At 50.1% G+C, this 131,681-nt stretch overlaps 2 protein-coding genes across 2 annotated transcripts; both read left to right on the forward strand.

The window, feature by feature from the left end:
* Nucleotides 1-54,004: 54,004 nt before the first annotated feature.
* On the forward strand, nt 54,005-63,299 carry DEFB1 (defensin beta 1). The gene is made up of 2 exons (XM_059156074.1): nt 54,005-54,211; nt 63,058-63,299. Exons 1-2 carry the CDS (start codon nt 54,151-54,153, stop codon nt 63,204-63,206), a joined length of 210 nt encoding a protein of 69 aa, XP_059012057.1. The 5' UTR covers nt 54,005-54,150; the 3' UTR covers nt 63,207-63,299.
* Nucleotides 63,300-71,257: 7,958 nt separating this feature from the next.
* On the forward strand, nt 71,258-90,032 carry XKR5 (XK related 5). Its single transcript, XM_059155971.1, is given in 6 exon segments — nt 71,258-71,546; nt 72,707-72,796; nt 87,947-88,043; nt 88,770-89,118; nt 89,121-89,257; nt 89,259-90,032. Coding segments are annotated over 6 exon segments (1,320 nt in total). The 3' UTR covers nt 89,617-90,032.
* The last annotated feature ends 41,649 nt before the right edge of the window (nt 90,033-131,681 follow it).

Raw genomic sequence — 131,681 nt, forward strand, 5'->3', positions numbered from 1 at the left:
CGCTATATTGTACACCTGAAACTAATACTACACTGTATGTTAACTGTTATTTAGATAGAATTTAACAAAAAGAAAAGGAAAATGAGTTATATGCTGATTTTCAGCTGTGCAGGGATCAAGGATCAACTGTATCATCTTCTTAATAAAATGTTTTAATGTGGCATTAAAAAAAAAGTCAAGCCTCCTCTCTAGTTCTTGCAGGGATGCACGGCCAGTCTGAATGAGTCAGTCTTACAAACTTTTCAAATACTTAATCAAGTTAAAAACAAGTTTATTGCCTTGTTCATTGACACTGCATTGAAATGACAGGTTTTGTTTAAGAAAAGCTGATGGTGGGGCACCTGGGTGGCTCAGTGGGATAAAGCCTCTGCCTTCAGCTCAGGTCATGATCCCAGGGTCCTGGGATCGAGCCCCGCATCGGGCTCTCTGCTCCGTGGATAAGCCTGCTTCCTCCTCTCTCTCTCTCTCTGCCTGCCTCTGTGACTATTTGTGATATCTCTCTCTGTCAAAAAAATAAATAAAATCTTAAAAAAAAAAAAAAGAAAAGAAAAGCTGATGGTGGATGATTGAGTCTCTTCAAGAACAAGGTTCCAGCTTCCATGTTTATGCCTTTTTTTGAAGATACCCTTTTTTGTGGTCTTCCAAACATTTCTTCATCTAGATCTAGAACAGTTCTTGGGACTTCATTTCTGATAGTTTACACTTTCTCTTTGTATTTGAGTTAAAAACAAAGACTCTTCTGGGTATTTTATAATTACCACTCCTTCTCCCTTGGTGTTTTATAATTGGCTCCCGTTTGCACAGAATGCGCTACTGATGGCACGCAATGATTTTGTCCCTTGCCTCACTGGTTGGATTTTGATTGGTCTTCTTGTGGTGCCTTCTCAATGGTTTTTCAAGTATAAAATCATAAACCTGCAATAATTATGATTCAGCCCCCTTGATTCTGAGGTATAGACTTGACACTTTTCTCCTCTCATTAACTTACATAGACTCACAATCAGTGGAGCCCTCAGATCACCTTCCCCGACCGGCTTGCTTAACCAAGATATGCTCCCTTATTGCTCAACATGGTCAAGATAATGTCACCGCCAAGCCTGCAAGAGATGCCCCTCATCTGACAGGACTCCTTCCCAGTCACCACAATGCAAATTTTGCCTTATTTCCCCCATTTTTTTCTTTCTTGTTCTCTGATTCCTCCCTTCTTGGGTCAAAAAGCAACTTCCTTAATCCCCAAAACCAAACAAGATTTTTCAAAAATAGATTTTAAAAGTTTAAGAAAAAAAAATAGATGCCCCAAGAGTTTCTTGTCACATGTGATTCCTTCCATGAAACCCTTTGATTTTTCTTCCAGGACTTAACTATTCATTTCAACTCATGCATTAAGCACAAGCTGTGGTTTCAGCCCAGATGTCCCTGGGGAATCAGAAACCAGTGACGGGAGTGAGAGGGTTTTAGGGACAACACTGTCATTCAAGGCTTCTGCGACCCCCAGACTGAGTCCACCACTGTCTCAAGGCCCAGAGTTGACATGAGTTAGTTTATGTCAAGATTTCCATTTGACAAGTGAGATCCAGAGGAAATTCTACTTTGGGTCTAGGAATTTGGGCTATTACTGTTTATAAGCTCTGAGAGAAGTCTCTAGAGGATGTAGGGAAGGGAAGAAAAAAATGTCAAAAAGAAGAGGAACTGATATTTTTAAGGAAAGGAAGTAGACATGAAGGGAGGGAGGAAGACAGGAAAAGAGAAGGAGAGAGAGAGACAAAAAGACCATGTGAATCTCATATAAAATTCTCCCCGAGTATTGGCGCAATAAGGCCCTTGAGTCTGCTCCTCTGGGTAGGTGACTTCCAGAAGGGCAGGCCACAGAACAGATGGCCCCGGGTCAGCACTTCTGTTCTCTGCTCTATAAAGAGAAAACAAAATACTGGCTGCTCTGTTCTCAGCCCATTCCCTGGCCTATGGAGGTCTGAGCTGACAAGCACCACCCCGAGCAGACCAGTCTCACTGAATGACCCTTCTCTGACTCTTACTAGAAAAATAGAAATCATCTCCCTAATCATGAACCAGCTGGACGTCCTATTAGCTGTTGACCCATATGTCACCCAGAAGCCCACGAGATCTTGAAAACTCATGATGGGGTCTGCTACTCTTTGTTTCCCTGGTGTGGAGCTCTTCCGTACAAACCAGACAGAGAACAACTTCATCTTTAATAGGAATAAGAAACACTTTTCATGAAGCTATAGAAACCTAGAAGTCACCTCTTTCTCCTGGGCTAACCTATCACCTGTCTGCCAATGTTCACCAGGCTCTCCTGGGCCTTCCCTTCTCTGCTCTGAGGAGCCTCTGACCTTTGCTCCTTGGGCAGGGGAATTACTGTGCATTTTTTCTAATGTCCTGCTTCCAGTGAGAATCCAAGCAGGTGGCCTTCCAAGCTCCTAATATTTTACCTTAGGTCCGTTTAAATAAGCTCCATCATCTTATACCGGCAGATGGGTGGCTTTTGGTCTTCTACCACAGAGCCGTAAATCTGAGAATGAGCACCCGATGTGCCCAGTGGTGAGTAACAGGCATCTAGCCGTCACGCAAGCAAAGTGTTCTGCCAGATGCTCTACGTGACCCTTGCATTTCCCCCTCGAGGCCACCCTTACAAATAGGTTCTCACAGCGACTCTGTTCTAGAGATGAGGCAACAGGGCCCCACAGTGGCCAAGCAGGAACTGAACTCAGCTTTGAGTCAAACCTATGCTCAGAGCCTTCGTGTGAATTCACTCCATGCAGATTCGACTCCTCTGCAGAAGTAGCTCAGGTGTCCCAAGAACGTCACAGAAATAAGCGGGATATTCAGATTGGGGATGGTAGGCTCTGGTTCTGGCTCTGCCTTTGCCTCTGACTTCTGAGTCCTATTGCCCCAATCCCTCATCTACGAAATCACAGAACTGGGGCGGGCGACATCCCGAAACGCCGTCCTCATGTCTGAGACTGGCGGTCCCAGGCACTTCTGAGAGGTATGTACAGACCCAGCGGAAGAGAGTGAAGTGTGAGAGGGAAGCTCTTGCCCTGTGGATGGGACCTTCTGCCTGAAAACAAAGGAACTTGGCCTTGAACACACAGCCCTCTCCCAGGTCCTCCCCAAGTCCGCTCCCTGCTGAGCACTCACTCACCTCCTCTCCCTCCTGTGGGTAGCTGGGTGCCTTCTTCAAGCTCTTCTTCATTCTCCAGGGCTTGTTCCTGGAGGTGCCCCTAATGGCCTGACTTTGTTCTGATCACACTGCTCTAGTGAACCGGAGAAACCACTGAGGGGGTCATTTCCAGAAGAGCGGCACGTTCTTGGCGGGGAGCCAAGGGCTAGCGACAGATGCTCCTATCAGCATTAGTGAATGTGGTTTTCCCAGGGGAGGCCTCGGCTAAGCAGCAGAATTTTTAGGAGACAGAAGCCCATGAAGGTGCCAGAAGACTCAGCATGTCCCCGCTTCTCAGGAAGGCCCTGGGAGAGCTCCACAACCGCACCCAGAGCTGAGCAGGTACCCTCATGTAGGAGGCACGAAGGGTTCAGGGGCCGAGTGCTGCCTCAGAGAGCACGTTGCAAGAAGGGAAACAGAGACCGAGAGAACTAGGAGACACGGAACAGATGAGAAGATGGGGAAAAGAAACTTCTGTGATGTCATGGGACTTCATTGGGGCTAAGACGGTCAACAACTGGGAAATGTAAGATCTCTGTGCAGAAGGGAGTAAATTGAAAGCAAATAGTGAAACACACCAGGAGCAAAAAGAAATAAAATCAAGCCTTGGGAGACAGATATTGAAACAAAGCATAACACTATGGCTAGACCAAAGCTACAGCCACGGAGGGAGGGGTGAAGTGGGAGGGCAATAAAGTCAGCACCCTGAGAGCTGTGGAGAGTGTTGTTACCCTCCATGCCTTGGTCAGTGCACAGTGGGTGCTCCAGAGAAGCACACTTGAAATAAATGGACAAAAGCGGTTTGGGTTGAAAACCACAGAAATCATTTGGGAGTATTATGAAAAAGTGCTCATAAGGGGTCCCTGGGTGGCTCAGTCAATCCAGTGTCTGCCTTCAGCTCAGGTTATAACCTTGGGATCCTGGGATTGAGCCCCACATCGGGCTCCCTGCTCAGCAGGGAGTCTGCTTCTCCCTCTTCCTCTGCACCTTCTCCCCACTCGTGTTCTTGCTCACTCTTCTCTCTCTTGCTCTCTCAAATAAATAAAATAAAATCTTTTTTAAAATGCTCATTCAAGAAAATAAATCATTATGAGTCAAGTTTTGATTCACCAAGAAAAACAGCAGAGTCAGGATACCTGGGCTGTACTGCAGGGACACCCCCGGAGCAGGTAGCTTCTTGGCTGTTGGCCTTAGTGTCTCATCTGGAAAATGAGAAGACAAAGTTAGAATCTCTGGGCCTATCCACAGAAGTAGCCAGCAGTCAAGTGAGAAGAATTATAGAAACAGAAGTCAGTCAGGTGGGTGCGACCAGCCCTCACCTGATTCTCCATTTCCACGTCTCTCCTCGCCCCATTTCCAAGAACACGGTATGCTCAGCTCAGCACCACTCATCGGGAAAACAGTCACTCTGCTCCTGCAATTTGCCAGTTACTTATCCAGAACCAGGGCACAAAATGAACAACATATGATCTCAGAATGTGAGGGGCCTTGGGCTTGATTAAATAAATTCATTCTGTAATAGTTCATGGTTATAAAGTACCATAAGCCCAAGGGATCCTACAGGAAGGAACAGTCATTGCTCTTTCTGTGTGGTGGGAGTGGGGGTCAGAGGCGGAAAAACTGGGAAATGTTTGCTGGGGAGTTAACACTTCATCTATGTCCTAAGAGATGAGTTGACATTTATGAGGCAGGCTCTGTGGTGAAGCTAGACCAGGAGAGAGGAAGACCATGGGCAAAGATCAGTGTGATTTTGGGAAATCACAAGTATGAGCTTTGGCTAAGGCACAGGAAAAAGGAAGTATTACAGGATATATAGAATCAGATCTTGGATGGTTGAATTTGTCCTGTAAGCAAAGAGAAGATGTTGAAGGATTTCAAACCAGAAGATGACATTGTCAAATGTGCGATTTAGAAATAACTTGGTGGTAGTATATAAGATGGATTCAGGAAGCCCAGGTATAGGACTGTGACCACCAGAAACTTCTTTTTAAAGTGGGAAAGTGAAATTGCAGGGTCATAGGGAAGTACTATTTTTAATTTCTTGAGGAATCTCCACACTGTTCTCCAAAGAGGCTGCACCAACCTGCTTTCCCACCAACAGTTTAAGAGGGTTCTCCTTTCTTCACATCCCCTCCACCACATGTTGTTTCCTGTCTTGTTAATTTTGGCCATTCTAACTGGTGTAAGGTGATATCTCAATGTAGTTTTAATTTGAATCTCCCTCTTGGCTAGTGATGATGAACATTCTTTCATGTGTCTGATAACCATTTGTATGTCTTCATTGGAGAAGTCTCTGTTCATATCTTCTGCCCATTTTTTAATATGATTGCCTGTTTTGTGTGTGTTGACTTTGAGGAGCTTATTATAGATTCTGGATATCAACCTTTTGTCTGTACTGTCATTTGCAAATATCTTCTCCCATTCCATGGGTTGCCTCTTTGTTTTGCTGACTGTTTCCTTTGCTGTGCAGAAGCTTTTGATTTTGATGAAGTCCCAAAAGTTTATTTTCACTTTTGTTTCCTTTGCCTTTGGAGACATATCTTGAAAGAAGTTGCTGTGGCTGATATTGAAGAGATTACTGCCTATGTTCTCCTCTAGGATTCTGATGGATTCCTGTCTCACGTTGAGGTCTTTTTTCCATTTTGAGTTTATCTTTGTGTACGGTGTAAGAGAATGGTCGAGTTTCATTCTTCTACATATAGCTGTCCAGTTTTCCCAGCACCATTTACTGAAGAGACTGTCTTTTTTCCACTGTATATTTTTTCCTGTTTTGTCGAAGATTAATTGACCATAGAGTTGAGGGTCCATATCTGGGCTCTCTTATCTGTTCCACTGGTCTATGTGTCTGTTTTTATGCCAGTACCATGCTGTCTTGGTATTTACCCCAAAGATACAGATGTAGTGAAAAGAAGAGCCATCTGTACCCCAATGTCTATAGCAGCAATGGCCATGGTCGCCAAACTATGGAAAGAACCAAGATGCCCTTCAACGGATGAATGCATAAGGAAAATGTGGTCCATATATACAATGGAGTATTATGCCTCCATCAGAAAGGATGAATACCCAACTTCTGTAGAAACATGGACAGGACTGGAAGAGATTATGCTGAGTGAAATAAGTCAAGCAGAGAGAGTCAATTATCATATGGTTTCACTTATTTGTGGAGCATAACAAATAGCATGGAGGACAAGGGGAGATGGAGAGGAGAAGGGAGTTGGGGGAAATTAGAAGGGGAGGTGAACCATGAGAGACTATGAACTCTGTAAAATAATCTGAGGGGTTTGAAGTGGCAGGGGGGTGGGAGGTTGGGGTACCAGGTGGTGGGTATTAGAGAGGGCATGGATTGCATGGAGCACTGGGTGTGGTGAAAAAATAATGACTACTGTTATACTGAAAAGAAATAAATTTAATTTAAAAAATTAAATTAAATTAAAAAACAACTATAAAAAAATAAAGTGGGGGGGAGGAGTCAAGATGGCGGAGAAGTAGCGGGCTGAGACTACTTCAGCTAGCCAGAGATCAGCTAGATAGCTTATCTAAAGATTGCAAACACCTGAAAATCCATCGGCAGATCGAAGAGAAGAAGAACAGCAATTCTGGAAACAGAAAAACAACCACTTTCTGAAAGGTAGGACTGGCGGAGAAGTGAATCCAAAGCGACGGGAAGATAGACCCCGGGGGGAGGGGCCGGCTCCCGGCAAGCGGCGGAGCAACGGCGCACAAAATCGGGACGTTTAAAAGTCAGTTCCGCTGAGGGACATCGCTCCAGAGGCTAAACCAGGGCGAAGCCAACGCGGGGTCAGCGTGGCCTCAGGTCCTGCAGGGTCACGGAAGGATCGGGGGTGTCTGAGTGTCGCAGAGCTTGCGGGTATTGGAACGGGAAAGCCGGCTACAGAGACAGAGCCGACAGTAAGCTCACAGCTCGGGGTGACCTTGAACCGGTCGCAGGCTCGGTGAGCTCGGAGCGCGGCCGGAGGTCAGGCAGACGGGAGTAACTGGCACTGTTCTCTGAGCGCGCACTGAGGAGTGGGGCCCTGGGCTCTCGGCTCCTCCGGGCCGGAGACCAGGAGGCCGCCATTTGTATTCCCGACCTCCGGAACTCTACGGAAAGCGCTCAGGGAACAAAAGCTCCTGAAAGCGAACCCGAGCGGATTACTCACCCCGGCCCCTGGTAAGGGCGGTGTAATTCCGCCTGGGGCAAAGACACTTGAGAATCACTACAACAGGCCCCTCACCCAGAAGATCAATAAGAAATCCAGCCGAGACCAAGTTCACCTACCAAGGAGTGCAGTTTCAATACCAAGGAGAGCAGCAGAATTCCAGAGGAGGAGAAAGCCAAGCACGGAACTCATGGCTTTTTCCCTGTGATTTTTTTTAGTCTTGCAGTTAATTTAATTTTTTTCTTTTTCATTTTTTGTTTTTTTTTTCTCGCCTTCGGGTAAAATTTTTTTTAACTGTTACCTTTTTCTTTTTTACTAGTTTATCTAATATATATTTTTTCTTTTTTATATTTTTCTTAGGTGTTTTCTTTTTTTTAATTCTTTTCTTTTTTTTCTTTTTTCTTTTTTTTTTCTTCCTTTTTGAACCTCTTTTTATCCCCTTTCTCCCCCCTCACGATTTGGGATCTCTTCTAATTTGGTTAAAGCATATTTTCCTGGGGCTGTTGCTACCCTTTTAGTATTTTACTTGCCCCTTCATATACTCTTATCTGGACAAAATGACAAGACGGAAAAATTCAACACAAAAAAAAGAACAAGAGGCAGTACCGAAGGCTAAGGACCTAATCAATACAGACATTGGTAATATGTCAGATCTAGAGTTCAGAATGACAATTCTCAAGGTTCTAGCCGGGCTCGAAAATGGCATGGAAGATATTAGAGAAACCCTCTCGAGAGATATAAAAGCCCTTTCTGGAGAAATAAAAGAACTAAAATCTAACCAAGTTGAAATTTAAAAAGCTATTAATGAGGTGCAATCAAACATGGAAGCTCTCACTGCTAGGATAAATAAGGCAGAAGAAAGAATTAGTGATATAGAAGACCAAATGACAGAGAATAAAGAAGCTGAGCAAAAGAGGGACAAACAGCTACTGGACCACAAGGGGAGAATTCGAGAGATAAGTGACACCATAAGATGAAACAACATTAGAATAATTGGGATTCCAGAAGAAGAAGAAAGAGAGAGGGGAGCAGAAGGTATAATGGAGAGAATTATTGGGGAGATTTCCCCAATATGGCAAAGGGAACGAGCATCAAAATTCAGGAGGTTCAGACAATGCCCCTCAAAATCAATAAGAATAGGCCCACACCCCGTCACCTAATAGTAAAATTTACAAGTCCCAGTGACAAAGAGAAAATCCTGAAAGCAGCCCGGGAAAAGAAGTCTGTAACATACAATGGTAAAAATATTAGATTGGCAGCTGACTTATCCACAGAGACCTGGCAGGCCAGAAAGAGCTGGCATGATATTTTCAGAGCACTAAATGAGAAAAACATGCAGCCAAGAATACTATATCCAGCTAGGCTATCATTGAAAATAGAAGGAGAGATTAAAAGCTTCCAGGACAAACAACAACTGAAAGAATTTGCAAACACCAAACCAGCTCTACAGGAAATATTGAAAGGGGTCCTCTAAACAAAGAGAGAGCCTACAAGTGGTAGATCAGAAAGGAACGGAGACCATATACAGTAACAGTCACCTTACAAGCAATACAATGGCCCTAAATTCATATCTCTCAATAGTTACCCTGAATGTTAATGGGCTAAATGCCCCTGTCAAAAGACACAGGGTATCAGAATGGATAAAAAAACAAAACCCATCTATATGTTGCCTCCAAGAAACTCATTTTAAGCCCGAAGACACCTCCAGATTTAAAGTGAGGGGGTGGAAAAGAATTTACCATGCTAATGGACATCAGAAGAAAACAGGAGTGGCAATCCTTATATCAGATCAATTAGATTTTAAGCCAAAGACTATAATAAGAGATGAGGAAGGACACTATATCATACTCAAAGGGTCTGTCCAACAAGATGATTTAACAATTTTAAATATCTATGCCCCCAACGTGGGAGCAGCCAACTATATAAACCAATTAATAACAAAATCAAAGAAACACATAAACAATAAGACAATAATAGTAGGGGACTTTAACAGTCCCCTCACTGAAATGGACAGATCATCCAAGCAAAAGATCAGCAAGGAAATAAAGGCCTTAAACGACACACTGGACCAGATGGACATCACAGATATATTCAGAACATTTCATCCCAAAGCAACAGAATACACATTCTTCTCTAGTGCACATAGAACATTCTCCAGAATAGATCATCTCCTCGGTCCTAAATCAGGACTCAACTGGTATCAAAAGATTGGGATCATTCCCTGCATATTTTCAGACCACAATGCTCTAAAGCTAGAACTCAACCACAAAAGGAAGTTTGAAAAGAAACCAAATACATGGAGACTAAACAGCATCCTTCTAAAGAATGAATGGGTCAACCGGGAAATTAAAGAAGAATTGAAAAAAATCATGGAAACAAATGATAATGAAAATACAACGGTTCAAAATCTGTGGGACACAACAAAGGCAGTCCTGAGAGGAAAATATATAGCGGTACAAGCCTTTCTCAAGAAACAAGAAAGGTCTCAGGTACACAACCTAACCCTACACCTAAAGGAGCTGGAGAAAGAACAAGAAAGAAACCCTAAGCCCAGCAGGAGAAGAGAAATCATAAAGATCAGAGCAGAAATCAATGAAATAGAAACCAAAAAAACAATAGAACAAATCAACGAAACTAGGAGCTGGTTCTTTGAAAGAATTAATAAAATTGATAAACCCCTGGCCCGACTTATCAAAAAGAAAAGAGAAAGGACCCAAATAAATAAAATCATGAATGAAAGAGGAGAGATCACAACTAACACCAAAGAAATACAAACTATTATAAGAACATACTATGAGCAACTCTACGCCAATAAATTTGACAATCTGGAAGAAATGGATGCATTCCTAGAAACATATAAACTACCACAACTGAACCAGGAAGAAATAGAAAGCCTGAACAGACCCATAACCAGTAAGGAGATTGAAACAGTCATTAAAAATCTCCAAACAAACAAAAGCCCAGGGCCAGACGGCTTCCCAGGGGAATTCTACCAAACATTTAAAGAAGAACTAATTCCTATTCTCCTGAAACTGTTCCAAAATATAGAAATGGAAGGAAAACTTCCAAACTCATTTTATGAGGCCAGCATCACCTTGATCCCAAAACCAGACAAGGATCCCACCAAAAAAGAGAGCTATAGACCGATATCCTTGATGAACACAGATGCGAAAATACTCAACAAAATACTAGCCAATAGGATTCAACAGTACGTTAAAAGGATTATTCACCACGACCAAGTGGGATTTATTCCAGGGCTGCAAGGTTGGTTCAACATCCGCAAATCAGTCAATGTGATACAACACATCAATAAAAGAAAGAACAAGAACCATATGATACTCTCAATAGATGCTGAAAAAGCATTTGACAAAGTACAGCACCCCTTCCTGATCAAAACTCTTCAGAGTGTAGGGATAGAGGGCACATACCTCAATATCATCAAAGCCATCTATGAAAAACCCACCGCAAATATCATTCTCAATGGAGAAAAACTGAAAGCTTTTCCGCTAAGGTCAGGAACACGGCAGGGATGTCCATTATCACCACTGCTATTCAACATAGTACTAGAGGTCCTAGCCTCAGCAATCAGACAACAAAAGGAAATTAAAGGCATCCAAATCGGCAAAGAAGAAGTCAAATTATCACTCTTCACAGATGATATGATACTATATGTGGAAAACCCAAAAGACTCCACTCCAAAACTGCTAGAACTTATACAGGAATTTAGTAAAGTGTCAGGATATAAAATCAATACAGAGAAATCAGTTGCATTTCTCTACACCAACAGCAAGACAGAAGAAAGAGAAATTAAGGAGTCAATCCCATTTACAATTGCACCCAAAACCATAAGATACCTAGGAATAAACCTAACCAAAGAGGCACAGAATCTATACTCAGAAAACTATAAAGTACTCATGAAAGAAATTGAGGAAGACACAAAGAAATGGAAAAATGTTCTATGCTCCTGGATTGGAAGAATAAATATTGTGAAAATGTCTATGCTACCTAAAGCAATCTACACATTTAATGCAATTCCTATCAAAGTACCATCCATCTTTTTCAAAGAAATGGAACAAATAATTCTAAAATTTATATGGAACCAGAAAAGACCTCGAATAGCCAAAGGGATATTGAAAAAGAAAGCCAAAGGTGGTGGCATCACAATTCCGGACTTCAAGCTCTATTACAAAGCTGTCATCATCAAGACAGCTTTGGTACTGGCACAAAACAGACACATAGATCAATGGAACAGAATTGAGAGCCCAGAAATAGACCCTCAACTCTACAGTGAACTAAAATCTTCGACAAAGCAGGAAAGAATGTCCAATGGAAAAAAGACAGCCTCTTCAATAAATGGTGCTGGGAAAATTGGACAGCCACATGCAGAAAAATGAAATTGGACCATTTCCTTACACCACACACAAAAATAGACTCAAAATGGATGAAGGACCCCAATGTGCGAAAGGAATCCATCAAAATCCTTGAGGAGAACACAGGCAGCAACCTCTTCGACCTCAGCCGCAGCAACATCTTCCTAGGAACAACGCCAAAGGCAAGGGAAGCAAGGGAAAAAATGAACTATTGGGATTTCATCAAGATCAAAAGCTTTTGCACAGCAAAGGAAACAGTTAACAAAATCAAAAGACAACTGACAGAATGGGAGAAGATATTTGCAAACGACATATCAGATAAAGGACTAGTGTCCAGGATCTATAAAGAACTTAGCAAACTCAACACCCAAAGAACAAATAATCCAATCAAGAAATGGGCAGAGGACATGAACAGACATTTCTGCAAAGAAGACATCCAGATGGCCAACAGACACATGAAAAAGTGCTCCATATCACTCGGCATCAGGGAAATACAAATCAAAACCACAATGAGATATCACCTCACACCAGTCAGAATGCCTAAAATCAACAAGTCAGGAAATGACAGATGCTGGCGAGGATGCGGAGAAAGGGGAACCCTCCTACACTGTTGGTGGGAATGCAAGCTGGTGCAGCCACTCTGGAAAACAGCATGGAGGTTCCTCAAAATGTTGAAAATAGAACTGCCCTATGACCCAGCAATTGCACTATTGGGTGTTTACCCTAAAGATACAAATGTAGTGATCCAAAGGGGCACATGCACCCAAATGTTTATAGCAGCAATGTCCACAATAGCCAAACTATGGAAAGAACCTAGATGTCCATCAACAGATGAATGGATCAAGAAGATGTGGTATATATACACAATGGAATACTATGCAGCCATCAAAAGAAATGAAATCTTGCCATTTGCGACAACATGGATGGAACTAGAGCATATCATGCTTAGCGAAATAAGTCAAGCGGAGAAAGACAACTATCATATGATCTCCCTGATATGAGGAAGTGGTGATGCAACATGGGGGCTTAAGTGGTTAGGAGAAGAATAAATGAAACAAAATGGGATTGGGAGGGAGACAAACCATAAGAGACTCTTAATCTCACAAAACAAACTGAGGGTTGCTGGGGGGAGGGGGTGGGATTATGGACATTGGGGAGGGTATGTGCTTTGGTGAGTGCTGTGAAGTGTGTAAACCTGGTGATTCACAGACCTGTACCCCTGGGGATAAAAATATATGTTTATAAAAAATAAAAAAATTTAAAAATAAATAAATAAAATAAAGTGGGAAAGTGAGGATGGGGATTCTCCCTCTCTTCTCTCAGGAACCCCCTAAAAGTGAAGAAAGATAGAAAGAAAGAAAGAAGAAAGAAATATGGGAAAGGTGTAAAGTTCATTATCTGTACAAATGGTAGATATCTACTACTCCAAAATAGGATAAATAAGAAGGAAGTGTCATCACAGTCATGACGTGGCCGGGTAGGAGCGAGAGAAGAAGGGCTACCTGTGTGTGAGGGTCCCAGGCAATGCTGCCAGAGCAGAGCTGTGCAAAATCATGCCTTCACCCTAAAGTACAATCAGCAGTGCCTTATCTGAAACAGTGGGATCCGGTGAGTGAGTGGTTGGCGGGAGAGTCTCTGAGCCCAGACAGCACTGCATTTTTAGGAGTTGGACAGACGGACGGAAAAAGCAATCACACAAGAGTCCGCAGGCATAGGAAGCAGTCTGGTCACAAGGCAACAGTACCGAGTCTGGTTATGAGAAAGCACATGGTATGTCACCCTGTTGATTAGCCATTAAAAGACTGTATTGATACTAGAAGCCTGGGTCATTGGGAGGATTCCTAGCAGTCTGAAACCCACTTCTGTCTACTTACTCCCTACTAAAACTTCTTAAAAATAGATCGTCCAGGGACATTTCACCTGGACAAAAAGGAGTGATCACCAAACAGAAACCAAACAGAATCTCTCCGATGGTATTACCCAGAAACATGTTTCTAAATGATGGAAGAACAGGAGAAGCAGTTGGTAGACTAGAAACCCCCCGCCGAAAATATTGCCGTGAAATGGACAAAAATTCTGACCCCACGGAGTGCCTAAGTTGATGAAGATGACGAAGCAAGAACTTGTTTTGAAACAGAGCTCGAACACCAGTCAGAGACACCTCAACTCAGAAAAGATATTTAGAGATAAGAAGAGATAAGATAGCTGAGCTTTCAGAGCCAGGTAGGAAGTGAAAGAAGGAAATACAATCACGAAAGAACGGAGACACACAGGAGAGACTGAAAGCAGGGGTTTGGAGACAGAGCAGAGGACAGAGAGAGGGTGGAAAAGAGTGGGTAAAATGTAATGGCAATACCTCAGAGTTCCTGTGGGTGAGCAGAAGGAATGACAGTCACGGCAGACAAAGAGTCACCATTCACAGAATCGGGACTCTAAAATGTCATCGAGAAAGCTTTAACGATAAAATTTTAAAAAGGATTTTCAGGTGTTAAGAAGACTCCAGTCTACAAATTAAAGTGGTATCCCAAGAAAATTGGGCACAGAACAATCAAGAACAAATTCTATCTTAATATCTCCATAAAACTTCTGGATCTTTAGTGTAAAGGATCTTCAGAATGGCCAGGCAAGACAATCAAGTTGCTGACACCATCAGGAAGGTCCCGTCAGGTATGAAGTAGCCTTCAACACTAGAAGACAAGGAGCAGTGCCAGCACAGCCTTCAAGAACAAGAAATGCGAGCCCATAAATTCTTCCACACCAACAACTGTCTCTTCATTATAAATGCGGCGGCGTTTTTCAACACAAGGCCTGAAGGAGTATCGAAGGAGTATCGCTCCAGTGAGGAGGTCTGCTTGGGGAAGCACGCGGGGGGACTGACTGCCGAGAATGCTTTGCGGTTGGCCACAGGTGTTGGGAGGCCATGTGGAGCTGGGAGCCTGGGTGTAAGGGGAGGATCCGGCGATGACGGGCCCAGAACCCAAGCAAACATCACCGAGACAAAATGTGGGATTCTACTAGCCCATGATGGCAAGAAAGGGGAGAAAATGCCACCTGATGTTCTCCCCCTCTGCTTCCATAGCTGGAAATCAGAAGAAATCATTTAAACATGAGAAATCAATGAACACATACTAAAGAAAAGAAAAGTGATATTCTCAACTAAAAGTGGATAGTAAAAGGGAGCGGGGTGGGGGGGAGTGAACTTTGTTAATTAGGTCACTGCATTACAGGGAACCAGCAGAGAGAAAGGTCAACTGATTCCTTCAAAATTATAGTGGAAAAGATACTACTTACGATATCAGCACAGAACATATTTAGAAGCTTAATAATGGATGTGTAAGAAATAGGTGAATAAAACTTTTAAAATGCAGCGAGGACTAAAAGATGTTAACAAATTCAAAGGGATACCACATTCACAGACTGAGAAACACCAAATCATCTGAAGTCAAATTTTCTTAAACCTATCATCTGTCTAGCTAGCTTCCTATCTCACAAACCCAACAAAGAAAACCCAAAAGATTTTTATTCATTAGATTAATTCTGAGTAAACCCAAAGTCTTCACACGCACAACTCTGACGTGGCTAGGCTCACCCTCTCAACTGCCTCATGGCTGCTCCCACCCCAGGGCCTTGGCACCGCCCTCTGCCTGGAATGCCCCTCCCCCACAGATGGGCCCGGCTCCAGGCTGCGGACCCTGTCTTACTGTGCTGTATTGCCCTGAACAGCCTACAAACTCTCTGCATTTGTTTTCTAGAGTTGTCATAACAAAATACCACAGACCAGGTGACTTAAACAGTAGGAATTTCTTTCCTCACAGTTTGGGAAGTTAGAAATGCAAAATGGGACTGGGTTCTCCGGAGGCCGCTCTCTTTGTCTTGCAGATGGCTGCCTTTTCCCTCTGTGCGAGGTATCGCCTTTGCCTCCCACCTTTGCCATTAGTCAGTCAGACTGCGCCAGGCCCAGTCTCATGGCCTCATGTTAGCTGACTCACCTCCTGAAAGGCCCAACTCCAAAGGCAGCCACATTCTGAGGTCCCGGGGGTCAGGACTTTAACACATGCCTTCCGGGGACACCATTCATCCCGTAACATTAGTTTAGAATCCTGTCATCTATGTATTTATTCCTCTCTCTCTCTCTCCCCCTGCCACACTGTAAGCCCTGTGCTGACAGGAATTTTTGTCCTCTTTGTTCTCTGTTCTATCCCCAGCGTTTAGAACTGTGGTTGGACTATAGAAGAAACTAGAAACTCAGTACGCATTTGTTGAAGACATAGACGATTCCTTTTTTCTTGACTCGCCCACAGAGCTACCTAATGGTTCGATTTAAGGGTAAGTTATTGCCTTCGTGTTTACTTCCCTTATAATAAAAAAAATCCTCTAAATGTTATTTTCAAAAGACCCCAATCTTTGGGGCTCACAGTAACGTCATGCTTGCCACCAAACCAGCGCTCAAGCTCTCTTGGATCATTTCTACTGTGTCTGGAAACCTGATCCTTTCTCTACACCGGCCCGCGCATCTCCAGAAATGGCAGGTCTGGCGTCATTCCCAGGGGCCAGGTTCCTGCTGCTGGATGTCCGAGAAACCAGATTCCAACGTTCTGGATTTCCTGCCTCCCGGGTTTCCAGAATTCTCCAAGGCAGTGAGGAGCTGGGAGGACCCCCTTAGTTTGCACAGTGCTCCTGGCGGTGGTGCCAGATACCAAATTCGGATCGTGACGCAGAGGAGGCAGGGTGCTCGCTGGGACCTCCTGCCTGGGAGCTCCAGGGCCACACGTGACCATTAGCAGCTTCTCTCCGCACCCCTGGGAAGCTGGGAGTCAAGCCCCGGGGGTGGGGGGGGAGTGAAGCAGATGTGTTGGAAAGGGTTCTATAAGCATCCTCACGGCTCAGCCAAAGCCCTCAATGCCCCCCAACAGACCGCAGGGCTGGTCATGAGCCATTTTCCCCTTCAGGGTGCCACAGGTGTCCGCGTCTGTAAGGTCCCCCCATGTGGGCCATGTCCACGTTTGCATTCCCGTATGGCCCACAGGCCTCGGGGCTCCCTTGCTGCCTTCTTCAGCCTTCCCTGGTGGGGAGCTCTGCCTCGCACCTTGCAAGCCTGGGCAACCTTTTACCTCTCTTCTGGGTCCTTCCTCTGAGGCCAGGCCTGAGTGGGAAGAGGGGAGGGTGTCCTTCCTTTCAGGACGCCGCAGAGGGCACAGCCAGCTCTCTCCAGAGCCCCCAAACTGGACTGAGTTCAGTGCATACGCCCTGGAGAAGGCCGCACTTTCCCAGAACAGAGACGTATGCTAAACACAAAACCAAACCAGGTGATGCTGGCTGTTATGCCCAAGGCCAGAGTGGGGAGAGGGTGGGCCACAGGAGAAAGGACACTCTCCTGGTCTCATCGGTTACACACGAAGGGGGTTTGACTTTCCGAAGCTGGGGGACCCGTCCTGGAAAACAAGTCTTCCCACCAGGTAAACTCTGCACTTGCCGGAGCAAGATAATGCACTTAAATATATATATCATGTATATTCATGCATATATTTACATATATTGTATATAATAACCTATATTTTAGGGACCGACAGAAACAATGTGAGCAAAACCGAGCTGATTTAAATGATAATTTGTCAGAAACAAATACCCCCAGTGCCTGGTTTATCCAGACTTGGTAATCTTGGTGTACTACTGAGTAGTTTTATAGTCTTATCTGGGTTATAACCATTTTTGTCCATTTTTCAGAGCACTAACATGTTCTCCTCTTTTTCTTGGCCTTTGCTCGTTTATTTCTTCCGTTCTTCATTTCTTCCAGTCTTCCCTGTGCTAGCTGTAATGACAGCAATTTTTTTAAAAAGGACACAAACCAAACATCCACACAGAAAATGCAACAGATAAATCATCACTGCTCCCCCAAACAGAAAAAGTAGCAAGACGTCCTTTTACTGAAATATAATAAATACGTACAGAAGATGGTCCAGAAGAATATTCATGAAATAGTATAAGTAATATAAGTCAATACTGATCCTCTGGGAAGGGAGGCTTACACATGATTCTCAGGATTCTCTTGTAATCTGTATTTTCAGATTTTTTCCCTATGTTAAATGTGAATTGCTTTTGTGATAAGAAAAAAAAAAACAGGAGCCATAAAACAGTAAACAGGAAAAATGAAAAGAAGGATCTGGGCTAGATCCAGGATACGTTTAATATTTCAAACCCAGCTTGGTCCGCTTTGCCTATTCGGGCAGTATTTGCATAGATTTTTCAATTTTAAAAATTGGTAACCAAAAAAAAAAAAAAAAAATTCAAGTAGCCAATTCCTAGGACTTTTTACACGTCAACTGGACATATAATTTATCCATCTCTGTAACATGCTTTCCTAAATCTCTTGCTGCTAGACATGAAGGCTGCTGGGGGACAGGAGCAGCAGGAGAGCAGGCTGTAGGGAAAGTGGGTGTGGGCAGGGCAGGGAGAGGAGGGAGTCCTCCCAGTTCTTTGAAAGAAGCTGCACTCAGGCAAGGTTGCTCTGGGTGCCTGCGGCGCTCTTCCCAAATTGGTGACTCCCTCCAGCTCCTGCTGGCGTAAACAATTTACAGCCCCACAGCAGCGCAGCGCAGCAGCCCGTGGTGAGGCTGAATGAGATCAGTCATCTAAAGTTGTGAAGGAGGGCGTGCGATGTGCTGAGCACTGGGTGTTATATTGCAACTAACAGATCAGTGAACCCCACATCAAAAACTAATGATGTACTCTCTGTTGGCTAATCAAACTTAATAATAAGTAAATAAATAAAAGGAAATAAATAAATAAAAAATAAAGTCGTCAGCACACTTCCTAGAACCCAGGGTTAAACAATGGCTATTGTGAATCAGGGCAAAAACTGCCCTCTAGGACTATCCATTGTGACCCAAGTGCTATTTCAACCCACTTCCTTTCCAGCACTTTACGTTCAGACACGTTAGCATCCTTTAATTTTTTATTGTTGTTTACAATGATTCAGCTTAATTCTGGGGATGGTGGGGAGGAAGGGAGTTCAAATGATTCATGCTTTTTTAAAAAATAAAAAAGAACAGAGAATAAGGAAAAAGCGTAAGTGACGTGAAATCCCAGTTGTATGTTCAACATCCTTTCAGACACGGAATGTCCTCACACACTTCCTCAGCGGTACCCGGAATGTGTGCTGATCACTACCTGCTTTATTCATTCAAGAGCCAGGCAAGGACAATTCTCTACGACAACAGGTAAACATATGCACATGCATTTGGATACATTACCGTGTCTGTGGCTGCAAGAAATTGCACCCTCAGAATATATCATGATTTATTTAGGAAATCTCCTATAACACACATTTATATTGACTCCGACTTTCAACTGTTATGAGTACTAACATGATGAATATTTGGACATATTTGTTGTGAACTGTCCAGTTGACTCCTCTGGATGAATTTCTAGAATTGGTATTGCTAAGTCAAAAAGTATATATTTTTGAAATCTGTATATAGTCAAATGCTCCATGAGAAAATCTGTACTAACTCATAGTCCCACCAAGAGACCATTAATGTTTCCCTTTCTCCAGGTTCCCCCCCACCAAAACTAGGTCTTGCCAAATTTTTCCAACTTAGCCAATCTGAATCTACAGAGATTGAAAATTTTTCTTAAAATCAAATATTTAAATTTCTGTGTGTGTGTGTGTGTGTAGCCTCTTTCTATACATAGCAAAAGATCCCAGTCACAGTAGCAAATAAAACCTCAAAGCAAACTATGGTACCACATGTCACCACAACAACAAAATCCATAAAATACCTAGAAAAATCATGAAATATGTTTGTATAAGTTAGGTGGAGAAAAGGATACGACTGTCTTCCGGAGAATACAGAACATCAGGTGTGCAATGGCCTCGATGCTGAAGAGACATTAGTATAAGCTGCCTATTCTCTGTGTGAACATATACATTTAATACAGTTCAATCAAAATCCTAATGAACTTGATAAAAACAGAGTAAGTATCATTTCTTTTAGTTCACTGGGAACTATATAAACATCTGACCCAAGCTGGGAGCACAACTGAAAAGGAGGGTGATGAGATTTGCCCCGATATATTTCAAAAGAACAGCTACAGTAGAGAAGTTCAACAATGAGGAACAGTGCAGAAAGAGGCACATTAGTTCAACTAAAAGGAATAGAAATCAAACCGTGCAGGTGAAAATTTAGCATTTTAAAGGAAGGGGGTAATTTTAGACACGATAATCATTAGTTTAAGGAAACAGACAAAAAAAAAAAAAAACAAAACATGATCTCCAATGCGTTCCTTATATCAAAATATACTCTCTCACGGAGGTTCAAATGTAAAGATGAATTCAATTAAAATACAATTGTGATTTTGATATAAGATAGAATGTTCTAAGAATATCATAAGTATCAGGAACCACAGAAACAGAGAATTTGGACAACGTGCAATTTCAAAAACTCCTTTAGAACACATTTAAGCAAATTTTAAGCCCCTAAAGCAAGTGATTTCTATAAGCATGGTATGAAGAAGGAAACAGAAAAATGTGCAGAATGGACCCAAGCACTCAGAAGGGCAAGTGCTTTCTCGTGAGCCTATTTTTATAGGGACACAGAACCCTCTGCATCAATAGAACAATAATGTATAATCACAATGAACTGCTTAACTGTGCAAGAAAAAGTTGAATTAGCATAGTGGGTGGTCTGTTTAAGAGATTGACGTGAACTGTAACCCACCCAGGAGTTTTCCATACTAAAATGTTTCCAATAACTCTTTGAAACTTAATTCTTAGGGACAGACTTTCATCTACCCCCAAATCCTTGACATCCTGAATGATTGGGTCCCCTAAGGCTTTTGGAAAGCCCAAACAAACACGAACAGTGAATCAACCAAGAGCAGAGACAGTAGCTCTTCTTTCTGTTGTACCATTCTTAGTGTGACCCAGAGTCTGGTATTTCAGCAAAGATGTGTCCCTGAAGTTAGGTGAATTTTTCTGGACTTCCCAAGCCCCAAACAATAGACTTCTATTAGCAAGTGTTGCTTATGGTCCTGTCATAAGGTAAAGTGACGAGTGTCATCTCCACAATGTAGGACATCTGCACCAGCCTCGCCACCTGCAGGGTCACCGGCCAGCATGCCACCATAATACATCTCTGGTGAGCCCTGCCTTTACGTTTAGATCGAAATAAGACTTCCAGAAGTTGGCTCAGCCCTTCCACCCAGGAGACTGTGAGCAGGATAGTGTTGGCAAGAGGGTCGGAGCTGGAGTCGGATGACCTCAAAAGTCGCTTAAAAATGATGCCTCGCCCTCCATGGCTGCCATCCGGATGCCCCGACTGTGGTAAGAACGTCCCCGCCATTATCTCCTTTGATCCTCAAAGATCCTGCGAAGGACCCATCACTATCCCTCTTTTGAGAATTTGGAAACAGAGAAACAGGCTAAGTGGCTTGTCTGGGGTCTCAGAGTTAGTCCATGGCAGAGCCAGACTTCACACGCACAGGGCTAGGATTCTGACTGTGTCACTCACCTGCCTGCTCCCCATAATACACCTGGCAGGTCGGCCCCCTTCTCTGAGCCTCAGTAGGGTTATGGGATAACCCCTGAGGTCTTCTCAAACCCCCATGAGTAGGCTCATGCTCTGCTCCGGCGACTTCTCTCAGAGGTCTTGGGGATGGGGGGGGCAGGAAGCCAGGAAGGGTCAGGGAGAATTTCCCCCCACTGCCCACCTACACGGAGTTTAGATGCAAATAAGACTGTTCCAATCCAAACAGGGGCAAATCCCTCTAGTTGCTGCTGTATCTTCCCTTGGAGACAGAGGAGGCTACGGCGCAAAGAAGCAGGCTGGGAAAAACTGGGAAAAGTGCCTGCCTTCCGCCTTGCGGTCAGTCTGTGGACAATCCGGGCTCGGACTCCGTCTCACCCAGAAGACTAATTTTCGGAGGATTCTCGGAATTAGGGTGCTGCCCTTGGTCTACCTAGATGAGATTTGGCTGGAGCAGGAACGGTGCGGAAAGAGAGTTCCGGCAAGAGGTTAGTATGTGTTTCGCCTGGGCAGGGACAGGGAACCGGGCAGAGATGACAACCGCTGAGGACTTCTAACCGCCTGCCAAAGCTTCCCCAGACTCCACAGTGCCTTTGAGTGTGAAATTCTTAACCCCAAAGTCCACACAAGGCATTCAGGCACTGATTAAATAACATCAAACGTCCGTCTTCTGTAACACGTCTCATTCCCTGAGGAATCTTTCAAATGTTGGTGCTAAAGACTGTCCACTTCGGAATGACCTCCACCTTCCGCTCCAGCCGGCCCCGACTCAAGCACATCTTTTCTGGATGCAATCCCCAGAATCTCACCCCTCATGTCTGAACTAAAGTCGTGACCCTGCCTCCCTGCAGCCTGCCCCTCCTCTAGGGGGCGCATCTCAGAACATGGAGCCACCGCTCCCACAGTTGGGTGCAACCAGAAACATTTTTCTAATTCCTCTCATCCCACGATCACTGTCGGCAAATGCTGTTGCCTCTCGCTTCAAAATAAACTCCGAACTGGACCTCCTGTCACTACTGTCACTTCTCACCCGGCTGTGTCATAATTACCGGGACTGCTCTCCCAGCTGAGTCTTGGGGTCACTGCTGTCCCGTTTCCCACTCAGCAGGCACAGAGACGTATGTCACTTCCTTCTCAAAACGCTGAAAAGGTTTCCCATTCCACTTAAAATGTCCAGTACTTACCATGATCTGCAGGGATTGTGGACTGGCTCATAATTACCTCTGTCTTCACCTCCCACTGCTTTGCCTCAAGGACTCTGTTCCCGCCACACCCAGGCTGCCCAGCTTTCCCAGAGGAGACTCTCGAGGGCTTCACCGTGTTCCTCCCAAATTCCTATGTTAAACTCCTAGCCCCCAGTACTTCATAATGTGGCTACTGAGCGTCTTTGAAGAAGGAATTAAGTTAAAATGAGGCCACTGGGGTGGGTGCTGATCCAATATGACTAGAGTCCTTCTAGGAGGAGATTAAGACACTGACCCTTTCTGAAGGATGAGCTTTTGAAGATTCAGGGGGAAGACAGCTGTCTACAAGCCAAGGATAGAGGCCGGAATAGATCTTTCCCTCAATGGCCTCAGAAGGAAACAACCCTGCCAATACCAAAATCCCAGACTTCCACCAGAAAATAAAGCTCTGGTTTTTAAGACCCCTGAGTCTCTGGGACTTTGTTATGTGGTTCTGCCAGCTAATCCAAAAGTCATCACTCAGGGACCCAGCACTCAGCTCAGAGCCCTGGCCCTGGCTTTGGACAAGAGCAAATTCCTCAGCAAGAGTCTGTAGTCCGACAGTGTGTGTGACGTGAAGGGGTGGTGCTGTTTAAAGGTGCCTCTTTTCCAGGTCTCATGAAGCATGTCAACACCACCTCCACATTTTTCTCCTGAAAATCCTTGCAGGGAAGGCTACCTTGTCTCCATCCCTCCTACCCCACAAATGCTTTTTGTAAGTTCTATAGTGGGAGACAAACATTATTTAAGCCTTTGATCCAGAGATAGCCCTGAGCTGTACCACAGAGCACCACGGTTCTCACAAGACCAACTTCCAAACCATGTGGAAGAGTCAGTCCCTTACAGATGGGGAGGCTGGGACAGATCCTGGAACTATGGGGAGAGAAGATGACCAGGAAGCAGCCATGGCTTGAACGTGGCGGTGAGAGAAAGAACAGCATTGATGGTGACCCTGTCTAGGCAGTGGTCACGCCAGCATCTGCCTGGGGCTTCAGGGAGGCAGGAGGTTTTGGAGGTAAGAGGCTGGTTCGGGTCTGGGCATGCTGTGAGAGCATGGACAAGGTATGGACAAGGTATAACACACTGGTAGTGCTGGAAAGAAGGGCCTGGGACTCTGATGATGGGACAGGGCTTCGCCAGAGTTCCGGGACCACAATGGGTCCTGAAATGTACGTATGTCATGCTGCGGGATGAAGACTCCTGTCCTTGGCCACCTGTACCCAGGGGCTTCCCCCAAGACGTTCCCTCTCCCAACCTGCCAGCTAGCTATTCATTTCGCAAGGAGTGTTCTGCGCACTGACTTAAATTCACGGGACTCTAAGTGCCCTGTGCACACCCAGCACTCCGTGTCATGTCGCTCTGCTTCTTTCCTCCTGGACTCTCGGCGCGCATCTGAAACAGTCCTGTTGATGCAGCTCCTTGCTTACGGTCTTTCTTCCACAGGCTCCAAGTTCCCTGAGGGCAGGGGCTGGGGTTCTAGCTGTGCTGCTCTACCCGAGCACAGGGCCATCGGGGTGGCTCAGTCGGTTACACGTCGGCTCAGATCATGATCCCCAGGTCCTAGGATCCAACCCCCACTGCGTCGGGCTCCCTGCTGAGCAGGAAGCCTGCTTCTCCCCCTCCCTCTGACCCTACCCTGGCTCATGCTTTCTCACCCTCTCTCAAATCAGTTAACAAAATCTTTAATTAATTAATTAATTAATTAATTAAATTGCAAGCACAGAGGAGGCATTCTGTGTGAGGAGCCCCAATCCTACAGCACAGCAGGGCAGATAGCCCCATTCTGGGCCCACAGCCCAGCTCCTCGCACGTCATTCCCTGTGCGAGCTTGAACAGATCACTTCATCTCGGCGCCTCTGGTGCGGTCCTTGTAGCGGGGCATAAAAATAGTACCTCGTTGCTATGAACAGTAGTGCCAAGTTAAGCCACACCCGCGGGTGCCTGGAGGGGAGAGCACTGCGCGCGTGTCTGCCACACTCGTCCCTACCATACCATCATTGCTCCTTCCCCCGGTTTTGTGGGTCGGGCTGGAAAAGTCTCCGAGACAAGCCTCAGCCCTGGACGGGAGCCCCCGGGGACACTCGCTCTCATACTCGTGCTGCAGAGGGCTTTCCTCTGCTGTGATCTCGGCCACGGCCGCAGCCCTTACCCCGCTGCTCCCTGAGCAGACAGTCCACAAGCCTCAGCCTTACCCTCAGCTCCAACCCTTCCGAAGCCAGAAAATTGTTGGCAAATGAATAATGGCTTTATATCCGTGTTTTAAAATGTAGGTTTTCTTATTATGCAGACATGGTAAGACCAACAGATCAGGAGATGACTGGCACTGTAAATACAGATTATTAGTCACAGTTCTCAAAGGGAGGGGGCCACACCGTGCCATGAGGGGCCCTGTGGGTCACTCAGGACGCAGAGGGACCGAGGGAAGGGCACGACAAAAGACTTCATGGCACTTTCTACAGGAAGGAACCGGGGAGGCAAGGGAAGCACGTTTCGGATTGGGGCAGCCTGGGGGCTGCTCCTCGTTGCCTGCACTTGCCCTGGGGTGACTAGGTAAGCGGAAGGTAGCCCAGAGCCTGAGAGCCGCATAGAAGAGGTGGTCCGGGTGTGGGCTGGTGTCGGCTGGCACATGAAAGCACTGGAGTAGTTAACTATCTCCAGGAATCCACTAACTCGGGGAGATACAGGTCCTCCAGGGTCAGCCAGGCCCCAGGTGCCAGAGCCCCAGAACGCAGGAACTGGAAAGCTTGGTTTTCACTGCCCCGAGTGTGATGGGGAAAGCACAGTCCCTCCTCTGCATAAGAGCAGGAGATCACCCGCCTTCTTCGACCGCTTGCCTGCCTCGTGGGCCAGCACAGCCCCCCTCCCTTCCCAGACCCCGTCTTTCGGGTGCACAAAAACCCCTGACTTCTGCGTGCCATCCAGGCCTCGCCTCGGACCCCTGCTCCCCTCCAGAGAGGCCACACCTGATCTGAGCCCAGTAAATGATTAAGCCCTTCTTTGTTCCGTGTTGACTCTGAGCCAGTTTCAAGGAAGTTATCAAGGCCCTGCTTTGGGGCAAGCACAAGGTCACTCACTTGGCACCTTCCTCCTCACCCTTGGGAGTATCTGATGCCTGGAGATCTGATGCCCATGGCGACACTGAAGGTCGTGGGGAAATACTACTTAAAAATGAGCCGTGATAGAAAGCGATGGCAGTTCCTGGCTCAGAATGATTGCTATTACAACACGCCTACAGGGATACAAAACGTGGGGTCCTTGCCCTGCTAGGAGCTTGTCCTGACCTCATGGCCAGATCATGACCAGAGTTCTTCCATGCCCCAAACGAGCCAAGAGGATCAGAGAGGAAGCAGGGCAACTTAGGGGCTCCGCAGAGACGTCCTGAGTCTTGAGGGCGACCTGGGTTACAAAGGTGACCGCATTCGTCAAAACTCATCCAGCTGAACACTCAGGATCTGTGCTTTTCGTGTTACACAAATTCTGCTTCAGTTTGAAGCTGTCAAACGCCATGTATAAGCCTTGTCCAAATCCCATTATGTCTAGAAATTAAAAATGAGTAAGTGATTCTGGCAGGTCCGGAATCACTTGTATTTGACTCCCGGCCGAATTCTCTGGAGAACTGACTTTTCTGACGCGCACCGCGGAGGCCAGGGTTCTTGGTGCTTCAGTTGTGCCCGGGAGGACGCGCCCCTGCCGCAGGACTCTTCACAGCTCTCGGCACCTTTGCCTGGGACGAAGGCTGGCTCCGGCCTGGGGTCAGCGGCCGAGCCCCGGGTCTGGGGAGGCCCCCGGGGCAGCGCCCAGACCACAGTGCGCGCTGAGAACCAGACCAGCGGCGTCGGGCCCGCGCTCCCCGCGCAGAGACACAGCCGGCTGCGGGCGACCACCAGGAGACCTCGAGTCGGACCCCGACCCCCACGGCCCGACGGACGCGGCGGGGGGGGGGGGGGGCAGAGGTCACGTGGACGACTCGGGCTACAGTGGCCCCAGCAGGGAGGCGGGTCTTAGGACACGCACGTTTCTCCGGAGCCCGAGGCGAGGCGGCTGCGCGGACGCAGGCTCGTTCTCCCCATCCCTGCTCCTGCCGAGCGCGGCGCCGCCTCGCCCCCACCCCCGACCCCAAGCCTCCTCCGCGCAGACGGTTTGTGCGGGAGACCCGCACCGTAAGCAGGCACGGGCCGCCCGCTGCGCGGCGGGATGGGTCCCCGCGATCCGTGATGTGGACGCAGCGCTGCGCCGCCGGAGCCACGCTCTCCCGAGCGCCCGGCCGCTTCCTTCTCTCCGAACCCCCGGGGGACACACAGCCCCGGCGCGCGTCTGAGGAGCCCGCGGAGCGGGTCAGTCAGGTCTCTGGGAAGGCGGCTGCCAGCGCTCTGGGGTTCCTGTCGCTCCCCGCACACTCCCCTTCTCCGAGCCCCTGCCCGCACCGAAGGCGGGAGCGCGCGCGGGACACAGGCTGTGCGCTCACCGGCCCTAACCCGGTTCTCTGCCGCTCCGCGCTCCCTGACCCCTGCGCGCTCACGCGCGGTCCCCGGACCGGACGGGCCCAGCGGGGCAGGGGAGGGAGGCCGGAAGAAGCGAGAGCAAGGCCGACCCGCTGCCCGTGATACCGCCCTGAGCGAGTAAGGGGGCGCCTGGACGCTCCGTCCGTTGAGCGTCACTCTTGGTCTCAGCTCAGGTCTTGATCTCAGGGTTGTGAGTTCAAGCCCCACGCTGGGGACTGCACTGGGTGTGGAGCCTGCTTAGAACAATAAACAGGGACGCCTGCGTGGCTCAGTCGGTTAACGTCTGCCTTCCATTCAGGTCAGGATCTCAGGGTCCGGGGATGGAGTCCCACAAGGGGTCCTTGCTCAGCGGGGAGACTTCTCCCTCTGCCTCTGCCATCCCCCCCCCCCCCCGCTTGTTCTCCTTCTGTCTCAAATAAATAAATAAAATCTTTTAAAAAAGCAAATAAATGAAATAAAATCATAAGAAAACCTGAGGGATTCTTCAAGGGATCTTCAGTATGGACTAAAATAGCGATGGTCAACCGGGAAGGTTTGTATGAGAGTGAGGGGAATTGTTTACATAAGCATACTCAAGGTTATAGTGTTATATATATTTGACAGATTGGGGGGGGGAACCACCTTTGTTTTTGTATCACAACCTTCAAGAAGTCTGAACCAAAACCAGGCTGATGAAAATATGCAGCAAATTCAGTGATTTTCAAGTCATTGGGTGGAAGAAGGAAGGATATAAGTGTGGGGTTTTCCTGTTTATCAAAAGGGACATGAGCTTTTATGGCTGCAAGAGAGAGAGAGGAAGGCCATCCCCTGGCCCAAGGGGTTTGGTGGGGGGAGTGTAGGCGCGTCTCCCACCACCAGAGGGCGACAGCACGCCCCGTGGCCAGACTCCTCCGCTGGGATAATTTACCTATGGAAATGGTTCCTTCTGTGCCCCATGCGGGGGGATGCCAGGTGGTTTACCACTGTGCACCCTAAACTGAAAGCAATTTCAGAGAAAACAAAAGAATCCAAAACCCGGAGGGAACTTCAGCTGGAGAAGAAATGCTACCATACCTCCTGGCAACACCAAGACCATCCTGCTTGCCAACAGAACTGGGTCCTGCCTACCACCTCCCCTCTTAGCAACCACATCCTTCAGAGCAATGCTTCCCAGATGTTCCCTAATGAAAAATGCTTCTTTTGAGTGTTTGTGCCAATGCATCAATTAAAAAAAAATACAAATTAGTCTTATTTTTATTATTAGAGTCAACAAACATAAAATTAAGTGTGTCTTTACATGTGCTGTAAGACATGCAATAAATTATTACATGCATTACTATTATTATTACAATAAATATAATTTCAATAATCAGAACAAACATAACAGGAAAAAAAAAAGGAAAAGCATCTCTACACACACACATTGTTTGTTGGAAGTGTGTTTCTAGGCATTGAACATAGACGACCATTGTTCTGTTTGTAATGTTCTGTACTTTCTCAGTTGGAAGTAAACAGAATTTGTGAGTGACACAGTGATTACCCACAGTAAAGGCCTATAAATGCTGGAACACAGTCTTCCTCTGGGGTTAAAGTCTCCTTTTTGTTTGTTAATGTTTGCATTAATCTGACAATAGTTCTCCTGTCAGGAAATACTTCGATCTAAACTATTTCTATGCTTTGTCTCAGTACGCTGATTTTTAAAAAGTCTCACAAAGGTATCTACAGGAATGGAAGCAGAAGTGTCAAAAATGAGCAAACCCTTCAACAAACAATTTTCATTTTTAATGTTTGTGAGAAATGAAGATAGTTACTCTGTATTTTAAGATGTCTTCAACCCTTCCTCAGTTCCAATAAGTAATGGTTTAATTTGCATTATCTTTCCAAGAAATATATAGATTCTGAACCTGTATTTCCTATGCACATGTCTTATTTAACATTGGAATGTTCCACCTACACCACAGGCTGTTTGGTGAAAACTTATCACTGGGATGTTAATTTATGACAAACATTGTAAGCACCTGTAGAAGCTCATTCTTCCAGGTGTTTAATTTTTGTCCTTTATTCTCATTGCTTGAAAGTATGTTTTTAAGATTTATTTATCTGAAAGAGAGAGAGAGAGCATGAGCAGGGAGAGGGACAGAGGGAAAGGGAGAGGCAGACTCTCTGCTGAGCAGGGGATCCCAGGACCCCAAGATTATGACCTGAGCCCCATTGTCTGGAATTATTAAGATCATTAAAAAACACTGCCTTCACTGTGCAGAAGCTTTTTATTTTGGTGTAGGCCCAATTGTTTATTTTTGCTTTTGCTTTTCTTGCCTCAGGAGGCATATCCAGAAAAATACTGCTATGGCTGATGTCAGAAAAATCACTGCCCAGCTCTGGTCTTGGATTTTTATGGCTGCAGGTCTCACATTCAGGTCTTTAATTCATTTTTTAAAAAAGATTTTATTTATTTATTTGACAGACAGAGATCACACATAGGCAGAGAGGCAGGCAGAGAGAGAGGAGGGGAAGCAGACTCCCTGCTGAACAGAGATTCGGGGAGCTCGATCCCAGGACCCTGAGATCATGACCTGAGCCGAGGGCAGAGGCTTTAACCCTCTGAGCCACCCAGGTGCCCCAGGTCTTTAATTCATTTTGAGCTTATTTTTGTGCGTGGCGAAAGAAAGTGGTCCAGTTTCATTCTTTTGCATGTAGCTCTCCAGTTTTTGCAACACCCTTTGTTGGAGAGACTGTCTTTTTCCCACTGGATGTTCTCTTCTGCTTTTTCAAAGATTGAGGAAATTAGGAAAGGATTAAGGAAACAATCAACAAAACTAAAAGGTAACCTACTGAACAGGAGAAGACATTTGCAAATGACAACAAGGGTTAGTATCCAAATTTATAAAGAGCTTATACAACTCACACCCCAATAACAATAACCCAATTAAAAAATAGGAAAAAGACACGAACAGACATTTCTTCAAGGAAGACATCCAGACGGCCAACAGACACATGAAAACATGCTCAGCATCACTAATTATCAGGGAGATGCAAATCAAAACCACAGTGAGATATCACCTCACACCTATCAGAATGACTGAAACCAAAACACAGAAACAACAGGTGGTGGCAAGGATGCAGAGAGAGAAGAACCCTCTTGCACTGTTGGGAATGCAAACTGGTGCAGCCACTCTGGAAGACAGTATGCATGGTCTTCAAAAAGTTCAAAAATAGAACTACCCTGGTGTGCCTGGGTAGTTCAGTCGGTTAAGAATCTGCCTTCAGCTCAGATCATGATCCCAGGGTCCTGGGATCGATCCCTGAGTCAGGCTCCCTGCTCAGTGGGGAGTCTGCTTCTCCCTCTCCCTTTGCCTACTGCTCTACTTGTGCTCTCTCTTTCCGTCAAATAAATAGATAAAATCTTTAAAAAATGGAACTACCGGGATGCCTGGGTGGCTCAGTTGGTTGAGCAGCTGCCTTCGGCTCAGGTCATGATCCCAGCGTCCTGGGATCAAGTCCCACATCGGGCTCCTTGCTCAGCAGGGAGCCTGCTTCTCCCTCTGCCTCTGCCTGACATTCTGTCTGCCTGTGCTCGCTCTCTCCCCCTCTCTCTCTCTCTGATAAATAAATAAAATCTTTAAAAAAAAATGGAACTACCCTATAATCCAGTAATTGAATTACTATTTGCCAAAAAAATGCAAAATATAAATTCAAAGGGATATATGCACTCTTATGGTTATAGCAGCATTACTTACAACACCAAAATTATGGAAGGCACCCAAGTGTCCCTCGATAGACGAATAAATAAAGAAGATGTGGCATATATGCAGTGGAATATTACTCAGCCCTAAAAAAGGAATGAAATCTTGCTATTTGCTACAAGACGGATGGAGCTAGAGAGTATAATGCCAAGACAAATAAGCCTGTCAGAGAAGGACAAATACTGTATGATTTCACTCATATGTGGAATTTAAGAAACAAATGAGCAAAGGGAAAGAAGAGAGAGAGAGAGAGAGAGACTAAGAAACAGACTCTTAACTAAACTATGGAGAAGAAACTGATGCTTACCAGAGGGGAGAGGGCTGGGAGGGTGAGGATGAAGAAGGACACATGTCCTGATGAGCACCAGGTGTTGTACGGAATTGCTGAGTCACTACATTGTACACCTGAAACTCACACTACACTGTATGTTAACTATGTTTGAATCAAAACAACAACAACAGTGCCTATATCATGCAAATAAACCATTCTGACTGATCAGTCAGCAGTGTAAAAATAACGTGACTACATTTCTTTATTAACTTATAGAAAATTTAGGTGTTCCCTTGGTTCAATGTTTTTGACAGAGATTTTCCTCCTGAAAACTGTAATTTGTGTGCCGTCATTTGAGATTCTCAAATTCTAAAGACAATAATCTCAAATTTACCACACAAGCCTTTACACGACTGCATCTCTAGTGAAATAATGTAAATTATCCTGAAGGGGGTGGGGTATTATATCTCCTGTCAGCTTGGAAGAGCTGGAGATTTCTGCCGCTTCAGAGAGGACACGTTGCATCTCAGAAATCTGAAGGGGAGACTATGGCACTCTACTAATAAGAGGGAAAAAAGATAGTTTGATAGAATTCAGGAAAAATTACATTATTAACTCTGGAAAATGATGTCAAGTTGACCTTCTTCTCTGATTGGTCTAATATGAGGACCATATACATAAAAATAATATATATGAGTCCAAAGCCCAAGGCAGCTTTATTCATTAAATAACATTTCTTAGAAGCTTCCAGGTCCTTTGTTTTGTTTTGCTTTGTTTTTCCCTTCTGTAACAAGAACATTTTGAAGCATAATTATTATTATGCTTTTCCATCACGCGGTATGAAATCCATCAGTCACAGTTTAGCTTGTTTTTGTTTTATTACGTTTCTGTTTTTATTAGAGGGCTAATAAGCAAGGAGATTTATTTTTTTGAGGATCCAGAAGAGTCAGAACAAGGTCTGTGTTCTGAAGATGTGCCTGGGATTTGTTTTAATCAGATGTGATGAGACTCGTGGACAGGATATGATTGTCATAAAGGAGTGAGCTCCTTCTCGAAGCTCCCAGGGACAGGAGTCACAGGGTGCCATGTGGAGCCATCTGGGGAGGCACAAGATTGGTAAGGAGGGAAGGGGAAGAGCATGGCCCAGAACCTCTGTTGGTGTTCTTGTGGGAGAAAAGAAGGGGTGCAGGACAGGTAACCTGAGTGAGCCTGAGTTTGGATGGTTGAATGGTTTGGGCATGTTCTAGGCATTAGCGCTGATCCCTGGCTGTCTCAGACCTGGCCTCCACTCCTTGAGAGCAGAGTGAGTACGTGATAAGAGATGGTTAGGTATGTGGGCTCCGGAGGGGTTGGCTTGTATGTGGACGGTATACTCACAGGGCTTTGTTTGCTCCCTCTAAGAATTAGCTAGCCCTGGGAGGCAGTGTCTCCAGAAACAAGGCTTCACATGTTGGACCACTGAGAATACAGAAAGTGGGGGTGCCTGGGTGGCTCAGTGGCTAAGCATCTGCCTTCGGTTGAGGTCATGATCCTGGAGCTCTGGGATCGAGTCCTGCATCGGGTTCCCCGCTCAACATGGAGTCTGCTTCTCCCTCTCCTTTTGTACACTCTTTCTCTCAAATGAATAAAATCTTTAACAACAACAACAAGAGTATACAGAAAGTAAGCAAATGTAGTCAATGGCTTCTCAGTGGTAACACGTCCTCAGTTCAAATGCTTCCCGTGGGCGCTGCTGAGGAAGCTTTATTACCTTTCCATCCTGTGTCATTCTGTTAAATCTGGGGCACAGAAAAGGTGACACCAGGCCTCACTGACGGATTCATATTTCTTCTCCAACAATCCCCAGTGTTTGCTGAGCCCCTGTCATGCACAAGCCCAACTCGGGCTTCTGAGGAAGAGAAGCCAACCCCTGCCTCCTGAGAGCTTTCTAGAGCTTTCTTGGAGTGGCCAACAGGAACCTCTGCAGCTCCCAAATTGCCTGGCGAGGGCTTACAGGGAGGATGGGCTAGTTGACCTACAAGGGACACTGAGGGGAATTCTGAAGGACGTGGAGAGAGGTTGGGGGTGTGCTTTGCTGTTGGTGGGGATGGAAGGCGGGTTCTGTGAATTCAGCTCTCATGGTTCCCAAAGTCAGGAATACGCTCCCTGCCCGGAGGGAGTAAAAGGGATGTCTCATCAGGGACTGGGGTGCTGAGCTGAAACCCTTACTTTCTTGTTTTCTCTACTGCAATCAAAACCACTCTTTTCTTCTCGTGGACAAAAGAAGAGAAATGTACCAGGGCCTGTCCTGTACCAGGACTGCCTTTGCCAGCAACGCTACACCGATGAGCAGGAAGGCCAAGCTCCCTACCCTGCAGGAGCTCACATTTCAGTGGAAAAGAGAAATAGTCAGTGAAGCAAGAAACATCTGCCCCGGGGGACACACATTCAGGGGAGAAGTGACCAGTTCGAAGTTTGACAAGGAAAAGTCTAATAGAAACAAACATAAAACTGAATGTAAGATACAGACGCAAGTTGCTAAAAACAACAAAGCAGGTCAAAGGAACAGAGAGGAGGATGAGTGATCCTTGGAGTTCAGAGTGTGAGGAGCCCAGACAGGCAGGGCTGTAGGCCCTGGGGCGAAGTACCAGTTCCCGGTGGTCAGGAAAGCTGTGCACCCATCTCAGTGCCTAGGGGCCAATGCCCAGAGAGCTGCAGGCTGGCCAGGACCATGGGTGCCAAGTGTGTGCAGAGGGGGAGAGCCTCAGCCTCCCCCAGGAAGAAAGGGCAGGCGAGGAGACAGATCCTAAATGAAGGGCAGGGCCTGAGCATGTCCCATCTTGAAGGCCATAAACTGTTTTTCTAGGCACCAGGAAAAGTCATAGTTGAGTCATAAACAGGGAAATTGCATGATCTGATTTACATCCTGGCAAAATCACTTTGGTTGCTGGTTGGAAATGGGGTTGAGGAGAGAAAGGAGGAAAGGAGGGTGACCAGTTAGGAGACTGCTAAAGACCAGGAGAACAATGACACCCACACTGGACCCTTCCCCAGAGAAAGGAAGCCAGAGTCTACTGTGCAGGGAAATCACAGCCTCGATGCCACACACCAGCGAGCAGCAGGGCCTGGTTCAGAGATTCCTTTCTAGGATGTTCTGTTTACACCATCACTTCCAAAACTTCCTCTCTCTGGCCTTTACCATAGGGTGAGTAGGTGAAAGTCAGCAGTCCATACCTGGTCGTGGCCCATGTTCAGCAGCCCATGTGGGATAGTCCATGTTCAGTGTCCCATGTTCAGGGCTCCACGTTTGGTGGTCTTTGTTCAGCAGTCTATGGCTGGCAGTCCACGTCTGGTGATCCACACTCAGTAACGGATGTTCACTGGTCTGCTTCAGTGGTCCACGTTCAGTGGCTCACATGTCACTCTTAGAAGTGAGCTGAGAGTCAGAGGCGTCGCCAGGATGTACTCTGATAGAAGGACAGATGCAAGGTTAGAGTTGGATAGGGCTAACTAGAGTTCATCTTATCAAAAATTTTGAGGTCATTCCGAAGTCAGAGTGTGTAGAGCTCTGGTCTAGCAGTATGACAAGCAAGAACGAAACATCAAGTTCACAGGTTCTGTTTTTAATCAATTAGTTTTATTAAGGGGTTGGTTTGAAAAATCAGTTTTTCTAAAGATTTTATTTATTTATTTGAGAGAGAGGGAGAGTGAGAGAGAGAGAAAGCATGGGGGGAGGGTCAGAGGGAGAAGCAGACTCCCTGCTGAGCAGGGAGCCTGATGTGGGACTCAATCCTGGGATTCCAGGATCATGACCAGAGACGAAGGCAGTCACTTAACCAACTGAGCCACCCAAGCACCCCGAGAAAGTTTTTAAAACTATGTTCCCAGAAGTCTTTCTGGTGGAGAGAGATAAAATCAAAATTTTTGTTTTGTTTTGTTTTATTTTTAAGATCTTATTTATTTGAGAGAGAGAAAGAGAGAGAGAGAGAGAGTACACAAGCAAGGGGAGGGGAAGAGGGAGAAGCAGGCTCCCTGCTGAGCAGAGAACCCAATGCCAGGCTCAATCCCAGGACTCTGGAATCATGACCTGAGGTGAAGGCAGATGTTTAACTGACTGTGCCACCCAGGCGTCCTTAAAGTTAAAGTTTTTAACAGAGGTTATATTTAAACATAGGTTTCTACACAATTCTTCCTCTATTTTTAAAAAGTTAACCCACAGTTCAAAAATAATAGTAAAATGTGTACATATCACAGTATTGTAATACCACCAATAGATTATGGGCATCATAATGATATTTTTCTTCAAGTTGGTTGCTCCTCTGATTCCCATTAAGTTTTTAGTAAAATATTTTTTGGCCATTCAGCTGTCAAAGTTTGTAAGCATCTTGAAAAATCTTGATCATTTGCAATGACGTGGATGGACTAGAGGGTGTTACGCTAAGTGAAACAAGTCAGTCGGAGAAAGACAACTGCCATATGATTTCCCTCATATGTGGAATTTAAGAAGCAAAACAGATGAACATGGGGAAGAGAAGGAAAAATACAATGAGGTGAAAATTGAGAAGGCGGCAAACCATAAGCGATACTGAACTCTAGGAAACAAATAGGGTTGCTGGAGGGGAGGTGGCTGGGGGATGGGTTAAGTGGGTGACGGATGTTAAGGAGAGCGCATGACCTAATGAGCACTGGGTGTTATATGCAACTGACGAATCACCCAACTCTGTCCCTGAAATTAACTAACTAAACAAATAAATGAAATTTTCTTGACCTAACCAGATATTCTTCCAGAAGCAGAAGCAGGAACTCAAGAGTATAGCTTGTTTTCCTGTTAGCTGCATGTCTGTCCATCCCCCCAATGATTTTACTGATCTATGAGTCTGCACAGTGCCTTTGGAGGACCGGTACCTAGGAGTTTTTAGTAAACAGTCATGGATCAATTGATCTGACCAAAGTGGTAAGATGTGTTTGCAGCAGAATTACAGCACCAGGACTGGAGACTCTCAGTTCCACACCTCGTGACCTTGACATAGCCTTTCAGGCATTGAGGAAGGGCTGGCAAGCCCTTTCCACGCTGAAGGTGGAAGAAGCAAGAGCTGTTTCTGAAAAGATACTGCTACTCCTTGGATCACTGGTACTCTGCAAATAACTCTCAGGTATGCCAGGGGAATGTAGAAAATATTATTTCAAATTCTACCAGAATTATTTAAATTATAGCAGTCTTGACAATTTTATTTCTACCTCTCATGAAATGATACGTTTGGAATTGATTTTTACTTGGTGCTGTTCAGACCATGTGTTCTGAAATTAAAGGCTAAAATATATTCACAGCAACCAGAACACGAGAGGCCGCTGATACCCTTCTTCTCTTCCCCATGGCTCCCCTTCACAGTAACTTCTCTCTCTCCACTACTCCCTTAGGAGAGCCTATCATTGAGCCCAGAACCTTTGAGATTTGGCCATTGGAAAATTCTGGAAAGATGTGCAGGATGTACGCCAGGTGTAGGTAATGGAGGTCTGCGAAGAAGGGAGTGTTGGGAGGCCCCTGGACCCACAGGGGGATGGATGACTGGGGTGAGCATGGGCCATGGAAGGAGTGGGGTCCAGCTCTACAGCTGACTCAGTCCAGCTGTGGATCAGGAACCCTGTTTGTTTGACAACAAAGCCACATACTTAACCTTCAGCCGTGAACATTCAGTCCGACTTTACGGGGCGCTGATCATGTAAAAAACGCCCGAAGGGTACAAACTCTCAGTTACAAAGTGAGTAAGTTCTGGAGATGTAATGCTACCTGACGACTGAGCTGAGATTTGCTGAGAGGGTAGGTCTTAAATGTTGTCACCACACCTACAAAAGGTAACTCCATGAGGTGAAGGAGATGTGTTAATGAACTTGATCGTGGTGATCACCATGTCTCTGCATCTTAAATCACTACCTTGTATACCTTAAAGATAAAAAAGAGGAAAGGAAATAAGATGTGGTCCCTGCCTTCCAGGTGCCCCCACAAGCATCCCCTAGTGTCTGTCTGGAAAGCTTTCTAGCAAGGGGTCTCACCTACTTTTTCCACCAGAAGAGAGGCTCCCTGGCTGAGTCCATACTCCCTGCAAGAGGGAGACATGAAATGCACACACCCCGTTACCATCGCCCTGGGTTCAGGCCAGGGAGCCGATTGCCCCAAATTGGCATTTAGTAAAGCATTTTCCCATCTCTTTTGCCATCTGCTTTCAGGCAGAGCAGGTGCTGTTTTACAGTAAAGGACCATCAGAGGGTGCAGGTAAGTCTCATACACTCCAGCCACACATTCAGTAATGAGTGACTCTGGCACTGGCTCTCATTGTCCTCAGCACCGAAGCCCAGGGTTCTGGCTATGCAGCACCTCAAGCCTGTCCAAAGGGACAGACATGGCCAGCAATGCCACAACCAACAGTCTGCCCGGACACTCGCCGTCCCTCACACGGGTCGAGCAGAAGCCCGGGGGACAAGCTCCCAGACAGCACCAGTTCCAGCTCCCCCACGCCCTCCATGCATCCCCGAGAGCTCTACCCTCCTACCAACACTGGAAACACGGAATGGACAGACTTCAAACTCCTTTTCTTCCATTCCTAGGAATGTCGGTCAGTGCGGAGCGAAAGCCAGGAATGCTCAGAGGGCTGACAGCCGGGGAGTTAGCCCTGTGCACACTGCTGCACCTTGGACGCCCAACCCATGGGTCCCGGAGCGCAGACACAGGCTGGGGGCAGCAGGGGATGAAATGAGGGGGGTCCTAGGTCAGAAGAGCACGGGGCTCCATCCAGTCATCCTCCGTCTCTCTCATGACCTCCACTTCCCCCGTGAATCTGCCCAAGCCCGAGTCTCATCTCAGGATGGATCCCCCCACTAGCCTGTAGCAACTGGCCCAGACCCCGTCTCCTCCTGCCTTCTAGTTCCAAAGCCAGGCTTTGTGCTCGGCCCCCCGTGGGTGGAGGACAGGGGTCCGGGGGTGGGCTGAGCGGAGGGTGGTGCAAAGCTGGGGGAGAGGGAACGCCCGCCAGCTGACCTGCTGCACGCTCCTGTAGACGTGTGAGGGTGCAGGTGTGCATGCCTGTGTGTGTGCACACGCATGCACAGGTGTGTGCCTGGGTCTGATGCTGTTGACTCGTCATGGAGCAAGCCTTCTGCCAGGTCCTCGAAGAGCTCTCTCCAGGTTTCTGCTAAAACGCTTCCTCCTTGGGGACACTGTCCCTGGCCCATCCTCTACACTAACTGCTCCTTCATCTTCTCATGCTGCTTAATTTTTATCACACACTGATATCCTTGCTTGCACATCACACACATATGCACGTAGGCATGTGTGCACACAGACACACCCGTGTGTGTGTGTGTGTGTGTGTGTGTGTGTGTGTGTGTGTAGTTTGTGTTTGTTGAACGAGGTTAATCTCATCCACTAAAATAAAACTTCTAAGAGACAAGGGACCCAGGTTGTCCTTGAATCCACCTGCGCTGAATCAGAAAGACAGCAGGGGATTCGCTCGCGATTATACACAGGGAGGAGAGGGCAGACGGGCCTCACAGGCTGCAGCCCGGGACCCCTCAGCGCAGCAGCCTGAGCTGTGGAGGGCATGAAGGCTACATTCATCCTCAGGGGAGCCGAAGAAACCTGCGTCTCTCTCCGTGTCACAAATGCCCCCCAAAGCTCACAGGAGTTCCCCACAGTGGCAAAGCCCGACTCAGGCCGTTGGGGAAGGGCCCCGCCCCGAAAGCGCAGCCCCTGCAGCTCATCCCTGATGCTCCAGCCATCTGGGTATCCATGGGCTCCACCCCAGCGGGTGGCCCATGGATACCTTTGAATGAATGAGCTCATGAGGAACCAGTGACATGCGGACTGGTTAAAATGCGCCACCGGGGGGGTGCCTGAGTGGCTCAGTGGGTTAAGCCTCTGCCTTCAGCTCCGGTCAAGATCTCAGGGTCCTGGGATCAAGCCTGGCATCTGCATCGGGCTCTCTGCTCGGCAGGGAGCCTGCTTCCCTTCCTCTCTTCCTGCTGCTCTGCCTACTTGTGATCTCTCTATATATATATTAAATAAATAGATTTTTAAAAAATTAAAAAAAAATTAAAATGCACCACCGGGGGTGGGGGGGCACCCGGTTGCTCCACCCATTAAGTGTCAGCCTCAGGTCACGATCTCAGGGTCGCCTGCTTGTCCTTCTGCCCTGCCCCCCACTTGTGTGTGCGTGCGTGCTCTCTCTCCTCAAATAAATAAAATCTTTTTAAAAATAAAATGCACCGGGGAATTAAAAGAACATGATTTCCAACAACTAAACATTGTGTTTGGCCGCTTAGCAGGAAAGCACAGCGTGTTTGGTTAAGGGGAAAAGCTCACCGTTCACAGAGTCCGCACCCTTTTCCAGCAGCACCCGGCATTTCGCGGCAGGTAACTCCTCCTCAGGGTTATTTGTGAAGCCGCGTTGTGTGGCTCCTAAGTCGGGAACGAGAGCAAGGACGTGCCCTTCACCTCCGGGAGCCCTTGCCTCACTGTGTGGCGAGCAGACCTTGTTTCCCGGCCCTGGCCACCTGCAGGCGGGGCTGCTTGGGGACAGGGGCTGACGGGCACGTCTACGACACGGGCACATCTAGGACACAGGCACGTCTGAGACACGGCCCGGCACAGCCAGCCCGAGGCAGGGGCTCGGCGACTGCTCAGTGAGTAAAAGGACAGAAATCTGTGTGCGGTCCCCTCCTTTGCTAGTCCTCCTTGATAAGATCAAGCCCACAACATGCCCAGCTGTTTCCACTGATGGCGCAATGCATCCGCGCGCCTGGAACCAGGGCAGGCCTCAGCGCAGACGGCAGGCGAAGTGGTCACGGCACACAGCGGGGTCAGGATGATGACTTCACTCCTCTGGGCAGAGGTTCTCAGCCAGAGTGATCCGGCCCCTGGAAGACATCTGACAATTCTGGGGACATTCTTGACTGCCACAACAGAGAGTGCCCCAGGCACCTAGCAGGGATGTTGCCCAGCATCCTATAAGGCACAGGACAGCCCCTCCCCCTGCAACAGAGAATTATCCCGTCGAAAATGTCCATCACGCTGAGGGTACGAGATGCTAACTTAAAGCAAAGGGTTAAAGCCCAAGACCTGAGACCAAGAACCCCCCTTTGGGCACGTTCCTTTCCAGGGCTCCCCTCAGCTGGAGGCACCCCCGTAGGCGTGGTCTGGCCATGGAGCCCAGGCCAGGCCCTGTTGGAGGGGAGGAGACCAGGGGTAGGAGATCCCTGCAGGAAGTGGGGGTCAGCCAGTCTGTCCAGCTTCTTCTGGAACCATAAACTCTGAGGATAACAAGGAAACTTGTCACTGGAGAAAAGTCCCAGCAGACTCTGTCCACCTTCATCTGGAAGAAAGAAGCCTACACTCCTCACGCAGCCGCCCGTCCCTCCTGCCTGCCCACGGCCCTTCGGCAGCACAGGTACAAAAACGGACTTGAAAGCCCTCTGAACGTGGCCATGGGCTATAGAAGGCACAGCGACCGCCAGACTTTCTGATGGCTCCCAAACCCTCCCAGAGCCAGCCTCCCTCCAGGGACCCCTGCCCCTGCTCTGCCCTTGGGTGCAGGGGCTGAGGTAGTTCAGGGCAGAGACTGGGGAGCTCACAATGCCCTTTCCTCGGAGGTCAGAAGGGGAACTTGAGGGCTCATGCAAAATGTAGATCCGAATCGTTGAATGACCAGAAACTCTCCATGATCCATGTCCAGTGACAAAGGCAACTCACAGAATAAGGTGTAGCACGAGCATGTTGGCGGGAGGAAAAGAGTGATAAGAAATGTGTGTGTACACACCGCATAGGTAAATACAGAGAAAAAAGTCCAGAGCCTAAAAAGCAAGTCACCCAATGTGAGCAGCATTTACCTCTGGGAAAGAGAAGGGGTCTTAGAGGGGCAGGTCATGAAATAAAGCTTAACTGTATGCATTACCTGTACTTCCATTCTGTCTGATTATTCTATAAGCAGAGCATCATTCTAAAGTTTTTAAGGTTTAAAAAAACAGCTTTACAGGTGGGGCTCAGCTCTGTTTAACTACAAACTCCCATATGCAAATACCACAATCCCATGCAAATGAAACGACCCACACATGGTATTTGTATTTGATATAGAAGCACATTTGTTGTCCCCGGAGAATAAATACCTGTTATCTGAAGCCAAGAATGGGGTTAGACAACTTCCTGAAAACCACCCCAGCTCCGGGGCTCCGACCCTCTGAGTCCCCAGTGCCGTTAGCGCCAGAATGGGGGCTCTCGGTGGCCTGGAAGAGAACGAATTCAACCAACCGCAACTCAGGACAGCCCGGTGGGGACCACATCCTGCACAGGTAACAGGAGTCCAAACTCCGTTCGGATGAGGTCACCACCTTCCCGGAAGGTGAGGAGGTCAGATACCTACACAAGGAATAGAACCAGTAAGACCCACCAGCATTGACTGAGGGTAGGCACTGTTCTAATTCTATCACGACATTTATTTCTTACAACGCTCTGAGGCCGTAGGTACCGTCACGATCACCATTTTACAAATGGGGAAACTGAGGCATTGAGCATCCCTCGCCCGAGGCCACCCAGTTCCTTTGGGAAGCTGGTAGGAGTTTGACCTCCTGAGTCTGCAAGCTCACCACGCTGGGCTGTGCTGGTCGGTCCGGGAAGATAGGCAGGAGCGAAGGTAACCATGAGGCGTAAAGTCTCCAGGAAGGAGGTGATCGTTCCAGAACACAGACTCAAAACAGAGAGGAGGTAAAAGACCTTAGCAATCAAATAGCCCAAACTCACCGCTCTATAAGCAAGACACCAAGGCCCAGGAGGGGACCCGCTGTCATTCTGGTGGGGCCCAGGTTGGGGAATCCAGCTTGGTTTTCTGGAAATTGGCAATTTCCACCCTCTTTTTCTGCTAAGACAGCAGCTGCTCCGTTACCATTCTGAAACACGTCGCTCTCCGCACGAGTCAAACGTATGACTTGCTTTGGTTCTGACACTTGGCAAGGAGGTTGGATTTTGGAGTCCACAGAGGGAGGTGGAGAGGGCGTGCAGAGACAGAGAGTGTAAGACGGCCGGCCTCCCGGCGGCCTGGGTGCCCAGCTCAAGGGCTTGCCCTCCCGCTTGCCCGCCTCCACCGGGTGAGTCCTGAGAACGGGGACCCGACGCTGCCTCCACGCCGCCCACGTGGTGGGAACTCCAGAAGCCACGTATCCTGAACAAAGATCATTCCTTCTTGGGGCGCCTGGGTGACTCAGTGGGTTAGGCCTCTGCCTTCAGCTCAGGTCATGATCTCAGGGTCCTGGGGTCGAGCCCCACATCAGGCTCTGCTCAGCAGGGAACCTGCTTCTCCCTCTCTCTGTCTCTCTCTCTCTCTCTGTCAAATAAATAAAATCTTAAGAAATATATAGATCATTCCTTCTCCTCCTCGGATTCCTCCTTCTATCCCCATTATTTCTGGGCGCCTCTTCACCACTTGCCATGTCCTGGTCTGTATATGTTTTGGCCATTTCTTCTTATCCTTTGGAATCACTGGACCAGAAACCAGAAGACTCAGCAGTCCTCCAACCAAAACTATGATGTCCCAGGTACATCAGCTTAACGTGGTTGAACCTGTTCCTCATCTGGAAAACGGGGACCTTGGGATAATGGACCTAGCTTTCTCCTCTCACGGGGCTGAGGTGACAAGTGTGGGTCTGGGCTGCACATTAGAAGCTCTGCAAACCGTGCTGACGTAGCGGGCCAGGACAACCGCTGCCTGATAGGGGCCTCCAGAAGAAACAGGTGGCCACGTAACGGGGTGCTTTTCCCAAGCTCGAGTCAGGGAAACACCTTATTCTCTGGGTAGGGTGTAGGTAACCCTACACCCGGCATGAGACTCACGCAGACTCCAAAGATCAGGGACCCGGTGGAGGCCTGTGCGGGCAAACCAAACCCAGGTGAGGATGGAGGGTTTTCCAGCCAACAAGCCCCCCGAGCTTCTGCCATGCGCCAACTCTGGTCATGCTTAGTTTGCAAGAAACTCAAAGGCCAAGTGTTCCAACAGGAAGGGGGTAAACAGACAACTTGAATTCAAGGCCGAGAAAGAGTAGCATCCCGAGAGGCGTAGGAGATACAACAAAGATCGTAAGGAGGGAGACTTTACAGCTGTTGGGAGGTCAAGAAAGTTTCAGGAGCCTTGAAGGATGCCCAGGATGTCAGCCTGCATGGTGAGGAAAGAGTGTCTCCGGCCCAGGAAATAATGCAAAGGTGTGACCTGCAGGAGAAGCAGTGTGTGGAGGGAGTCGTGAGGCACAGCAGAGACACAGGGGGTGAGGGGTGGGGAGCGTGGCGAGAAATGGAAGATAACCCAGGTAAGGTGCTGAGATCCAAAGAATGGATGTCTCCCAATATCCACTAAGGATTTTGGGTTTTCTCGAAATTTCGGATTTCAGATACAGGAGAGTATCTGTGGCTCTTTTCAGGCCTTGACCTGCTCAAAGGACTCCCTTTGCAGGGGGAGCAGGCAGTGACAATTTAAATTTATGATTCCTCACTGCTGCCTGGTACAAACACACTCCCTCCCACTCGAGGAGGTCATCATCTTCCGAAACCTACGCATTAGCATCTGCTCCATGGGATTAACAGTACCCGGACCATATCATTGTTTGGAGAATAAATGGGACAATAGTTGCGTGGTCCTTGGCTTGCAGATGCGTCTTTTTGTCCTAAGGATCATCACAACCTTTTCTGGTAGGGACTTCCTTGCAAAAACAAACACACCTCCAATGAGGAAATGCATTCCAGAATTATCTCGCTGAGGAAAACTCCCTCTGACAGATTAGGAACTCCAGAGGTGGGAAGCACTGGCTTGCCAAGATCGCACGCCAGTCTCCCACAGACCTGAGACCAGAGCCCCGGCTCCTCCCTCTTGCCACTGGCTCCAGAAACCAAACCCCAGAAGGCGACAGAAGGTACCTGAGCTATTTCTCTGCAACAGATGCTGACCCTGCATGTTCATTCCCGTCCCCCATCCCCTCAAGTCAAGAGCACAGGTGTTGAGGATGTGCATCAGCTCCCCAAGATTCCCATTGTTGTTGGCTTGCCCGGAGAGCAGTGAGTCAGGATCAAGGTCAAGGAAGTCCCCTTGCTGGCAGGACTTTGCCTCAGATCCAGAGGCACTGTAGCGCTTCACCCTACCATGCCTGACGCGCAGCTAACTGACCAAGGACACCAAGCTGGTAACCCCCTATTATCTCCGTTTTTCCATTCCCCCCTTGCCTGGTGTGCGTCCCACACTCCATATCCGTTGCCGTCACGTAACTAGTTACTCCCTGTTTGCGGGACACTATTTCACTCTTCACCTTACTAAATACCTTCTTCCTGAAAGCCCTTCTTCTTCCCTTGGCTTTCATGACACCGTACTCCTCGGGTCTGTCCCCTCTGAATGTTCTCCCTCGTTATTTCAGGTTGGCTGATCCAACTCTATGAGACCAAAGACATGGAAGTCGCTCAGGGATCTTTTCTTGGACCTCCCTGCTTTCTCGCTGCACCCTTGCTCTGGGGCATGACTTACACCCCTTTGGCCTCCATGATCACCGCAGGGCTGATAGCTGTCCCTTCGGAGCCTCCAGCTTACACCCGAGCTCCAGACTGAGAGATCCCTGCTTGATGGCCCCATACTTCTCAAACCACCAGGGCTCAACTCTTCAGCTGCATCTTGTAATTGCAAATGGCGGCCCATCCACCTGGGGTAACCCTTGCCTGACTCTCTCTCCCCGGTTCCCCATGTCCAGACAAACGTTTTGACTCCTCCTCGCAAGTAGCTCTTGAACCTTCCATTTCTTACCATTCTCACCACCGTCTATTCCTCTTGGGCTGGATTCATGCAACCTTCCCCAAACCGGGAGACCTACTTCCTGCTTCCAGATCGGCTTCCGGAGAGCAACCGGGTGGACCTTTGCAAAACATATATGGAACCACGTTACTTTCTGTATGAAACCTTTCAGCAGGTGTCCAGCCACAGATGACTAGAGAAATAAAATGTGGAGTATACCTACAATGGAATATAATTTGGCCTTACAAAGAAAAGACATTCTGACACATGCTGCGGTGTGTGTGAACCTTGACAACGTTATACGAAGTGAAGTAAGCCGGTCACATCAGGACAAACACTGCCTGATGCCTTCCTGTCAGACTCACAGAAAAGGAGGTAGAATGGAGCTTGCCAGGGCCTGGGGGGGCAGAGGAGGGGTGTTATGTTTCATTTCAGTTTGGGTAGATGAAATGTTCTGGAAATGGATAGCAGTTGGATGACAGTTGTACAACAACGTGCCTGTATTTAATGCCACACTGTACACTTGAAAATGGTTAAAAGGGTTAAATTTATGTTGTGTATATTTTACCACAATATATATTTATAAAAATTTTTTGGGGGAGCCTGGGTGGCTCAGGTGGTTAAGCATCCACCTTCGGCTCAGGTCCTGATCCCAGGGCCCCTGTGGGGATTTCTGCTCAGCCGGAGAGTCTGCTTCTCCCTCTCACTCTGACCCTCCCCCTGAATGTGCTCCCTCTCTCATGAACAAATAGATAAAATTTAAAAAAAATTTTTTTTTCAACAGTTTCCTATTGTCCCTGGAGGAAGAGCCACAATTCCTACCAGTGCTCCGAGGTGCGAGGTGCGGAGACACAGCCTCCTGCCCTGCCTGCTCACCCCCTCCCCCACCGCCTCTTTGTCTGTCAGCTCCAGCGGTGGTTCTCTCCTGTGGGCTCCTCCGGTGCAGGACCTAGAAGGGATCTGTCTCCTCGGCCTCGAACACCCTTAACCCACCTCTCCCCGCACGCTCCCTTTTGCCTGGACTTCTGCTCATCTTTTAAGTCTCAGCCTCAGATTCCCAGCTAGGAGGGGACTAACTTCACACCGGATGAGGTCAGGGGACCTTGTCTTTATGAGTGCTACTGCCTATGTTCAGTCTTTTAGAAGACTGAACGCTTGTGGAATCATTTAATATTTGTCTGCTGCGCTCCGATCCAGAGCTCCTATCTGTCTGGTCCATCTTTGTGTGCGGCGAGCACAGCACTAACGACAAAGCTTTCCGTGCGTGTTCGTGGGATAAATGAAGTAGTGCTGTGTGGATGAGATCCAGAGTCGAACCCTTCCCTCTGCAGGCGATGCCTCTGGTAAAACCCTCAGACTGCACGGAGTTGGGAAACCGAGCAATAGGGGAAGGAGGAGGGGTCCACTGCCAACCTCCAGTCAGAGCTAAGCCCTCTGTTCCTGCAGCTCCAGGAGGGCTTCTGGGACCATGATTCATCCAGCTACAGCCATAAACGTGTCCGCGTGAGCCTGTGAGGACAGGAACCAGGCTCTCACTCATCTTTGCATCCCCAGACTTAGCCTGGCAGCCCTCCTGGGGAAGATGCTATTAATATTGGTTGAATAAGTAAATAAATCAAAGAATAAATCAAAGTCTAACCCACTTGAGCCTGCTTTTTCTGTGAAAAGGGAATTATTCATCCCTTCAGGTCTAGTTCGTAAGGTTGCCATAAAAATGAAAATGAAATTAGGTATTTCCTTAGTTTTAAAATACCACTAGACGTAAGACTCATCTTTTTTTTTTTTTTAAGATTTTTAAATCTTTACATTTTATATATTTATTTACGGGACAGAGAGAGAGAGCACACAAGTAAGGAGAGGGGCAGAAGGAGAAGGAGAAGCAGGCCCGCTACCAAGCAGGAAGCTGACCCAGCACTCGATCCCAGGACCCTGAGATCAGGAGCTGAGCCAAAGGCAGATGCTTAACTGACTGAGCCACCCAGGTGCCCCAGAGTCACATTTCTTTACCTACTTTTCAGTGGAAAGGAGAGACCACATTAATTACTATCATTACTATTAAGTATACTTTATAATTTTATAGAATTTTTATATTAAAATTATTAATATAAATTAATAATTTATATTATATAATTTATATTATAATAATATGATATAATATATTATTACAGTATTATAATTATTATAATACTATAATATTAATATTAATTATAAGATTCATCCCAATTTCAAAATGCTAAAATGAAAGAGTTTGCACGTGCAAACTGAAGAAATGCAGTTAGGCATGTGAGAGCATATGGCAAATGGCGTTGTGTGATTTGTGTTTATCGGGGGATCATATGAAAAAGATAGATTCTAGATGGTTACTGTTGGCAATGGCAGTTCAGGGCCTGTTTTGTAAAGATGGTCCAGGTGATTCCAATAGGCTGTCCAGTTTGGAAACTGGCCTCTAAAAAACCCATAAAATGCACCCTGTTCTTCTCTAGGGAGGAAACGAAGAACAGTAGCGAGCCTGTCATCTGTCAAGGTCCCACACAGCCAGCTGCACGCAGGCTCCGACTCAGGCCGGGCCTCCCAGGGCTTTCCCCAGAGGCTTGCACCTGACCATGTTGCCTCCTTCTGGCTCCGGCTCAGGCTTTCCCAGATCCTGATGACCCCGACAGTTCCCGACTCCTGACATCATCATCTATTTTCGAGAAGGAAAGTCATTGTGCAAATTACCCACGGGAAGAGCTGGTTACAGCAGGAAGTGGTCTAGGGGATTTCTGTTGGGGAATGATAATTCCACACACAAAACTGGTTTTACTTCCTTTAGGGTCGAACAACCCTTTTGCTCACATACCAAAATGCACTCCCCTTGGGTTTCTGATATGCTTTCAATGGCCTCTGGTTCCAGCGATGTAACCGCGGTCATTCCCAGCGGGTCAGTGCGGTTGGCCTCAGTGTGAAGCAAAGCACAAGTCCCCGAGAGCCCCAGGTGTGCTCGGATTCCGAGCTCCCGGAAAGGAAGGCCACGTGCAAGCATGAAGAGCCCGGCTGGAGCTTCTGGGCAGCATTGCCCCCCTAGCCAGGCCGGGGGGCGCCAGAGCCTGCTGTCAGGACTGACACAGACACGCCAGAGGCACTTCGAATGGTTCCCATTTCCCTGAAGTGTCAGGGCTCTGAAGACCGACCTTCACTCCACGTTTATTTTCTGTGACCGTGAGACATCGATTGTGCCGAGCTGGATTCCTTTGGTCCCTTCATCGCTAAGTCCCAGAAACCCCTTGCAGACAAAAGCTGCTTCAGCAGGCCTGACACAGAGAGCGGAAGTTTCTGGGCTGTTCTGGCAGAAAGCAGGGCAAGGTCTGGAGCGTGCGTCTCGCTGGGGCTCGGTAGGACCCCCGGTCTCCATGGAGCATAGGAACTCCGCGGAGAAAACGCTCAAGTGCTTGGACGTCATGGGGCTACGATTCTAACTGGCAATACTTGGCGGTTCTGGGCATAACTGGAAAGCTGGTGTCCAGGCTGGGCTCTGCCCTTGATCCCACACCTGAGCTGGGACGTGAGCATAAATGTTACCTTTGTCCAGTGTGTTTGCATTCCAGGGAGGGACCCTGCCCAACCTTCAGTTCTGGTGCAGAAACCGGAATATCAGCCTCTCCAGGAGGATGCCTGGCAGCCGGGGTGCAGGCTGAGCCCCCCCTTGGAGGTTTGCCCCCTCTAAGGACAGGGAGACAGAGCGCGAGTGGAGAGGAGAGAGGCAGGTCCTGACTCCGAGGCTGTCCTAAACTGTAGACTTACCACTGATCTTGTACTTCTTCCAAGTGTCCCGAAACTCTACTTGGCCTTAAAAAGAAGGGAAATTGGACACTGGCTGGCACATGAATGAAACTCGGGGACTCACAAATACGTATGATGACACTTCTGTGTAGTTCCGACTGGTCCCATTCACAGAGACAGAAAGCAGAGCGGACGTGTGCAGGGGTCGGGGCAGGGAGAAGGGGCGGTTGGTGTCTATCGGGCACAGAGCTTTCCTTCAGAGAGACGGCTGGTTCTGGCGATGGATGGCAGTGATGGTGGCCTAGCGGTGTGCACACTCTTAACACCCCCGAACCGTACATTCAAAAATGGCTAACTTGGTCATTATTGTGTTTTGTGGGTCTTGCGGCAATTTTCAAAAATAATTATTTTTTCAAAAGTATTCTGCCATAGGGACACCTGGGTGGCTTGGTTGGTAAAGCGTCTGACTTTACCAAGCATGACTCAGGTCATGCTCTCAAGGTTAGGAGATAGAGCCCCTCATCAGGCTCCACGCTGAGCCGGGAATCTGCTTGAGATTCTCTGTCCCTCTCCCTCTTCCCCTCCACACATGGGCCCTCTCTCTCTCTCTGTTTCTCTAATACATAAATAAATCTTGAAAAATAAAAAAAGTATTCCACCATATGGAACACAGATAAGCTGTAAATGCATTACAAAAATGATCCAATGAGGGGCTCCAGGGTGGCTCAGGGGGTTAGAGCCTCTGCCTTCGGCTCAGGTCATGATCCTGGGGTCCTGGGACCCAGCTCCACATCAGGCTCTCTGCTTGGCAGGGAGCCTGCTTCCCCCTCTCTCTCTGCCTGCCTCTGCCTACTTGTGATCTCCGTCTGTCAAATAAATAAATAAAATCTAAAAAAAAAAAAAAAGTCATTAAAAAAGAAATGATCCGGGCGCCTGGGTGGCTCAGTGGGTTAAGCTGCTGCCTTCGGCTCAGGTCATGATCTCAGGGTCCAGGGATCGAGTCCTGCATCCGGCTCTCTGCTCAGCAGGGAGCCTGCTTCCCCCTCTCTCTCTCTCTCTGCCTGCCTCTCTGTCTACTTGTGATCTCTGTCAAATAAATAAATAAAATCTTTGGGAAAAAAAAAAAAAAAAGATCCAATGATGTTGGAAAATGGAGTATGGAAATTGGAAAGGGAGCAAGTTTCACTGCAGTGTCACAGCGTGCTGCTTTTAAAACCACACGTATGCATGACCCCAGACGCATAGATACCCCTACATGGTGCAGAGGAGAACGTCACAGACTGAGAGAAACCGCATCGCCAGCAATCCCCACATCCGTGGGAGGTCGCATTCAAGGCAACTTCACGATCTCGTTGACACTCGTCCGTATGGTCTTAGCTTTTCACAGAATGTGCATAGTTTGTGTAAAGAGGCCGATGGCGGGACGGGGGGGGCGGCTGAGCCCAGCACCTTCCACACGGTCTGCTGCACCCGGGTTCAGTACCAGAACCGTCCCACATGGGCTGTTCTTATGTAGGGAACCCTCATGTAGGGAACCCGCGACCCCAGGGTGCTCCTAACCTGAAGGAGAGAGGCAGGAGCCGTAAGAAATGGCACCGATGGAACCCTCCCGCCCGACTGTCTCATCCTCCGCACAGGAAATCCCCACGAGCCTCTGGGGAAGGGAGGGGTGACTGCTGCTTCTTCCAGCAGAGGAGCAGCTAAACGCCATGTCCAAGGTGACCCTGCCTCTGGGTGGAGGCTCAGAGTTAGCATCCAGTCTAACTCAGGGGTCTAACTCAGTCCAGCCCCCTCCGTGGCCTCGCGCGGCTCTGCAGACTAGACCCATGCGCTGGTGTGGACGTCCCCACCTGGACCTGGCCTCGGTCAGGCTTTGCCCTGCATTTTCCTCCATCCCCGTACCGAGGAGCAGCTCACACACCCCGTGGAGACCAGGCCTCCGAGCAGCGCGACGTGGGGCCAGCATCTGTTCAACCCCATGCTGAAAGGCTGCATCTCATCTGGTCCTGGAAGGTGGGGGCCCCAAGGCAGGTGCTACCTTCCTTCCCCCCACCTGCCCGCCCTCACCTCTGCACACAAGTCTCATGCGCCCAGAGTGTGACCAGCAGCTGACACAAACAGCTCCTGCCTCAGGGCAGTGGCAAGCAATGTGGCCTCTGAGACGTGTCCTAGAGACCAGATGGCCAAGGACGTGACCCCAGCAGACCACGGTCAAGGTCTGGTGCACATGAAAGCACAAGGGAAATGGCTGGAAACCGTACCTGCTGCTCCTAGGACGCCGAAGCCACAAAACAGAACGCAGCCTCCCTTAAGTGAATGATCACACAGAATAAATATAAATAAATAAAATAATAATAATAAATAAATAAAATAATATGCCTGCCCCTTCGAGCCCCCTTCCCTGTCACTACGCAGGTGCCAGAAATGAAGGAGCAGCTCCGCCGGAGGTGGAGGAGAAATGATTCAGTGGGAGGCGGCCAGAAACCAGGGGCGACCTGGAGCCCCCGGACCGGAGGCCAGGATGTCTGTGTCCACTCAGGCGGGGCCGATGTCCTTGCTCTCACGACCTCACCAGCTGGCAAACCCAGCAGACACTGGAATGCTCTGTTCCCCTACAAAGTTCTCCGCATTGGGTCGCCCCCCAATGCTCCCTCCCCGGCTCCCACCCCCATTCTCCTGGTTTTCTTTCGTGCTCCCTTAAATGTCCGTCTTCTCTGGGATTTGTTAAAAACCTTCCTTCCCTACAGATTTCATTCCCTACCACAACCCCTTTACCATTTCTCTGCAAATCCCCTGCCTTCCGAGAGCCGACACCTTCCTCTCTGCCACCAGGCAGCACAGCCCAGCAACCTTCCCAAACGCCTCCTGCTCGGAGCTGCTCCTGGCGAGGGAGGGTGTGGGGTAGGAACACCCCTGTGTCCACATCCCCTGGCCTGGGGAACTCCAGCCCCTGCCTTCCCAAGGGCCCCCGCAATTCAGCTCTGCGTGTCCCCTGTGGCCTTAATATCACATGTCTTATCAGCCATCCTGCCCCACCCCCCATGACTTCTCTCCTCACTTACTAGTAACCCTTACACCTCCTGGTCGCTCGGTTCACTTACCCTCTAGGGAAACCTAAAGCTCCTTCTGCTCAAAGATTCATGTAGCCATCATTCCCCCCATCAGCAGGTGCTGAGGATGTAAGGGTCTTGCTTTCCCAGACTCCCTTGCAGCTGGTCCTGTGACTGAGGCTCTGCTAACCAGGCCCAGGGCCGGTGGGACAGTGGGACAGTGGGACCAGTGGTGGGGCTCAGGGTCGGAGGGGCAGGGAAAGGGGACTCCTGATGCCAACCCCCCCCACCCACCCACCTATCTCTCAATCTCTCAGTCTATGTGTGCCTCTGTCCCTCTGTCCTTCTCTCTGGCAGGCCCGCCGTGGAAGTATCCAGAAGGTGCTGCTTTGGTACAGATGGGGTTCTGCCGGTGGTGGAGAAGGCCAGCGCCTGGCGTCTCCCGCACAGCGGCCACAGCCCACGGGCTGCCTCAGACCAGATCTGCGGCATAGGTCGGACACTCCTCCCAGAAGCTGAGCTCCAAGCAGTTTCTCCAGGCCCCTCGTGGATCCTGAGAGCTACCCACTGCCCTCTCGGGAAACTCCTCTCTTGCTTAGTCAGCCAGAGCTGCTTCTGTTGCTCACAAATAAGAACACTGACCAAGACATTAGGAGAGCTGTTTGTAGAATTATAAAAATTAATAATAAAGAGAACATTTAAAACATCTTTAGAATTGATGAGAACTTGAGAGATCCTCAGGTAGCAGCTAACACAACGCCCCAGTCTGACCATGGAGGGCTGGAGACTCCAATCCTCGCAGCCTGAATCCCTGAATCACTGAGTCCGGAAGACTCAGCCCCGTCTGGAAACCAGGCCTGCGGACTCCCGGAGGCCATGCCAGGGGCTCGCTTCCTGGGAAGCCGCAGTGGACAACTTCCTAGGAACAGACCTCTAGTTGGAAAAGAGAAAGGCCGGAGACGAAAAGATGCTCCGCATCACAGGTCATCAGGGAAACGCAAATTAGAACAGGAGCTGGTCCTGCCCCCCCGTGAGAGTGGCCCGGATCTGGAAGCACCAACCACAGCAAATGCTGACCAGGACGTGGAGCAACGGGAGCTCAGCACTGGGGAAACACCAAGTGGCGCAGGTTCCTTGGAAGACGGCTCGGCAGGTTCTAATAAAACAAAATCACCTCCTACCATACGATCTAGCAATAGCACTTCTTGACATTCACACACACACAAGCGGAAAACTGACATCCACACAAAAACCTGACGCAGGTGTTTATGCAACTGCACTCGTCATTACCAAAGCCTGGCAGCAAGCAGGACGTCCTCAGTCAGTGGACGGAGACGTACCCTGTGGTTCACTCAGACACTGGAATGCTGTGAAGCACTAAGGAGAGATGAGCTATCAAGGCGTGAGAAGACATGGAGGGACCTTCCATGCACATCCCCAAGTGAGAGAAGCCCGTCTGGAAAGGCTGCATTGGGTCTCATTCCATCCATAGGACGTTCCAGAAGAGGCAAAGCTATGGAGACAGGAGAGAGAGTGGTTGAGGGGGTCAGGGGGAGGGAGGAATGAAGAGGTGGAGCCCCGAGGATTTTTAGGGCACAGATACTACTCTGCGTGACACTGTGATGGTGAATGTGTGTCATCATACCTTTGTCCACACCCCTAGAATGCACAACACCAAGCGTGAACCTTAATGCAAACTGTGGACTCCAGCTGCTACGGATGTGTCGATGTCAGTTGTCAGTGGTAACAAGTATGCACCCTGTGGAGGAGGTCAGGGAGGGGCGGGGGTCAGGGAGTAGATAGGGAATCTCTGAACCTGCTCCTAAATCTTGCAGTGTACCAGCAACTGCTCTAAAAAAATACAGTCTGGATGAAAAAAAAACATTAAGTGATAGAGGAGGCTGGTAGATTTAAGAAGATTGGCGAGACACACACATTAGAATGAAGGCTGGAGGAAGGGAAGGAGGAAAGCTGGCATTGGTTAGTCAAGGAGAGCATGCACCCCAGGAGCAGAGAGTTTTGAGAAAGAAAATCCCACCCTGAAGGTTAAGTGAAAAGCAAGCGGCTTGACTTTTGTTAGGGACGAGGGTGTCCCCTGGGGCCATGGCACGGAGAACGCAGCTCCGAGACAGAGACTCGCCCGGCTGGGCTGGGGGCTGGGCAGCCCCTTGCGCAGTGTCCCCCTGAGGCCACCTCCTCCAGCTTTCTAAGCTGCCCCACCACGGGCCTGCTAGCCTGGGCTGCCTCCTTCAGGAAGCCCACTTGCATTGCCCAGCCTCAAAAACCAAACCGAACCGGTCCGAGGAGCCAACTGGGGGTGTTCCGGGCTGAGAGCTGAATCCAGCCACAGCTGGACAGAGAAAAGTGTGTGCACGTGACTCCCGGACTACTCAGGGCAAACGGCGTGAGGGGTGGTTTATTAGAATTTCACTCCGGATTGCGACACCGCCCTTCAGATCACCTCTGCTATTGTGCAAGTGCCGCCCTATAAATACGGAGACACTCCCGGCTTTGGAAGCCTCTGTCAGCTCGGCCTCTGTCAGCTCGGCCTCCAAGGAGCCTCTCTGCCTTCCCCGGGCATCCCGGCCCGGCCTGCCAGCCGCCATGAGGGCTCTCTCCTTCCTGCTGCTGATTCTGTGCCTCGTCTCCTCCCACCTGGCCCCAGGTAAGCTGTGAGATCCTGCTCTAGCCCCTCGGCCCCGGGGCCAGGAATTGGGGGGCTGAGTTTAAGGACATCTGCGTCTTGGGGCCTGGGGGTGGGGCAGCAGCATCCCCAGGGCTGAGTGGCTGGCTTGGGGACACTACAACGGGCAGGCCTGCTGAGCCTGGGCCTGGGGCTATACCCCGACCCCCTGGGACAAGCATGCTGGGAGCACCCCAGGCTGACTCTCCCCGGTCCGCTGGGCAGCCCAGCTGCAGGAGAGGCAGGCCCAGGCCTCCCTCCGTGACTGTCCTGGGGGCTCCATGCCCTCGGTGCTGGGCAGGGATGCAGGGCTGGTCTCAGGAAGCTCCAGCATCCCCCGTCTCCATCTTTGTCTCGGACTTCTAGAAATCATCCTCTGTGGAAGGGGGACCACGGACTCCCCCCTGCAGCGTGCCTCCTCGCATCGAAAGGCCGGCTTCCTATCCAGGGGCGAGAGGTGTAGGCTGCCAGCCGGGGCTCACCCTGGTCCCTGGGTGGGGCCTCGCAGGTGGCCTGCTGTAAGCAGGTGCCTCCCTCCTGCCCCTCCCACAAAGCCAGCTCACCCTGCTCCTTTGACTCACTTCACGCGCAGGCAGTCTGGAGTGCACGGGTGGTCTTCGATCCTCCCTGGGAAATCCTCGCGTGTTCTGTGGAGTGGGAAATCTGCCCAGGGCATAGGAGGGAGCTCTCCGTTGGGCCGGAAGACACCAGCTCCCCGGCTCAGAACAGACGTGTAAGGGCAGGTGGGATGCTGCGTGTGGAAGCAACTGGGGGACATGTTCTGTCCTGGCCTGGGGGACATGTTCTGTCATGGCCTCTGGCAAATCCTACATCCGGGGCCTCAGCTGTCTCATCTGCAGAACGAGGGGGCCGTGGTGGGTTGGGGGGGCACTTAGAGCATGAATTCTGCTCCCAAGTTCCCTAAAAGATCCGACGGTGCTTTTCTGCATCATACAGATCTGCTGGATCTTCTCCAAGTACAACTCAGTCCCCCCATCTGGAAGCTGGGTGTGAAAGCATTCTAAGGCAGAGTTTTAAGTTTCTAGCGGGGACCCATTCGAGGGGTAGAAAAATCGGTTTAGAGAGTCACCACCACGTTTTTCTCAAAGAACCGAAAGTAGGAGTGCAAGCGGCACAATAAGCGTCCGTGTTCTTACCATGCTCTGATTCCAGCCACACGGGCAGGTATGCATTTGGGGCCAGAGGCTCTGTGAAATTTCTGGCTGCAGTTCAGCTCAAGCTCAGAAAAGCCTGAGAGCCACTATTGAACTTGAAGAGTTCGGCTGATCCCCTCAACACGGGACTGTGAGCATCTCATTCAAAACAGAGAATGTGGAAGTGTTTCTGAGGATACACAGGAGTGACCAAACTTACTGGTCTTTCCATACAGAAATATTAGCTACAAAGTGATTGAACGCTGAGTATACCCAGGATTCACTCAGAAACTCCGAGGAGAAGCTGTCCTACTCTGTCCTCTGACAACACTCAAGTCCTGTCTGCGCAACGCTGATTCCCAGTCCGGGGGTGGAACCAAGTTTATTGCAAGAAGGGAGCTGAGAGCTGCTTCTAGAAGGCGCTGCTCGGGCCCCAGCCTCACACTGTGACTCACCCTGAGCCCTCACAGGGGATCAGTTCACTCCCTTTTCTGGGAAAGCCATTAGGGCTCAGCTGCTTACCCCGGGGGGAACCAGGCCCACACGCCCCAAGGTGAATGACGGTTGTGTGGTCCCTGCAGGAAACCATGACTGGGCACTCTCTTTTAGCAGTTTTTATCTCTATAAAGAAAAGGGGGGCATTGCCCCTGTTATCTTATACAAATCTTATTTCCGTGAACACGGAATGATGTCCAAACGGCAAGGCAGCTCGAGTCCCCTGCATCAGCTGCATGAGAGCCCAGCCGAGGGGTTTTGAAGTCAGGGTCGTTTGGGGCTGCTCACTCACTGACTCCACAGACATTTAGTTAATAGCTACTGTGTGCAGGCCATGCCCTGGAAAAGGGGACGAGCCAGGAAACCACAGCCCTGGAAAGTCTGACCTGACGTTCTAGAAGCAGAGCATGGCAAGAAACCCAATTTTATAATTAATTATCTAATTACCATTGTGTTGTGAAATGCATTAAGTACAGGGTGCTAAGGGATCGTGTGACAAGGGGACTGACCGGGTCTGCAGGGGCCAGGAAGGCTCTCTTAAGGGACGGAGAAGTGAAGGAAAGATGGAAGTCATTTTGGTGTCCACGGTATTTAAAAAAAGTTTTTTTTTACTTCCTTCTTGACATTAGAAACTCAGGATGTGTCACATAAAATTCAGATTTGTATCTTAAGAACACAAAAAATGAAGCCGTACTCTAAGCCCAGAGGCAGTGAGCTGTCATGGGTGTTCCCCCCCCCCCCCAGGGTGCTGCAGACCCCACCGCTCCCTATTGCTCCGCTCAGCCTACTTTGCGGACTTTTCCTATCTGCCTGCTGCTGTGGGGAGGTATAGCTATGCAGCGTGGAGGCTGATCAGGGGAGAGCAAAGTGGCCCTGGGAACGCGGGGAGAACATTCCCTGGTGGTTAGCACTTCCCTGTAGCAAAACCAACCAAACCCACCGAGAGAGGCACCGGCCACTCCTCCGTACTGTCCTTCCTTTCCTTCTGGGACCCTGTGGGCACTCCTGGGTGCCTGGGCCTGAGTTTCCCCACCTTTAAAATGAAGGTTTGGCCAAAATGACGCCTGCTCACACATCCTGTGACCCTCAGAGTCTGCCCTGCCTTGTCCACACCTGAGTGTCTCACTCTGGGATCACCACCCCGACCTGCTGGCCTGAATTCCTTCCTCCAGTCTGACCTCTGGCAACAGCCACCAGGAATGTGTCTGCTATGGCCTCTGGGTCCCATCGAGAAAAACATGTTTCCCCTTGCCTCAGACACAAGGGCCCCTCGGCCGCCAAACCAGGCCTCACAGAAGCACGTGGTCAGCCTCACAGGGGAAACTGAGCTGTGCCCACAAAATACCGCACGTGGAGCGTGCCAGCCGAGAGAAGCATGTCTATGAAAAACACCTCACGACATGTGGGATTTTGTCCCCAGATAGCTTTAGAAGACTCAGGGAGGGGCGCCCGGGTCGGCTAAGGGCCTGACTCTTGATTTCAGCTCAGGTCATGGCCCAGAGTCGCAAGATCAAGCCCCGCATCGGGCTTGCACTCAGCAGGCAGTCTGCTTCTCTCTCCCCCTCCCTCTAAATTAAATAAATAAAATCTTAAAAAAAGAACAAAGAAGCAGAAGATACCTGGAGATGAGGTTAGAGATGAGGTCGGGTCCTCTCTAGCCTGCACGGATGGCTCAAGCGCCAGCAGCCTTCGAAGTGGACAAGCAGCCTCTGTCTCGACGCCCCTCAGCCTCTGGGGCAGCCCTTCCCGGGCATGACGCCAACCACGACCCTCTCCCGAGCGGAAAGGAGCCTCGGTTGACTTGCTGAGGCCCAGAGGGCTCTGATGAGCTGTGTCCGCCCGTAAGACCAGGCTCCCCGGCTTCCCAGCACCGGGTCCCTGGACGCCTCTCAGAGGGCGTGGGGCTCGGCGGCCAGCAGACCGCGTTCTCCTCCGGCTCCGTGTGTCTGTGTTTGCGCCTGAGAAATTTATAATTTTAGTCAACAGCTCTCCAGTTTTATCTTCCAACTCCCTCACTAGGAGCTTTGATGGTGTGACACAAAGGGAACCTCGGTGCCCACACTTTGAGCAGAATGGCCGAGAGCGAGGTCCGCTAGCAACCGGCTCACCGCACTTCCAGTCCCGCGTTCTGCCCCCCGCCCTGTCCCCACTTCTCTGAAAGGCTCGCTAAGAAATTCTCTCTCCGTGGCTCCTCTATGCGAAGTCTAAGATCTCCCTCTGTGTTGACCTCTACGCCGTGCCTCCTCCTCTTCCCTGGCCACCAGCATCTGCCCGTGCAGGTCATATTGCAAGGCAGTAACACGGAACGGTGTGGTCCCTGCTTTCTGCAGATTTATTTTCTGATGACCCTCAAAGTTCAGCGCCTCCTGTGCTCACTGCCCAGAACCAGTCCTTCCCCCCATCCTGTTCGCTTCCGTGACTGAACCCCTGGCACCCATTTCCTACTGAGTTTGCCACTACTGAAGCCAACCGTCTTTCATTCAACCGACACCTGTTACGGTTCTTCCCACACCCCCCACCCCCACCGACAGCTGGTTTGCAGCTGCACTGAGGTGGGGTTTTGGACAATCCAGCTGTGTATGGCTCAATAAATGTACATTGGAAAGAGTCCTTATTTTCTCCGCAAGCACTGAAACGGGCACAGACCTGCTTTCCCATCAGGGAAAAGCAGTTCCTACCTTGAAACGGGTCTCCTCTGCCACGTTCCTCTGGTGTGTGTGTGCTCCAGCGGCCCCACGGGAAGTGCAGGATCGCAGGTCTCAGACCAGCTTCGTGAGCACCTGCGGGAATAAGCACCAAGTCCAAGGACATGTAGTCGCCCTTGGGAAAGTGGGGGAGAAGAGAGGTGTGGGTTACCCACGGAGCTGTTAGGCAGCGAGCGCACAGAAGCAGACCCAAGAGGGGACAGGACCCATCCAGTGCCGGGTGGTCACAGCTCTGGGAATAGGCAGATGACCTTTTCAGAAGTAACTTTATTTTTTCTTTCTTTAACTGCAAAGTATTACACGCATCCTGAAAAGTGCATAAACCAGGAATGTGCAGCTTAATGAATTATAAAACAAGTAGCCTGTGACCAGGGTTTAGGTCAAGAAGCAGGACTTGGCCGGCACCTAAGAAATAATCTCTCCAGGCTTCTCAGTCACCCACTCCTGGGCTTGACTCTTGTGGTAATAACTTCTCATATTTCTTAGACTTTTACCATGTTAATGCGCATGCTGAATAATACAGCTTGGTTTGTGTATGCCTTTCAGTCGGCTAGTTACCAGGAAGAAGGGGATGTTGTGGGCCCTAGCATATGCTCGTGTTTGATAATGATAGGCAGGCAGATAGATAATAGCGTGAGAAATTTATAATCTTCATAGAAGATGTCACACCATTCCCCAGTGGATGAGAGTCTCACGGCTTCGTACCCACGCCAATACTTGTCATTGTCAATCATTTTAAATTTTAGCTGTCTGGTGAGTGTAGTGGTATCTCGCTAGAATTTTTCCAGCATTTTCCTGAGAAACACTAAGTTGAGCACTTTTGTATACAGCTGCTAGCCATTTGGATAGCTTTTATGATATGTGAAACTATGTGTCTCTATTTTCTATCAGATTATCTGTTTTTTTTTTCTCAATGATTTGTAGTAGATCTTTGTGTATTCTTCAAGTAAGCCCTTTGTCAACTATAATATTGCAAATCTCTTCTCCTCCCTTGTGCTATGATTTTTCTCTCCTGATGGAAACTCCTTACACAGAAGTTGGCATGATGATTATAATGTGGCTAAATGTGTCCTCTCTTTCCCTTTATAAGCAATCCCTTTTGTATTTTAAGAAACCTTTTTTTACGCCCAAAACATGAAGAAAGTCTACAACTTTGTCTTCTGAGGACTCATTATTTTTCCTTTTACATTTAGACTTATAATCCATTTTGCAATTGTTTTTAATGTGTGAGTTAAGGGTAAAGCTTTTGTTTTTTGTTTTTCCAACATGAATCTCCAATCGTCCCAGAACCAGCTCTAAGGGGAGCATTCCCCTTCCTCCCCCACACTGCTCTCCTAAGGAGCTGGATTCTTCACACAGGCATAGGTCCATTTCTGCACTCTTTATCCTTCCTGTTCCATTTGTACGTCTGTCCTTTTGTCTTTACCAAACAGTCTAATTACAGTGGATCTATAATTAGCCTCGAAATCCAGTAAAGCAAGTCCTCCGACCTTCTTCTCCAAGAGTGTCTTGGCTATTCTTGGTCCTTTGAATTCCCACATAAATTGTAGAATAAGCTTGTCAAGAATCTCTTGATATTTTCATGTTATGGAGTTAAATCTGCAGGTTAATTTGGGGGGAAGTTAACATTTGAAAAATAATTAATCTTCCAGTGCTTACACATAGCATTTCCATTTATTTTGTTCTTCTAGAACTCATCAAAGAATATTGTATTTCTTATATACAGGAGTGTCATATTTTCTTAGATTTATAACTAAGCATTTGATATTTCAATATGGTGATATATTTTAATTTCATTTTATCTGTTGGTTGCTAATGCACAGAAGTACAATTGAGTTTTATATTGATCTTACATACAACAAAATAGTTAATATTTTTTATTAATTCCTTCTGGACTGTCTGCATATAATCATAATGCCTACAAATAGTGACAATATTATTTCCTCCTTTTCAACCTATATGTATATATATATATATATATATATTTTTTTTTTTTTCTCTTTCTGTTTTCCTTCTCTTCCCCCCCTGGCTGGTACCCTCAAGTAGAACATTCAGTGCAATTGCTGCCAGTCATTATGCTGGTTTTATTGGCCATCTCAGATGAAAAGTTTTCAGTGTTTGAGTGTTAACTGTGCTGCTGGTAAGAGGTATCTGTAGATTTTTCTTTATGTAATCAAGGAAGTTCTCTCCAGTTTCTTGTTTGTTAAAAGCTTTTTATCATTAATAAGAGTTGAAGTTTTCCAATGTTCTTCTGCACCTGTTGGGATGATCATATGATTTATCTCCTTGAACTGTTAATAGGCATTGACTGATCTTCAAATGTTGAATGAAAGCTTAACTTTGTGAAATACACTGAACTTGGTTTTATTCTGTTTGCTGATATTTTGTATAGGATCTTAGCCTCTTCAAAGATCAGGGAGGTTGAGCTATAGGTTTCCTTTACTTTCCTTGCATTGCTGATCTTTTTAGATGGTGCAATTAAGACCAAGTCGGCACCACACCATAAACTAGGGAATGTTCTCTCTCTTGTTATTCTGAAAACCAGTGTGCTCTGTAGACACTATTTCTTATATGTTGCTTGGCAGGATTTGCTAATGAAGTCATCTTGGCCCAGAGTCTCACTTATGGCCCAGTTCTTAGATCATTATAAGACTATTTATATTTTCTGTTTCTTATTTGTATATTTTAGTGAATTGTATTTCTCTAAGAGATTTTTTTTATCTCAACTAAATTTTTACATTTGTTCAAGTGACTGTTCTATTTTTTTCTATATGAATATAAGAATAGAAAAATATTTCCAGTTTTTCTATTTCCACGAACTATTCAACTTTTTAAATTCCTAATAATTTTCATGTTTTAAACTGGTAGAAGGCGTTGTCCGTGCTGTCCTTCCTGTCTGCTCCCAGCCTCGAGAAGGGCATTCCTTAGTTCTGACTAAAATTTGAAAATTAGTGGTCCAGCAATTCTCGATTCTTTACTGAACATTAGACACTTCTATGGGGTGTTATTTAAATGCCAGTAGCTCACCGCCACTGCAGAGCAATTCAGTCTATATTTTTAAGAGTATCCTGGGTGGTTAAATGTGTATGCAGCATCGAGAACCACTGATCTACATCACAGTTTCTCAGCCTTGGTGCTATTGACATTTGGGGCCAGATAACTCTCTGTTCTGCGCATCACTGGTCTTCCGCAGCACCTCTGGCCTCCACCCACTAGATGCCGGTAATGTCCACCCCACATACCCCAGAGCTGTGATAACCCACAGTGTCCCCAGACATTGCCAAATATCCAGTCATCAGACACCCACAGTCCTAGGTCAGGTGAGGCAGCTGTGACAGGGATATGGATTAAATAAGAGACAAATCCAGTGGTATGAGAACCATCTCTCCAATAGGCAGAGACACATGGCATCAGAATGGACTGTTTCCCAGACTGGTGATGGCCTGCTGTGTCCATCAGCTGGAGCAGCCATAGCAAAAGGGCACGGGGTGGTCTCCCCCGACAACAGAAATTAATCCTTACCAGTTCTGAAGGCTGGAAGTTCAAGGTCAATATGTCAGCAGGTTAGGGTTCTCCCAAGGCCTCTCTCCTTGGCTCACAGATAGCTGCCTACTCTCCTGTCCTCATATGGCCTTTCTTCTGTGTGTACACATCCCTTTATACGTCCCAATGTCCTCTTCTTATAAGGATCTATGTCCTAGTGGATTAGAGATGACATTTATAACCTCATCTAACCTTAATCACGTCTTGAAAGGCCCTACCTCAAAACACAGTCACACTGTGAGGCGCTGGCTGGTGAAGACATCAGCTTACATTCTGGGGAAGGGGACACCATTCGGGCCATAAGACCTATCAATAGAGGCAAGCAAAACAGTAGCTTGATCCCCACTGACTGGGAATATTGTAGGGCAGCTACTGCATAGAGTAGAAGACTAGTCCAGAAACCTTCTGATTATGAGATTCTGGGATATCAGGAAGAAGGCAGAATAAATTCCAAGTGGACAAACCGTGAAAGCATTATAGGGTAGCCATACTTTCAACCTGACCCCAAAGGAAAACAGATTTCAGGGAAGATGGCGGCAAGAGAGATGGGGGAGCAGGGATCCTGGTCCGAGGGGTTGGCATCCCGAGGCAGCACGGGAGTGCAGGGAGTTGAGGAGAGCTCCCAGGGTCAGGAAGGTACTCCAGCCTTGTTCGGCCAACAGTACTATGTGATAAAATACTTATCTGGGGACTAACTTGAAATCCTTGCACACCTTCAAGCTCTCTGGGCAGAGGAAACCACATTCATAAGCCAGCCCGCTGCCCATCGTCGGCTTCCGCTGGGCCATGGCTGGCACAGACCTCAGACTCTGCCCGGGTCTTGAAAGAGAAAATGTTTCGCAGTGCGTTCAAAGAGTCACTTTACCCAATGTTCTACAATCACCATGTCCACAAGCCACGAGTCTAAAGCATTTCCTTTCCCGTCTTACAGGTGCTGGCTTTCTCAGTGGTCTCGGCCAGAGGTCTGACCACTACATGTGTGCCAGGAAAGGAGGCACCTGTAACTTCTCCCCCTGCCCGCTCTTCACCAGGTTGGAAGGCACCTGTTACGGTGGGAAGGCCAAGTGCTGCATGCGTTGACTCTGAGCTGGGTGTGACGGAGAGAGGATGGGGAAGTCCAACGAAGCATTTGTAACCACTGTTTTAATAAAAGAAGACTTTTTTTTAAGCATACCTCTTTCAGACCAGAATGAATCTTGTCTCCTTTTGGAAGAGGTTGAGAGGGGATGGGGGTCGGGAGCAGAGATGGGCCAGGCTGCAGGGCCCACCCTGCACAGGGCTGGGGGTGCTGACCAGAGCTGAGCCGTGTCTGGTCATTGCCAGGCCAAGGTGTGGGCAACGTGGAGGGCGCCCGTGAGACCAAGGACACACGAGGAGAGGATGAGGCAGGCAAAGCCTTCCCTCGTCCACGCGGCAGCTCGCCCCACACTGGGCGGTCTTGGCAGCCAGTTCCGTGAAAACAGCCCATGTGCAGGGCCCATGTGCAGGGCCTCTCCCTTCCCCTGAAAGGAAGTGTTCACGTCTCCCCAGGAGTGTTCTATTTTGAAAAGAAACCTCAGGCATGCTGTCAGCTTCCCTGTTCAAGATATGGGAAGTCCTCCCTGGGAGCATTCCTCTGGATGTTTAATCAAAGACAGATTCCCAGATAAGCCCTCATACTTCGGACAGCCAAGGTTTGGGTTTCCCAAGATCCAGTTCCTCTGGCAGGAAAAAAAAAAAAAAAAAAAAAAGCCCACATTCTGTGTTTACCTCACATTCTTTGGTTTCCAAGATTGTGGTGATCTTCCCTGCCCTGCCAGGAGCTCTTCACCGAACCGAAAGCGACCGCTCATGGATTCCCAGCCACAGAGAGGCCAGGAATGGTCACAGGAAAGGGGGGAGGGGTAGGTCTCTGCCAGCACCAGCACTGGAAACAGCAGCCCCAGAACGAGAAAGACGAGCATGATCTTTGCAGCCCCTCCGCCTCGACATTTGGCCCCGGAGCCCCCAGGTCACGGGGGTGGCACTCTTGACCGCCCCTTATAAGGGAAAGCAGCTGGGCACGTTCTCATCTGCTCTTGCCAACACCCCCCACCCCCTCCAGTGTCATGCCTCTGAGCTCCTCTGAGCTTTTCCATCCATTTCCAAACTCCTCTGAGCCTTTCCACCCCCCGCCCTGCCTGCCCAGGGCATCTGCAGTCTTGCCCCTTTCGGACCCGCCGGTACCACCGAAACCTCGTCCTCCCACGATGAGGCCCTTGCCGCTGCTCCCTCCTGCACCTGAACAGCACGAGCCAAGCCAGCCCACTTCTCCGTTTCCCCGGGATGCACGTGCGTCACCCTCTCCCACCGTTTCAGCCCGCACTTGGCTCGCATGAGAATGTGGATGATACCGCCCGAGCCACCGTGGAGGGACGATGGCCCAAGAGTCAGGGGCGTGCTCGCCGCTGTCTGCAATCCACCTGACTTCAGAACAGTTGCGAGAGCCAACATCTGGCTCCTCGGACAGCATCTGCTTAGCTGAAAAGCAAGTGCTGATTTGAGTGAGCACCACACACTGTCCCGGGTCCAGCTTAATTGCCGTGGCTGCCCCTAAGGAAGGAGGGAGCTGGTCACAAAGCTGAGCGCCCTGACTGAGGCATGTCCCCTGAAGCAGATCGGTTTTGCGCGGTTCCCCTTCTGAGGACTAGCTCCCGCCTTCTAATGCCTGGTGCCCGTGAGGGTGCTGTGGCTGATGGGGACTGGCCCATCCTCGGTGCGCCTGCCCAGAAGCCTCTTGTGACAATACCGTGGGCGCTGGGCTCGGGCATGACTTGCACGTCAGCAAGAAATAACTGGCGAGGACCTTCACCATCTCTGCAGCGTGTGGGTGAAGCCGGACACGGCAATCCACATCCCCGGGAGAGGGTACTACGTATCGCCGCTCAGGCTTGCTGTCAGCCCGCCCCGCACGGGAGCTGCCTCATCCACCTGCCCGTGCCTACCCCAGTCACAAACATACCTTGGAGGAAGGGGGGAGGTCATACACTGCACAAAATACACCTGAGGGGCGTCCAGGTGTCTCCTGATTTCAGCTCAGGTCGTGATCTCAGGGTCCTGGGATCGAGTCCCACATCAGACTCTGCACTCGGCACGGAGTCTGCTGGTCCTTCTTCCTCTGCTCTTCTCCTGCTCTCTTTCCTTCTCTCTCCCTCTCAAATAAATAAATAAAATCTTTAAAAAAAAATACACTCTAGCATTGCTTCTGCTTTTAATAGTAAAATCACACAGCTTCCTATGGAGACAGTGCGCCATCCTAACTCTGGGGCTCATGGGCCCCCGGGGCACGTCCCCCATTCTGGTCAACAGATTCGTAATGGAATGGCAAGGAGCCGAAGAAGCATTCTTGTTCTGATGGGTGCTAAGACGTGGTAGCCATTCATGATTTTGTCAAAGGTTTCCCTGACAGGTCCTGTAATACTCTACTCCAGGCTTTCCTCCAAAAAGAAAAAAAAAAAAAAAAAAGAGGAACGACCAGGAGGGAACTTAAGCTCCTCATGAGTGTGGTAGTCTTCAGAGTTAAGGCTTCTGTATCAGTCAGTGGTCTCCCAACAGGATGTGCATGTGTATACATCAGGCAAGACTTAAGGAATTGGCTCACACAATTACAGAGACTTGGAGGGTCCAAAAGCTAGTGGAGGTGAGCCGACAGGCTGGAGATAGAGGAAAGAGTTGCCGTTCATGTCCAGAGGCTGTCTGCTAGGAGAAGTTATTGTTGGAGAGGTGATTGTGTCCTAAGAAGGCCTTCAATTGGGCACCTGGGTGGCTCAGCGGGTTGGGCCATCGTCTTCAGCTCGGGTCATGATCTCGGGGTCCTGGGATGGAGTAAGTCGGGCTACCTGCTTGGTGGGGAGCCTGCTTCCCTCTCTCTCTCTGTCTGCCTCTCTGCCTACTTGTGATCTGTTAAATAAATAAATAAATAAATAAAATCTTTAAAATTTAAAAAAAAAAAGGCCTTCAACTGATTGGATGAGGCCCACCCACATTATGGAAGGCAATCTGCTATACTCAAAGTCCACTGATTTAAATGTCGTATTGTATATATGTTATTTTCTGCTTATTATGTTTTGATACCTTAAAAAAAAGAAAAACAAAACAGGCAAACAAACAGAAAACCTTCCTTGCTGATTCTTAGAGTAAAGCCCCTACAAGGAGCATGCTTTCCATGTGTAAGATAACTCGTGCAGAGTTGAGTCACACTCTTCCGTCTCGCCCATGCACCCCAGGAGACCACATTTGTCTGCCTTAGTCACCCCAGGGCAAGGTACCAGCCAACGAGAGCCTACCCATCTAGCCTCAAGCCTTCCAAAATTATTCGAACAAGCCGGTCCCCAAACTGGGAACCTGCCCTGCTTTGCCTTTCCTCAGAAGCTCCAATAAAAGCAGTGCTCTCCCCGCCCTCCGGCATCGTGCCTCCTGGCCGCTGTGTTGTCTCCATGTGCCCCGGCGTGGTGTGCTGGGCCTCCTGTCTCGAGGTACATGCACATGGTACATTCTGTTGCCTTGAGCCTCTCCCCCATCTCCAGGTGGCTGCACCTGACTGACCGTCTCAGGGAAGAAGACAGAACACTTGGCGTCAAGAACAGCATGTCTAGTCACAGCCCAGAGGGGACTTAGGAGATGCCCCTCGCTGGCCTGTGGGCTGATCCGCTGTCCCAATTGGGCTCTGCCTTCTGCGAAGTTTCGGTGGCTGTTGGCGTTCTGTGCGCTGCTCTGCTTTGAGTTGCCTCTTTCGGGTGCTGCCAAGGCTTCGGACCAGAAATCGGCGATGTCCTCCTCCTAGAACTCGGGTTCCCCTGGCAGCCAGCCCTGGGCTCAGCAGAGCGGGAGAGGCCCTCCAGCCTTCCCCCCACAGGGCTGGCATCGCAGGCTACCATGTTCACAGAGCCGCCACTGGACGGAGGGTAGAGACCTGTTGTCCCCGCAGCCGGCTCCCCAGGGGTCAGGAGCCTCGCAGGCAGATGAGGGCTGGGTGACCGTGGAAGTGCGCAGGGACATGAGCAGCACGGGGATGCGGGTGTCCTCATCTGCGCCCATCTTCCTCGGGTCCTCCCAAACCAGCAAGGGGTCCTCCTTCAAGAGAAGCCCAGCAAGTGCCCCAGAAAGGTCGATGTCCCGGGCGACCCCTTCCCTTCTCCAAGGCTCCTTGCTGTTGCTCTCGGTTCCCTGACCCCACAGGGTGTCATGGGTCCTGGAGACTATGGCTCGGCATTTAACAAAAAAGGGACACGGGGAGGAGTGATTCATTCTGTGCCCCCCAAAATACCCAAGGAGTTTTCCTAGCTGAATAAATGTACCCCCAGGGTTGACAGGAGCATTTGGGGAGATGACTTAAGTCTCGTGCTGACTCAGCGGCCCTCCACCACGTCGTCTGCCTGGCTCACTAACAAGCTGGTTTTTCTGCCTCTGTGGGTTGAAGACTCCATCCGTGACAGGCAGGGTCTGACTCAGCGCTGAAATCAGAATATGTGTGCAGGAAGAGAGATGTCACCTGTCGTCGGAGGCTCAGAAGAGCACAGAGCTAGAATCATCACAGCTGAACGCAAACAAGACCTTGCAAGCCGTTTGCGGTGGGGAATAGAAGGAGAGCCGGTCTCAGCCCCTCTCCTCCACCTCCTGGACCCTGATTTTCCTCCCTTAAAATCATGCCAAGGATGCTAAGTGAGCTGGGAAATATCACTGGTTTGAATCGACTCATCAGGTCACAAACCAAAACCACTAATGGTGTCTCGGTCCAACCACGTAACTTTTTGGAAACTTTGAGTTATTGAAGAACCTCCTTTGGTTATGAAGATGTAGTTTGTCTTTTCTTAAACTTCAGTCTCACGTCCTATGGGACGCTCCTGTCCCTGTGCTTGGGCTGCCCTGAGCTGGGGGGGGGGTGGTGTGAGGGCTGGGCAGGGGATCCCACCGCAGCCTCTTTCTTCCTCTTACTCAGTCGTTTGGATGGGGGTGCACAATGTTTTCTCTCTTCCAGAAGAACACACTTTGCTAGATTAGCAAGATTTCTGCTCCATTGGGCTGCTGATCGATGCTTCCCTACATTTCGTGGGCTGCATTTGCTGGTTCTCTGGAGGGCCCTGTGGAGCTTTCCTCCACCACCCCTGGCCTGGGACATTAGGGTCAGGCTCAGACTCTCCCCACCAGCTCCCACTGGAGGCAACAGCCCTCAGGCGCTATCTTCTGATATCTTATCACCTAGTAGGTGGCCAGTGGCGACAGACAATGAGGTGACCTAAGTCCAGCCATTCCCAGGGTCTCTGCCGGAACCAACCAGATCCTTGAAAGAAATCAGTAGGTATCTGGAGTACCCGGCCAGCACAGCCGCAAGCTCTCCTGTCTTTCCCCTGTGCCTGCTCTATGCCCCAGGGGAATGTGTGCCTTCTCTAGTCACAACTCCATGATGGCCGAGCCTGCCAAGGTCACCCGCTGCCTCAGAAGCAGGGAGCAGGACATCTGGGAAGTGTGCACTCCCCACCAGGAGAGGAGAGGGTGACATAGTGCAGGTCTGCTGAGGGTTGACCCCCCGGGGATGCCACGAAGATAGCAAGAGGCTGAATCTCCCCAAAACACAGTAGTCAGTGGCAACAAGGGAAAAGGAGAATCTGACGGGAACGAGTGATTGTGTATGAAACAGTGTGGACTGATAAGCTATCAAAACCTAGATGGGCTTCATGAAGGTGTTGTAACACGTGGGCTGTGTCCACAGTTCGGCTGTTGTAGATAAAGCTGCTGTAAACATTGGGGCGCATGTATTCCTTTGAGTTAGTGTTTTCATGTTCTTTGGGTAAATGCCCACTGGTGCAATTGCTAGATCGTGGAGAAGGTCTATTTTTAGTCTTTTACGGGACCTCCAAAACTTTTTCCAAAGGGGATGCCCCAGTTTGCATCCCACCAATCGTGCACGAGGGCTCCCCTTTCTCCACATTCTCGCCAACACCTGTTGTTTCTTATGTTGTCGATTTTAGCCGTTCTGACAGGTGTGAGGTGATAGTTCATTCCAGTTTTATGATTTGCATTTTCCTGATGGTAAGTGATGTTGAGCATCTTTTCATGTATCTGTTGGTTCTCCAGAAGACTTCTTTGGAGCAAAGGCTGTTCCTGTCTTTTGCCCATTTTTTACATGGATTCTTCACCTTTTTGACCGACGAATGGATAAAGAAGATATGGTATATATATACACAATGGAATATTATTCAGACATAAAAAAAGGATGAAACTTTGCCATTTCTGATAACATGGATGGAGCTGGAGATTATAATACAAAGCAAAATAAGTCTGCCAGAGAAAGACAAACACCATATGATCTCACGCAGATGGGGAATTTAGGGAATAAAACAATGAGCAAAGGAGAAAAAAAGAGAGAAACAAACTGATGGTCCCCAGAGGGGAGGTGGGTGGGGAGCTTGGGGACACAGGTGATGGGGAGGATGGCCTGCACCTGTGATGAGCGCTAGTAACGTATAGAAGTGTTGAATCACTACATTATACACCTGACACTAATATTACACTGTATGTTAACTAACTGGAATTTAAATGAAAACTTATTAAAGAAGAAAAAAATGTTCTAACACCTGAGGAAAAGATAATCAAGTCATTTTGAGGGAAAAAAAGAAAAAACAAAAGGACAGAGGAAGGAAGAGAGGACAGACATGAATTTTAGACCAAAATCTTATCATTTCCACAATGATGATGATTATTATTTTTTTAAATAAACAACATCACTGGACATTTGCCACAACAAAGAAAACAACTGAGAAGACCTTAAAGTCCCTTAATCTACAGGGTCATAAACATCCTTAAAATCCTGACACAGCTCTGAGCCATGAATCCTTCTAGAGCTCCAGAGGGCCCAGGCTTTGCCTCCAGGTCTGGGAGGGGTCACAGCTCATGCGAGCAGGAAGGTCATGTCTACCCCCAGCAGTATTAACTTTTTCTGCTTTCATTCCACATGACAACTTGTAATGTTAAAACACCCTAATTCAAACTTATTGCACAAATTGTTCCTGTGTTGCTTTGATATGAATCTCTTCAAATCTTTTCCTTTTTTCTCTACTCGCCAACGAATAGCCCTCCTGCCAGCTAAGCGCGGGGGTGGGGGGGAGGGGTCCCTGCCCTGCCTCCTCACCCTCAGTCTTTGGTAGCTCCCCCACCGCACCCCCATCAGGACCTTCCCGTGTGACTCTCCATAGTAAACTGCATTTACAATTCGTTTTTTACATCACGTTTTGAAAGGAGGAAGCCCTGGGTTTAAAAACCCCGCCTATTAACTCATTGCGCAGTTCTGAGCCAGCACCTGCACCTCGCTCCTTCACCCATAAAACGGCAGGTTCCGGTCCTTCCACCCAGGATCCTAGAGCCGGGACGAGAACCTTACCCTCTTGGGCACCATCTAGTGGCCAACAAGCGTAACACGCGCTCCCCCCGCAACAGCATGGTCCTGGCGGGCGGATTTTCTCAGGACCTCACAGCCAAAGCTCTGAATAACCACTTCGCCATCATCTACTTTTCCAAAACCAATTGGCTGAGAAAACTTTTCTTAATTAGGTGCTGTTGCACGGCTCTAAATTGTCTCAAACAATTCAACGGAGCCCTTTCTCCAGGAGATGTCAAAGAGAGCAAGAGTGGGACTAGGGGGATGGGGTGAGAGGTCAGGCACAGGATGGGGGACCAGGCACTAGGATGGGGGATGGGGTGACAGGTCAGGCACCAGGATGGGGGATGGGGTGACAGGTCAGGCACCAGGGTGGGGGATGGGGTGAGAGGTCAGGCACCAGGACTGGGGGATGGGGTATGAGGACAGACACTAGTGCAAGAACAGAAGTGGAAGCCGGTGCAGAGCTGACGCAGGCATGACCTGCAACACCAGGGGGCAGGACCTTCCGTAAGGGCAGCGTCACATGCTGACAGGGGACCCGGGGCAGGTGAGGGCACCTGAATGAGAGATGAAGCAGAGACTGGGGGAAACTGTAGTAAAACACTAATACGGTGAAGCTGAGTTACAACTGAAAGTTTCACAGGTGAAACAGCAACTGGGAAAAGCCCGGTTCAGGGTGACAGAGAAAGAGGAACCCAGGCAGGATGTCTCCGGAAGAGATGGGACATCCCGAGGGATGGGGACCAGTCAGCTCTCGGAGATTCCCAGCCGTCCACAAGGCCGAGTGTCTGTACTGACCACCGTTTGCTGCTACAACCTCTCCAAACACGGGTTTCTCCCCCAGAGCCCTGTGTGCGGCTGGCCACGGGCTGTTCCCACACGGGCTGGTCCCTCGCGCGGCTCCTCTGGGACACACGCGGCCCGGGCCGTGGCTGCTCTGGGGGCCGAGTGCTGTGGGGCTGAGCTGGGACTGGAGGCAGCCGTGTCCTTCCTGTCGGCGCTGTGGCGACTGGTCGGGCCCTCGGGTCAGCAGGCGGGGGGTTAAGCTTCATCCCTTGAAAGGAACCGAGAAGCACGGCTGAGAGAAGGCGCCCCAGAGCAGCGTGCTGGCCGTGATTTTCACCTCGGAGGCTTCGATGCTGGGGCCTCACTCACCCTGAGGGACTCCCCTCCAGGGCTAGTCAGCTCCTAGGCACAGCAAACAGTGCTCCTGGAGCTTTTCACATGCAAACGAACCAGTCCAGAGCGCACAGCCCCCCACCTCCTCTGTGGGGCTCTCCCACTCCAGCCTCTCTCCCCCTGCCCGGAGTCCCCCAGGGCAGGTCCCAGGCAACTGCTGACATCACTCTGACCAGCTAATCCTAAACCCATTCCCCTGCCTCCCCGACTCCTTGCCATGGAAACCACAGCGAAGGCCCTCGCCCACAGCTCCCTCCGCCTCCTGACTGGCCAGGGCCGCCTCCCCAGAGGGCCCCTCCTCTTGGGATTGGTGAGAAACAAACTGTCTTTTCAGTGGCAGTTGGTTCCTGGTCTGTTGGCTTTATTGCATCTCTAATGTTCTACCAAGTCTCTGTATTTGGGAGCAAGCAGTGACCTACCTCACGACCGTGTCCTTTGAATCAGGGCGACCTGCGGGCGCAGGCTGTGGGTGCAGACAGCGTTCAACGCCCCTGGGTGATACGAGGGGAAGCAAGCGCCTCCAAAAGGGGTTTTTGGCAAACACCAGGCCTGGAGAAGCCAAGCAAAACCCCGGCTCTTTTTCCCCCGTTGTTAATAACGCGAGCCTGTTCCTAACACGTTCAACAGAAACCGCAGCGACGAACCCCACCAGCTTCTTTATGAGCTCGTACGAAGTAGGAGACAGCACTGCCTTGTTTAGGCCCCTGAAACAGAAACCAGTATGGAACTGCTCATTTAGGGACTCTTGGGGGTCAGGGAGTGAGCCCTGCACACTTCCCTCCCTGCTCCCAAGGTCCTGTAAAGCTTGCTACATTGCGTCGGAGAATATACCTGCTTCCCCTGGTGACCGCAGCCTGGACCATGAGGAGGGAGGGTGGGGGATGGCCGTGGCCTCCAACATACCCTTGGCCGGGCAGCTCCATGAGGTGGTGTTTCCAAATTCATCTGCAGCAAAGCACGCCTGTGAGTTTGGGCCTGGCCTCCCTGACCTCTCGCTGCTCTGCAGCAGATAATATGCTCCTTTGGCAACACACGCCCTTCATGCTGGCAGCGCCTTCCCCCCACCGCTATGATCTCCTGCTCCAGCTCACTTCAGGTGAGGGTCAGTAGAAAGGGATGGGTTGTCTGAGCAAGTCTTTAAAAGGGAGACACACAGCTGGAGAGCACCAAGGTCTGAAATCAGGGCACAGGGCACAATCACCCCGGGCTGCGATTCCCCTTCCTTTTGTTTGAACGGATGCCCCCTGGGGCAACCAGGATAACAGGTGCACCGAGATCCATTCGAGTCATTCTTCTCTGTTCCTAGCGGCATCCGAGGTTACAAATTGCCCCAAATACGAGAAGACAGGATCGCAGAAGAGAAAGCCCATCCCCAGCCTGCCTCCTCCTTCCTTTAGGACAAAGGTGGCTTTCCTCCAGGCTCACCTCGGTCCACCCATCACATGCAGCCCTCTTATGGGATGCGGGTTGCTAGGTGCAGAAGAGACCGTAGGCAGACCGGGGTGATGTGAAAAAAGATATAAACTATGCAAATTTCTCAGGATTTACTCCCTCCCTTAGGTCTGAGGTGTTTCGTGGTCTCTTCCAGTATGATCATACAATGAGAGTTTCAAAGAATTTGCAGTCCAGACTCTCCTGTCCATGCATCCTAGGAAGAGATCCCTTAGGAGCAAAGGAGACGGGATTACTTTCCTGTAAGTATTTATCAAGTTCAGCCACATCCAACCTAGGAGCAGTCTTGGTGCCCCTCCAGTCTGACCACAGAGTCTATAGAACCCACACAAGTATCTTGACAAAGAGAATTTAATGCGGGGAACTGGTTACATGAGGTGGGAGAAACGTCAAAGCAAAAAAGGAACAGCAGCTCCCACCTGACACCTCGGAGAACAGAACGAGGACTCTGGGCTTCTCAGAGCCTATGGGGACCCCCCCAAGCTGAGACTGTCTGCTCTGGGGGCTCCTCAGGCGCCATGTGCTGATTCTGGAGGAGCAGGAGGCTGCAGGCAGGGACCACCCAGCTCCTGAGTGGAGCAGGAGTGGGTGGCAAGCAGAACAGTGGCTTTTTCCTTCTTGCCCAAGGTCTTTCCATGGGTCCTGCCAGCAGAAGCTAAGGAAGGTGACTGGTTGGCAAGAAGCACGCTTTGCAGAGTCTCGATCCTGGCCTCCAACTCGGGTTTGGAAGAATCTGGAGCTTAGAGACAAGAGCTCCTTTTCCCAGTAGTTTCGTCAATGGAATCAAGGCTTCCCCCTTGAAACCAGGCAGCCCCATCACGCCCCAGCAGAAGTGCGTCTGTCTCCATGGCCACATCACCCACCATGCCAGCAGGGGCTCCTCGTTCTGTGGCCCTGAGGTTTGGGTTGAGCTCTCCGGGGACAGGCCATACCCCTCGGATGGCCCTGGGTCTGCACTGAGCGGTCTCAGATGGCCTTGCTCATGTCCGGGGGGCGGGCTTGTTCTCCAAGATATCTCCGAAGTTAGGCTGCTGCTCTCCCACAGAGACAGGGGCATAGGGGGTGTTATCTCCCTCCATGGTTATCCTTAGGAAAGTCCTGGATTGTAAAACTGGGAAAGCCTTTTATTTTTAAGATTTTATTTATTTGAGAGAGACAGCGAGTGCTAGTGCAAGCAAAGGGAGCAGCAGGCAGAGGGAGAAGCAAGTTCTGCTGAGCAGGGAGTCTGATGCGGGGCTCGATCCCGGACCCTGAGATCATGACCTGAGCTGAAGGCAGACCCTTAGCCGACTGAGCCACCGAGGCGCCCCAAAACTCGCAAAGGTTTTTAAAGAAAGATTTACATACATCTGTGAGGAATGGCTGGCTCAGTCAGTTAAGTGTCAGACTCAGTTTCAGCTCAGGTCACTATCTCCAGATCCTGGGATGGAGCACTGTTGGGGGAGGCACCCCCGCTCAGCAGGGAGTCTTCTTATCTCCCGGCTCTCTGTCCCTCCCACACTTGTGCTCTCTCTCTCTCCAAGATAAATAAGTCTTAAAAAAAAAAAAAAAAAAAAAAAAAAAGTTTATATACATCTCAAAGAGACAGAGAAAAAAATTACAGTGACAAAGATTCTCAAGAAATAGAGGGCAAGTCTGTCTTGGTCACAGATTGGCCCAGGCTTCCTCACAGGGCGGGCTCAGGGTGCACAGAGACAGAACAAGACAGAGACACAGACACAGGGACAGACAAAGAGAGAAGGAGCTTCAGAACCTCTGGGGCCTACACTTGGAACCCCTACAACCTAACCTCTCCCACATTCTTTCCATCAAAGCAAATCACAGGCCAGCCAGAGGAGGTGACTGTCCACCTGCCTGCACCCCACCACGCAGTATTTCTCCGGGCCCCTTGAGAGGTTGGGGAACAGCGGAGGAAACTTCTGCCCACATCAAGAGGCCTGATCTGATTTGTACTTGCTCACCTAGGGACCAGAAGACTCAGGGCTACCCTGCTTCTGCGCCGGCTAGTCCCATGGGGTAAACCAGCAGGGGACTCCGCGCCCCCACTGCTCCTGAAGTGGGTTCCTGGGCCACAGCCTCCGCGACACCCAGCAGTGGGCAGGGGAAGGGGCGGAGGCACGGACGACACACGCGCACATCATAGCATCCGGCCTGCCCTGCCGGTGCCTGGGCCAGCAACCAGACAAGCAGGCCTCAGCACAGGACCCCATGTCAGTACCCACCCCACGTGCTCCAGGAAACTTTGTCCCCACTTTCCCTCTCACCGGGGAACCAACTTGGGCCCGGGCATTGCTTGGATTCCTCCAAAGACTTTTTGACTGGAGACCCTGGTTTAGTTTGGCTTGAACTCCAAACAGAGCCGGCCATTCCCTGGTCCCTTGATCCAGACCCGCAGGGTTTCTATGTGGACCCCAGGCAATGCTGTATTCCCACTACAACTGGCAGCTTTATGTGCCCATAAATCCATTTTAAACTTTAATAGTGGGAAACCCAAGCAATGATCCTATAAAATGATTCCAGCACCTACCTGTGTTGGATGGACGCAAGCACCCCTCCCCCCATGGCCACTGATTGCCAGTGCGGATCCTCACGGAGATTTGTCTCTTTCCTCTGTGTTACCCTACCCTAGCATCCGCAAAAATTAAAAAACAAATCCCAAGAGAGGATTAGCGCTGTTTCAATGCACGTACCAGTGTCAAGTATTTTTCACACGTGCTGTCCTATGCAATCCAACAGCCCCTCTCTGTGACCACAGTGTCTGATGTCTGGGGTCCCCGGAAAGCCCTGGCACCTTCATCCCTCCGCAGGCCTGTCTAGAATGCCAGCTGGCTATGCCTGTGTCCGGGCCGGGTCCAACAGGGAGCCTGCCCGTGCTGGGGATGCGGTGTTGGCAGGTCACTAACTCTCCTCCGCCGCCCTCCGTGCACCTGCTTGTCTGTCCTCTCCCATCCTGCAGGCCTCGGCTCCTCCGTGTACTGCTTCACCAGAGGACAGTGCCTCTGGGGGTGGCTGGCCCTTTCTGTGCTCCTGCCTAGCTTCCTGGTCCAGGGCCTGAGCTATCTGTGGTTCCAGACAGACGGGCACCAAGGTCATTGCTTGTTGCTCCTGCTACACCCCCCCCCCCCCCCGCAGCTGGGCGGGTGGAACAAGCAGCCTCCTTTCACCTCTGGAGGGTGAGTTCATCCGTGCAGGAGGATCCCATGTATTCTGTCCTTGGGGCATAGAAGTTCAAGGTTGGAAAAAAGCTCACAGCCACCATGTTGAACCCCTGCTCTGACAGGCGCCCCCTCTTCCAGCCTGTACTTCCCTGAGCACATCTATCATCAGGAAGCTTCTTCCAGAGGCAGCTGTGACCCTTCCAAAACTTTCGTTTTGTTTTGTTTTTATCTTCAGCCGAATTCTGTCTTGTTCTTGTTTCAATTTGTTGGTCATGGCTTTGGAGCCATAGAAAGTGCCTCACTGAAGACCATTGCATTTAAACCCCTATGACCTTCGTGGTAGAAGGTGATGTAGATTTAGTCACAGATGAGGCCACGGAGCTGGCCTGGTGACATTTGCATCAAGGCTTTATTTCAGCTATCTGAGAGCCAAGCCCAGTTTCTTTCCATAAACAAAGCAGCCTGGGCAGGCCTAGTGCCCAGAAGCTTTACCTGGGATTCACCTCTGCAGGTCAGCTGCAGTTCTCCTCTGCAGGGAGCAGCTGGAAGCAGGGAGAGTCAGGAGACACCTATCCGTGAGTTTATGGAAGTGGCCGAGTTCAGCTCTTAGCCACCTCATCATGCCATCGTTGCCAGGAATTTTAAAAAAGGGGTGGTGGGTTTGGGAAGTTTGGGAATCGTATCAGCGAACCCTGCAGCTCAGGTGTTTGCTAAGCCCTAGATGCGAGGATCAGAAGGGTGTTCAGAAGGTGCAAGTTTGAGATCTCGGGCGTGCTGCTGGCTGTGCTTAGTGGTTTATGCCTTCAGCCCGTCCCCAAGGCCTTGTCTGGAGCAGCTGACGTAAGTTTTCTGGTTTCTTAGCTGAATCTGAAGAAGGAATGATTCATCATGCAGAATCAGTTTCAGAAAGGAAGGAGTGCTTTCCACCCAGTGTAGAACTCAAACAGGAGGTAGGGTGCTTCTAATAAAGACATCAAGTAACCTCCCCCAAATTCACGGGGCCCCACAGAGCTGGAGCCCCCTCCATCTCTGAAGTCACCCAGAGCACATTTGCAACCTCAACAATTGTGCTTAAAGCTGGGCCGTTGTGTTCAGGGAGTGTGGTTCCTCTGAGAAGATGGAACTTGTACTTGTGGGAAGAGAGCAAAGATGGTTTTTTGCTCAGACTCAACCAAGGATACACGGCCTTCCTGGGCAACATCTACTATCGTAAGGATCAGCCCCTTCCCTCAGCCCAACCCAGTAGGACACTTATTAAGGGCTGGGAGGCCTGTATATGACCTTGAGGACCGATAACCAAACATCTGGTAGCCCAAAAGGTGAGTTCAGTGAATGCCAGTCACTTGAGAGGAGCTTCCGGAATAACTGCCTGATAAGTCTGCCTTCTGGGGTTGTGTGCAGGGATGGGGCTGTGTCAGGCTCAAGTCATGTCTGTATTCACGCTGCTCGTGTCCGCCTGTGACTCCATGTTCTCTGCTTCTCCGTGCTCCCTCGGAGTTTCATAAACGGAGCTCTGAGTTTCTGGTATGTAACAACCCTGAGGTGAATGAGGGAAGAGAGTCATGAAAACTAGGCCTCAGGAAGAACAACTCGTCAGCTGTATCTCTTTTTATTTTAAAAGTAAGGGGAATTTATGAAAAACACGTAATTTAAAAGGAAAAAAAGATACGAGAAAGGTCAGGAAGAGGAACGATAGGTCAGAAAACAGGATAAAGTGAAAACGTACAGTTGTTCACTAGGAGCCACAAATTTGGCTCTAAGGGTTTTTTAAAATTCAATTAATTCTCATATAGTGTATTATTAGGTTCAGAGGTAGAATTAGTGATCCGTCAGTTGTATTTCACACCCAGAGGCTCATCCCACCATGTGCCCTCCTAATGCCCATCACCCAGTTACCCCACCCCCAAAGCACAGCAAAAGAAACAGTTACCAACATCAAAAGACAACCTACAGAATGGGAGATGTTTGCAAATGTCTAATCAGATAAAGGACCAGTATCCAAGGTCTATAAAGAACTTATCCAACTCAACACCCAAAGAACAAATAATACAGTCAAAAAATGGGCAGAGGACATGAACGGACATTTCTCCAAAGACGACATCCAAATGGCCAACAGACACATGAAAAAAACGCTCCACATCACTCATCAACAGGAAAGTACATATCAAAACCACAATGAGAAATGGCCTCACACCAGTCAGAATGGCTAAAATCAACAACACGAGAAACAACAGATGCTGGCAAGGATGTGGAGGAAGGGGGACCCTCCTGCGCTGTGTTTGGGAATGCAAGTTGGTGCAGCCACTCTGGAAAACAGCATGGCGTTTCCTCCAAAAGTTGAAAATAAAGCTACTCTACGACCCAGCAATTGCACTACTGGATATTTACCTCAAAGATACAAATGTAGTGATCTGAAGGGGCATGTTTATAGCAGCAATGTCTATAATAGCCAAACTATGGAAAGAGCCTAGATGTCCATCAACAGATGAACGGATAAAGAAGATGTGGTATATATATGCAATGGAATACTATGCAGCCATAAAAAGAAATGAAATCTTGGGGTGCCTGGGTGACTCAGTGGGTTAAAGCCTCTGCCTTCGGCTCAGGTCATGGTCTCAGGGTTCTGGGATCAAGTCCCACATCGGGCTCTCTGCTCAGCAGGGAGCCTGCTTCCCCCCCCCCTCTGCCTGCCTCTCTGCCTACTTGTGATCTCTGTCTGTCAAATAAATAAATAAATAAATCTTTAAAAAAAGAGAAAGAAATGAAATCTTGCCATTTGCAACGACGTGGATGGAACTAGACAGTATTATGCTGAGCAAAATAAGTCAGTCAGAGAGAGACAATTATCATATGATCTCTCTGATATGAGGAATTTGAGAAACAAGGCAGAGGGCCATAGGGAAAGGGAGGGGAAAATAAAATATGGCTCTAAGTTTTATAAAGAGCCCAGCAGGCATAAGAAACTAGGTGGTCTGCAGTGTTTCTGAAATTTTTGAAGTAAAGCAAACACACAAACAGAAATCCACTTCCTTAGAAGAAAGCTTTGAAAGTTGAAATAGAAAGGAGCCGATCTGATCCTCCAACCAGAACGGGCCAGTAGGGTTCCCACAGAGAAAACTGGGTGATGAGCTGCCCTTATACCAGTCCACCCCGAACTCTGGAAGCCGGTCTCTCATGGCATCTGCAACGAAGTTTCAGAGAAGTGCAGTTTTGCGAAAGCACCTGTAGGAGGAGCCAAAACAACTGCATTTTGCACAGTCCTGCCTAACGCTTAGGAACAGAGCGTTTTAAGTGACTTTGTAACCCAATGCAGAAGCATCTGCTAATAACGGAGAAACTGACAATACATGAGCCTCTTGAGGCAAAGCAGCTTACGAGAATACAAGCACTTATAATATAAATGTATGTTTTATTCCAAATGCCTCTAGTTGTTGATGTGAAGTCTGACTCTATTCGGGTAACCCTGACATAGTGATCACTCGTTTAAACACAGTCAGCCACTTTTCTCCATTCGGTTGTTGTATTTCCACTATAATGCTACATGTTGCCCACATCCTTTTTTAAAAAAAGTCAGAGCCTCTAAATTCATTCGGAGCTTCAGCATGGAGTGTTGGAGAAATGGCTGCCTCATCCCAACTTAGGACCCGTCCTGGTTTAGAAATTTTTTTCTTTGGTGGAAACTTAAAGTCCTTAACAAGAGAGTCGAGGTGAACTTTCAGGCTATGTAAGGAAGGCAGGCTCCGCATAGACGAGTAAAAATTTAGTATTTCAAAGTATGTAAAACACTTTTGCCGTGCTCAACGTCACTCAGCATCAAGGAAATGCAAATCAAAACCACAGTGAGGTACCACCTCGCACCTGTCAGGACGGCTAAAATCAACAACACAAGAATCCTGCTGTCGAGGATGTAGAGAAAGGGGAGCCCTTCTGCTCTGTTGGTGGGAATGCAAGCTGGGGCAGCCACTCTGGAAGCAGCATGGAGGTTCCTCCAACACTTAGAACTACTGCGTGATCCAGCAATTTTCCCGTCTGTGTATGTACCTGAGGAATCGAGAGCAAGGTCTGGAAAAGCCATATGTACCCCGGCGCCCGCGGCGGCTACATGTGCAGCAGAGCAAATCGACAGGTGATGAGCGGAGGAACTGTGGTCTCTACCCACAACGGGATGTTATTTAGTCTTTAAGGAGAAGGAAATTCTACAGCACGGGTGAATCTTGAGGACTTGAGGCTAAGTAAAATCAGCCAGTCCCACAAGGACAAATATTGTATAATTCACTTACACCAGGTTCTTAGAGCAGTCAGCCTCCCAGAGACAGAAAGTGGAACCATGATAGGGAGCATGGTGGGGGGTAGGGGGGAGCTAATGTTTCATGGGAGCGGAGTGTCAGTTTTACAATATAAGAAGAGTTCTGGAGCTGGATGGTGGGGTCGAGGCACACCATTGTGAATTACTACAAATTATTAATAATCTATTGAATTGTAGGGTTAGTTTAAATTATGTTCATTGAATAAATCATCAATACCACTGAACTGTACACTTAAAATGGTTAAGATGGCCAGTTTTAGGTTATCTGTATTTTACTGCAACTAAGAAAAATAAAAAAGATTTAAAAAAGGAACAGCCATAGCCAAAAACCTTGAGCTATTCACAATCTCAGGTTCAACATCGCCAAAAAGTGTGAAGATGGAGGACGGCCGGCGGCGTCTTCAAGCTGCGTACGCGGGCGCGTACGGCTTTTTACTCAAGCTGTTAGTGGGGACAGATCAGAGCTGGCCGAGAAACTTCAGTCCGAAGTTAGGTTAATAATGGTGTTTCCAAGGCTCCGCTCAGAGTATTTGTTCCTGAACCAGCTAGAAAGCTTACACCCGCGTCCACGCAGCAGGATACGCTGGGTGTGCCTTTGCTCACGCGTGCAGATGCGTGTGGCGGGAAGGCCTGGACACACGTGATGGAGATGTGGGCTCTGAGGCCTGACTGGGGACACAGCTGCAAGCAGGCAGCTCAGGAGAACAGAGAGAAGGTGTCGGCTGCGCTGGGGGACAGCCTGGGGCGCTGGGGGACCAGCCACCAGGCATCACCACCGGGAACTTCTTAAAAATGCAAGGCCTCGAGATGCACCCGGACCCATGCAGCATCACAGCAGCCGTCCCGTAATTCTCCAAACGCATCTATTCTGGGCCTAGGGCCTAGCAAGTGTACTTAAACAGATATTCAGGACGTGAGTTCCAAAGCTCACGTTTGGGAATGCTGGCACTGGCGCGGGAGCCCTAAGGTCCGGGCTGGGGAGGTGGCAGGCCCAACTCGGCGGGGCAGGGGCACCCGGCAAACAGCCGCCCCCCTGCAGAGGCCGAAGGCCCCATAGAGGTGTTCTGCTCGGAGAGCAGTGCGCTCAGGCCAAGAATTTTCTAGATGGGAGCAGTGCGGCCAGAGACAGATGAGGCTGGGTGACCCAGGGACTTGTGTGCAACAGGCAGAGGAGTTTGGCTTTTACCCTCCAGGCATTGGAGACCGAGTGGGAAGGTTTCTGTGTTTTGTTTTTGTTTTCTGTTCAGTTAGCCACCAACATAGAGTACATGGTTAGTTTGTGTGTTGTGTTCAGTGATGCATTAGCTGCATGTAACACCCGTGCCCTCCCGAAAACCTGTCCCCCGGCTACCCCATCTGCCCACCCCCTCCCTCTAAAACCCTCGGTTTGTTTCCTGGAGGCCAGAGTCTCTCATGGTTTGTCTCGTTCTCTGATTCCCCCCTTGAGGTTCCCCTCCCTTCCCTGTGGTCTTCCGTGCTATTTCTTACGAGGATTAAGCAAAGAAATACACAGTCAAATGAGGCCTTTAGGGAGATGGTGGTGGGGACCGTAGAGGCGATGGGACACAGTGGGGAGAGACGGGAGGGGCGGGGGACAAGGCAAGCAGCCAGAAGTCCAGGTGGGAGCCAATGGGGACCCAGAATGAGGCATTAACCCCAGGGACAGAATCTGACAGGAGTTCCTGACCAGTCCTCTCCCGCCTCCGTCTTGCCTCAGCTGTGACCCCGGAGCCCCCAACAGTTTCCAGTGATGTCACTGGCTGAGTTCCTCCCTCTGGCATGAGACCCAGACACCCCGTTCACAAAACCAGGTGGATTGCTTTCCCCCTGGCTCTTTATTTCTTAGAACTGAGACCCAAGGCCCCAGCTAGAGCAGAAGGGGCTCAGCTCTCCAACCCCTCCCTCACTGTCCCCAGCATGGACCCACCACTTCCGTGGCCTCTTCCTGCCTCACTGCCCTCCACGTGCTCCCTTCGGCCTTGCTCCCGTCTGCCCGTCCGAGGCGCGGGTGCCCCTTCTTGCGGGGAGCCCTCCCTGACCACACTGTCGTCGGGCCCAGGCTCCTTCCACCACGATCCACAGCTCAATTTGACACGATTTTCTTTCTGCTTCAACTTTTCATGGGCATATGGCACAGAAGCCCTAGGCTTCTGGAGAATATCTTTCCTTCCTTCTTGCCTTCTGTCTCCAGCAGGTGCTAAAAACCCAGTGAAATTACTCATTGGACTAGTGAAGGCTTCAGGGAGGGAGGAAGAGGGACCCTCACGTCAGGAGAGCAGACGATTCGGGACTGAGAGGAACGCTACACCCCCGGCTGCTCACAGTCCTGACCTTCTCTGTTGTGGTTGTCGGGTTTTTTCTGAACATTATCTTTGTGTCAGAGAGCACAGCTTCAAAGACTCAGTAAGAAACCGGTTCATGCCAGGATTCCAAGTCATGAAAAAGGAACACGTTTCCTTCAGCATCTTTCCTGGGCCCCTGGGAACCATGAATAAACCCGTTTCAGAGAGGACCCCCTCCTGCTCTGGCCACAGACCTGCTGGCCAGGGATCAGAGCCAGGCGTGTCATCAGCATCGGCACAGGCATAGCCAGAGTCCTGGGGAGGCCCTGAGGGAGGGAACTTCTCAGGTGACTTTAAAGGTACATCTTGCTCTGAATCAGGAGCCGATCAATTAAGGTGAACCCCCTCTTTTTCTTAACTTGGACGAGACAGACGTTCACAGTACCAGGTGGCCTTGGTACAGTACCTTGTCCTCTCTGGTGGCCCGGTTCCCACGTGTGTTTGCTTCTGAACTCTGGCTTGTTTCTGCCAGGCCCGAGCACCGCGTGTGTCCCTCATGTAGGCTGCAAGCCCAGCTCCCCTTCCCAGCCCCAGGTCCCGCCGGCCCCAGATTTGCTGCGTCTGCTCCTTCCTTGCCGCCCCTCTGTCCCTTTCTCACGGGCCTGCACCCTCACTGCCTGCAGCGGTACGTGCGCTTTCTTCCGCTCTTCCTTCCCCCAGCACATGGGCACACGTGCACACGCAACACATGCACCCGTACATATGTGGGCGTGCACACGAACACACTCACACACGCACACACACAGCTAACAAACCCAACAGGCTGGGTGGCTTCCAACAGACATTTATTTTCTCAGGATCTGGAGGCTGGAAGTCCAAGTCCAAGGTGCCGGCAGGTTTGGCTCTCGGTGAGGGCCAGCGTCCTGGCCTGCCGACCATCAGCTTGCCGTGTGCCCACGTGGCCTTTCCCTGCACGTGAGCAGAGGACCGAAGAGTGAAAGGGAGTTCTGGCCACTCTTCCTCTTCTCATGAGGACACTGATTGACCAGGGGCCACCTATGACTTCTTCTGATCCTAATTACCTCCCAGAGGCCCCACCTCCTAAAACCATCACACTGGGGACTAGAGCTTTGACACAGGAATTTTGGAAGGACGCACTCCATCTGTCACATGTACACACATGCGCAGCCGTCCTGTACCCCAAACACACCATGCGGAGCTCGGCCCAACTCATTCTCCCAGGGCGAACTCCAGGCCCTCTGATCTGAAATTCAGGGCCTGAACCACCTCGCAGGCCCACCTCCGCCTCACCTCCCCGTCACCCTCCAGCCCCCACTCGTGTCCTCAGGGAGCGCCCCCTTCCTTTCCGTGTTCAGCCCCAGTTTCAGAGACGCACACAGTTCCACGTTCTGTGGCCATAAGGACGAGAGCTGCCTCTTCTCCCCTTGCTCTAAAGCAAGGACAGCTCGATGCTTGGCAGAACACATTTGTTGAGCCAATGAATTCCCGTTCCAAGAAGTTCTGGGGTGTCCGAGGCAGGTCAGCGTTGGCTCCAGACCTCACAGGGCCCAGAGCTCTTCCCGTCTCGGACGTGGGGGGTTGTAGTGCCTGAAGCAGCCACTAAAAACACAGGGAACGGGAGGTTCACAACCATCTCCTTCGACACCTCCTGAACTCGCATTGCCAAGAGCAAGGGAGAGAAAAGGCAGCTGGCACTTTTGGGATTAGGAGCTTGCTTTGAGACTGTGGCTCGCTCTTCCCTGTTACCAACCCCCTCGGCTAAGGACTGACACACTCCGCACCTGTTTTCTTGCCGCACATTGAGAACAGGGCCTCCCAGTGCTGCTGAGGTGCTTATAAGATTCACTCACTTCGCGGGGTCGCCTGGGAGGGTTAAATAAGTAACATGGCACATGAGAACTGACACCCCAGGGCCATTAATGGTGATGACAGGGGGAAGGACTTTCAGGGGAGCAGACCCTGCAGGACAGAGCCGTGAGCAGAGGGAAGGGGCAGGAGGGGCAGCTTCTGTCCGGCAGTCGGGGGGTAGCCCCCTCCTGCCTTTAGAAGAGTTCTGATCGGCTGATCAACCCTGCAGGCCTTGGGGCCCACAGACAACGCAGATACATGGTGCTGGACATGACATAGACCCTCTCCAGGCCTCAGTTTCCCCATCTGAGAACAAGAGTAACGGTGCCCATCTCGCCATGCAGGAGGACGAGGAACACGTGGGCCCGGCCCCCCGGAGACGGCGCGGCAGCTTCGAGCCCGCTCTGCACGCGCAAACAAAGGGGAGGGATCGTTTGCAGAGCACAGTGTCCCCCTGCCAGTGTGCTGACGAGCTGGAGGGACAAACAGGAAGGGTCTCCATTTGCCGTCTGTCACTGTCCTCTCCCCAGAAGTCCAGGAGGGTCTGAGGTGAGGAAGGAAAACGAGAACTTTGTCCTTCCCAGTGGCTGGCTCGGTCATGAGACCCCCGAGGTCAGAGCAGGTAAGCGGGAAGGGGAGAAAGCGGACCCTTGCGGAGAGCAGGGGTGCCGAGCGGCCCTCCCCTAGGTGACTCACAGATGCCTTCAGGCTCGGCTCAGCTGGCTCTTGGAGCCCCGGGATCCACTCACAGAGGGGACCTGCATATCCAGAGTCACCAGCCGGTGGCGCTGTTCATCACCCCCAGCAATGTTGCCTGGACCAGGCCCTGATCCCTGCCTGGCTGGCTGGTCCAAGCCTCCTGCCAACACCCCGTAAATGTCAGGCCTGTCCCTCTGTCCTTTTCATGGACCTCTACCCTCCCCAACGGACACCTTCCCTAGAAGACACATGAGCCTTGACCCCGAACGAAAGTGACTCCTTTGGGGTACATTACATTGTGCTGGCAAAGAGAAAGTTGTTGTTGTTCCAAAAGCCAGAAGACCACAGAATACCTGGAAATCCACTTTCTAAGAAGGATGGGCCTGGGGGCTTAGAGTAGCTCTGGTTTTTAATGGTTAATGGTTTTGCTTAAAAAGCAGAAAGTGTGGCCCCAAGGTCAAAGCAGGAACTTCCGGATTTCCTCTTTCATTGATTCACTTAACAGAAGTATGAAGCATTTGTGTTTTTGTAGGTTCTGTGCTAGGACTTGTTCCTACCCTCCTATGACCTCTTGTTCTCGTCTTCAGGTCCTGGGAGTACTAACAGAATTAGGAGTGAGAATGGACATTTTGGTCAGGGTCATCCTGCACCAGACACTGTTCTAAGCTCATGAACTGTCCTATTTCTCATAGCACTCCATGGAAAGAAACCCATTTCACAGATGCAGAAACTGAGGCACAACAAGGCAGGCATCTGGTGAAACAGAGGCAGCGTTCAGATCCAACAAGCCACACGGCCCGGTGGTGGGTCTGAGAGCCTTTGAGCTGGGAGGGCCTGGGGGCTTCAAGGCCCCCACTTCTCCACCTGCCTGGCTGTTGGAGGCACTCGGGGAGCTTTTGAAAGTTGATTCCCAGGTGCCTTGCCAGGGATTCGGGCCCACAGGTCTGAGGGGGGTCAGGTGGTGCTGACGGCCAGCCTGACTGAGAACGCTTTGCCTCACCTTCCCTTCCAGAGGAGGCAGCCGGCCTCTGGATGAATGTCAAATGCCCCGGGAGCCAGGTTGGACCTCTTCCGCTTGTTACTGGCTCGCCCACTTAAGCGTGCACACACCGCGTCCTCCGTGTGCTGGAAACAGACTCAGACGCCGGAGTGTGGGCAGGTTGAACCTCAGTGGTCTCAAAGACCCCAACCCATGAATGCGAGTTCTGTATGGATAAAACCCCGCAGGAACACAAGCGGCAGAGAGGGACGTCAGAGAAGGCTTTACACAAGGTGGCATTCGAGCGGGTCTCGGGGGGAGGAGCCCGGCAGGAAGAAAGTGGGGTGAGAAGGTGGGGGTGCAGAAGCAAAACGGAGCAGCAGGCCGCCCGCAGGAAAGGAGCGTGGGCGGCCTGAGATGAGCAGTGGAAGGTGATGAAAGAGAAATTACTCAGTCCATCGCGACAGTCAAGAGCTGACCAAAATCTCATTTGTGCCAAGTGTTTACAGGCCGGGCTTGAGTCCGAGTCAGGAAGAGGGCTTCGAGATGCCTGTCTGCGTCAGGTTTGGTCAAGGAGAGAGGCTTTTTTGGCGGTGGTGGTGTGTCGGTCAAGGTTCTCCGGGGAAACAGAGCCGCTAGGACCTACAGAGATGCGCGAGAGCAGATTTATTATGGGAACAGCTGCACGCAATGTCGGAGGCTGGGGTAGGCCAGGGTGTGCCTTCTGCAAGCTGGAGAATGAGGAAAATGTGGTGTAATTCAGTCGGCGTCCCAAAGACTGAAAACTAGGAGCTCGGATGTCCAAGGGCAGGAGAAGATGGGCGTCTCAGCTCGAGAACAGAGAGAATTTGCCCTTTCTCCATGTTTTTGTTCTATTCGTACCCTCCACAGATTGGACGAGGCCCACCTGCCCTGGTGAGGGGGGAAGGGTCGTGATCTTTACTCAGTCTATTGATTCAACTGCTAACCTCTTCAGACCCTCACAGACACAGCTCAAAATGATGTTTTACCGGCACCCGGGCGTCCCTTAGCCCAGGCAGGTTGACCCGTCCTGTTAGCCAGTCACCGTGGGAGCAGCAGGTTGGAAGATGACTCTGGAAAGGAAGACTGGGGACGCCTTGTAAACAGGTTTGCCCGCGTGGTCAAGAAGTGGGGTCTTGGTGCCCCTCGGGTGAGAGGGGGGTTACTCCCCAGGTGTGTTAGGGAGGGATGACAGGGTCTGATCTGCAGGTCACCAGGTGGTGGGAAGGACAGACTGTGGACAGGGAATGCGGACAGAGGAAACCATAGGACCCAGACAGGAAGCAGTAAGATCAGAACTGCCAGGAAAATGACAATAAGGACAGAAAAAAGGCAATGGATCTGAGACAAACTGAAGAACTTGACTCAGCAGAACCAGCGAGCTGATGAGATGCGGTTAATTTAAGGAGAGAGAAAACCGCTAAGTTCCTTGGACTGGGCCCGCTTTGTGACCCCCCCACACCTCGTCCCCTGAAAATAGTCGGAGAGGATCTGACGGGTCACTCGTCAGGCGGCCCCAGCCCCCGCACGCTGCCGGCTGCCAGCCCCTCGGGTGCGCCCTCCCGCGCCTACTGCAGGTTTCTTGCTGTTTATAACGAGCGCCTTGAAGCCAGGCACTTGATCTAGTACAACAGGAAACTGGAAATAACGTGGGAGGTCACTGGAATGCTCTGTTAAAGAAATTATTGCCGTAGTCAACACTTCTGATCAAAATAAATTAAACTGACAACAATGTGATTAAGATGTTTATGCACAAAGGAAGTGTTGTTGCTGCTCATGGAAATTCCTTGATACGGGGTTTTTGATGGATATGTTTAACCTTTACTTGGGTCTTGTTTTTGCGGTGATTCCTTGCCTCCCCCCACCCCCAGTTTTGGAGCCCATCGGCTGGCGTGTGGATGGCTCTGTTCTGAGCATTTGATCCAGTCATTTGAAAGCAAAATCAGCATTTCTGCAGGACACATGCAAACACACGCAAACACATGCAAACACGCGCACACCCAGAGAGCTCAGTTAGAGCTGCCCGAGAGAAAGGAGTCATAGTATCAGTAGGATTAAACTTTGTTACTATGTTTTTCAGGTTAGAACCATTTGCAACTGCTGGAGCCCCCTTAACTCCGGGCGAATATCAAGCTCTGGTACTCCAGAGACAGCCCCTTTCAGGATCCAGTTATATTCCTGTACTCAGGACTCTGGAGTCTGGAGTTCTCAGGCCCCGGGGGGCGGGGCGGGAGGGAGGAGAGGTGGTTGCAGAACTTCGGAGAACATAATAACCTCATGCTCTTCCTTTTCTTTTGTCTCAGGCAGCATCTCACTGGTCATTTACTACAGCCTACAGCCACCCCCCCCCCCCCCAGCTCCACAGACAGGTGGCAGGGCTGGTGTGTCAGGACCACGTCTGTCTGGGAGTCGTGTGCCATCCCAAGGGGAGGTAATGCAGGCACGGAAGCCCCTCCCGGGGCCTCGGCTCCAGCTGGGGAGAAGCTGGGGAGCCTAGGCACTCGCCAGGGAAAATGTCACGAGTTCACCTGCCAGGGAAAGGTCCCCAGCCCACTGTGGGGACCCCCCAACGCTGGGCTAGAAAGCCAGACTGCTCTGGAGGATCCTTTCCTCCGTCACCATCACTGGCTGTTGGTGTGACTTGCCCTAAAGACACAGGAAATGTGTCTAAGATCGACACAGCCTTTGGAGAAGACAGTCCTGGCCACTTTCATCTCCTGGCTTTGGGGATGAACCAGCCCTAACCGCAGTAAAGGACACCCCTGTTTTTCCAGCCAGAGCTCCCACTGTTACCCCAACTCAGAGAAAGGCTCTGAGTTTCAGGGTGTCCTGACCTCAGAAGCGGACCTGTTGGAAACCTCCAGTTTCATCCCCTTTGCCAGCGACAGTCGGGACCCAGCTCCTGCCCAGAAGCAGTCCACAGGACAGAGGGAGCACAGCCTGGAGGAAGGGGCTGGGGCTCTTTCTCGAGGGCGGGGCAGGGGTGCGGGTGGGCGGAGAGGAGGGGAAGGACCAGAGGGCTGCACACTGGACTTCAGTGCCACGGTGGAGGGGGGCCGGGCAGGCAGGCAATTCCGCCGACATCCCACTCCCCTTGGCTGGCCACGCGGCCCTTCCCAGCTGCCATGGCTGACATCAGCCCAGTCGTAGGCCTGGGACCTTCCAGAAGCTTCCGCCCCATCGTAGGCTGCCTTGGCAGAGCCCTCAGCAGCTCAGAGCATGGGGAGCAGCAGGAGCCCACGTGGGACTCGAACCTTCCCGCCACTGCTGGAAGTGGCCAAAGGTGAGCCTGCGGATCTCATGGCCAAAGGTGAGCCTGCGGCCTGCAGACAATCCTCGCCTCACGTCCGCTCCCAAGTGTGAGGCTGTCCACCGGGACCGCTGACTTTCTCCATCTGACTACAGGCCGGTCACGCAAGTGGGTCACTGGATTTGGGGACAGGAGAATCCCATTTCCGACACCTGTACCCCAGTGCACCCCCCGCCCCGTCTGGGCCTGGGTTGGCACAACCGAAGCCTGGGGGAACTGGAGTGGACTATTTCTAAGCGTCCCTGCAAACACCGCATGCGCGTAGGGCACACTTCCCATCACGGTGTGGGGGGAGGGGAGGGGCTTCCAGGAAAATCGTCTGCTTCCTTTTATGAACAATATGATCCTTCTTTTATTTTATTTTACTTTATTTTTGTGACCCTGGCTTCTAGGAGATGCGAAGGTCAAGCGCAGAGTTCTGTTTTATCCTGTGTTCCTGGTACCGTTCGCTTCTGCTGACACTGAGGGGTTATTAATCTTCGGAAAATGTGTTTTTCCTGCATCATTTTATGATACCTTGTGGGAAGATCCTAAACACACAGCCCTCCTTCCCCAGGCCCGGCGGCCGGCAGGAATGAGTCAGGTGGCTCCTCCCCACCCCGACCTCACACGGCATCGCTGCGCTCCCTCCTCCACTCCGTCTGAGATGCTACCTGTGGTCTCAGCTTTCCCCTGAAGTGGGTTCTTTGTGGACAGGTGTTTCCATCACTTCCTTCAGAGCTGGTTGGAAAAGTGCGGTCAAAAGCCACGGAAGCAGAAGGCAGTGCCCACCCGTAGGGCTGGGCACTGTTTGTGGCTGGTCCTTTCTACCTGTGCCAGACACCTCTGGGTTCAGGGACAATGGTCAAGTCCCAGAGAGGAAGTGCAGTGTGGTTTTGCAGGGAGCTGTCAGCTGTCATTGTCCCTGTTGCTGGCCACAGACGGCAAGGGCAGAGAGCAGACCGAGGCTCCAAACTTCTGGCACCAAAAGTAGGAGCGCCCAGACCGCTGGCTGGTGGAAGGAGTGCCTGCGATGAACCAGAGCTGGACATCGGGAAAGCAGGAAAAACTGCAGGACCACTGCTGTAGCGGTTAAGAGACAGGTCTACACCTGGATGCCATTCTGGATAGAGCATGGACGCGTGGGGACGGATGGGGGAGGGTCAGTGGACTGAGAGGAGGTGTGGGGAGCAAGGGAAAGACTCCAGCTAAACCAACCTAACAGCCTTCCTGCTGAAGGCGGGCCGGGGGGTCCGACCCCACCTGGGGCCAGTGGGGCTGGGGATCTTGACCAGATACAGAAGGTGATGAGATCTTGAACGTGGAGGTTTCCACTAATACTGACTCAGCAGGATTCTTGCTAGAACTGGACAAAGCAGAGAGAACCTTGCAAGTTCAGACCTAGTTGAAAAGTTTAGGGGAGCCTGAGCAGGGTCTGGTCAAGGGGACACTCTCAGTTTGGAAGGTGTGGGTTGTGGCATTGGTGACTCAGCCCTGGATAGTAGAAGGTGCTTCTCTGGGCTGGGACGTCTGGCCTTTCCCCTCCCCTGCCAAAGGCTCACCAGGGACCAAATACCCTGAGCCCTTGAAGAAAGTTACTGGACAGAGGGTTCCACTTCCCTGCATGACCTGTCTTCATGTTTGTGCTCCGGATGCGGTGGGACACGAGTAAGACATTTTTAGAGGGAAAGGCCAAAACCCTTCAGGTCAAGAACACCAGGGGCCACCTGGACTTGAACCAGCTGGGCTCATGACCCCTCGCAGCCAGGGGGCTGTACCCCATGGAGGTGGCTCAGTGAGAGGTGGGAGAAAGGGCCCAGGGTGGGCACCAGACCAGCTCCCAGACATCAGAAACTACTCCTTTCCTCCCTAGACTACTAGGAGGAGCCGAACAGCTGCTTGCTAAGCTCAGCATGCTCTACTGATCTATCCAGCGGCCACCACCGCCCCCGTAAGTGGCCGTCCCCCAGAGCCTCAAAACACACGTGTCGCTCCCATGGTCTTGGCCCCAAGGGTATCTATCTTACGTCTGCTGTCGTACCTGCCCACATGGCTCTCTTCATTTCTTTAAGGCTACTTCACTCCCTTCTTATCCCATGAAGCCACAGGGGACACAAGAAAGGGACTACCAGTACCCTTAAACACTACCGACCAGACAAACACTACCTTCACTGCCGTTTCTAAAAAGCAGGGAACCCGGGTCTCTCCAGAACCCGAGGGAAATTAGGGCCAACTCCCATGTTTCTACAGCGAGCGTCTGCTGCTAGCGGCCGGTTGTCTCCTTCAGCCCTTTGCCCCTTGGAGTAAGTAAACCGAGGGGCAGCTCATGGCCAGCGGTCAGTCAACACGTGGAAAGTGGAGCTGAACTGCTAGCTTTTTCCTGGATGACCAATGATTGTATTTCCATAAGCAATGCTTCTGAATAGCCATTTTGGTTTTGTTTTTTATTATTTTACTTTTTAAAGTAATCACACAGCCAATGGGAGGCTCCAACCCACGACCCCGAGATCAAGGGTGGCGCGCTCCACCGACTGAGCCCAGCCGGCCCCACTGAACAAGCCGCTTTGGAGATGGGTGTTTGTGAGACCATTACAGACCCCCTGCCTTTTTGGCAGAGGACTTTGATCTTGTAAGAACAAGACCGACGCTCTTCCGCTTCCATGGGGTAATCGGAAGTCTGACCAACGGGCTGTTGACAAGGTTGTGGGATGCGGGGGATGGAGTTCCAGAAACGATGGCAGGGCACCCCCACTGCCACAGGAGGAGGCCATCCTGCACTTGCCTCCCTACCCACTGGCCCCCAGGCTGGCCGTTGCAAAGAGCCTTCCGCTTTTCCCTGTCTTCTGCACCCCTCCCTTGAGCAAGAGGAGGGTAAAGCATTTGGTTTCTATCTCATTACTTAGATTCTGGGCTGACAGTGAAACGCGTTCTGTGACCTTCGCTGCCCCAAAGACATAATTCATTGCTGGTACTTCTATTAAGAAGCAGAAAAGCAAATTTTAACTAGGGAGTGACAGATGCGACCCTTCTGTAATGTGCAGAAACAGCGAATCAGTGCGAGGGACACCTGCAACTAGTGCATGTCAGTTTTACCTCGATGTTGAAAGAGCAGAAATGTGAGAACGGAAGTCGTGAGGTCTCCTGCACGCCCATGACAGCAGCAGGGAGCCTGGCACAAAGAGGACGCCCGGACCCCTTGTCACAGCTGCTGTCAGACAGGTGCGGAGCAGCACGACAGAATCCGATCGGATGAAACAAGGTCAAGTTCCCTCTTTAAAAGCAGGGGTTCGGGGTGAGCTTGGAACTGAAACACACACACCTGCGGCCTCCCGCAGCACACACCTCCTTGTCCCTCTGGGGTCTCCGGGGCCTTCCCGGGGCTCTGCTTTGGCTGCCGGTCAGTGCCGTGCACTCCGCATCCCCGGGAGAGGAGCAGTAGACACACCGGCCAGGAATTCCCCGAGGACCGGGCGGCAGCAGGCCATCCTGCCAGTCCTGCCCACACTCTGTGACCTCAGCCACTCATGTGGCCAAGCCCACCTTCTGTGGAGAGAGGAATAGTCCAGCCTCTCGGGCCGAGTTTCTCCTGCCTCCAGGACTGGACTTTGTTGCCAAGTTAGTGCACATCCAACAAGACTCTGAATTCACGACTCCAGAAAGAGATGCTACACATACCCCTAAGCCTCGGCGTTTACGACTCCAGAGATAGATTCAATATTCATGTCCTGAGGGATCTTTTTAGACATCAAAAAGGAGTTCTGATATCCATTTCCTCTCATTGCTCTTGTCCTGAGGTTCCTGGACCAATGTTTTTGGCTCTGGCGTTGGCCATACCGGTCTTCATACCGGTCTTCGTTTTGATTCTGTATTCCTTCCTTGCTCTTGACCCCAGGCAGCGTACCAGTTCCTAAGGACGGCTCTCAGCCCTGGGAAAGGCAACCAGAGGAACCCGAGAGAAGATCCAGAAAGGGAGACCCTTGGATAGGGCGTTATGTGGGGGCTCAGGTAAAGAACCCCTGCTCCCAAGATAAGCTTCTGACTTCCTTCTGCATTCTTTTCTTCTTCTGGCAGAGAGAAGAGGGATTTGCTAAGCAGCCAAGATTCTGAGCAAAGCCTCCCGGTGGTGGGATCTTTGGCAGCAGCCCTCTAAGGGGGACCTAAACCCCCATGCGATGCCTTGTTCTGCTTGTGCTTCCAAAAGACCAGAGGAGAGGTTAACCTCTGAAATTGTTAGCCAGATTTGTGGTTTGCTTGGTTTTTCACATCACATGCTGCTGCGCCAACCATGAGACTCGTACATTCTTTTTGAGCTGTTTCCTGAATATGTTCTCAAGCTAAATGCTGATTATGCTTAGGTATTTTAAGCATCAAGAAGGGATTTTACTTTAAACCTCAGTCTGGTTGTTCTCTTTAAAATAAGATTATTACTTTTCTGCCCTTCTGAACTTAATTCAATTTTCCATACTATTTATGATGACCAACTATCCTGGTTTTCCTGGGGCTGGAGGGTTTTTCTGGGATGCAAGGTTTTAGGGTTGACACCAAATAGTCCCAGGCCAGTTGGGATGGCTGGTCACCCTAATACCTGTCAGCCCTATTCACTTTCTGTCCTTTAATGTAGCCACCAGCTCAGAGAGGAGAGGACATACTCCCTGGTTAAAAATCTGGGAAACCGGACAAGTTTCCTGACATAAATTTCTAAACCAGCAGATCCCTATCCCCTACCCTCATCAATCTTGCAAAAAATCAATTTGACTAATATCCCCCTTGCCAATCAGGCCTACCAAAGTCAATATAGTCACTGACTTCAACCTCTGTGGATGCCAGGGGAGATCCTGCTCGAAAGTCAAAGCTATAATCCAGATTCTAAGTTAACATCTCTCAGGGAGGAAATCTCCCATGGAAAAATACCATGGAAAAATCCATGACTTTGACCACACAGATACATTCATTATGGCAAGACTATAATCACAACATTGCCCGTCAGGGTTTCCATTATAAACGGGTCTGAATCTTGGTGGAGCACAATTCTTTCCAGCTGGAGTAAAGCATGGACAGGTTTTCAGCCCATTGGGGATTTTTCTGATTTGTTTGCAAATTGGCAAGCCTGGGGGTGGGGGAGGAGGGAACGTGGGGGAAGCTGAGGCTGGGAACGGGATAAACAATATGGACTTGATTCTTAGTTCTTTAAACTGAAACTAAAAAACACAAACAGCAACCAACCAAGGTCAACGAAGGGCATCACTGAGATGTGACAGTTCTGCCTTTAAAGGCAACACTTTGTCTCTAACTTACTTTAAAAAATGGAATGTTTGATAAAAGAACAAAGATGTGCTGCTGCTTCTTCTTCTTTTTTTTTTTTTTTTAATTTTTCTTATACCTGAGGTTTAGTCAACCACAAATGTGAGCTTTGGGCTCTCCGTGCCTTCAGGGAAGCAGCATGACGGGGAGACCGTGTGGGAGATTAGACCTGGGCTCTCTCTGGACTCTTTCTCTAGCTAATTCCCTCACTGTCCCTAAACCAGTCCCCCTTCCTAAGCCTCAGAGTCCTCTCCTGTCAGGAGGGGTACTATACGCTGGCCTGGCGAGGTTATAGGATTCTTACTCATGCCCACCGAGGCACAGGGTGAACTGTCCGGCCCTGGTGTCAGGAGCCTTCTCCCCCTTTCCATCTCTCATGCTGACCCTCTAAAGAGTCGCCGTCTGACGGGCATCCTGTGCGTCCAGGGGTCTGCTGTTTGCCGCGGCCACGGAACCTGAGGGGCCTCCATCCCCTGTCCTGGATCTTGGCTTGTCCCAGAATAAATGCATATGGGATCCTGATGAAGAGTTAAACTTGTTTTCACTAAAAAGTTTCACAGAATTTGCTCCAAGGCCATAGCCACATTTGGGGGGCATCTTGCTTTGGGCTCGTGACCTTGTTTGGCCTGAGAGCCAGAACCATCATGCATGGTTAAAGGGTAGGGCCGAGACCCTTCTCAGGCCTCGTGGGCTCCAGGGTGATGAAATGGTGCCCGTGGAAGGACCAGCACCCACGCTGGGAATCTGCGGAAGTTCTGGGAATCGGGAAGAGGACCGAGTCTAGCCGGGCCGCATGTATCCGTTTGCTTTAAACGTCAGCCTCGGTAAAGCGAACGAGAAGGTTTACTTGCCTCCTCCGGCCCCGCTTCCCGTGCTCAGACGTCCTAAGGGCTGGGAGGTCAGTACGGAGTTGTCCCCAGCGGTCGGCAAGCAACGTGATTCATCCGAGTGCGGGGTCAGGCGACGAGGGGCCCCGGTGAATTTTGTATGGCTGTAAGAACTGGAGTCATTTGAGCTGGTTATAAGGTTTGGAGTCATTTGTTGTTGTTGTTGTTGTTGTTTTAATTTTTTATTTATTTTTTATAAACATATATTTTTATCCCCAGGGGTACAGGTCTGTGAATCACCAGGTTTACACACTTCACAGCACTCAGCAAAGCACATACCCTCCCCAATGTCCATAACCCCACCCCGCCTCTCCCCTGCTCCCCCAGCAACCCTCAGTTTGTTTTGTGAGATTGAGTCTGTTAGGGTTTATCTCCCTCCCGATCCCATCTTGTTTCATTCATTGATTCTTCTCCTATGGAGTCATTTGTTCGAAATACCTGTCTGCTCAAAGCTCAGCCTGGCTTAGTTCCCACTTGGGCTGGGAATAACAGGCCCGGTGCCACCTTCTCTCCCTTACTGCACGGTCGTGTCTCGCCCTAAGGACGAGGTCTGGGGAGGAACCTGCGCCGCGCAGAGGTCAATGCCCTGCGTGCTCACGGACCGGCGGACGTGGCTGATGGGGACCTTCCGCGGGGGCGAGCTGAGGGGGCAGATATTGTGAGTTAAGCACACTTCCCACTCGTGTTTTACTCTGAGACTTAATGCCCTTGTAATCTGGCCGAATTCCCAGCCCCGGCCAGAGCGCAGCATCCTCCCCGCCACGGCCCGCGGCTGGCCCCAGGTCCCCACCCCCCCACCGCGCAGGCGCGCGCTCCCTCCCGCGCACGCAGGGCCGCGCGGGCTCGGCAGGTGGCGCTGTTGCCTCTGCCGCGGCGCCGGAGCCCGCGCCCTCCGGGGTCCTCCCGCCAGCATCCCTCGCAGTGTAACGCTAGCTGCTGTGACGGACGGTCACCCCCGGACCCCACGGGGACGGCGCCACGCGCGTGTGCGCGCTCGGCACACACAGAGCCTGCTGTCTTTCCTCAGCAAGCTCATGACCTCTCCTAGTTGCAGTCGCGGGCTCAAGGGTTTACTGAGACCGTTAGGTGTTCAGATGAAAGGAACATGAGGAATGTCCCCTTTCAGTAGCAAGTGCCCTTCAGGTCGAAGTCAGCATTGTGAGCTACCCAGCGTCTAATCCATGAAGCTCATCTTGAGACCCGACGTGCATAATACCTAGCCTGCAATCGGATGACAGGGGCCATCGGGCTGGTTTTTATTATGGGGACAACTACTGTTGCTGTTAAGGAAGAAAACAAGCCCTTTTCTGTGTCCCTTTAGGGACAGCGGATTCTGGAATGTGCCAGCAATTCTGTTTTCTGGCTTCCACGTTCAGTCTAATTTCCATGGAGCTAGAGAGCGCTTTTCATGTCTATAAGTTGAGAATCACCCCCTTTTAGACAATGGAATCTGAGTTAGTACTGAAGATTAGTGACCCAGGAAGCCATGGGTAGCCACAGAGGAACCGTAAGAGCATATCCCTAAGTGAAAGAAGCCAGTCTGAAAAGTCTACACGATGTGTGATTCCAACCACATGACATTCTAGGAAAGGCAAAAGTATGGACACAGCCAGATCCGTGCTTGCCAGAGGGTGGGTGTGGAGGGAGTAACGGGCAGAGCAGAGAGGAATTTTTAAGGCAGTGAAACTCTCCTGTGTGATACCATATGCGGATACATGTCATTATATATTTGTCTAGAGCCACAGAATGAGCAGCACCAAGACTGACCCTGATGTCGACGATGGCCTCTGGCCGACAAGGATGGGGCGGGGCGTGTGGGTTCATCGTTTGTAACATTGGACGTCTGGTGGGGCCGTGGATGGGAGGGAGGCAGAGCGGGTGTCAGGGTGGAGGGATGTGGGAAGTCTCTGTGGTGTTCCCTCAACTTTGCTGTGAATCTAACACCACTCTAAAAAGTAGTCTATTTCCAAAAAACAAAAACCAAAAACCAAAGAACGTATGTACGTTCTCTTCTCAGGGATAGACCAAAACTTAATCCTTATCAAAACATCAACTCGGGCCCCTGTAAGCGGCCGGCGCTGGAAACGGAGGCCCAGCTCTTGGGTGTGGGAGCCCAACAGAAGACAGACACGGGGGGGCGGGCGATGATGGGTCATCTCCCCTGTGGCCTTGCTCTGAAGATCAGATGCGGCCCCTCATGGATCAGTTCCCTTCACTCATTACAGGGGCTCTGCCAATGTTGGCTTGGAACCTGTGAGTAGGATGTGGCCTTGAAAGACCCTCAAGATTCCCACCACCCTCCGCAGAGGCATCTCCATGGAAGTCTGGTCCAGTGGACAGAACACCCACATTCAGTCCGCCTCCCTGGGTTTGAATCCCCGCTCCCTTCCTTGTGAGGTGAATAGCTTCACCTTTCTGCGGGAAGTGTCCCTCTCTCCAAAGGAAAAGTGACAGGAACAGCCTGCATGTTAGGACTGTGTGTCGAATCGAGTAGGATAAGACCCAAAAGGCTTCTAGCCAAGTGTTTGGCACAGATTAAGAACACGGCGTTTAGTGAAGATTAGTTTTCCAGGTGGCGGGCCTGTGAAGAGAGGTGAGTAAGCCATGAACTCATCATCTTTGTGACTACATAGAATTACACGACTTTTCTCTGAGATGTTTGAAGTTCCCTCAAAACTCGCAATACCCACGTGGCAGCTTTTGTCGGCCTTGTCCTCCCCGGGAGGGCGAGCCCACGATGGGGACAGAGACGACACCCAGCCTTCCCTCGGTCCTGGGGTCTCACTGTCAACCCCCTGGCAGGTGTGTTCAGACTTTCTGAAAGCCAATGTGAAACTCCTATGGGGGCTTTTTGAGCCCGAGGTAAAGTCAAGGAGTAGCTCTCTTAGAACTTTCTCCTGGAAAGAAAAAAGGTTACAGTTTTTGTTTTGTTTTGTTTTCTGTGTTTCTTCTGGTTTAGAGAGTTCCTGACGTGCTTCTTCTTGTTTTTCTTCATACTTAGGGACAGCAGAAATGATGCACAACCTCCCCATAATCGCGGGGTGCTGTGCGCCGGACCAAGTTATATTTACTGAGAAATTTTTAATAAATAAACCACAGCCATGAACCCATGCGCCCTTATAAACCAGCCGCTTCTCATGGGGAGAGTTCAGGAGATTTTATGGAGCAATACTGTGTTCTCATGAGAATTTTATTAGAAATCAGAGACTTGAAATCCATCAAGCAGGAAATTTATGAGGTTACATGGGAACTATCCATTCATTGTGACATTCTGGGTTAATTTACTTCTTATATTATGTTGATTTACTTCGTAAATTTCAGCCCTGAACGTTGTCCTGAATTTCTCAGCAGACTCAAGCCAGCTAATTGATTTCTTGAACTTTTCACTTTCCATTTTTATCCTTAAAAGAAGATAGATAATTATTGATGGTCTATATAAGAAAGCAACTCCCCCCCCCCCCCACATCTGTGGGAAATGCATATTGCTGGTCAGAAACGTGTCCAAGCAGGTCTTTTCAAATGCCAGGGGATAAACAGAGCTTAGTGGAAAAACATTTTTATAACCACTTGCAATTCTTTACGTCTCTAACTTTTCCGCTCAATAGTTTCTTCAAATAACGTGTTTTTTTTTTTTCTTAATTGTGTTTTGCGAAGCACCCGGTTAAAATTTCACTTACCAAAAAAACAAAACAAAACAAAACAAAACAAAAAAAACAACTTGTTTGTCATCATGTAACCCAACTTGGAAAATAGCCCAAACCCAGAATAGATGTTTGTGCCGGGGAAGTGAGAGGAAGTGTTCTAAACAAGTGTTTCGTCTGGGCCTGTTCCAGCCCTGCATTAATTGTCGTGTTAATGGTGTGAGGAAGGAGGCCAGGCGGGGACTGGCCTTGAGCAGAGGCTAGAAAGTGAGTGGTGACACAGGAACTGGGCTTCCATTAACCAAATGACCCCTTTGCTGACATTTGAGCATGTCTCCTGGGGGTAAAGTCCCCAAATTAGCTCATTCTCTTAATCTCTAAATTTAATTTTTTTTAAGATTTTATTTACTTATCTGTCGGGGGGGGGCAGGGGGAGCAGTAGGAAGAGGGAGAAGGAGAGGCAGGCTCCCCGCTGAGCAGGGGAGCTCCATGCAGGTCTCCATCCCAGGACCCAGGGGTCATGACCTGCGCTGAAGGCAGAGACTTAACCCACTGAGCCACCCAGGTGCCCCAAGACCTATTTTTTTTTTTAAAAGATTTTATTTATTTATTTGACAGACAGAGATCACAAGTAGGCAGAGAGGCAGGCAGAGAGAGAGGAGGAAGCAGGCTCCCCCCCTGAACAGAGAGTCCAATGCAGGGCTAGATCCCAGGACCCTCGGATCATGCCCTGGGCTGAAGGCAGGGGCTGAACCCACTGAGGCCCCCCGGCCCCCCAGGGAGTTAGAATTTACTGAGATGCCACAGTGGTATGGTTACTTTGTTTTAACCTTTTCTACCCAGCCATGACCCAAAGTTGCTAATTTTAGAAATAATATTTGTAAGAAAACAATCAAGAAGTCACCTGCTTGCTGGCCTCAAGTTTCTTGGTATCAGAGAATGATAGCAGCTGCCCCATCCCGGTTCTGCTCCTCTTTGAACCAGCAGAACTTAGTTGTTCTAAAAAGCCAATAACCGTTGTTGCCACTAGCTCGTCTTTCTGAGTGCTGCCCTGTGCCAGGCTCTGAGCTACGTGTATCTATCAGCACGTTTACCCCTGGAAGCTCTCTAACGTGGAGCCTTCTCCTCTCCCATTTCCCAGATGGAGAGCTTGAGGCTCAGGTTGGGGAAGCAGTCTCTCTAGGATCACACAAGCAGACGCGGGGCCCAGAATATTCGGGGGCAAGCTGCTACCTAGCTGTTGGGGGTGGGGGGGGGCAGACCATTCACACAAGCTCCGCCTTCGGGAAGCTCTCGTTCTGGTTTCAGGGGCAGAGGACTTGAGAGGGTAGCCAGTACTCGGGTCCGTGATGGCCTGGGGTGACCGTCATTGTGTCTGTCTGTGTGGGGGGGCAAGAAGAAGCCCGGATGGGAAATAAGCCCAAGGAAAGAGGCTCCATGTCGTGTGTCATCAGGGAAGCGCAGAGGCAATCAGGGAGATGCCGCTGCGCAGCATGAGAGTGGCCCAACTCTGGGAGCACCGATGACACCAAGTCCTGGAGAGGCTGTGGAGCAATGGGGACTGTCACCCACCAATGGGGGCCTGCAGAGTGTGCCTTGGAGACAACTTGGAGACAAGTTGGCAATTTCTTACAGATTGAACCTGTTCTAACCGTACGATCCAGGGTCTGTGCTCCTTGGAACTTACCCAAAGGAGTTGAAAACTCATGTCCAGGCAAAAGTCTGCACATGGATATTTATAGGGGGTTTATTCATAATTGCCCAAACTTGGATACAACCGAAAGGTCCTTCAGGAGGTGATGGATACGTCAACAGTGGTCCATCCAGACGAAGAGAACTACGGAAGAGAATCACGGCCGTAAAGAAATGAGCTATTGGGCCGCGGGAAGACGGGAGGAGCCTTAAATGCATGTCCCTCGCTAAGTGAAAGAAGCCAATCTGGGAAGGCCCTGTGGTGTGTGACTCCAACTCTCTGACGTTCCAGAAAATGCAGAACCATGGGGGCCGTACAGAGATCGGAGGCTGCCCAGGACTGGGGGGGGAGAAGGAAGGGCTAGAGCTCAGAGGGGTTTTCAGGCGGCGAAAAGGCCCCCTACGGCACCATCACGGTGGAAACACATCATTATACATCCGGGCAAACCCACAGAACATCCAACAACAAGAGTGACCTCTGGTGCAAACCACGGACTCCGGGTGATGACGACGTGTCCCCGGACGTTCATGATTCTAACAAAGGTACCGTGGGGCTCAGGATGCGGGTAGTGGGGAGACTGTGGAAGGGGGATCAGGGACCGCTGGGAAATCTCTGCACCTTCCATTCAATTTTGCTATGAACCTCTAACGGTTCTAAAAAAATTAACACTCTAAAAAACAAAACAAGGAAATAAGAACGTCCTTGACTTTAGGAAACATTCACTCCAGTGGTTTGGGAGCAGGGCACTTTGAAACAGGGCTGTACATATCAAGAAACATAAAAACAAATCAAAATGACAAATCTGGCTCATTGATGTGGAGACCATATCAACGAGTGCTGGTTAGAAGGGAAGACTGCCTGGTGGAGGAGGTCTGGAAGGGCTGGAGGGTGTGTCTGACTCATGGCCAGAGGAGGAGGTGAAGGCCAGCCCTGGACCAGAGCCTGGGCCAGACCTCTCACTCGGCCTGGGGTCTTTCCCTTGGGATTTTGCCTCCAGATTCTTATCCCTCCCCTCCTCTGGTCTCTTGTTAGGGGAATTGGTAACCAGTTGATTTGCTCTAACCCTGGGCAAGCTGTGTTTGGTGATGGACCAAGGAAAATCCCCACAGAATACAAACCAGTCTCCCAGAACATACGCAGGAAAGTGTTGCTGGCAACAATCTGTCTTTAGCAAGCAGCCTCAGAATCAGGGTCTCTTGGTCCTTCCACAGAGGTCTGAGGGCCCCGAGTGCAGACTACACATTCCATGGGTGTGGCCTCTGCAGGACCGCCAGGAAGGACCAGCAGGTGTCGGCAGGGCCTTCTTCCCTCTCCGCTGGGACATGGGATATTTCCAGCATCACACACTAAGGGAAGTCCCCCAGCCCTCAGAAGCTCTGGCCCCGAGGGAAGAGATCCAGAGAGCACCCCCTCCAGATCAGAGCGGTGCAGGGGGTGGGGGTGCCACAGCAGGGTCAGAGGGCAACGTGGTAAGTCCCCGTGGCTCTGACTGCTGCCCAAGTCTCCTCCACACCCTCTCGCCCAGCTGGGGGAGGAGCAAAGGACACACACTTCATATTTGAGATCCAAGCAGGCTCCCCACGGGCACCCTCACTGCAGAGGGTCCCCAAGCCCCTGTCACAACCTGGGCCAGGAAGGTGACCCACTTTCCACTGTCTCCTGCTTTCAACCCATTGTCTTGTTGGGGGTTAGAATGGCAAGGGTTACAGGTGGCTTCTCTCTGCCTAGAGAGAGTTCTGGAACATTTGAAAAGGCTCTGACTCAACCAGAGGCCAAAGATATGGGGGTTGAGCAGCAGTCTAGCAGTGTCTTCTAGAAAAGGTGCTGACTCACCCTTGGATTGCGGGTTTTCTCCCAAACAGCGATGTCTTCATCCAGAAGGTTGAGCTGAAAGCATGACAGGGGTCAAAGCCATTGCACCTGATTCCCTTCAAAGAGAAAGCAGTTTCCTCACCGAGGTAGAGCTGAAACACTGGCCAGAGCCCCAGGGGATGGGGCATTCCCGCTGGAGATTAAGCTAACTTTTGCAATATGTTCCTGCCCCACAAGAGCCCGTGTTGAGCACTTAGTGCACTGGGTTTAAGAAGCATCCACAACGGTTCTGCTTTCTACCAGCTGTTTTCCTCCACAGAAGGCCATCAGGGGACACCCTCTCCCCAGAAACTTCTGGCAGCCAGGGACCTCATCCGCCCTGCTCCCCTGCATCCCCAGGGCTTACAACCATGCCCAGAATACCCTGTAGGCAATACAAGTTTACTCAAGAAAGTGATTTTTTTTTAAAGATTTTATTTATTTATTTGAGAGAGAGAGAGAGAGAGAGGCAGGCAGAGAGAGAGGGAGAAGCAGAATCCTTGCTGAGCAGGAAGCCTAATGCGGGGCTCAATCCTGGAACTCCAGGACCACGACCTGAGCTGAAGGCAGATTCTTAACCAACGTAGCCACCTAGGGGTCCCTAAAGTGATTTTTTAGTGCCTTTGACTCTGCAGTGAAGTCGTAAAGAGACCTAAGCTCTTCCTGTCATTGATGAAGAGCCTGAAGTGAGGAAAGCCCACAGAGCCCGAGGACAGAAGGCTGCCCCGCCACTAACTGAAGGGCCACGTGTGCTGGCAGCCCAGCCCTGGGGCTCAGGCTTGGGGGTGTAGCCCGTGCTGCCCAGGCCCCCTATCCCCGCCTCATCTGAGCCTCTGCAGGCCAGACTGAGTCACACAGGCAGGACATGCGACGGCACCATGAGCCCTACACTCGCACCATAGTGACCATCCTCCAGGCTCCTGGAGAAAACCAGCAGAGCGGGAAACCGAGTTCACTGTAAATTCAGCCTCTTGATTCCAAGCAAGGATCTTCATGCTTTTTCAAAAATGCTTGATTCGCCTCCCCTCAGTCCCTAAGACCTTGCCCATGACGTTGACCCCAGCACGGTCCTTTCTGGGAAGATGGAAAACGTGTGTGCAGAACTTGCTCAATTCCCCACGTCTTCCCACTGTAGAGGCTTTGGATTTTCCCTCATCCTCTCCTCGCTGTCCTGTCCCTCCCCCATACAAAAGCCCGTCTCCCAGCCGGCACGTCAGCACCCCTGCTTCGTCCTTCCCTTTCTCCCTGAGTGACCCACTTCTCTGTCTCTAGATGCTTCCCCTAAGATCCCGAGCGTCTCTGAGTGTCCACCAGGAAGATATGTCGCCCGACACCTTTCCCTCGGCCCCGCTGCTCTCCCTCCCCGAGCCTCACTACCCCCAGCTCAGCCCCACTTCTGGCTCCTTCCCAAACAGGGGCGGCCCCCCGCTGAACACCAAGAATATATTGGAACTAGAAGAAATCTCAGAGGCCACCAACCCAACACTCTCCTTTTAGGCTGCAAGATGAATGGAGGTGACATTCCTGCCCAAAGTCATAGGCGTTCAGGTGGGCTCGGAATCAGAGCCCTGACCCCCTTTCCCATTCAGGGCTTCCCAGTCCCACACGGCTTCCCCGTCCCCAGACCCCCAAAGGCAATGTGCTCACTCCCTTGCCCACAACTCGGCTGGACCTCTGCCAGCAGCTCCCACTGCTCCCCCGTGGGCTGAATTTGCGCACTGGCCCGAGACGCTGCCCTGCACACAGACAATCCCTCACTCCCCAAAAGCTGCCCATGGTGCTTCTGACCTCAACGCTCTGCCCATGGGAAGTGATGCCGTTACTCCTTCTCTCCCACAGTGCGATGCATGGCACAGACTATCTCCTTTTGCTTCTGGAGGCTTTGCCCTTGAAATGGGGAGTCTTTCCTCTCTTGTTCCATTTCTGTAGGAATTACGACAGTGATATAAACAGATGGCCCCGGTGTTACTCGAACAGTGGGGTAAAGGGTTGAGGCAAAATACATCTTAGAATAATTTAATACCCAATTATGGGACTGTTACACATGAATATTTTCCTGATTTCCATTCAACAGCATACAGTTCCCCTTCAGGGGTCAGATTCAGCAATCCTCATCAGATGCTTCTAGCATCCTTCTAGAGGCTTGAGTTAAAGGAGCTCTCTAGGGCTGTGCCCTGGAAGAGATAACAGATGTAATAGCATCTAACTGACGATGAGGGTCAGGATTTTTATAGGAGAAATTACTCCTCAGCGGCACGTTTTCAGTCATTCATTTTTCACTGATTTCTTTAGCAAATTCTCTCTCGGTGAGGCTGAAGTCTGTCTGGATGGACCGCGAGTGCCTGGTGCCCACACCTCGGCTAGCTTCTGTCTGGACCACGGGTCAGAGAAGTCCTTTCTTCCTCTCCCTTCCCTCCTATCTCCAAGTCAGCCTTTATGTAGAAGAAGAAAGAAGAAGAAAAAGAACAATCCCAGGACACGTTTTCAGCGTCGTCATCACAGAAACCACAAGCCCTTGTGTGAAAATGTGCGACGATGCCCTTTGCCATCTCATCTTCGAACACTTCGAACGTTCCAAGATACCTGCTTCTACTTTTGCCATCTCACGGAAAGATACATTTGTATTTGAAAGTTTACACAGTATTTGTAAAAGCAGAGCAGAAAATAAAGTACATTGATGAGGGGCGCCTGGGTGGCTCAGTCAGTATGGCGTCTGCCTTCAGCTCAGGTCAGGATCCCAGGGTGCTGCGATCGAGCCCCACATCGGGCTCTCTGCTCAGCGGGGAGCCTGCTTCTCTCTCTCTTCCACTCCCCCCTGCCTGTGCTCCCTGTCTCTCTAACAACAAATAAATAAATAAAATCTTTTTTAAAAAAACAAAACCATCAGTGGGCAGCAGAGACCTCCGTGGAGGGTGGGGGTGGCGGGCAGCAGGCAAATTTGAAGAAAATTCTCAGCTGTCGAGTCTCTCAGGCCTGCCGGCGGCCATGGCCAGGGCACCTACCTTGGGCCTCAGTCTCCTCGTCCACAAACTGGGCCTCCTCCAACACGTGCCCAGCAGCAAGGTTGTCGGTGAATTTGAGATCGCGTAAGTGAAGCACCTACTATGGTGTTTGGCATATGACATCTATAATAAATATTCATGACAGAAAAACCCGAAAGGCAAAAGAAAAAAACTTGGTTGAAATACTTGAGCGAGAAACACTAGTTTCTTCCTCTGTGGGTTATCCACGCTTCGCCCATCGGCAGGGGGTTCCAGCCACGACCAGCTCCCACACCCCCCATACAGGTCAAGAAAAGGCTGCCCCGTCTGGGTTGGGTCCCGCTCCCCCTGTCCCCTCAGCCGGAATTCCTGTCACAAAATACAACTTCCACGGCTGTGCCCCGTGGCCGCTTTGTCACAAACCAGAAGATTCCGTATGTGCTTCCACCATCCCCCGACGGATTTGCGGATCCGGTTCTCCAATCAGTTGGTCTTGCTCCGTGCACGTAGGGCTTCGCAGCACATATACTAAAATTGGAACGTTTTCCACTGGGACCCCGATTTCAAAGGATCCATGGGGCCTGGGCCCTTTGCCAGAGAACCACACAAATGGGGCCTGGAACTCTTCTCACAAAACCTAACCAAAACGTCCCCCTGGCCGAGGGCCGGGTGTCAGCTGGAACGCAGGAGCTGGGACGAGGGCCGACCGCGCGAGGAGCAGCCGCGGGGACACCCGGACGAGGGGCTGTCCCGGTGCCTGCCCGAGAGCGGCCAGGAAACGCTTCCTCGGAACCGCGTGAACACGGACGGCACCTCAAGCAGGTGTCCGTGCAGGTGCACAGAATTTCCCGGCCCTTCTCAGCCCCTCCACGGGCGTCCTGGCCTCTGTGCAGCCAAGCTCTTAGGGGTGGCCTTGTGGGGGCCCCTCTTTCTGCTCAGTGTCTTGGGAGTTCTGGCAAATCGTCTTGGCCCCACAGCTGCGACACTGGAGTAGTCAAACCCCACCATGGGGCCCTATTCATGCATGGGGCTAACGTGCAAGGAGAAACCTCGCAAGGCCGATATGGGGGCGGCTCTGCGCTTGAATTCACGGGGAGGGTCCAGGAAGCTCCCTGGGGGAGGAGAAGAGGAGATTGGAACAACCAAACCTTCTCTCTCAGCGATGGGGGGTTTTTTGGCGGCAGCGGTGGGGGTGGGAGGCTGTGCTCACGTACACAGGTGACTGGGACCACCTAGGATCAGGCCATGACTGTCCGTCACATTCAGTCATAATCTTGGCTGTAGTTTAGGGCACACACGCAGCGTCCCAATCTATTCCTCAAACTGGTCCTACTCTCCTCATTTTGTAGATACCAAAACGGCTGTTTAGGAAAACCCAGGGATTCATCCAATGTCCCAAGGCGGCAGTTGGCAGAATCAGAAACAGAGCCAAGTCCGTCTGACCATTTGCCCTTCTCCTCGCCAACCCCCAGCGGCTCCTCATGGCCCCCCGAGTGTCACCCCATTTTCCCGGACACACTCGCCGTCCTCCACAACACCGAGGGTGTGCACGTTCACGTCTTCTGCCCGAGGTGACCTGCAGCTCCTCTCAGCTTTACTTATCATGCTCTACGGATTCTCGAAAACCCTCTGAGGGATCCTCCCAGCCCGGGTTGAAGCCACGTGACGGCCACGAAGGCACGTGCTCACCACGAGCCGAGGCTGCCGCCGTGGCTCCTCCCCCCGGAAAGCATGTTACTAGGCAGCATTTTCAGCCACGTCTCATCTGTATTAGGTGTTTAAATATTGGGGAAATTGGAGAATTGAGATTTTAGACAAAGATTTGATTATCTGCGTCTGAAAAAAAAAAAAAGGTCTATACGCACAGTGGTTTTAACAGAACCCCTTCTCGCTGGGATAGTCATCAGGGCTTTGGGCAAAGGTCCTGACTCTCCTCTCCTTCCCGTTATATGGAGGTCAGGCGGCGTGGCTGTGGAGGTGCCGCGGCCAGTGACATGTGAAAGTGGAGGAGAGTGTGTGGCCCTTCTGGATGGGAGCTCCAGGGAGCGCCACGGCCAGGCCGGTGCTCAGGATGGCGGTTCCTGGAGAGCCCCTGGACCACCTCGCCAGCACTGGTGGGCCAGATGATGACCCTGCAGGCCACACCCCGAGCTCGATCACAGCAGCTCGAGAGGGGAGTCCCCCGGCCCGCCCCACTCCCCTCCCCCTGCCAGCCGGCATGCGGTGCTCCCTTCTGTGCCTCTTGAAAAAAACGCCGTTTCCTGAAACAAAACCAGGAGACCTCAGCCAAGCCAGTCAGTAATTCCTCCCACTTGCAGTCCGCCTCGGTGCCAATGTGGAAAACTACTAGGCTGGAGGGAACTTTCCCCTCTCGCAGCGTTCGTATTTGGTCTATAGGAAAGGTCACAGGGACCCCAGGGAGGCTGTGCTGCCCGAGAGCTGGTCCTTACCTGCACCCATCCCTCCGCCCCCACCAGAAAACCCTGCTTCCCAATGGCATGCTTATCCTTCCTTTTTTTTTTTTTTTTTTTTTTTTTTTTGGTCTTTTTCCAGTCCCATGAGCTGAAGCAATTTTTAGGGGAAAGACATTGATTACAAAGGACAACTCTAGTGATCGGATGTGAAGATTAATGAGGAGGAAATGCCCCGGGTGCATGGGCCAGGGGTGAGTGAGGTCTCAAAAAGGTAGCGACAGCCAAGAGGTAGAAACAGCCCACGCGTGCATCCAGGTTGGAAGGATAAACAGGATGTGGGGTCGCCCGACAGCAGAGTGTGAATGAGCCTTGGAAAGGAATGGGATCCCGACACCTGGCCCAGCACGGATGAGCCTCGAGGATACCATGCCCAGTGACAGATGCCCGTGGGGTCAGGAGAGGTGCTGTGTGATTGCACTTATACGAGGTCCCTGGCGTAGCCTAATTTTAGGGACAGAAAACAGAGCAGAGCTCTCCAGGGGCTGACAGAGGGGGAATGCAGCGTCCGTGGGTAGTGGGAACAGTTTCAGTTCTAGAAAATGGAAAAGTTCAGGCAGTGGACGACGGTGATGGCTGACCAGCAATGAGACTGCGCCGAGTGCCACTGAACTAAAAACTGTGAAAATGGTAAATTTAGGTCAGGTATTTTTTTACCATAATTTTTAAAAGTAAGAAAAGAAAGGGGAACCTTGTTCAAAGTAGTCTTTGGAGTAGGCCAACTTTCTTGCATTTTCTGTCACGGGCAGAACCAACATGGTGCCCTCTGCCCGGTCCGACACCTACCACACCCTGGGTGGTCTGATGCCAGGCCTTGTCCGGGCTGTGCCGACCCTCCCATCCTCTGCGCCCACCTTCCCCCCAGGTAACGGAGCTAAGGTGAGGGCCCTGGAAGCTCAATGAAGAGGATCAACTAGATGTTGACTGGCAGTTACCGTGCTAAAAGCCAGTGCCATGGAGGCCCTACTGTGTGTCAGGGGCTTTGTATGAATGTTTCATATTCGAAACAAGCCTAGAGGTGGGTAAGCTGAGCTCCCATACTAGGTTATGGGCTGAACTATTTCCCCAAAAATCCATATGTGGAAGTCCCAACCTCCAGGCCCTCAGAATGTGGCATGATCTGGAGAAAGAGTCTTTGCAGAGGTGAGTGAGTTAAAATGAGGTCATTGGAGTACGCTCAGGTCCAATGTGACTTGTTCTATCGTTTCCCAGGATGATGGTAACCAACGACCACGACCAAGGCTGAAGCTGGGGCTCAAACAGCAGAGGTGCCTTTCTCCCAGTTTCGGGAGCTGCAGGCCTAAGAGGAAGGTTCTGGCCCAGCTGGTTTCTCGCGAGGCTGTCTTCCTGGTTTGCTGATGGCTATCTCCTCGCCGTGTGTGCACAGCGAGACACACACACAGAGAAAGTGGGCTCTCTGGTGTTCCTTGCCATCAGGACACTCATCCTGTTGGGTCAGGGCCCCACCCCTCAGACCCCACTGAACTCTAATCACTCTCCTAGAGGACACATCTCCACATACAGTCACGCTGGGTGTTGGGGCTTCAACACATGAACCTTGCAGGGACACAGTCCTTTTGTCTCTAACACTGCTGTCCTGATGAAAAGGGGGATTGGAGCACAGAGACTGACCCACAGCGGGAAGACGTGAAGAGCTACGGAGAGGAGACGGCCATCTACGAGCCAAGCAGAGGGACCTGCAACAGATCCTTCCTCTCAGGCCTCAGAAGGAACCAACCACACAGACAACTCACTTTCACACCTCCAGACTCCAGAACTACGATTTAAGCCCCAGTCTGTGGTATTTTGTTATGCCTGCCCCAGCCAACAAATACAGAAGAGAAAATCCAGGCTGGCCGTGGCTAAGTGATGGACAAAGAGTCATGTAGCTGGCAAGGAGCAGGGCAGTAATTCAAATCTGGTCCAGTGGTGTGCTGGTGGCTCTCAGGCACGGGCGTGGGGGGCCCTGACTTAGAGCTTCTTCCCATTAGTGCGGCGTTAATACCCCCCATGGTGGATTGCCAGCTTCCAACATGACGTCACCAACCAAGGCACTGGGGAGAAACATGCCCGGGGGCTTTTGGCTCTCCACAAAGGAAGCTAGCCAGCTCCAGTCCAACCCTGCCTGAGAACTGTGTGGTTTTTCCTGGTCTTTCCTACTAACAAACGCTTTTTTAAATTTTACTTTTTAAACACATAAATGCTTTTACATGTATGGCTGGATAGGGTAGAAGTTGGGATACAAACTGGAAAGTTATTTTCCTATTCCCTCCCCTTATACGGTGTTAAAACCAGAAGGACTTCGGCAGCCTCGAGACTTAATCACCTTGTAACTGTACCAGGGCTTGAACATCTTGTAGCTTCTCTGGTATCATTTATCGAAAACAAGGGTGAGGTGGGATGGGGAGGCATTGGTCAAAGGCACAAAGTTTCAGTGATGCGAGAGGAGAGAGTTCTGGAGCAGTCACAGCAGGCCGGTGATGGTCCGCAGCCCTGGGCAGTACACCTGCAAGTCAGTAAGGAGACAGATCTTCAGTTCAATCTTCTCAACACACATACCCCGTGCTACTGCTGAGGTGATGCCCAAGTTATTTAGTTTGACTGTGGAGGTCATTTCAGGATGCAAAACATCGTAGGGGACATCTTACCATAAGACCATCAAAGATATCTCAGTAAAGTGGTTAAAGAAAAATAAAATAAAACAATGGGGAAAGCAGTAGCAATTATTAAATAACTGAGCGAGATAAGCTCTACCCCTTGTTTTGGAAATACAGAATAAACTAGCCATTTAAGAAGGTCTGTTGCATGACGTCTAGTCTATCCTGGGCACGTTGGGTTACATCGTCTTAAAATACTGCCTCCACTGTGTCAAAACAGCAGCATCCACAGGCGGGTCAAGTACTCATGGCTCACAGCAGTGTCCCGTGGTGCTCAAGACACCAGGAGACCCCAGCTTCCAGGGGAGCGTCCCCCAGGCCCCGCCTTGTAAGACTGTGGGAAGCAAGCTCTTAGGAGGATGCCAAGGGTCTGGACGCATGCACCCTTCTCCTCCCTTTAACACGCCCCCTCTCAGCTTCCATCAGCTTCTCTCTGGGAAGTTCTCTGCCCGGGAGCAGGGTTCCCTCTGCTGCTCAGAGAGAATCCCGTCTCTGATGCATGTCTGGACCCTCTCTTCTGGAACAGCTCTGCCTCCTCCTGAGCCGCTTCAGAGCAGAGCCGTGGTTTTTGCTGCCCTCACTGGGGACGCAGAGTCTGAAAGCAGCACTTTAAGTCCCGTCCAACACGTAGATTAGACGACCTTGTCAAGCACCTTTGGGACCCAACAAAAGTCCCATATCTCTCAGTCCAGACAGGATTCTTCAAGGCAGCGAGCAGAGAAGTTGAGGAAAAGCCATGTTTGCTGAAGTTGGCTGGCCCAGGAGAGGCCACTGAATGCCGGAAGCACAGCCCCCTCTTGCAGCAGGGCGCAGCAAGGCTTTCCAGGGTGCAGTGGTGTGCTGAGGAAGAGAGAGAAACAGTTTGATGGTAACATAGTAGCCGGCACGGCAGCGAAGTCCTTGAGGAAATGCCAGTTGAATGAATGAAGAGGTGAGTGGACGAGTGGGTGAATGTCAGGAACCAGGTCTCTGCAGTCATAGCCCCATCAGCTCCCCAAAGTAGACAGAGAAGGCGTGTCCACGCAGGGACCCCTCCGAGGGATCGCAGTTACCAGCACACGACAGGGATAAATGAACAAAGGACTGGCTTTGCATCTCCGATCTCAGCGTTGCCCTCAGGGCAGACACAGATCGGAAAAGAACAGACAAGGTTGCATCTCTGCAGTTCGCTTTGGAGGGGGAAGTAGAAGCGACCTATCTGTGTAGAACCCGTCTGTGATCCGTGGTGCAGCATCTCTGAGGATTTTCCTGCTGCACGTTGGCAAATTCTGATCTAGGGCAAAGATTTTATTTCCATGGGAAGAGTCTGCGATAGAGCCTTACGTGTTCTAGGAATGATTCAACATGCAAGCTGAAGTTCACGGCGTGCTAGTGCCTGTCCTCATGTAATTTCTTCTCGGTCTGTATCAAATGCTCTTACAGATGAAGTTTTATGATGATTGTTCCCATTATAACTGGAACCAGAGCAATTGAATTTTTCCTGAGATTAACACTTAAGGAGATAGATGGTCTTAATGGATACAGGAAAATTTAGAGTGAACATGTTGAATGAACTGTTTTTTCTTTTTCTATGAGGACGGGCAGAACACTCATCAGATAACGTCTGTGACAAATCCATGCTAACTGAACTACTGATATTCATGTAATTCATATACTATGTTCATGGAACTCATCCATCTTTATGTCGTAGATATGCAACTAGAATATTTATATAAACAAAATACTATTTGTAACAAAGTAATCTTGAATTCTTTAGTAAACTTACTATCTAAAGGCATTCCACACATTTTTAAAGCAAACAACCGATATTTTGAAAGGAGACGATGATTTTCTAATTTTCTGTTTTCAATCACCTAGCAAACGATGTATGTGTAAATCCTGTCGATTTATAGGTTTTGGTCTTCATAGCCAACTTGCAGGTGCTTATCTGTTTTTAGAAACTTCTTCTGAAAATGGGGTTAACTGCATTTGGCAGTAGGTTTTTCTCTGGTCCAACAATTTCGCTACCCATAATACTTGTTCATGAGACCTAAGAGAACCTCGAGTTCTCCACTTAATTTTGTTCTCTAAGGAGTCAGAATCCTCGATGAAATCAGTTAAACCTCCTTGCTGAGCCTACATGGGTTTCCTAGGATAGCCATACTGAGGTGCCACGGTCTGTGTGGCCAGAGCATCATCTCCCAGGTCTGCAGACTGGAAATCCAAGCTCAAGGTATCAGCAAGGCCATGTCCTGTCTGAAACCCCTCAGGCAGCCTTTTCTCACTTCTTCCCAGCTCCTGGTGGTTGGCGGGCAAGCTCTGGTGGTCCTAGGCTTGTGGATGAAATCTCCAGTCCTCCTTGTTCCCATGCACTCTCCTTCCTGTCTCCCTCGCGCGTGTGGGCGAATTCTTCAGTGCAATTAGAAACCTTCTTAACAATCTCCAGTCACTGTCTCCTCTCCGCCATTGCTGACATCCAACGGGTTTCCACCTTCAAACTCAACTAGAACACAGCTCCAAATTCACTCTCAAACTTGCAAAAGTGAGACTTTTTCTGACTCCTCTATGGGTTTTTCACCAAAATTCCTTATAAGCAGCTATCGTATGGCTTTTGATGCTCACAGATGTCAGACTCCTCAAAATCCTGCTCTGCTGGAAGCTTTCTGCTTTGCAACTTGCCCAGCCACAAGGTAGAACACAAGACAAACGGGCTGGTGGCCCCGGAGTTTCCTGGTGGTTATACCAGCCTCGCTCTGATAAGCGAGATGCTGGCTTTCCTGCCATCCCCTCTCTCCTTCCTCAAAACTCCACCTCCTTCCTGTGCAAGATATTGAATTTCTATTTTTTAATTGACCTCCCCGACATCTGATTGCTTTAAAATAAGAACTGTTTGGTCTTGGCTGGGACTTGGAGTAGTTAGGACAAGAATGTGTTGATCTGAGTCTTAAAGGCTGCAAGGAACAGACAGGCTGATGTCACCATCCAGAAGGGGCCCTTGGAAGGTCAGCTACGGGACACACAGGGTCTCTAAGTTTCATAGACCAGGGAACGCAGCCAGATGTAGGTAGAAGTAGGGCAGGGGTTCCCCACAATCCAGAATACAGCCTCATTCACCTGCTTCTCAGGGTTCACCCTCACTTTACAGGGCTCCAGAAAGGGGATTCAATGGGGTGGTTTGCCACCATCCAATATGGTGGACCAGTATCAGATGGAAACTCACACCAAGTCCTTTGGGACTCAGCAGGACTTCTTCCCGGTCTGTGCTCTATTACGCAGGAGGTCTTCTGTGTTTCTTCCCATTTACACAGCACAGTCCATAATAGCTTTGTTGGGGAAAACCTGTTGCCGTCAGCATTCTTAAAATGCAACAGGCATCTAAAGCTTCAGAGACTTTTCCAAAAGTCTTTAGGAAACATAGTAACCCCTCTTGCACTCCTACTGACAGTGTTACAGGGCGCTGACCTACCTTATCAGATAAGGAGAATCATTTGACATACATTCACAAACGTGCGGCAAGTTTGTTCTCATGGTTCCCATAATCCTTTTGCAAATCCAAACCCGACCAGCATGGCAGCCCTTCCCCTCCCACACTGTATCACAAAGCTTCACATTCCTGGATTTTATTTTTCACAGGCTAACCCTGTTAGTCTCTATCACCTCAATTTGCAGATTGATATACAGACGCTAAAAAGGAAGAATGCATCTAGATCCCACAGTCTGTGTATAACCGTTAGGGCAGCACGTTGCCCACGTGGAGGCTAATCCCTGTTCATCCTCAGACGATCTCGAAGCCAATGAGGGACATCACGTTCCCAGTGCTTTCCAACTGAGTCAAGTGGCGGCGGTTGGGGAAAAAATTCAAGTTATACCAGATGGACTTTCATCTTTCCAACAAGGTCACGGCTTCTGTGGTCAGACTCCGGGGAAATGAAGTAGGAAATGCTTCTGACATCATGACGGGCAGAGGACTCCAGGGCGGGGATCTCTCCCATTAGGTGTGGTTTTTCCACGTGGAAAGAAAACCGTCACCTAGCCAGCAGCCTCAGACTGGTCCGCGGCCAACAGGAACCTTCCCCACTTCATGGCAGACGTCATACGTGGAAAATGAGCCTACATCGTTTTGTCGTGTCCCAGGAAGGGTACTCGTGAGTGACTGGGCGGTCGGGAGTGATGCAGCCATGGGCTTCCGGCCTGTCCCAGGGGAGGCCTTGCGATGGGATGCCTACCCACAACTGTAAATTTCCTTCAGTTCATTTGCTTGTTTACATTTGCGAAGTTTTTTTTGTCGTTTTTTTTTTTAACGGAAAACCAAGCCAAAACGGAATTTTGTTTTCTTTTTAGCCTGAAGATGGTAGTTTCCCATTCTAGAAAAACATACTAGCTTAAAATTTGTGTTGATGATGGGGCGCCTGGGTGGCTCAGTGGATTAAAGCCTCTGCCTTCGGCTCAGGTCATGATCCCAGGGTCCTGGGATCGAGCCCCACATCGGGCTCCCTGCTCAGCAAAGAGCCTGCTTCCCTTCTTCTCTCTCTGCCTGCCTCTCTGCCTACTTGTGATCTCTGACTGTCAAAATAAATAAATAAATAAATAAATCTTAAAAAAAAAATTGTGTTGATGTCCTTGGACTTCTTTTAATGTGTTTTAGTCTTCAGGTAATAATAGCAGATACTCATCAAGCCCTTGTTATGTGTCGGCTGTGATGTCCAGCTTGATATTAGCACACGAGAACAGAGGGATACAGGTGTTTTAAACACACTCTATTTCACAGTGTCACGCTTGTGTTTGTCTCCTGCCAGCCTAGAGCAACAGATCACAAACGCACAACAGAAACGGCCTTGGTTCGAGCGTGAGCAGCACGTGCTTGTCGACATCAGGAAGTGTCTGAGGGGTTTACAGCAAAAGGCACGAGTGTAGCAGAACCTGAGCCAGTGTCCTCCCCAGTACTAGGATTTCTGGGAACAGGGGTTACCGCCTTCACCCGGAGGCCAGTCTGGGAAACAGGATTCAGCCAAAGTGACGAGTGGGTCTCAGAAGCAGGAATGCTCGTCTGTGAAGGTCAAGGTTGGCACAGGCCTAACTGCCTTCCTCCCAACTCCGCAAAGTGCAGGAGAAACGGGTCGTCCCCAGCCGGTGCCGTGGGAACCGGCTGCTTTCTGTCCAGGGGCCACATCAAAAGTCGTGGTACTGGTTTTTATTTTTCTGTGGGTTTAGCCTCTGGGGCTCTGCATCCCCCGCAGGAACCCCCGAGCTGTTTACGCCTCTGGGTCCACAGGAGGGGCTTTTACCCACCAGACCAGCTCGGGTGCTGTGTTTACGAGGCTGGTTGTAAATCCTTCAGAGCCAGCGGCCTGGACCCTCCCGGGGCAGACACCTGCCACCGTCCTCATGAGCCCCGCGTACCCAGGCCCCCGGGCATGCTGCTGTGACTTTCCACCGGAGCCAGCGCTGCAGAGGCGGGAGAAGCTGAAGCGAGCTGGCCCAGAGGTTGGGACTCCCACATGTCCCCTACCCCAGGGGCAAAGACTGACTTGGGGTGGACAGTGAGTCCCTCCGAATCTACACCAGTTGGGGCATCTGTCCGCTTGGGCGATCTTATTCTGTGTGCTCGGTCCGAGCGAAACCCAGGGGGTGAACAGCAGGTGGGACACGAGGCAGGCGTTTCTCTGGGCAGGAGCTGTTTGCAGAGGGGCTCCTGCCTGCCTCCTTCCTGCGGGAGGTCTGCGGGCTCCCGAAAAACAGGAAGGCCTGGGGAGAGGAAGCAAGAAACAGCCTTCAGCCTCCCTGCTCTTTATTGTGATCCCCTTTAGTAAATGGTCTTTTTGTCAAATAAAGGAGGCCTTTCCTCACCCCGAAAATATCACCAGCTTGTTCTCGCCTGCCTCTGAAGTAAAACAAGCTGACACAATAGCATCCAAAGTTTACAGCATAAGTTCCCAGGTTGCTTCCGACCTGTGGGGCGGTGGACCCTGGGCATCCTGGCAGCTGGGTCCTTCCTGCTAGGTGCCAAGCTCTGCCCTGTGCTGCCAGCAGAGCCAAAACCCGGCCCCCCTCCACGGGGCCCCCCTCAGCGGAGAGCAAGCAGCCTGCGTCTCAGTTAGCTCCAGCCGCTATAAGAAAACGCTACAGCCCGCAGGCCTGAGCCGCCCACAGGTGTTTCTCCAGCTCTGGAGATTGGGGTCCGAGGTCAAGGTGCCCACAGGTCCCATGTCTGGGGAAGGCCTGTGCCCTGGTTCGTACACAGGGGTGGGGGGTGGGTCGGGGCTGGGGGGTAGCCAGCTCTGGTCTCTTCCTCTTCTTTTCTTATCAGGATGCTAATTGCCTCACTTGAGCCCTGCCGTCAGGACTTGATCTAACCTAATTACCTTCCAAGGGGCCCCACCTCCAAATACAATCACATTGGGGATTGGAGCTTGAACATTAATTTGAAGGGGACCCATTCAGTCCATGGCAACCTGGCCAGAGTCTGTTTAACAAAGACTGATCCTGTTAAGGAGGGGCCGGTCAGCTCAGCTTGGGGAAGACAAACCCCTGAGATGGGTTTTGAGACATGTGTAGGAGTTTGTTAAGAATGAAATACATGACAGACCGAAGGAAAGGGGATCCTACCCAAGCGTTTAGGTAGTCACAGTTATTCTTAATTGTCCAAAGAGCAAAACAAGAAGCCAATCCATCCAATAAATCTCTCCTCCTCGAAGCATTTAAGGCACTCAGATGGGAGTCCCTCAGCTGAGAAGTGAGTCCCTGTAGACTCTCCAGAGCAACCGTTCTGCTATAACGGACCTTCAGAGATCTCCAGACAGAGGGAGAAGTGTTGAGTCGTTTTTAGAATGTTAGCATTGTGGGGGATGTAGGTCTCGGTGAGTTTAGGACGGCAGGGAGGTCTAGAAGCCTTATGGCCATCTCAAGTCACCTCCGTCTGGGACGGCCTCAGTGCGCATGTGCTCTGCCTGCTGCGGTGTCCTGAAATGGGAATTAAATACAGGTGGGAAGGGAACAGTTTGGGGGAGAGGCAGAGGGAGGCAGGACAGTCCCGCAGGGGCTCCGCCAGCATTCAGAGATGACGGGGACAGGCACGGGGAAAGCACGTTGCTGGCACACAGACATTTAGGCACGAGTCCCACCTGCTGGACAGTGAGTCCTCTGAGCTCGGGGATGGCTTCTCATTGATCCGTCAGTCTGCCCTAACAAAATACCACAGACCGGGCAGCTTCAATGGCAGGAATTAATTTGCTCCCAGTGCTGGAGGCTGGAGGTCCGAGGTCAAGATGTTGGACCTCCGGAGGCCACTCTCCTTGACATATAGATGCCACCTATTTGCTGTGTGTCCCCCTGCAGCCTGCCCCCCTCCAGTCCCCGTGCACATGCATCCCTGGGCTCCCTTCCAGTTCTTATAAGGACATCAGTCAGACAGGGTTAAAGCCCAACCTTGATGACCTCATTTTACTTCCGTCACCTCTTTTAAGACCCTATCACCAAATATAGTCACATTCTGAGGTCCTGGGGTTAAGAGTTCAATCTATGAATTTGGGAGGACACAGTTCAGTCCATAACAATCCCCATGAGCCCAGAACCAAGCACAAGCACCTGGCACGTTGGTGGGGGTAGGGCTGACATGTACTGATTCACTCAACCTAAACATCTTTTTCCTTCCACTGGACTCTGCTAACTCTACTAATGTGCTAACTTGCCAACGGTGTATTTACAGAGGCTACACATTAACAGATATTTTGAGAGCAGCAGGATCTATGAATTAGGCTGGGGAGGTCGGAGTGCCACGGAAGGAGGCAGTCAGGAGCCCCTCTGCAAACAGCTCCTGCCCAGAGAAACGCCTGCCTCGTGTCCCACCTGCTGTTCATCCCCTGGGTTTCACCTTGACTGAGCACACAGAGTAAGACCGCCCAAGCGGACACATGCCCCAACCAGCGTGGATACAGAGGGACTCACTGTCCACCCCAAGTCAGTCTTTGCCCCAGGTGTCACCTGCGGCAAATAAAGGCAGAGCTGACTGCTCCACACTTGCTTTCTTCATCATACACGCAAGCCCCCGGGCGCAGGCACCCGCCTGAAGAAGACGCAGCTGCTGAGAGCGGACAAGCCCTGCAGGAGAATGTGAGCGGCGCAGCCTCTCCTCTGAGTCTCTGGTTGAGCTGGGACAATGTGGCCATGCGTGTCCCTGCCACAGCTCCCCCGGAGGCAGACACGTCGTAAGCAGGAAGAACACGTAGAAAGCAGGAGGAACAGGCACCAGGAAGTATCCACTGTTCCTTGGGGCCGAGCTCGGTCCTGCCCAGCAGGTCCGCTCTGCAGAAAGGAGGCGGCCAGCCTGGGTTTCTGCACCAGCTGTGTGAGTGCTAATGCAGGTCACCAAGCCCACGCGTGTGCTTTTCCAGCTGCCGGAGAGCTTGCAGGTTACCCGAGCTACTTATTTTGCAAAGATGCGGGGACGGACCCCGTGCCGGGTGCCTTACAAGCTGAGCCAAGGGAGCAGATCGGCCTCTTCTCGCGTCCAGGGCTGGTGCTTCCTGAGGTCCCATCAGAGGCCCCGGGGAATGGGGTCAGGCCAACAGAGGGGGGGCCGGCCCCTGCGGGGGCTTTGCAGTGGCCTTTCTGCGTGACTAACCTGTGCAGGGAAGGCTCGATGCACGCCTGTCCCCTTGGGGTCTGGTGGGGAATGAGCAGGAGAGTGCACATCAAGGCTTTCCGGGCCGGTGTAGGCCAGGCATGACTGAGCGAATGTGGGGCCATTTCCTTCTAGTTCCTCTGCCCCATTCTCCCAGCGGCTCTGCGCCCACAGTCCTGCGTGCTGTCGCTGTCACAGGCAGGCCCCCCCGCCTGGAGACCCCCAAATTTCCTCCCATGTGCTCGGGCCTGAAACTGCCTTCCTGCCTCCGACGACTTTGCAAAGAAGCACACGTGTCATCACGGACGGCAGCTCTTCGGCCGCTGGTTCGGCCGGAGACGGGGGCGTCTTTGGCGGGTTCCGGGCCTGGTCCTCTCAGCGACACAGCGGGACCCATCATGCCTGCTTTATAAATCCGTGCGCATGAGGTAAACACGGCCAGCAGCCGCCAGGCGGTGGGCACGGGGGACACGATGGCCGTCGCAGCTGGTGGGACTACTCGGTCCAGCTCACGGTCCGCGTGCTCTGCGAAGCCGGATTCTTCCTGGAAAGCAGAAGCCGTTAGATGCGGTTGGACACTTACCTGGTCTCGGTCATGAGCTCGTCTGGCTGCATGTCGCCCACCGGGCCGTGCGCTGTGTGAAGAGATAGTGGCCGTGGAAATGGGAGGACGTTGCTACTCTGGATGATGACAGGCAAGACTAACTGTCACCCTCAGCAGCTGGGCTGTCCCGGCGGGCCCCATGGGACATGCCAATGGCGCATCTTCCAGGAGCATTGCTGGAAGCGTCCCCATCCTTTTAGGGCGGTTCAGATCTGCTGAGGGTCATGGGTGTTGTTCCTCCTATTGTTCAGGAAGACGCCAGACACTGACCTTCAGGCTGACAAGAGTCTGGCTGAGGTTGTCCCTCAGGGAAGACATAGGCAAGGTCGAAAGCTTCGAATGTAAAGGGTTAAGCGTGACATATGATGATGTCCCTGTGCCCTCTCCTTGGGTTTAACACAAATATCCATGTAAGCCTTGGGGGAAACCAATGGGGTCATCCTGGAGGAGGCCAGCCCAGAGGTGGGGGGGGTGCTGTAGCCGTGGCCTCCGAGACCCGGGCCTAGACCCACCAGTGCCCTCTGTGGACCGCCTCCCGGGACAGTCCTGCCAGGTCTTGGTGGCTCAGAGCCAGAGAGGGTTCTCCAGCTCCTGGGGGGACAATGAGAGTCGGGGGGCGGGAGGCAGAGGCTCGTGTGTGGCGGAAAGGGCTTGGGCTGTGCTCTCACGGCCGCCCGCCCCTCCTGCCGGCCTGACCGATGGCGTCTGTGTCTCTGGGCCTCACCCAAGGCGGGCAATGTGCTGGGGCAGCAACATGCTCAGCATGCCGCCGCCGCCACTGTCAGGGGACCCTGGACCCAGTCCTCTCGGAGGAAGGGAGCCCGGCCCGGCTCGTCTCCACTGTGGCCTCGGCCTCCTCGTCTGAACATCGCTGTCCAGCTCCGGGGTGCGGGGCTCCCGCCTCCCACACGGCCAGCCTGTCTCGGAGGTGCGGTGGGGTGCCGGGGGGTGGGGCGCAGTGGCGGCGAGGAAACAGGCACGTCCAGAACCTTCGTGGGGACTGGGTGCCAGGCTGGCCTCGGGAGACGGCAGCCTCCTCAGCGGGGCACTGAAGGCACGTCGGACCGAGGCACCGAGCCGGAGCCATGCTTGCCGGCTCGCTGGCCATCCCAGCCAGTTAGGGTACCGGGAACGGCGCTCCCGGGGGCGGGGGCGGCTGGACTGTGCCCCTGGGCCTCGGGTGGCCTCGAAGAGAGGGCAGCCCCAAGACGGGGACACGGGCCGGGAGCTGAGCTCTGGCTGCGGGTTTGCCATTTGCCTGCGGGGAGCACGGCCTGCCTGGTGTGCGGCGGGTCTCTGGCACCCGTGCCCCTGGAAGAGGCTGAGATGAGGTGGTTGAGGCGGGAGCTGGGGAGAGAAGACGCCGGCAATGTTTCCTGTGGCCACCAAGGGGTGGCAGACAGTTGTGGCGAAGACTTGGACCCAAAGAGATGCCGCTGGGCCCCCAGCTCAGTCCCTGTCCCCATGCTTGTGTCGTGGCAACCGCACCCTTCCCCACGTGGCCCGTCGAGACAGGCCTCAAAGCCTGAAAGCCTGAGCCGTGTTTGATCTCGTCCATGAACCGGGCCTCAGCTGATGCATGTTGGCCGCATCCAAGGTTTGTGGCTGATGGTCTCAGTGGTGGCATCTCTTACTCTTCAGAGTCCCACGCTTGTCCTACATCTCCCACGGCAGGGGAGGCGTCCTTCCCGCTGGGGCCCCACCAGACGTGCTCCGTCCTCTCTGGGGCGGAAGAGTCAATGTCAGGCATCTCTTAGGACTCAGCTCTGCTTGGGAGATTTTTAAAAATGAAATCCGTATTCACTGAAGGACATCTGGGGATCCTTCCCTACGCCACGAGGTTATCAAGAGAAAGTAGAACACGTGAAGCGCTTTGCACATTGTCTGAGTTCGTAAACAACATAGGATGGTCTGCCGCTATGATGCAGCGTTTATTTCAATTATAGATACGGCTGAGACTTTGGGAATTTGTCAGCTGTAAAAGTTTACGTTATCTACATTACCCATCACATATTGCCACATAAAGACCCATCGCTGTCGTGGACCAGCAGAGGCAGATGAACACGGCGTGAATATGCATATAGATGTAACACGTTGTACTAAGTAAAGATTTCTACAAGTGGTTTAGAGAGAGGGTAATTGCGCAGGTGTGGAAATTAAGGAACACAGGGCAAGTCATTTATGTCAGAGTCACTGTCTCCAAACTGACGGAGGCTTCAGGGTGGAGGTTGGTTGAAGACCTCACTGTGCCCTTGAATGGAGAAGCAGGTCACCCACCTACAAACCGGGGGGACTCTTTTCAGAGGTCACCTAGACCCTGGGTTCAACATTAAAAATGTGAAGACAGGGGGCGCCTGGGTGGCTCAGTGGATTAAAGCCTCTGCCTTTGGCTCAGGTCATGATCTCAGGGTCCTGGGATGGAGGCCTGCATCAGGCTCTCTGCTTAGCAGGGAGCCTGCTTCCTCCTCTCTCTCTCTCTGCCTACTTGTGATCTCTGTCTGTTAAATAAATAAATAAATAAAATATTTAAAAAACAATGTGGAGACAGGTAATGCATCACTCTGAAAAATCCTTATCCTCAATGGGAAGTATTTTCTGCACCGCTGGATATGTATGTACACACATGCGTATTTCATATATCTGAAAGCACACTTACGTATCGTGTACCTTCTCTTATTATTTTTATTTTATTATGGATCGATGTGACTTTATTATCAGCAATAAAATAAGAGAAGATACATGATACTGTGAGAACCTAATCAAGTCACCGTATTTCCTTTTGTTTGATGATTGTTCTGCATCTGGACAGTGAACCGGCTGTGCACCACACCCCTCTGCTTCTTTTCCTCCAACTCTTCAAGTTTCCCAACTGTATCACAGCACTGAGTTTTTGTTTTTGTTTTTTTTTACGATTTTATTTATTTATTCGACAGAGAAAGACACAGAGAGAGGAAACACAAGCATGGGGGACCAGGAGAGGGAGAAGCAGGCTTCCCTTCGACCAGGGATCCCAATGTGGGCCTTGATCCCAGGACCCTGGGGTCATGACCTGAGCCGAAGGCAGCCGCTTAACGACTGAGCCACCCAGGCACCCTGTAACTACCAGTCTTAGTCTGCAGTGTCAAAATCATTTACTAGATAAAAAAAGCATTCTTTTAGCAAAACAAGGGGAGTCATCTGGTTTCCTATGCACTTCTCGGAGCTAGTGGCTCCTGCCTTGTTAAAACCCTCATTCTTTTGCTGTCCCCATTTTTAATGTGTCTTCTGAGGCCACCATAAACACTCTGTTTTTCAACACAATTCATCTCAAATAATTTCCTTTGGGAAGAGTAAAAGGAGCAGACAGAAGTAACAAATTTTAGGTCTTTATTACAAGCAGATGCAACCACAAATATTTCCATTAATTATTTGGTATCGTAGTACCATGTACCATTAACTGATTACATCCATTTAGATACACCAGAGGAACTTCCAATTATTTGCAGATTGTCAGAGTTTACTGATTGCATTCATACTTGGACACATGATCAAGGGAAAGTGGTGATCATGATACAATATGGAATCACCTTCAGATAATATTGCTTGAACAATAACCTATGTGCTTCAATTTAACATTTTCTAATTTGTTAAAATTTAAGGATACAAAAACTACAAAGAATAGTATGACATAGTGACCACTGCAAGCCCAATCCAAAATCACATGACTCGGTACCGTCGAATTTCTTCCGACTTTGTTTATTGGTTGTACTTTGCTGTCCTGAACACCAATAATTTCTAGAGGATCCTTCCAAATCATACCTTCCATATCACTTATTAAATATTTACTGCATATACCATTGACTTTTAAAAAGGAATTTGTTGGCTTCAGGGAGTAAAGTCAAAACATAATGGCTTTAGAGACTCTTCAGCTTTTAATCACTGAATCCGATACTGCAATTAATCACACAACGTCTAGCCTCAGATGTCTATCTGTTGAATAAACACGTCCTGCTGAGTGCCAGATATGAGCTGGGAATTGTGGTCGAATCTCAGGATAGAAAAGTCCAATAGAAATATAATGCCACACAACAATATAATCTTTCATTTTCCAGTAACCACGTTAGAAAAAGGTGAAATTTTAATATGTTTTATTATTGAACACAATATATCCAATGTTATTACAATCTGTAACCAACAAAATTACTAATGGACTACATTTTTTAAACGAACCAAAAAACAGTCTGGTATGCATTCTACCCTTACAGCACAGCTCGCATATGGGGGACCCGGGACGATGGTCACATGGGAAGGAGCAGGTGTGGAGGCGGGGCGTGACTCCCACATCGTCAGAGGGGAACTGGGAAGCGGTGTCCTGGCCGGGAATTTGGGGGTTAAGGGGCTGTGATGGGGTGAAAGTTGAGAGAGAGGAAGCTACTGGGGGCAGGAGGGAGAAACCCGCAGGCAGCCTGGCCCGAGGAGAGAGGCGGAGGGTGGCCATGCGTCAGATGCGGGGGGGCTGGGAGGCCGCCTGGACGGGGGGCACGACAGATGGGCAGGTGGAAAGTCTGCGGGAGATGGACTCGATTCGTGGAAGTGACCCACTGTCACAGATTTGGGACCTGGCTGCCCACATCGGCAGGTCTCCTGACTCTCAGACTAACGTTTCTGTGCCCTGCACTGCTTCCACACCAAGTGCGGTTTGGGCCTGTTGCCGCTCTCGGTTTTATCAGAGCTCGCGTCAGTGACAAAACAGATCTGGGAACAGAACGACACGCTAGGGAAATTCAGAGAACCAGAAACCAGAGTGGGCGCGGGAATAAGAGCCCGCTGAGGACAATCAGAGCCAAGAATACAGACACATGGAGGCTGCTCTGTACCCGACTTACTTCTGATCTAAAATCCCTTTTTTATCTCAACTTCTAGAAACAGAGGAGAGGACACAGAGAGACGACAACATAAAATAAAGATATTAGCACACGAGAACAGAGGGATACGGGTGTTTTAAACACACTCTATTTCACAGTGTCACGCTTGTGTTTGTCTCCTGCCAGCCTAGAGCAACAGATCACAAACGCACAACAGAAACGGCCTTGGTTCGAGCGTGAGCAGCACGTGCTTGTCGACATCAGGAAGTGTCTGAGGGGTTTACAGCAAAAGGCACGAGTGTAGCAGAACCTGAGCCAGTGTCCTCCCCAGTACTAGGATTTCTGGGAACAGGGGTTACCGCCTTCACCGGGGCACAGGTCGCCAGAGCGCGAACACTGGTACCCCGGGCACCGGGCGCCTACCACGTGGCAGGCACGGACCCAGGTACGATCCGCGAGTCATTTTGGTTCTTCGTCACAGACAATTATTACCGTCTGTGTTTTGTAATTAAGGAATCAGAGGTTGGGGACTAAACCAAGTCCCCTCAGCTGGCGAGGGGCCAGGGGAGGCACTCGAACGCCAGTGGCCCGGCACCGGAATCCACACTCTCACTCCTCCCCGAATGTCCTTCACAAAGAGTAAGAGGGCAAATGAGTTCTACAAACCTATTTCCACCACCTGCACCGCAGAAGGCCCTGATTTTAAGACCCACATGGTGCATGAGCATCCGTGGTGTCGGTGGTGTGACTGACGTGTGTGTGGCCGTCGGGCACACGGGAGTCAGGGGCCCGTGCGTGTACTCGGTCTGGGATCAGGGGCGTCGCCTCCTGCAAAGAAACAGCCCCCGATGGCCTGCGTTGGGAGCAGCTCTCGCCCCCCCACCCCCGGGCCTGGCATCACGCCCTCGCTGCGGGGAGGGCGGGGGCAGGGCCGCCCAGGCCAGTCCGCGTGCGGGACCCAGCCCCGATCCGGCCCCCGGCTCCCGGCCGGCGGGCTCCCCGGGGTCCCAGGTGGGCAGCCCCCGCGGCCTTCCAGGCTCCTGCAGGGACAGCACGGGAGCAGCCGCGGACAGGGACGGCATCGCAGCCCGACGTTCTCAGAAGGGACCAGAGCGGTGCTGCCCGCGACTCTGCCTGGCCTCCTACGAAAGGGTCAGCCTTCAGCGGCCACCATTCCGAGTAAAACCCAGGCAGCCGGGGCAGCACCGCCCCACCGGGCGTCTCACAGACGGACTCACTGCCATGGCGCCCTCACAGCCGCCCGGGGACCAGATTCTCCTTCACCTACCGCGCTCTTCCTTCTACACTAGGTTTTCTTCATCCCCTTTGCCGTTAGACAAGAAATCATCTTCCAGGGCGGTCCCTGCCATGTCCCATTCGGGCCAGTGACAAAACAGTGGCACGAGGGGTCGAGGGGAGGAACAAATCCCCTCTGCCATCTTTCCGTCTGTCCACAAGACGGGGCACAAGACAGGACAGACAGAAGGCGCCCAGGAACGAGCGAGACGTGGGGCACCGTCCAGGGATCACTCAGCGGACCTGGGACCCAGAGCCACAGTAACTCGGGACGCGAGGACAGGACGCGGCACGGCGGGGGACACGCTCAGTAATAACACTGCTAACCGTCGTGCGTCCGAACTCCAGAATGCGGCCGAGAATAACGGACGATTAATTATCCACACGTCATAGGCGGGAAGTAGAGCCGAGATGGTCTAGGAAGAATTATGATAATCTCTCACATTTATGTCCAACTTTATTTAAACATGGATTTTACAACTATTATCTCCTTTGACTCTAGGCTCTAGGAGGCAAATAAGCGGTTCCCTTACGTTATTGCTAAAGGAGGGCTCCAACAGGGGACGTCGTGTGCTGAACGTTACACGTCTGTGGAGTGAGAAGGCACAGACCATCTGATAATGGGGCGTTTCCCACGGGAAGCGACCCTCAGAAGGACCATTTCGAATATTACTGTGCTCTGTGCCTCTGCAAGGAAAGACCTTCGACTCTGCCAGTCCACATCTCCCTTTGCCAACGTGAGGGCCCCGTGCTACCAACACAAGGGACAGGCACCCCTCAGCCCTCAAGCCCACCATGGAGTCCGTTTGGACACCACGACGTCTCCTCATCAAAGATGGAGAATCTTTCCTTTTGTAATTTCTGTGTTTGGCTTAGATTTTAAACGAAGCCTCTTTAAGTGACTATGATTAGTTAAGACCATCTACTTGTAAAGGCACCGAGGTAGTAGGAAATACTGCAGTACATCTTTGTTAAGCAGAAAAGCATGGGCACACGTTTTTCTGCTAGAAGTATTTGTGGGACTTCGGGGTATTTTATTCACACTCTCAGAGTCTCCGTTTCCTCATCTGTAAAACTGGGAGCAAGAGAAGTTGAAGGACAAGATTCACTGAGCAGCGGCTACCTTCCATGGGCTACGACCAGGGCTCGGATAACTCGGGATAACTCACTGAGTCACCAGCCACCCTTTGAGATAAATGCGACGATCATCAGTAATTTGCAGGGGAGAGCATTTAAACAGAAACATCAGGTAGAAACAGAAACTTTAAAGAACTCGTCCAAGGTGGAACACCAAGTGGGAGGACCAGGACTCACTAGCTGGCGGTTGGCCCACGGCTGTTCGCCTCCGGGCTGAGCGACCCTGCTGCCCAGGGTCACGTGTGAGATGAGACAACTCGCTAGGATGTGAGCACGCGGCCCGGCACGCAGTAAGCACTCAACAAACCTTGGCAAGTATCAGAAAAAAGCAAAATTATAACGTATCCTATAGCTGTTACCTGGCAATAAAACATACACGTACATAAAACATATACATTATTATAAATATGTGAAATAACCATCACCCAACAGATATTTTATCATCCTATATCACCAAGCAGATTTTGAGATATATATATATATATATATATATATATATATATAAAATTTTTTTTCTGGATTAATGAAGCACCAATAAACTCAAGATAAATCAGAATTTATTCTGAACATACCATAAGGAGACAAGACTGTTAGGCAAATACCCTTTGCTCCTGAACATACAGAGAATATTGGTGGCATCTTTTTATTTTTTTCTTTAAGGCGCAATGATTTATAAAAATAAAATTAGCAGAATAGGTCTTTCTTACATATTCACACATAAAGTCATGAACCACTACTAATTTAGATGGCATAAGTGACCATGGATAAATAGGTATTGAGGGTTTGCTCTACAGATCATATTTTAATACAGAAGTAACTGCGCTTCCTATTTGGAGTGGCTTTCCGAACAATCACTTTTCCCCCGGCTCGGGGTAGGGTATTTGTCCCTCTGACCTCATGCATGACTACTCTGAGAATAACTCCCCAGCTGGTAAAAGTAACAGATTTACTTTCTTGTCCACAAACTGGAAAAGGTGTCAAATGATGAAATCTTGGGGATAATGTTGAGTCATAACTACTCTAAACTAAGTCAGTAATTGTATATCTAGCAGTTCAAAATACCTGAGCAAAGTTGTATATTCAATTACAAGGAGCTTGCCCATATAATATCAAATATCTGAATGTTTCCAAATTGTCAGTTTGACTAAGTACCAATTTTCATTCTAATGTTTGACTATTAGGTTAAATTAGTCTGTGTATAATGCCAAAATACTACATGGTAACACATTCCAAGTAAGCCAATCTTTAAAATTATGTGTAACCCATAATAAAAACCATTCTAACCCCACCCTCTCCCCCCAGAAATCCTACTTAACAAAGATACGTAACTCACTACAAGGTGGTATCTGGAATATCTGCCAGGACAGCCTTTTCTTCAATCTAATACATCAAGAACAATACTATTATGGTTAAAATCTATTAGTACATCTGCAATTGTACACATGAATTATCATTATGATTAACATTTCTCTTTCTAAAGGTGTGTCCAATAGGTATCTGGCAGTTACTTCGTGTCTCCACCTGTTGGGCAAATTTTATATATACCATATTTTTATAATGGTCCATCTATTTAAAAGATCACTTTCTTGACACGGATCTGCTCAGTGAATGTAATAATAAGCCATGTAACATTGCAAAGGAAAAATAAAGCTTTATATGTAAATAACAGAAAATTGGGACCATGGTACAGGAAACAAAATCACATGGGAATGGAAGACATGAAAGAAACCATTAGTATGTACAGGGCAGGGATCAGTCAGATTGGTTCTTCACTTACCAACCTGGCTAAGTTGAGGCCCCGGACAAGCCTCAGTGAGGTACCCTAATGATTACGGAACTGTCAAACAACTAACACTTGCGATATACATTGTGTAAGAGGCATAGACGAGTTTGTATAATGAAACTAAAATATTGCTTCACAATTTTGAGTATTGTAATGTATTTTTTTAAAAGTTTGCTCAATATTTATGAAAAAATATTGTAATTTTATACGTTCAGAATGTAGGGCCAGTCACAAAGCTTAGGATGTAACTGAAGAGTGTTGGGGAATTTCTGGGTCGCAAAATGTTAAATAGCACAGACAGGAGAGACAGTGAAAGATTTTATTTTTTCTTTTACTTCCATCCAAACACACTCTTTTCTGGAAAACATAAAAGCATGCACATTGATGGCATTCTTATAAAGAAAACAAGTAATAACTAAGCTGCAAATCAATAATGAGAATAACATAAACATAGGCTTAAATGATATGTGAAGAGATTTACAGGTAGATCCAGGGCTCTTAATTTTAGAAAATAATAATTCAAGTCATATCAGCACATGTTAAAAAGAAGCTTCTAATTTTCCAAATATTTTGATACAAAATTTTTAAACTAACAAATATATTTTATAGAACTTCTATGAGAATATAAGTATGTTCATAAGAAATAAGATGTTCAAAGTGATCTTATGCAGTTCACTGTGACTTCTTAAAATCAGTTATAATCAACATAATTCCAATGTACTACTACTTAAAATTGAAATTTAGAGCATATCCATGATATTCAAAGTAAGTTGCCCAACTTACATATACTTTGATCTAATTAGAAACAGGTTCTAACTTTAGGATTGTTAAAAAAAAAATATTAACAAAGACATGGGATGGATTAAGAGAAAATGACAATTTGGCATGAGAACAATTTTCAGAAGTGTGACCCACACTGCCGTGCATAATTAGGCCGCTGTGTCCTGTGGGGATGTGTGTACACACACTCACACTATTGTACACGGACAACTCACACTACCCAGCGGTGCAAGGTGCTGTCTGACATGGCCTGCTCTCTGGGTCTGGAGAAAAACTTGGACGAAATTTCCTTTCTTTATTATTTTCATTTTGTTCATCATGATTCAGCTGGTGTGTTTCATCTGGGGCACAGACACAATTTTGCAACAAAAATCCATGAAGCAGAAATGTTATCCTAACGGACTGGTAGGCAATCAAGCTGAAGTTGTAACATCAACACTGAGCAGATCCAAAAAAGGTCATCCTCTTGCACATCCATTATTTCGTGAATGAAAACTGAATCGGGTGATCTGTTTCCTGAAACAGCGCTCTTGTTCGGAGGTGATATGGATTAACTGTGTAGCCCCATTAAAAGTACTGAGAACTAAACAAATTCATTCAGGTGATGGATTCAATCTTCCTGGCCCGTGGAAGGTCAATCTCTTGACATGAGACCAGCGCCAACCGCCTGTGGCGCAGCCAGCAGGGCCGCTCATGAGAGCTCCCACGGGCCCGCCCTGTGGCGGGACAGACACTGGCTGGCTCAGAGCCCTCCTGCGCGTGTCCTGTGCCAGGCACGGGGCAGCACGCGGACAGTCGTCCAAAGGAAGAGAATCCAAACACAGTGGAAACTGACTGTGATGACGTGAAAAAAAAAACGACTTCCGAACTAAATGTTGTGCTAAACTCAAGAGTAACAAGCAAAGGCACGTGCTAGTAAATCTAGTCAGACGTCTGGAGGCTCCCATCACCTCAAATATCTGTGGACTCAGGTCCAACAAAGGTTCACACTGATTATTTTGATATAAAAAATAATAGGAAACCTGAAGGTTTTCAAGTAGTTATGGCACAGATGTTGGGAAGTACTAAGAGCTTAGCTTAACTCTTCAAAAAGCCGGGCAATGTAAAGTTCTGCTACAGTGAATCAGGGTCACGATTCTAACTTAAACTTAATTCTCATATTTTATACATTATTCTTTTGTAGACAATACAGGGTGTGCAAATTTAGCTGTTTCAATAAATATTAGAAATGTTAATTACTCTGCAAATATAAAGTAAAATCAGCTAATAATGCAGTACAACAAAAGCATGCGCTAACCAGAGCTTCCTCCCCATGGACAATTTCTTGCCCTTTTCCTTGGTATCTCTCTTGATACTTACATACAATTTCTTTCACTCACTTGGAGAAATTAAGCAGAAAGC

Source organism: Mustela lutreola, chromosome 18, assembly GCF_030435805.1.
Source record: "Mustela lutreola isolate mMusLut2 chromosome 18, mMusLut2.pri, whole genome shotgun sequence".
Lineage (NCBI taxonomy): Eukaryota > Metazoa > Chordata > Mammalia > Carnivora > Mustelidae > Mustela > Mustela lutreola.

Coding starts and splice junctions, on each gene's coding strand:
- DEFB1 (XM_059156074.1), top strand. CDS start 54,151: ATGAGGGCTCTCTCCTTCCTGCTGCTGATTCTGTGCCTCGTCTCCTCC. Junction 54,212..63,057: donor CTCCTCCCACCTGGCCCCAG/GTAAGCTGTGAG, acceptor CCCGTCTTACAG/GTGCTGGCTTTCTCAGTGGT.